The sequence below is a fragment of the Rhinolophus ferrumequinum genome, chromosome 14 (genome assembly GCF_004115265.2).
Source record: "Rhinolophus ferrumequinum isolate MPI-CBG mRhiFer1 chromosome 14, mRhiFer1_v1.p, whole genome shotgun sequence".
NCBI classification, from domain to species: Eukaryota; Metazoa; Chordata; class Mammalia; order Chiroptera; family Rhinolophidae; genus Rhinolophus; species Rhinolophus ferrumequinum.
In genome coordinates this window covers 20,022,066-20,166,244 of record NC_046297.1, presented here as the reverse complement: position 1 = coordinate 20,166,244, position 144,179 = coordinate 20,022,066, and the positions used below count along the sequence as shown (strand labels likewise).

General features: G+C 38.0%; 3 protein-coding genes across 7 annotated transcripts in view; 1 reads left to right on the top strand and 2 right to left on the bottom strand.

Moving 5' to 3' along the window:
• Positions 1-6,485, bottom strand: part of LOC117033590 (cytochrome P450 7A1) — a 6,824-nt gene extending 339 nt beyond the window's left edge. Inside the window, exons 1-6 of the mRNA XM_033125716.1 lie at positions 6,343-6,485; positions 4,631-4,871; positions 2,832-3,409; positions 2,530-2,660; positions 994-1,169; positions 1-567 (exon numbers count right to left, since the gene is read on the bottom strand). The exon at positions 1-567 is cut by the window's left edge and continues 339 nt beyond it. Of these exons, the coding sequence (XP_032981607.1) occupies positions 268-567; positions 994-1,169; positions 2,530-2,660; positions 2,832-3,409; positions 4,631-4,871; positions 6,343-6,422 (1,506 nt within the window). The 5' untranslated portion in view covers positions 6,423-6,485 and the 3' untranslated portion in view covers positions 1-267. The remainder of the gene's footprint in view (positions 568-993; positions 1,170-2,529; positions 2,661-2,831; positions 3,410-4,630; positions 4,872-6,342) is intronic.
• Positions 6,486-46,657: 40,172 nt separating this feature from the next.
• On the top strand, positions 46,658-80,319 carry SDCBP (syndecan binding protein). 4 transcript variants are annotated; one of them, XM_033125833.1, is made up of 9 exons: positions 46,658-46,797; positions 61,337-61,402; positions 66,402-66,480; positions 67,992-68,101; positions 73,374-73,532; positions 75,422-75,597; positions 76,998-77,169; positions 77,956-78,047; positions 79,125-80,319. In XM_033125833.1, the coding sequence occupies exons 2-9, from the start codon at positions 61,352-61,354 to the stop codon at positions 79,177-79,179; spliced, it is 894 nt and encodes a 297-aa protein (XP_032981724.1). In that variant the 5' UTR covers positions 46,658-46,797; positions 61,337-61,351; the 3' UTR covers positions 79,180-80,319. The 4 variants fall into 4 exon arrangements, with proteins under 4 accessions (XP_032981724.1, XP_032981721.1, XP_032981725.1 ...); XM_033125830.1 differs by having other exon boundaries at positions 73,371-73,532; XM_033125834.1 differs by lacking the exon at positions 46,658-46,797 and adding an exon at positions 46,921-46,940.
• Positions 79,630-143,084, bottom strand: NSMAF (neutral sphingomyelinase activation associated factor). Of its 2 annotated transcripts, none has more exons than XM_033125828.1 (31): positions 142,244-143,084; positions 127,606-127,695; positions 122,896-122,974; positions 122,735-122,802; positions 122,619-122,655; positions 120,113-120,163; positions 117,353-117,424; positions 117,003-117,050; positions 116,847-116,899; positions 104,799-104,928; positions 103,082-103,153; positions 101,519-101,627; positions 99,317-99,493; positions 97,920-97,999; positions 97,287-97,377; positions 97,125-97,188; positions 95,951-96,002; positions 95,605-95,725; positions 95,078-95,209; positions 93,969-94,011; positions 93,495-93,658; positions 91,927-92,035; positions 90,237-90,295; positions 87,041-87,108; positions 85,898-85,965; positions 85,346-85,469; positions 84,341-84,424; positions 83,218-83,368; positions 82,680-82,782; positions 82,439-82,548; positions 79,630-81,606 (listed from the first exon to the last, which is right to left on the bottom strand). In XM_033125828.1, exons 1-31 carry the CDS (start codon positions 142,300-142,302, stop codon positions 81,512-81,514), a joined length of 2,763 nt encoding a protein of 920 aa, XP_032981719.1. In that variant the 5' UTR covers positions 142,303-143,084; the 3' UTR covers positions 79,630-81,511. The 2 variants fall into 2 exon arrangements, with proteins under 2 accessions (XP_032981719.1, XP_032981720.1); XM_033125829.1 differs by lacking the exon at positions 142,244-143,084 and adding an exon at positions 141,826-142,211.
• Between the last annotated feature and the right edge of the window lie 1,095 nt (positions 143,085-144,179).

Sequence of the window (144,179 nt, the reverse complement as noted above, 5' to 3'; positions counted from 1 at the left end):
TGGCTTCATGAACATTCACTGATTTCTTCAAATGAAAACACATTATCGTGCTCCTAGAAACTAGTTTCTTTCACTAGCACAGTCTGAGATAGCTTCTGGAAACTTTCACGAAAACATTTAGATTCACAAGCAAATATCGGTGAACAGAACTGGACCTAGTGAATCAGCTCCACCACCATTAAATCCATCTGTCCAAAGGGACGGATAAGTGATGGCATTCCGCAGTCCTGTCACATCATCTAGGGTCCTCTTTTTCCAACCATGTATTCACAAGTGTTTCAATTTGTATTTAAACTCAATATCATTTAATGGTGGTAAAACGCCCAAGCCTGCACGGGACTGGTCCAAAGGAGGACATTTAACATGGCTCTCCACAAGCTCTAGTTCAAAATAGGAAAGCATCAGAATCAAAAATTGCTTGATTTCCTGAACAGCAAATAATCTTCCAGGACATATTGTAGCTCCTGACCCAAATGGCATGTAGTAATACTTTAACTTGAGTCCATTGCTGTAGAAGGTGGTCTTTGTCTTCCCATTTTCATCCAGATATCGATCATATTTAAAAGTCTGCAAGAAAAATACAAAGAAAACAAACCTATATGCTAGTTTTACATAAATGTATCTCTTTGTTGACCTGGAAGCTCTAAAGAATAATTTTCTTTTTAAATTCAATCTATTAGCAGTTTTGCAAATACTCCACTGTGAATCAGAAAGGGACAAGGAACAGAAGCTTAATGAAAGTCGATGGGAAAAGAAAGCTTTATAATACCTCCTATTTTGCCTGGGTGACTAGTTCCTCAGTTAGGCAGAACTAGAAAGAAGGGTTCAGATCAGAAGCTATGAGGGTCGGTATATTATCAGCCTCTAAGCCTTTAAAGGAGACAATCCCTATGGCTTCCATGATCAAATCAATTCTACAATGGTGAATTTCCTCTTTATTTCGATCTGGGTAGACATCACCTGGATATTGAAGTTTGATGAACAGGCACTTACCAAAGGATCTGGGTAGATTTCTGGATCTAAATGCATTAACTGTGGATAGAGAGCTATGATGTCATCTTTGCGGATATTGTAGGAACCATCCTGGAGGTGCAAAGTGAAATCCTCTTTAGCAGTCCGGATGTTCAGGGAGGCACTGGAAAGCCTCAGAGACTCCTTGATAATACTATCTAAATATTTTAAAAGGAAGAGACAAGGAGAGGGAAAGAAGAAGGAAGAACAAATAAAGTATTTAAAGGCTACATAGTATACACAGTTTGAAATGCTTCTAGCAGCCTATAACACAAAGCTAAACAGACTACAGGAAGCTGCCAGATACAAATTTCCCAAAGTTTTCAGTAACTCAATTGTGTCTGAATGTATTTTTTAATCTGGTAACCTGAGTCCAGAATAATCTTTTGATAAATATATAATCTTCTGGGTCATCAATGAAAACTAGATTTCCATAATTTATGGAACAGGAATCTTATTTCTACATGGCACTAGATAATACAATTGGGAAAATCAGTAAATCACTTTTATGTGAATTATTCAAAGTTTGTCATTTTTGAGATTTAATATATTGATAACACTTTTACTTAGAAACATTTTTCCAGAGGTTTGATGCAGCTTCAATTCAGTGTTTACAAGAACCCCTTTTTATCAGTACACTATCTGATGTTGTATGACAATGCTCTGCTGCCTGGTAAAGACACAAAGGGACAAAAGAACCACCCTGATAATAGCTAAAATACACAGATCTAACAAGAAGGTCCGGCCTGACCTTCTCCTCTGTCCCTTTGTCATGTTTTGGGTGCTTAGCACACGGTTGTGTGTAAAATCATAGCAAGTTAGCACTTTATTTTACAAATGAGAAAAGTAAGGCCCCCAGAAGTGAAATGATATGTCCGAGATCTCCTGTGGCAGGACAGAGCCCAACGAGGGAACTATGCTTCTTGCCTCCTAGTCCCTTCCCCTAAGACACACTGCCCCTCTGAGCATACACTGGTTTCTTTCCTCTAGAAAAAAATAACAAAAACAAAAAGAAAACTCTTTCTTACTATAAAAATATAATTTTTTGTATTTTTATTAAATATGGAGAAGCAAAAATAATAAAAATAAAATAACCTTCAATCCCATCACCTAACCAATGCAGCTAATTATAGTTTCTTGATGGTACTTTTTTTCTCCTTGATTTTGTGAAAATAAATAATATGCTCCCATTAACCATAAAATTGGGAAGAGAAATAATAAAGGAGACAGAATAGGGTAGTGCAAGGAAGTGGTGGAGAGTCTGGGATCAAGAGTCCCACATTAACGCTGTAATTGTTTCCACCATTCAATCCCAGACAGTAACTTAACCTCTTTCAGTTTCCTCACGTATTAGGTAGAAATAGTAACAGTCCCTAGTCATAGAATTGCTGTGAGGATCAAAAGAGAAAACACCTGCAAAATACTTAGCATAATGCCTAGAACAAGTATGTACATAATGTATACTGACAATTACTGGTAGTAGGACAGAGTAAATGAAATGTAACATAGTAAGCGTACCTAGCACTGGCATATCATTCAGTTGCACTTGAGTCAAACAAATAGGATTGTTCTCAAAGCTGATTTTTTGACCAGCATTCTCTAGTGTTTTATTCACTTCTTCAGTAGCTGCTTTCATTGCTTCAGGGCTCCTATTAAAAGTGAAAAGAAAAGATGTACAGAAAATAATTTTTTTCTACACCAAAAGGTATGCAAACAGAGTTATAACATGAGAAAGTACCATGAGTCTTTCTTTTTCTTTCTATAGTTGAATTTCTGCCTTCTACTAAACGAAAGAAATAACTGGAAAAGTTGCTAGTTACCTAATCATTTGAAATAAGCTCCAGAAAGTGGCTGGAATGGTGTTTGCTTGTGATGCCCACAGGACAGCGAGTTGCGTCTTTGCCTTCTCCATGTCATCCAAGGTGAAGAGCATGTCATTCAGAAACCTGACCAGTTCCGACATATGGTCTCTCTTTCCCAGGTTCTCATGCCTCAAGCCCTCTGCCAGCTTTTCCCGGGCGTGGTGTGCGGTCTTGAACACATGAATGGGAAGGCCTGCTACCAGGGCTGGAAAGATTTTGTCAAATTGCTTGAAGTTGTCAAGGCTATTTAGAATAAGTGCTTTTTGTGCATCTTGCCCTGCAAGATCTCTGCCAAAGAGAGTTAAGTAGCCAGCTTCAAACATCACTCGGTAGCAAAAGGCATACATGCCTTCTGTCACCCAGGCAGACATCTTTGATTCAGGTTGAACAGGAGATCTCATGACAAGTTGGAGGTTTTCCATCATGGCTTCTGTGAGGGAATTCAAGGCATCACCCTGCAGAGTTTTGATAAAAGCTTTGTTTATGTTTTCAGTGGTATTTCCATCACTCGGATCAATGCTTCTGTGTCCAAATGCCTGACAGAAAATGAAATGTGTATTTCAATGATATGTGGTATATAAACCAAAAACAACAAAAGAACAAGACAAACAAATGAGAAACAAAAACTCATAGACACAGACAATAGTTTACTGGTTACCAGAGGGTAAGGGGGGTGGGGGCTGGGAGATAAGGGTAAAGGGGGATCATATATATGGTGATGGAAGGAGAACTGACTCTGGGTGGTGAACACACAATGGGATTTATAGATGATGTAATACAGAATTGTACACCTGAAATCTATGTAATTTTACTAACAATTGTCACCCCAATAAACTTTAAAAAAAAAAAAGAGAGAGAAAATGAAATGTGTGGGGGGAAAAAATTTAAACCTGACCCAGTGCTAATAAATGACTGAAAAATAAACTAGATACTTTCATAATTGGGAATGTTTCATTTTCAAAAAAGTCTACCTGTTAAAAAACGGGTGGGGAGGGCAGGAGGATTGGCCTTCCTACATACAGTTTCATAGAACTTTATTAATAAATGGCCAAATCACTTGGCCTTCCTTTATGGCCAGGTTAAATCCCAGTTCTTCAGTGAAACTTCCCTCAACCACTCTCTGCCTATTTCTTATTTTTCTTTCACTGGAGCACTTGTTTGCATATTAATTTGGTACTAATCAATAATGGTTTTTAACCATTAGTGTTTTCTTATATTCTTTGTAGACTTTAATCTACTTAGAGGCAGACACCATGTCTAATATACCTTTACAGAGACTCAATAAATATTGGTTAATTTTTTTCTCCATAAAAGAGTCACTTAGGTTACATCTAAGTGATGCCAAAATATTTGGTCAATTCCTTAACCAAATTAAACAATGGTGTGGCATTAGTGTGTTAAAATAATTGTTCAATGTTAAGTTCTCACCACATGCACTCTGGATGTTGTGTAGACATCATTGATATGAGTGAGTCTGTACCTCTTAATCATACAGTGCCATCTGGCTCAGTAAAATATTTAATTTTTATTTCATCCTCATTAGCTTGTTAAGAAATGACAAATCTATACTTATTTTGAATTTTAGAATGATTAGTACCAAGAGGTTATGTTTAGTTTGATTATATTTCTAAGAATCTCCATGTAAGGGTAACTCTTTTCAACATCTCTAACTTGGGAGTACCTCAAAATGACTAAGTGGGCTCACAGATTAAAAAGTAGAAAACAAACAAATTTCACATAAATGCAAAACTGGTTACCTTTGCAGAAGTAGTGAAATGAAATTTTTTCCAATCAAAATATTTTCCATGGCACAACACTTTATGGTATGACAAGGGATTTGTGATGAAGTGGACATAGTTTCCCATTAATTTGCAGGTAAAAACATGACCATGTTTCCTTTGATTTGCTCTGAGGAACTCAAGAGGATTGGCACCAAATTGCAGAGCACACCCCAGGTATGGAATCGACCCATTCTCCAGAGGTGGTTCACCCTTTTTTCTGTAAGACACAAATATGGGATAGTTATGGAAAATTACACATTGTTTTTTATTTATACCATGTTTTCAGTTTTTTACTACTGACTTCAAACTTCAAAACTCTACTGTTTAGATACTTTTTTGTGTGTTGATAGGACCCTGCTCTTTTATTAAAATAATGGATTATTTTAACCAAGTAAGATGATATGTTGGTGAAAATGATTACTAACACCATCCATCCATGCCTATATTCTATAAACACTTACTGAATGTTCACTATGTGCTGGTCACTTTTCCTGACGATGAGGATAAAAGGATGAACGAGGACAAGACTTTTGCTCTCAATACAGAGATGAAACTACACTCTAGCATTTATATTTTTTTCTAAGCATCATTTGCCTAAGTATTTGATTGTTTTCTTTAAAGATATAGAATACTGAATGACAGAGAGAATTGCAGAATTGTAGTTTTCAAAATCTTCATTTGTTAAAAATATTATTGTTATGATGATCGTTAAAGACAAGGAGAACCTCATTTGAGAAATTAGCTTATTATAAAATGAAATTCAGATAAGTATTGACATGACAATCAATTGTAATTCAAATGTTTTCATTAAAGAATATAAATACATTGTTTTCCAACATAAACTACTATCCCTCATGATAAAATAACATAGTACAAAATGGTTATTTTTTTCAATTACTTCAAATAAGCAGTTTAATTAAAACTAGAAATTATCACTCCTGAATTAAAACATTTTAAGGGACAAAAAAAACAGACAATATTTACATACCTTGCCCCCAAATACTCTTTGAGACAATCAGATGTTAAATAAACTATGGCTATGTATCTGACTTTATTTGTATTTCTTGTATTCTTGAACCAATAACCATGTGTTATTAATAAATGACACATACAAATAAAAGTGATGTCACATACACTTAGGTTTCCCAATTCACCATGATTATCATTAATAAGAAAAAAAAAGTAATAAAATGATCAATGCAGGCTCTATGCTCTAGTCTAAACCTAGGCTGAGCCTATACAATGCATAATAACTAGGTGAAAAAAAGAACATTTATTTAGTCAGGGCATCTATTTAATCCACATAATGGAAAGAAGCTCTTTTCATTACAGATCCCACTTACCACTTGTATCCTTACTAATCCAGACTTCCTCTTTATATACCTACATAAATATACACAGAGATCTCATAAAATTTGTCAGTTACGTTTAACAAGTTTGTGCATTTTTGCATTACCATTGATATATCGATACTAAAAAGAAAACACTGTCATTATACCTTTTGTTAGATATAATTAAAAAGATACCACTTTGAAATCTGAATTGTAAATTTTTTAATTTGAGAAAAAAATTGAAGAAAATGCTAGTATATGTAAGTATAGAAGGCCAAATTTGTTGTATAACAATGAAGGTAAAAGAACATTGACTGAATGAACTTAGTTGTAGTTTCAAGATAAAACTCTTCTTACCTTCTCCTCATTCCAAGAATAAGCCATAAAAAACAGCACACTGACATAACAATCCCCCAGATCAAAGATATGGTCGTCATTTTGCAAATCTAACGCAAAACTTTTGAAGAGGAGACTCTTGTTAGAAAGGAAAGGATATCACTGAACAGAATCTGCAGCTAGACTTTTATATATGAAAAGATCTTGCACTTGAGTGACCAAAGCAAACAATTAACTATTTGTTCATCCTATTAGAAAAAGAAAACTGGCCTTGAACTAAGTCCACAGGTATCAGAAGAGGTTCCAAAACAATCAGAGACCTGTAATACTTGATAAGTTGAAGGTCTGTCAAACATATGTTGACTTAACAGTTCAGACTTGGGATGACAGCTAATATTGCAAGTTTAGTATGGTTATAAAAAGAACACATAAACCTGTTCAGGATGGACATATCAAATAGAGATGTAAAATATAATAATTTAAAGAAAAATAAGCATAAGTTATCATCAAGCTAATGATTTGATCTTGTTACCTTTTTAAGAAGAAATCAACTTAAATGGTTTATGAGAGAGACAATGGTCAAGGTCAAAGGAAAGAGAATTGGGTGAAATGTTTCTGGAGCTTCATGTTTCATGTGCTTTTACAAAATCATAGATATACCATGTTACTCACCTGACATCCTCAAGAAAGTATCCCACATAAATGCATCTTCCAATTAAACAGTTTTATGCAAGCATCATAACTATCAACTATTTTTTCTAATTGAAAATATGTTTATTAATTTTTCTAATTGTTAAAGTAATAGAATTTCAGTTCAAGGAACTTACAATTAAAATATATCTCAGTAGAAAGTGAAAGTCAAGTCATAATTTACCTGTTTTTCTACTCACCACTCAAATGTAACCACTGTTAATTGTTTGGTATACATATATCCTTCCAAACTTTATTTCCATGTACACATATATATTAATTGAGCACCTAGTCTGTGCCAAGAACTCTTCAAAGGTATTCTGGTAGCAGGCATTAATAAGATGGACAGATTTTCTACCCTATGGAGTAGAGAAACAGATAATAAAATACAAGTGTTATGAAAAACATAAAACAAGGTGTAGAGAGCTGTTGGGGGACAAGAACAACTTTAGGTATGGTGATCATAAAAGGACTCTTTAAGGAGGTGATGGTTGAGATCTGAATGATAAGAAGAGATGAGCCAAGTGAAAATCAGAAGGAAAAGAAATTTAGGAAAAAGAAGCAGCAAATGCAAAGGTCCTGAGTCAAGGATGAACTTGGTATATTCTTGAAAGATATACCAAGAACCAGAAAGATATACCAAGAACCAGAAAGAAGTTAAGATAAATCAGAGCAGGATGAATGAGTGTAAACTTGGTTAAGATATAAAGATAAAATGTAGTCAAGAGCTAATTCATATATAGGGACTCAATAGAGTAGGGAGAGACAGCTTTTGAAGGCCAACAGGTCAAAATACTGTTTTGGACATTTGAAATTTGACAGATCTATTAGATATCCAAAGATCAATGTCAAATTGACAGTTGAGCTTAAGAGTCCAAAGCTAGGGAGAAAAGCCAGGCTTGGAAATAGAAATCTCAAGTCATCAGCATTTGGATGGTTTTTAAAGCCAAAAGACCCTATAAGATCACCTAGGGGAACAATAAAGACTGAGGAAAAAATAGAGTCCACGACAAAGCTATAGAACTTTATTGAGGTCAGGCAGAGAGTAGGAGAAGAAATGGATGAGAAAGAACCAGGAGGAAAACCGAGAAAATACGGTGTCTCAGAAAGCAAGAGGAGAATGCATTTGAAGAAAGATGATATATCACATTTATCACATGCTACTTTTAGGTCAAGTAAGATAACAAAGAAATGACCACTGAATTGACAACATGGGGACAGATGGTGAGTCACACATCAACACACTCACACAAAGATGGGGTTATACTAAAGACCATTCTCAGAGCCTATAAAACAATGAATACATATTGCGGACATTTCCTATGTCAATACATATCCATGTATTGTATATATGTTTATATATCTTCATTTTTAATGTGTGTATAGTCTTCCATTGACTAAATGTACTTTAATTTAGTTTACTGATTCCGTACCAGTGGACATTGGTTTGTTTTCAATTTTTGGCTATAGAATCCATAGGTTTAGTTCATGCTTTTTTGCTGTCTTAAACAGAGAACACAAGTGTTTTTTGTGAGTATGATTTATAATCATAGTTATTAATATCAATCATTGCATGGTAGTACATAGATTTCTGAATCTATTTTGGTTTTTTAGGGCTTTGTACACATTAAAGATATTTAGTCTGAAGTGGTTTTTAAAATTACCACATCTGTTTTCTTTTTTTTTTTCTATATGACTCATTAAGAGCTAAACATTTGCATGGCCTATCACAGCAGGATATTACAGTTAGAGAAATGACAAATTTAATATCCAAACAATTTAGCCCTTTAGAGACACTCCTCAAATAAAAAAATGAAAACAAACTAACATGTAAAGGAAAGGGTACATGGGAACTCCAAACACTATCTCTGCAACTCCTGTGAATCTATAATTATGTCAGAATTAAAAGTATTTCAAAATGGTAAAGGGGAAATACATTCACAACCCAGGAAAACTTCCTTAAGTCTTGTGTTTCTCCCCACCTCTCAGAACACCACAGATTCTTTGAAAATATAGCTTGGCTAATATTTATCTCAATTTCCCTACCCCAATTTATTCTTTTTACTCGTTCCCTTACTTTCCTTTTTCTACACAACAAAAGCCGAAACACACACACAATTTTCTTTAGTGGGCTAAGGAAAAGCAGCGGCATGAATTACCATACTCATTTTTTCTTGTTACATGTGGTTTATGTCTTCCTTCTGAGGATGTCATTTCTTGCCACTGTCATATGTCCACAAATGGCATCTATCACACCCTTAATATGCTGTTTCTAATCTGGTGAATAGGAATTCAGATGCTTGTTATGCTTGTCAAAATTATTAACAGGCTGCAAGGAAACACCTAAAAGGTTTCCTAAGTCAAGTGCTTAAAGCATCGTGCATGGATTTTATGACATCTCAATGTGTTTAGTGTAGCACTCGGAGTATCAGGTATTAAGTAAATGCTAACAAAGTTGAAAAGTTCTTTGCTTGCTTTTTTACTCTCCTCTGTTTCAAACTGTAGTTTTATTTTCTCCCTTCTCTCTCTCTCTACACACACACACACAACTCACACATTCACTCACACACACAAACGTGCGCACAGTCACACACACACACACACACACACACACACACACTGAGCACTTACTATGTGTGTCAGGCGCTGCATCAAGACTAGGGACGTAGGGGTTATCAAGGAAGTCATGAGCCCTGACCCTGTGGGGGTTCCAGTGCAGCAGGGGAAAGCCTAAGGGTCCTGATGCAGAAAGGAGTGTGTTTTATCAAGGAGTTTGTAGTTTACCAAGCAAGGCCTGCCATGATAAACTAAGCTTACCTAAATTCTCGAATCCATCCATAGCTTGTCAATTTCTTCTCTATTTGTAGAGAGTAGTGTAGAGTACACACTTACTGACGTGTAGAGGAAGAAATTGTTCTGAGCCTCGGAGAATATAGGGCCCGAGTGCAATACCACTTCCCCATGAATAGACATATACAAAACATGGAAACTCAAACTACTGGAACAAAGTAGAAAGAATAACTAAAGCTATTAGGTTATGTAAACTGATGGCCCATTTAGGTGATTTCTAATAAGAAATGCAATAAGCATAATTTACAAAGAGCTCCCATATCAATATGTTTGCTTTAAATAAAATGAACTGTGAACATAGTCAAATAACTGAGTCAAACCAGTTGTTTTCCTGAATTTTCAAGTCAAACCCAATCTTTATGGTAGAACTATAGATTGCCTCAATTAATGCAAGGCTCACCATTTTCCAAGAGCATCCCAGAGCTCCCTGGGTCAAGACTGCACATCAGGTTCCTAATTCAGGGCAAGTTAGTGGGAGACCAATGTGTAACGGGCTGGTAAGGTCTTATTATGATTAATTTGGGGCTTTCATAATAAGCTTTTAGGAAATGTGTCTCTTCATATTTGAGCTATGCCTTCAACATTTTTTTAGGAAAAAAACAGTTATGTTATGGTAGATACAAAATATCTGATTCTCAAACATAGTTTTGCATCTTAAATATATGGTGTTGTGGTTGTAAATGCCTGGTATATCTATATGTGTCCACTGAACAAATACGATTTCATAGGACTGAAAAAAGCTGTCAATAAGTTGTATTTCAGAGAATCATAATAATGTTTACATTAATTTTGAGGTTTTAAGTTTTTAAAATATTTTTATATATATTTTCCAACTTGAATGAAATAATCAACTCAGGCAGAGCAGGTATTTTAGCTACTTCAAAGATGAGGAAATAGGGGCATGACGGTTTAGTGGCTAATGTCGCAAACCTTGAAATAGTTCAAATGGTCAATGGAATGGAAGCTGGAATTAAAACTGAGTTTACATCTTGGCTCTGCCACTGACTGTGGGTATATTTTTGAACAAGATGCTATCCTCTCCAAGTCTTCTCTTTCTTACGATCTGTAAAATGGGGATAATAATAGAGAACTAAGATAATAATAATGAACTAGGACAATATGTGTAAAATGTTTAGTATAGGGCTTGGCACAATCTATGCTTAAAAATGTTTGTTGTAATTATTAAGTGGCAAATCCAGGAAACAAACCCATAGTTTTCTGAATTAAAGCCCAGCATTTCTCCTGCACAGCTCAGAACCTCACAAGCAGTTCAATGGAACCAAAGAACATCTGGTTACAGATTTAGGAAAGGGTAAGCATACCGCCTACATGTTCAAATATAAAGTTGATTCATCAAACATGTTCTGAACACCAAGTACATGGAAGGTGATGTTAGGTAACGAGGTAGAGATGAGTAGATCATTCAGCAAAAGTTTTTCATGCATTTCATTCATTCATTCATATTAACTTAGCACCTACTTTGTGCAATGCACAAAGTAGATGCTGGAGATACAGAGGTAGATAAGACAGGCAAAGTTTCTGGCCTCAGGCTGACACAGCAAATCAACAGGAGAACAAATCCACTCTTTGATTTCTGATAAAGTGTCATTTCTGTTAACAGGAAACATCAAGCAATGCATCAGTGTTTTGTGCCAAGATCCTCACATACTTGCCTCATTTACTCCACATGGTAGCACTATGAAATGGACACTCTTGCCTCCATTTGTAGATGACTTAATGCTGAGAAGCTCTAGCCCTAAGCTCCAGTTTAGTCCTTGCTATGCTGTACAGGGAGAACTCCTTTCGCCCAAGTTAAAGGCAGGCCTGAGGACCCACTGTGTTTCCCCCAAAAAAGACCTAGCCGGACCATCAGCTCTAATGTGTCTTTTGGAGAAAAATTAATATAAGACCCAGTAGTAATATTATATTATATTATGTTATATCATATCATATCATATCATATCATATTAAATTATATTATATTATATGACTCGGTCTTACATTATAGTAAAATAAGACCGGGTCTTATATTAATTTTTGCTCCAAAAAACACATTAGAGCTGAAGGTCCAGCTAGGTCTTATTTTTGGGGAAACACGGTAGAATCAAAGAAGGCTAAGTGGCTGCCTTGCTTTTTATAAGTCTAACTTTAATCTGAACCTTCTGGATGTTAGGCCAGGAAGCTCAACTGGACAGAAAAAGAAGCTAGATCAATGGTTTATTGGACTCATTGGGTGCAAACGACCTCACCAGAAGGTTAAGAGAACTCAGGAAGAGAGAGAAAGGAGAGTGGAGCCAGAGGAGAGAAAGAGAGCTGACCCTTTTTCCATTCTTTGCTTACCATGAATAGTGCTGTTATAACCATTCATGTTCAAGTTTTAGTGTGAACATGTGTTTTAAATTTTCTGAGTATATCGCTGAGAATGGATTTCCTGGGTCATATGGTAACTATATTTAACTTTTTGAAGAACTGCCAAACTGATTTCCGAAGTGGTTGCACCATTTCACATTCCCACCAGGAACGTATAAGGGTTCCAATTTCTCCATGTCCTTGTTATCACTTATTACTGTCGGTCTTTCTTATTGTAGCCATTCTAGTGGGTATATCATATTATGGTTTTGATTTGCATTTCCCTAATGACTAATGATGTTGAACATCTTTTTATGTGATTACTGGCCATATGTAAATCTTTGGAGAATCTATTTAAATACTTTGCTCGTTTGTCTTTCTATTGTTCAGTTGAAGAGTTCTTTCCATATTATGGATACTATACCCTTATCAGATATGAGTTTCAAATATTTCCTCACATTCTGTGGGTTGTCTTTTCACTTACTTGATAATGTCTTTGGATACACAACGGTTTCTAATTTTTATGGAAGTCCAATTTATCTACTTTTTTTAAGTGGTTACTTATATTTTTGGTGATATGTCTAAGAAACATTGTCTAATCTCAGGTCATGAAGACTTAACACCTATTTTTCTCCTTCACGTCTTATAGTTTTAGCTCTTATATTTAGGTCTTTGATCCCTTTTGTATTACTTTTGTATATGGTGTGAAGTAGGGGGTCCAACTTTACTCTTTTATATATGGATATCCAGTTGTCCCTGCACCATTTGTGGAAAAGAATGCTCATTCCCATTGAAGTATCTTGGCACCTTTGTTGAACACCAACTGACCATACATGTAAGGGTTTATTTTTGAACTCTCAATTCCGTTTTCCATTGATGTACATGTCTATTTTTATGGCAGCACCACAAAGTCTTGATTACTGTCGGCCTGTAGTAAGTTTTGAAATCAGGAAGCATGAATACTTCTACTTTGTTCTTTTTCAAGATTGTTTTGGACATTCTGGATCTGTCACATTTCCAGATAAATTTTAAAATCAAGTTGTAAATGTCTGTAAAAAACAAAAAGGAAGCTGGGATTTTGATAGGGATTACATTCATTCTGTAGATCAATTTGGAGGATGGTCTCATCTTAACAATATTAAGTCTCGTGTTTCCATTTATTTAGGTCTTCTGTAATTTCTTTCAATGCTGTTCTGTAGTTTTCAGTATACATGACTTGCACTTTTTTGTTAAATTTATTTCTAAGTTATTTTATTTTTATTGATAGTATTTACAGAGAATTGTTTTCTTAATTTCATTTACATGTTGCTCATTGCTAGTATATTGAAATAAACTAATTTTGGATGTTGATTTTTGCATTCTGTAACTTTGCTAAAACTTTTTATTAGAGCTAAGAGGTTTTTTGTGAATTCTTTAAGATTTTCAATATAAAAGATCATGTCTTCTGAAAATAGAGATAGTTTTCCTTTTAAATATGTATGCCTTTTATTTATTTTTCTTGCCCAACTGCCTTGGATATAACTTCCAGTACCAGTACAATATTAAAAGGAAGTGGCAAGAGCAGATGTCCTTGTTTTGTTCCTGATCTTAGGGGAAAAGTTTTAGTCTTTGACCATTAAGTATAATGCTAGCTGTGGATTTTTCTTAGATACCCTTTATCATGTTGATGTAGTGCCCTTCTATTTCTAGGTGTTTTTGTTGTTGTTGTTCTTTTGTGTTTTTGTAGTGTTTTTATCATGAAAGGGTGCTGAGCTTTGCTAAATCATTTTTCTGCATGTACTGAGATAATCATGTGGTTTTTGTCCTTATTATATTAATATGGTGTATTTCATTGATTGATTTTTATATGTTGAATCACCCTTGCATTCCTTGGATAAATCACATTTGGTAATAGTATGCAGTCTTTTTTATATGTTGTTAGTATTTGTTGAGGATTTCTGAACCTATATTCATAAGAATATTGGTTTATAGTTTATTTTACTTGTAATATCTTTATCTGATTTTGGTATCAGACAATACTGGGTCCATAGAATGAGTTGGAAGGTGATCCCTCCTTTTCTTATATTTGGAGAAATTGTGAAGAATTGGTGTTATTTCTTGTTTAAATGGTTGGTAGAACTCAGCAGTGAAGGTATTTGGTTCTAGGCTTTTCTTTGTAGGATTAATTGAACACTTCAACTTCAATATTTTTCCTTAATGATCTATTCAAATATTTTATTTCTTCTAAAGTCAAGTATGATAGTTTGTGTCTTCCTGAAATGTGTCTATTTCATCTGGGTTATCTGATTTGTTTGAATACAATTGCTCTTAGCATTCCCTTATTTATTTTTCTTTTTTTATTTCTGTAATGTTGGTAGGAAAATCCTCTCTTTCACTCTTCATTTTAGTAATTAAGTTTTCTCTCTTTGTATTTGTCTTTTTCTGATCAGTCTAGCTAAAGGTTGGTCAATTTTCTTGCTCTTTTAAAAGAACCAACTTTTGGTTTTATTGAATATATCTATAGTTTTTCTACTCTCTATTTCATTTATTTCTTCTCTGATTTTCATTATTTCCTTCCTGCTGCTTGCTTTGAGTTTATCTTGCTCTTATATCTTTCTAGGCTCTTAAGGTGGAAAATTAGGCTATTAATTTGAGATCATTCTCTTTTTTAACATAGGCAGTTATAAATTTCCTTCTAAGCATTGTTTCTACTCTATTAATTTTTGATATGCTGTGCTATTTATTTCATTCATCTTGAAGTATTTCTACTTTCCTTTGTGTTTTCTTCTTTGATCCATTGGTTATTTAGGAGTGTGTTATTTAATTTACACATAGTTGTGAATTTCCCAATTTTTTTCTGTTATTGAATTCTAATTTTATTTCATCATGATTAGAGAACATATTTTGTATGATTTCAATCTTTTAAAATTTATTAAAACTTGTTTTATGTTCTAACATATATCTGTCCTAGAGAATGTTCCACATATTCTTGAGACTATATTTTGCTCTTGTTGTACGGAGTGTTCTATATATGTCTATTAAGTTTAGTTTGCTTATATTATTGTTCAAGTCTTCTAGTTCCCTGTTGGCTTCCTATCTCATTGTTCTATCTATTACTGAAATTTAGGCATTGAATTCTCTAATCATTATTGTTGAATTATTTATTTCTCCCTTAAATTCTGTTTTGCTTCATATATTTTTGGGACTCTTTTGTTAGTTGCCTATGTGTTTATAATTGTTATAATTTCTTGATGAGTTGATCCTTTTGTCATTCTAGAATGTCTCTAGGAATAATTTTGTCTTACATTTGCTTGATTTTTCTCCTATTAATGTGTAGTTTTAGAAAATATTAAATGTATTCCAACCATAGCACAGACCAAAGGTAATATGAAAATACGTTAAATTTTGGTTGTTTTAGAGTTCATTCACTACTTTTCCCCCTGATGTACTAATATATATTTGTGCTAGAATCTGGTTCGGTCTCATGTTTAAAGAAGTTAAGGCTCATATCACCCTCTAGTGGACAACCATGTACACTGACACTTCCTCTGTAGTTGAGGAAATTGGAGGAGGCAATTAACTTTCACTGGTGGAATTGGAAACCAAAATTAATTTTAGACTGTAATAAAAAATAAAAAAGCACTTATTTGAGCAAAAGGAGCTACAGCCTTGGAGACACAGATTCAGGCAGCAACCTAAATTGTGTTCTACTGAGACAAAAGGTAGGCCATCTTTTATCTCTTTTATCGAGAAAGTCCCCACCCAAGTTCCCAATTTTATGCAAATAAGATTTAACAAATTGTGCAGTCCAAATCACGTAGTTTTGATTGCTCCGTATAGATTCAAACAATGATACAATTTTCATAGTTTTAATTGGACAGGGCAGGTCTCACTCAGTCCACTCGTAGAAAGCCAAAACCAGGGTCTTCCTGCATTGGTTGACTCAGACAGCATAAACAAACAGGGTTGTATAGTATGGGAACATCAATTTGGGGTTCTTCCCTGCATACAGAGTACATGAGGAGACCCTGTCAGCAAATGGCCGCTAAACTCTTATTATTCATAAAATTTGGGCCCCCAGTGGATCATCGGGAGTCCATCTCAGCAGACAAATTCATTCTTGGGGTTCACATCAAATGAATCTTTCCTCTCAGGGTCCACAGAACCATGAACTAGAATCCTGTAAAGCACTGTATAAACCCAACTTAAATAAAGAGAGCTCATTCTCCCATTTTGGAACCAGCAAAACCTGGGCTCAGGGAAGCCTCCATTTTGTTGTTGTTGTAAGCCATGGTCTTGGTATTTCCAAATTAAGATGTGAAGACCATTAAGGGGTCAGAGCCTGGAGAAGCTCCAAACCTAGAGCTATCAGGATAAGTCCACGAGGAATGTGGACAAAGATGAGAAACCCAGCAGTGGGTCAGATTGCGTGATAGTTGCTGCTTGACTTATATTGACCATACGGTTGTTCTGCCAGGTTGTGGTGCTGGAGCTATATGTAATGATATTCCCCTTCTAATTGTCTTCAAAATTTTTCCTTTAACTTTGTTTCTCAGCAATTTGACAATGGTGTTCTTAGGGTTTCCCCCCACCCTCTTGAATCTCTGGCTTGTACTCTTTCATTAATTTTGGAAAATTCTTGGCCATCATCTCTTCAAATTCTTCTATGCTTTTCTCATTCTTCTAATTCTAACACACAATTACCTGTGTGTTAATTTGTTATTATCCCACAGTTTTTTTTCCCTCTTTGTGTTTCAGTTTATATGATTCCTATCAACTTATTTTCAAGTCCACTGATTCTTTCTTCTGTAGTTTCAAGGCTGCTTGTAAGCTTATTGAAAACATTTTTCATCTCAGGCCTCATGTTTTTTACTTCTAGCATTTCCACTTGATTGTTTTATAGTTTCTGTCTTTCTAATGAAATCTCCCTTCTGTTAATGCTCATTGTCCATTTATTCCACTAGATCTTTTAATGTTTTAATCATGGTTCTTAAATTCCCTGTCTGTGGATTCCAACATCTTTATCCTCTCTGAGTCTGGATTTGTTAAATGTTTTGTTTCTTGAAGATTGATTGATTTTTCTTTATTTTTGTAGAACCCTGTAAATCTATGATGCAATTTAAATTCATCTAAGTTAACTAGCAGTGACTAAAAACTCACCAAGAGAGAAGTGAGAATCTGCACTGGGGACTCTTGTTCAATAGGAAGGCTTGGATGTTTACGGTCCAGAGCTACAACTGGTCAAATGTATAACTGAGGCAAAAAGGGCCTCTGAAATCCAGGCCCCCATATAAGATAGCCAGATTTTGGAAAAATAGCTAAGTGTGTGAATACAAAAGTTTTAAAAGCCACAAAATAAAATATCAAGTCCAAGATACCCAGCAGCCTGCAGAGGGATTCAGGCAATTAGCAATATCAAACAAGGATACATCTGGCTATATAGAACCAGTGTTTGTTGTTTGTTTGTGTGTGTGTGTGTGTGTTTGTGTGTTTATTTGTTAAGTAATAGATATCATTTTTTAGGACAGATTTCAGTTTATCAAAAAATTGAGTAGAAAGCAGGGAATTCACATATATCCCTTGCCCCACAGTTTCTCCCATTATTGACATCTTGCATTGATGTGGTATGTTGCTATAATTGATGAAACAATATTGATACACAGTTGTGAAAAATAATATAAACAAAGCCACTTTAAAATGGAGTTGGAGCTACCATCCTGTAAAAGTGATACTCTATTTTAACATTCTAGTTTAGTTCAATTTAACAAAGTAATTAGTTTAGGATTTAGTTTAGGACTTTTTAAAAGTTTTTTTTATTTTTTTGCCTTTGCCTTCCTCCCCTCCTGCTGGTTTAAATGACTCCATTTGCACAAGGCCAAAACCTTCTCGTTAATTTACAGGACAACTGACTTTAATAATTCTGTTTTCTCAAGACTGCAGGCATGCCTTGTTACCAGGTTGAATGGTCTTGTTTACACAAGGCGGAATACATACCTCGCTAATTGCAGAACAAACGGACTTAATGGCCCTGCTTTCTCAAAACTGCAGGCATACTTCCAAATCTGCCTAATCTCCAGGGCACTGATTTAGAAGAGGTTACAGACTTCCACCATCTGCTTTGTTAACAACTGGAGATTTCCCTCCTTCACAAGAGACTGAGATAATTTTATCTCTGAGACAAACCAGGCTTTTCCTCTTTTCAGATCTTGGCGCCCAAAAGTTGCCTGATCATCTCCCCCATCCCTTTGTTCGGGGGCTCCTAGCATGCCTATAAAATCTTTTGGCCATGGGGGATGGGAAAGGTAGTCTTTGTGACAGGAGTCCACTGCCTTTCCCTGAATGCTGGCATTTTGGAATAAACCTGCTTTTCTTTCCACCAACCGTGTCTTTCGTTCTTTGGCTAATGAGGTGGCAAGCAGCCGGAACTTAACCCAGCAAAATCCCAGAGGAACTGCCGTGCATGTCTTACTCTTCAAACCTTTGGAATATTAAAACTGGGCAAGGTAACCTTTGGACTGGGCCTAACGCAGCATTGTATTCCAAACATCTATTTGCAAAGCTAACAGGAAAGCAGATATGACTACTAGACTGAAAATTTAAAAAATATTCTTTAGAATTAGCATCACGACGTTAGCTTACCTGCACCTATAGAAAATCCTTCCTTAGTTTACTAGCACCTATAGAAACTCCTTCCTTTTATTCATGTAATTATTCCTCTTCCCTTTCTCATAAATACCCCTGTCCTTCACCGCTTAAGCTGAACACCATTTGGATTTCTGCTTCAACGAATGAGTGTTTTCCAAATTCTTTTGAATCTCAAATGAACGCTTGTTGCCTCACACTTTGTCCTTTTATTTTAAGGCTAACATTATAAACTAAAGTCAATGGCTTACATTGGTATTTGCCCTTTGTTTGTACAGTGCTATGAGTTTTGAGGCGGGCATAATGTCATGTACCCACCATTACAGAATCGTATGGAGGAGTTTCACTGCCCTAAAAATCCCCACGCACCTGGTCCACCTACTCATCACTGCTGTTACTGGGCAAAAGGTCCGGCTGCTCGCCACACGAAAGCCAAATCTCAAGAGGCGAAAAAGAAAAGCAGGTTTTATTCCAAAATGCCAGCCTTAAGGGAAGACAGTGGACTCCGCGTCACAAAGACTGCCTTCCCACTCTTAATGAGACACGTTAGTTAACATGTTGTTAGACAAACAGGAAAGATCCCTGGTAAAATAAACAAAAAGCAGCCATATCCTGAAACTCCAGGTTCTGGAATGTCTCCTTCACTCCAGGACAAAAATATGAGAACGCGCCTTGAGGTTAATGAATTATCTCAAATACCGTTTGGCCGGACAAAGGAGCAGATCTGATAGATAGGAATGGCTTATTTCAGTAATCCCTTCAGGATGGACAAACAGGACAAACCATTAGAAGCCTCCAGCCCCCTTCCCCAAACAGGCAAGGGAAGGTATGAAAGTAAGAACTTTTGCCTCAGTCACTGGGCACCCCATTTGGGACCCCCTCCCGCTCGGGAGCTCTGACCCTTTGATTTCAATAAACTCTCCTCTTTTTAAAACTCTTTGCCTCTCCTGGGTCCGTGTTTCCTTTCTTCGGTCTCAAGAGACATGATCGTGGCACTCACTCACTCAAAAGTCCCCTACATTATTTGGGAACTCACAGAGAAATATATTTACAACATTAATACTGCCAAAGGTTTTATAGACACGCAAAGAGAGGCAGAACAAAGGAAGGAGAAGTTGGCCAGGCAACATTAGGAAAAGGCGCTTCCTAGAGGCTATTCTGCCCCCCATACAGATGCAAAAAAAAACCCCTCCAAGTTACAGGGCCAGGTGTGCACACTGGTCCAAAGTAAACAGAACTCCCATTCCGGACTGGCATGCATAATAAATGCACACTAAACAGAGTTATCAAGGTTTAGGGGGAGGAGAGCAAAGCAAAGAAAGGAAAAAAAACCTTTCAAGAAGTCCCAAGTCAAGCCACTGTCAAATCAAATTACATCAGAGGTTTAAATTTCAGAAATAGAAGATGCAGGGTCACCATTACACTACCTCTCCAACAAACTCCTAGCAACCACTGATCTTTTCATTGTCTCTATAGTTTTTCCTTTTCCAGAATGACATATATTTAGCCTTTTAAGATTGGCTTCCTTCACTTACAATATGTATTTATGTTTCCTCCATGTCTTTGCATGGCTTACTAGCTCATTTCTTTTCATTGCTGAATGATATTTCATTGTATGGACATTGTGATGGCTAATTTTATGTATCAACTTGACTGGGCAACAGGGTGCCAGATACTTGGTTAAACATGGTTCTGGGTGTGTCTATGAGGATGTTTCTGGATGAAATTAACAGTTGAATCATTAGATTGAATAAAGCAAGTAACCTTCCCCATTGTGGGCAAGTGTCAGGCAGTCCATTAAACACCAGAATAAAACAAAAGGCTGAGCAAAAGAGAATTCACTCTTTTTGCCTGAGAGTCTTCAAGCTAGAACATCAGTCTTCTCTTCTCTTAGGACTCAGACTGGAACTTACACCATCAGCTCCCCTGGTTCTCAGGCCTCTGGAATGCAGATCTTAGGACTTCTCAACTTCCATAATTGAATGAGTCAATTCCTTATAACAAATGTGTATGGGTGTGTGTGTGTAGAGAGAGCCCCTGGATGCTGTTAGAATTAGTTTTGTGTGAGCAAGAGTGACTCCATTTTGGACGTGTGCAGAGAACTTAGCAGACAAGCCCAGAGAGCTGCCCAGTTGCCCTGGTAATTGGATGTAACCAGCTACACTCCAAAGATACGCTACTGAAGATATGAGGACGTCAGGGTCACCAGCTGGCTGCCCCGATAAGGTGAAGTCAGGAAGGCACTCAGAACTGCACAAGAACTGAGGACTTTTGCAGCCCAGAGAGCGGGTCTCGACTGGGAGGTGACCACGCTGCCACTCTGCTCCAAGAACCCTCTACTCTGCTCCGCTCCACTGGGACAGAACCTCTGCTGGACCGACCTCCCGGACCAGCCACCCTTCCTCGCTCCACTAGGACTCTGATTGACTTTGGGACTGGCTCGTTACTCTATTTGACCCAATTATTGTATTACTCTGTGTGCTTTACTGTTTGGTGTATTGATGATTGATGCTTTACTGTTTGGTGTGTTGATGGTTGATGTTTGAGTAAAGAGCATGTTGAAAGGCATTTAAGATCTTGCGTGCTCTGTGCTTCACTTGTGCCATGGCGGCCACGGAGGCCTCAGTCAGTGCCAGGTAGATCCTGGGGGTCTGAAAGTCTCTCAGGGGTTAGCCCCTGTCTTGCAGGAAGAGACTGCAGCACGGACTGCAGTCACTCGTGACAACATATATGCCAAAAAAATGTATACAAGTGGACACTTTGTTCAACGTTGCTCAAGCAGTAGTTCGCCATAATCAGAAGTGTCTGGACGCTGATGGTAACCACTTTGAGCGCCTCTTGTAATTGCAGAAGTCAAACGTGACTTGTATTCATCTTTTATTATCAGTATATATTGAGTATTACAATTTTAGTACAGTTTTCCTTTCTTAAATGTGTATATATTGCATATGTATACAGATATATGTGTGTATATATATATATGTGTGTGTATATGTGTGTGTGCGTGTGTGTGTATATATATATATACATATATATATATATGTATATATATAGCCTATTGGTTGTGTTTCCTGTGTTTCTCTGGAGAACCCTGCCGAATACAGATGTACCACAATTTGTTTATTCATTCACTTATTTAAGGACATCTTGATTGTTTTCAATTTTTGGCAATTATGAATAAAGGCTGCTACAAATATTTATGTACAGGTTTTTGTGTGAACATAAGTTTCAACTCATCCGGGAAAATACATAGGAGCATGATTATTAGATTGTATGGTAGACTATGTTTAGCTTTGTAATAAATTGCCAAATGGTCTTCCAAAGTGGCTGTACCATTTTTCATTCTCACCAACAATGAATGAGAGTTCCACATTTCTGTCAGTCTTTGGTATTGTCAGTTGGAACCAGTTTTTAATAGTGCCATAATGTACAGCTACAATGTTTTAAAATTAGAATTCACTCGTGAACAAATGGGATTTTGTACTTATCTTCCTGTATCATGTTTGGGAACGAGACTGGCCCCTTTGGATTAAGTGGATCCTTTGGGTCTTTATATCTTGTTGATGAGAAGAACTTACAACAGGGTACTGGATTTCCTTCTATTAATAATTTAGATAGGTGGGTAGTTAAGCAGCTAATTGGGGATATAAAAATGATATTAGCATAGCTGTACTTCAAACAGTAAAAGGAGAAATGTGTCATAAAACATTGACACTTACTTGGAAAGATATTTTGTACAAGCTACTTTAAATTCTCTCTTTTAAGAGCCTGACTAAAACCTGAAGGTTTAGTCAGCTGACTGTGGGTAAAACCACGATTACCTTTCGTTTGCCTTATGGCCCTCCACTTCCTTTACCACTATGAAACAGAAAGAAGGGAGAATAAATGTCTTATAATAACTCCAATTCTTAGCTGTTTATGACTATTTATAAATACTGACTCACCATAGACTACGGCTTTCTAGCTTAAGGTTTTAGGATAATTTTAAGCTGGGATTCAAAACTCTCCCTTTTCCCACTTATTCACAAAAAAAAAAAAAAAAAAGCAAGAGGAGAAAAAAATACCTTAGTAATGTTCATTACTTTCAGATAGGTTAATATAAATAACATTTCAAAAAAATTAAGTAAATTAATGATGATATTTACATTTCAAGCTAAGAATAGTAACTTGGGGTAGTAGGATGATGGGTGTCATGCAGGACGGCTGGCAGGGTCTCTGGTCCCGCTCCCCACACAAGAACGCAGGACATGGTGAGGCCAAAAAGGAACACCCACGGAGCCATAGGTAGGGGAGTCACACCACTATATTCTCACTGGCAGCTGGGTTGGAGACACAGGAACCAGGAGCAACACAATTCTCAACCCTCACTGTGCCGCTTGCAGACTCAGCCACCATCTTCTTGCTAGCTCCCCCTTTTTCTTTTTGCTACTAGCCTAGCCACGGCCGTTATATTCATGGCTAATGGCTCACTGGTTACAGCTGACGGCCAACTAGCCACAGCTGATGGCCATCTACTACCTGAGCCAGCACCTTTCCACATGAGGCCGAGAGCCTGGAAACTGCTTTCTGGGGCTCTGTCCCCACAATGGGTATACAGTGTTTCTTTGTTTTTTTTTCCTACATATAATCTATTTCTCCGGGCTACACTTGCCTAGTAATTTAGCAGACAAACAGTAACAATAATAAAACAGTGTTTCCCTGGTTCATATTCTACCCTGTGAATTATGTTTTCCTGTGCCATTCTCCAACACCATCCCCTCAACTCCACACACCTCAGACACCTCCCAACTCTACCAACTCTGTGTTCTGGGCACTGAGTTGGACCATTAGAAGAAACACTGATTAAGTATCTGGAAATGAAAAGTTATCGTGTCATTTGCCATTAGTTCTTTCCCAGCTCCCATCATGTGAATATTTGGTTCCCAAGTTGCCCTATATGAAGGAGTGTAGGCTAGTCTGGCTCTCTGTCTAGGCTGCTTTGTCCTTCTCTAGCTGTAGCTTCTTGTCAGTCTTTGATCTGGGCTGCAAGGTTAGTTAACTTCCTCCCACATTTTTATCAAACATTATTGACAAGATAGAATGCTGCCGCATCTTGTGCTTCTAATATCTAATAGACAATCTTCTTATCTGGCTAAATAGCAGGCTCTCCCCTTCTAAGAATTTAGTGTAAGATCCTCTAAGATAGGGTAAAATGACTGTTTGGTTGTTGATTGAGTGTGTCATCCTCTACTCTCTCATATCAATATTTCCCAAGAGGTTTGTCAGTCCTGCATTAAAATTGATCTCTGTCAGTCTTCCCTAACACTATTGACATGGCCCTACACATAATATACATTTTCTATTGCACTTTCTTCTGATGATAGAATTCACCTTTTTTCCCCTGGAAGTTATCCCTTTCCATTCAAGCTGTATAGTTCAGGTGAGTTGACTCCATCAATGGTTTCCGTAGAAAATTAAAAATGGCTACAATTTGTTATTCTTCCAGTTGAGAGACATGAAGGCTAATTCCCCTCAAATTTAGTCTGGGCTGCCTTACTAACTTGCTTGGCTAATAGAATGTGGTAGAAGTGAGGTTCTGGGAGTTTATGTCTTCAGAAGCCTTACAGTTTCTACCTAGTGTTCTTGGAAGACTCATTCCGAGGAACACTGGCCAATGTAAGAAGTCTGTCTGCTTTGAGATTTCTATATTGGGGAGAAGCCCAAGCTTCCACATGGGAAGGCCTGAGGGAGAAAGAGATGCTTTAGCTGTTCCAGCTTATGTATTAATATATGAGTGAAGAATCCATCTGGTATATTTTAAGCCCCAGCAGATGCAATAAGGAGAGGAACCAGAAACCCAGCTAGGAGCCAATACCAAGGTCCTAGACATATGGTCCTAATCGAAATGTCCCTATCTGCTCCAGCCACTTGGGCCATCAGATTGGGCCTCAGACATTGTGAAGCAAAGATGAGCCATGTTTTCCGTGCCCTGTCTGTATTCTTGACCCACAAAATCATGAGTATAATGAAGTTTGACACCATTCAACTTTTGGGTAGTGTGTTACACAGATAACTGAACAGCAACAGAGGTAGCTCTTTAATTCAGATGCAGACTATCAGAACGGTAAACAATAGAATTGGGTTTGGGACTGAGCACATGACCCAGGTCTGGCCAATCATTATTTTCATCCCCTCAGCCACAGTGGTTAGTTAGGAGATGAGTGTGTGATCCAAGGTGGTTCAATGACACGCAATACTTGGAATTTATTTATACAAAGTGGGACAAGAATCTCTTTTTTGGTAATGTTTCCGAGAGTGTAAAATGTAAGGACCAAAAAATAGAAAGTCATTCTACCTCCACCAGTTGAACTAAGAATGGAGGAGAGAACTTATTAAAAATCTGACAACCCTAATTTACATATGTGCACAAGCAGAGACATAATAACATTGAAATAGCAAAAAAGAAAAGTGTAAACAGTGTAGATGGCCATTCTCAGGAGGATGAATAAATAAATGTAGTGTGTTCATTCAGTGGAACACTAAATTGTATTTAAAATGAACTAAAAGTATGCTTAAAACAGACTTCAGAGATAGAGTAAGACTGGGTCCCATAGCATCATTAAAGCCACACCTACCTTGGACTTTTCAGGTAAAAAAGCCAATGCACACCCTATTTTGCCTAATCTATTTGATTTTTGTTTTGTTTATTAAATAAAATAAAAAATGTAGTAACTCCTACATGTGTGAATCCTTTGGGTGTACTGGTTCAATTGGACTTCCTTGCTAGGGCCACAATTGCTTTTAATTTCCAAATTTTCTTTAATAAATATGTCTAATTTTAATCATATACTTTTTCACCCCTTTCTTCCACCTCCCCCTTTCCCCACTCCAGGTCGAACCATTGTTTCTCAGTCTAGTTGTGTAGGACACAGCTCTCTGGCACATGCAGGTGTTATGAGCCTTGCGCTCCCCCCGGCTGAGGCAGTCGGTCACCTGTCATCAGTCGGCCACTTACAGCAGCTCTCGCTGGCTGCCGGCCGCTCACGATGCCTGCCGGCCGCTCATGCTGGCCACCGGCCACTCATGGTAGCACACGGTAGCCTGTGGCAGCACACAGCAGTCCACGCCAACCTCTGGCTGCTCATGGCAGCCCAGCTCCAGGGAGAGCTGTTGTTCACAATCTCAGCTGTAGAGGGCGCAGCTCACTGGCTCATGTGGGAATTGAACCGGTGACCTCGGTGTTAGGAGCAGGGCTCTCCAACCACTTGAGTCACCGGGTTGGCCCCAATCATAAACTTTTTAAAATTCTATTTTTTGAAATTTTGAAGGTGAAAACTCATGGAATTATAAAATATGTAACAAATAATCTGATGGTGGAGATTTATCATCACTATAACTTTTCCCAGAAAAAACTAGGAACCTCATTTTACCTAATTTCTATAAAATGAAAACGTTGATGAAGAAAATTGACTAATCCAATAAGTGCTAAAGCCAGAATTTGAATTCACATCTGATTCTAAATTCCATATTTTATCCAATATAATCTTAGGAACAGCTTCTTAGGAGCACTAAAAAATTTGATACAATGCTAGACATTGGAACACAAAATCAAATGTATGATTGGTACCTATACAAATACCACATGCTCACTTTGGTTTATTAAATCCTGGAGACAGACACTATTATACGTGAAAACTCAATGCATCTCTTTGTCCCCAAACCTTCTCCTCTTCCTCGTTTATACTCTTTATAAATTTTATGTCTGGCCTTCTTTTTGTGACAAGATTTTTTTCAGATGTCATGATCAAGTGAACAATGATTCAGAAACTAACAGGTAAAAAAATTGTTGATATTGTTCCCACCTCTCATTCCCCGTACCTCACCCCAAAGCTCCACCAGACACTCTTGGCTGTATTGATCTGCGTGCTTCTTACTTGATAATGTAGCTCTTCTTCAAATTTTAATTTTATTTAATTTTAAAATAATCGAAAATTTACAGAAAACTAAGAAGTACAGTATAAAGAAGTTTTCTGTCCTGTACCATTTGAGAGTAAGTTGCTGACCTCTTGCCCCATCACACACAAATACTTAAGTGTATATTACCTATAACAAAGACATTTTTAGCAGAACCACAGAATAATCTTCAAAATCAGGAAATAAATATTAATTCAGATTCCATTCAAATTTTGCCAATTGTCTCAAAAACTGTCTTCTATAATCAAAGGAGTAAGTTCAGAATCTCACACTGCATCTGGTCATCATGTCTGTCTAGTCTCCTTCAGTTTAGAATAAGCTGAAAAGGCCTTTCCTTGACTTTCATGAGCTTGACAATATTGCAGATAATAAATCAGTTATAGACTGTGCACACATGCAATTAGGGTTGTCAGATTTATCAAATAAAAATACAGAATGCCTAATTAAATTTGAATTTCAGATAAACAATGAAATAAGTTTTAGTATATGTGCAAAATATTGCAACTCTACAAGAGTTTCATTTAGAGAACATAGTAAGAAATGTTGTGTAAAATGACCCAACACACACTCATAGACACAAAGTAACAAGTTAGTTTCCAAAAATAATAATTACCCTTATTGATACCTACTCTAATCATTCATTTTCTATTGAAATCTATTCTATTCTTTTTTATTCCACCCCATTCCATTAAAAAGAACATCTTTGTACCACTAAATTAATTTCACCACATACTCATGTGCCAAGTCCTATAGTTTAAGAAACACAGTTGGAGAGTCTATAGCCAGAGGTGGAATTGCTGATTTATAGATATTACACTTTCAACTTTACCAGAATAGCCAACTGTTCTCCAAAGAGGTGGTATAAGAATGTTGCCAGTACTGTTACAGCCTCATCAACACTTTGTATTGTCCAACTGTATAATTTTTAAATCTCATAAATGTTAAATGCTGTCTCATTTCAGTTTAAGCATGCACTTTAACTGTTTACTAGAGAGGCTTACCATTCCTTTTCATATGTATTGATCATCTGAATTTCTTCCTCAGTGAACGTTTCATAGTTTTCATCCAATTTTCTATTTGATTGTCTTTTTCTTATGGGATTTTCAGAGTCCATGAGTATCCAAAAGTCATATTTTGCATACTAATTCACTCTGTGGTAAGTGAATCGCATATGACCTAATACATGACTTACTCTTTCACTTTGCTTATGTGAGGTTTTTTTTTGATATACAAAGACATTTAATGTGATCACATTTTTAAGTCTTTAAAAAATAATCTGTACTATTTGCATCTTAGTTAAAATCTATCTTATCCCAATATCATAACAATATACGTCTTAGATATAGATGTACAGATTTTATATTTTCTACTAGAAGTTTTAAAAAATTGGGCAATGATTTTTATCTGTTTTAATTACTACTATATTCCAAATGCCTGGAAGAATGTTGTCATATAACAGGCAGACGATATTTGTTGAAAGAGCGAAAGGAGGGGAAATGTTCAAGGGCAAAATGAAGTGAAAATGGAAAACCAGAATGGTGAGGGAGGACTGAAATTTCTTTGATTTGTGTAAGGTGGAGCAATGCCTATAAAGCCACCACCTAAAAGGCTACATCCTAAGAGAAAGGATTGACAAGAAAAAATTTCTTAGCTGGACATGTAACAGGATAATTAGTATATTTTATCCAATATGTTAGGTCATTTAGAGGAAGTGAGGAAATTCTTCAATAGAGGTCAGCAATGAGGTTTCTATGGTGACAATTGTCAATGTGCTGTGGGCTCCTCAGATGGAAGAAGGACGAGGAGTCTTCTCCCCTTAACTCGAACCAAATGAGGAGTTTTCAAAGAACTACAGTTGTACCTCGGTTTTCGAACATCTCTGTCGACGAACATTTTGGTTTATGAACACCGTAAACCCGGAAGTAAATGCTTCGGTTTGAGAACACACCTCGGAAGTCGAACATGTCACGCAGCTTCCGCTGAGTGCAAGATCCTGAGGCCTCGCTGTCGGCTGTTTACGAACGTTTCAGAACTCGAACGTTCTTCCGGAATGGATTACATTTGAAAACCAAGGTACCACTGTACTCCAGAAGCTTGTCCTGTGGCCCCTGGCATTTGGATGACTTGCTAGAGCCACCAGGGTGACAGAGAAGAGAGAGATCTTCATAAGAAGCAGCCTACACCTCCAGAATTGGGTAGGGTTCAGTATATCCTCAGAGAAAACCTCTGGTGTTGAGTCATCTTGAAAAGGACATGCCCAAAAGGATGGTCTGGAGGAGGGAAATGGGTCCCATAGGAAGGATCTATGTGAGATGAAACTTCAGAAAGCAGGAGCTAAGGATGGGTTATAAATAGGGGCTCGCTAGTAGGAGATGCCTTCCCTAGGGACAAGAGCTCTAAGACTACAAGACACACCGTCAGAGAAAGCACCAAAATGACGTCTGAAAAGAGATGACCTGTGGCCAGATGACAACTGCTCCAGCTTATAAGGCTCCACCCACAACTCTCCCAGCCTGATTTGGGGACGTGGGGGTAAGGAGGGAGTACAAACAACAGCCACCCAGTGAGAAAGGAGTTGGAGTGAGGAGACAGGAAATTCCTCCCTGCCTCCCTTTCTTTTTTTTTTTTTAACGTTTTTTTTCTTTTTTTATTAGTTTCAGATACAAAACAATGTAATAGTTAGACATTCATCATTTATATCCCTCACACAGTGACAACCCCCCACCCCTCCTCCACTACCCTTCTGCCATCGCACACAGCCGTTACAATTCCACTGTCTCTATTCCTAATGCTGTACTCCGCTTCTTGTAACTATATATAAAAAAAAAAATTGTAGTTGGCATTCATTATTGTTCAGCCTCAGCTTCTGGTGTACAGTGCAGTGATCAGGCATCTACATCAATTTGCGGAATGTAATCAATAGTGTTGTAAAGATTTTGTAGGATATCCAATGGACACTTGTCTCATTAGGGAGACCACCTCAGAGATGACGTAGATGCCTGCCTCCTTTTCTTACTGCAGTTTTTCAAGCTCAAATCAGATATTATCAGCTGGAGGGGAGAGCCTTAAACTGCACGCAAAAAGTCAAACTTTGAAAATAGGTATGTCTACAACTAAGACAGGATCCGCAGGCAAATCTTGGCTATTCAGAAAAAAATGAGCTATTTTAAATTGTCATCTCTAATAAGTAGAGCCTATTCAATAAATTTTTCTGGGTAATACATTTTTCTGGATATTATCTAAATTTCTCAGTATGTTGACAGAGATGTACATAGTATTTTCTTTTTTCTTAATTTTTTTTTAACTTTTATTTATTTAAGTGTGATTTTGCAGGACCCATCAGCTCCAAGTCAAGTAGTTGTTTCAATCTAGGTGTGGAGGGCGCAGCTCACAGTGGCCCATGTGGGGATCCAACCGGCAGCCTTGTTAAGAGCACCGCGTTCTAACTAACTGAGCTAACTGGCCGCCCCAGTATTTTCTTATAACATGAAAATCTCGGTGCCTGTAGTTATATTCCTTTATTGTTTCTGCTGTTGTTTGTATGTAGCTTCTCTTTCTTCTTGATCAGATTTATCTATTTTAGTGAGTTTTTAATGAATAAGCTTTTATTATATTGGTCAAGTCTACGTTTTTTGTTTGTTGCCTGTTTCATTAAGTGCTGCATTTATATTTATTGATTCTTTCTTCTCTTTTCCTTGGGATTATTTCATATACTTTGCCTGTCTTCCTGAATTATATGCCTAGTTTGTTTTCAGTCTTTTTAGCTTTTATATTTGTCTTTGAAGCTATATTTTCACTGGAATACTATTTTAGCCCTGTTTTTAAAATTATTTTTGACCAAAAATTGAGGAAACACTCTTTTTCTCAGTACCCAAATTAATTTTTTTTCATAAGACAATGAGATTCAGAATGCCGAGACAGATCTTAAGTGAAGTAGTTTTTCAAGATAGTTCCATTTATCTTCTATTTAAGATCATTTACGTACTTGGGCATTCTCTGCTCTGATTTCTCAACCATCTTATATTTAGACTTCACTAATATTAATGTTTCAGAGCTTTCTGTACAGTGAAGAAACTCCCCTTTTTATATCTTAAGAGGGACACAAACATAAGAGGTAGCTTCATAGACACGTTCTTTAGACGCAGTCTGGTCACTACATCTGGAGACAATTAGCAGTGATCATGTTTATTTGCATAATTTCTCGTTTTTTCACTAGGAGCACTGAAAGACAGATTTCCTTGGTTTTCTAAAAGGCATGGTCCAAAAGAGCAAGCATTAGTCAATTTCCACAACCTGGAGCGAGCTATCGTGATTTGGCAACACATCTCATATTTTCTTTTCTTCTTCTGCTATACTTTTGTTGTGTGGTATGGCCTGCGGGGTCTCTGGTCCCGCTCCCCACATAAGAACGCAGGACATGGTGAGGCCAAAAAGCAACACCCACGGAGCTATAGATAGGGGAGTCATACCACTATATTCTCGCTGGTGGCTGGGTTGGAGACACAGGAAGCAGGAGCCACACGATCCGCAACATGCCTTCCGCTTCTCTGCCAACCCATCTCACTTGCTAACTGCAATCCTCCTCTTTGCAATCCACAATCCGCTCTTGCTAGCTCAGCTACCATCTTCTTGCTAGCCCACATTTGCTGCTAGCATAGCCACGGCAGTTACACCGTGTTTCCCCGAAAATAAGACCTAGCCGGACAATCAGCTCTAATACATCTTTTGGAGCAAAACTTAATATAAAACCCGGTCTTATATTACATTATATTATATAAGACCCAGTCTTATATTATAGTAAAATAAAACAGGGTCTTATATTAATTTTTGCTCCAAAAGACGCATTAGAGCTGATTGTCCGGCTAGGTCTTATTTTCGGGGAAACACGGTATTAGTGGCCAATGGCTCACTGGTTACAGCTGACGGCCAACTAGCCACAGCTGATGGCCATTTACTACATGAGTGAGCACCTTTCCACGTCAGGGTGAGAGCCTGGAAACTGTACTCCCGGCTCTGTCCCCACAACTTTATATACATTTCCTCTTGGGAAGGGGATGGCCTCAAATTTTGTGGAACTATGCTCTCCTAAGTGACAATGTCATCTACTTTTTTCCCCCCAAATGAAGGAAGTATTGTGACATGGCAAATTGCCAAGAAGTCTTAGCTTACAAGATATAATTTCTAAAGATTCCTTTATGTATTCTATCTTTCAGCACTTCTTATTGATTGGAAATTGATGGATGCATATTTAAGGCATAATAAGTCCTTATGTTTTTCCATTATTCGAGACAAAGCAAAAGGAAATAGCTGTTGTCCAGCTCACCTGCAACATAAAATTAGTAAAATGATGACATACAAAGACAGAGCTTCTATATGGGTGGCTTTACCCAGCTGCTTACAGATCATCATTTATGAGTTCTAAACAGGTGACTAATTTGGCAATGTGTCTGCCCTGTTATTAGGTTTGTTTAGTGAATAACTTTATGGCCTCTCTCTATGTACTGACTTACTATATAGCATTATATAACTGTGGGGACAGAGTCCCAGAGAGCAGTTTCCAAGCTCTCGGCCTCACGTGGAAATGTGCTGGCTCGGGTAGTAGATGGCCGTCAGCTGTGGCTAATTGAAACCAGTTAGCCAATTAGCCACTGATACAACTGCCGAGGCTGCATTGGTTGGTCAGTTGGTTGGTTGGCAGGCAGCGAAGCGGACAGCAGGTTGCAGGTCCTGTGGATCCAGCCTCCAGTGAGACTATAGTGATATGACTCCCCTATCTGTGGCTCCGTAGGTGTTCCTTTTTGGCCTAGCCATACTCTGCATTCTTATGTGGGGAGCAGGACTGGAGACCCCGCCTGGCACCCTGCATGACAAATGGCACAGCAAGCAGGGGCTGGCACCGGCCAAAGCTCTCCGAGGGATAGTAGAGCAGTTTGTGTGTGTGAAAACTCAGTCTCGGGAAGCCCATGAGGAGCAGCACCAGAGATGGGGAGTGCAGTCTGCCTGGGAGAGACATGACCCCTCGGTGAATTGGTTGTCCTCTCGAGCCTCCAGATGGCATGCTGCCCTGTTGGCTATAGCAGGCATTACCAGCTTTTTGGTAGGCTGCTGCTGTAGGCTCCGAAGGTTGCGGACGTCTTATACTGAGGCCTCCACCCAATCGGACGCCTGGCGTGGCGAGCAAGATTCCGGCCAGGTAGGAATGGCATCTGATTCTGGGCAGGAGGACAGGTGGCCCCCACACAGTGTGTGGTCCCCGGTGGCCACTGTTCTCAGGAGTTGGACCCCCAAGGAGGGGTGGGAGGACGTGGATGGCTCTCCAGCCAGCGTGGAGAGGGCCTTGCTGGTTTTAGCTGAGCAGTTGCCGGAGGAGGCGAAGGCTACAGCCGGCCATGTGGGCTGCATGTTCCTCACGGCCTTGAGTCGTAACACGGAAAATGCGCTTCATGAAATGGCCCAGGTGCCAGACGAGGTGTCCCGGTTGGAGGCACTGGTAGCTCGGGTCTGCCTGTTAGAAGAGGGGCCCCACAGTGGAGACTCTGAGACAGAGGCGGAGGAAGCGAGTGGAGACAATGTAGCTCCCAACCCCCAAGCCTGGCCAATCTTGAAGCGAAGGGTAAAACGTGTGGGCATTGCTGTGACTGAGTTCAAAACCTACACCCCTTACAATCCCACTGAGTTGCAGGAGCTGAGGAGGCAGTATAGACAGCGCCCTGGAGAGCCAGTCTCGGCTTGGCTATTACGTTTATGGGATGAGGGAGCAGACAATATTCACGGCTCCCCAGGTGAGATGGAAAAGGTAGCCTTCGCGACAATGCATCTGTCCCTGCGACAAAGGTTACAGAACTGCCATATGTTGGTCCAAGACCAGGGCAACCACACTCTAATGGAGTGGCTCACTGCTGCAGTACGCACAGTATGGGGACAGGCTGGTGAGCTGCCAGACACTGAGTCAATGGCAGTCATATACGGAACTTACTCAAATCATCCGTGAAATGGGTATGAGACATGCTATTTTCAACCCTAATATGCGGGGGCTGGATGACAAGCTTTTTTTACAGCCAGCATGAGAAATCTGGTTTTGGATACTGCACCTGCGAATGCTTTTGGATCCTTGGTTGCCATTCTTATGCCCTATGTGTGGTGGCGGATCCATGAAGTTACCGTTGCCATGGCCACCCTAGGGGATGTTGAAAGTTGGAGGCAAAGGAAGTTAAGACAGGAGGTCCGAGCAATTGAGACCTGGAAGCTCAAATCAAAAGTAAAGGGGCGAGGTCGCGGGCCTCAGAGAGTAACATGCGCACAGTTGTGGCGTGATCTCGTGGTAGTGGGGGTAGATCGGGAAAAAATAGACCGACAACCCAATGCACTCTTGTTGGAACTTTGGAAACAGTTGTGTCTGGAACAGCAATTCCAGAGAAGCCTAAAGGAGAAGTCTGGGAAAGCACGACCTGTGTCCCTCTAGGACTTCATGCAGCCGCTTGAGGCTGACTCCTTTCAGCTTGAGTAGGGGTGGGACCAAGGTACCTGGTCAGAGGGGACGAGCAGGGACCAGAGGCCCCACGTGGAACTGTCCATACATTGGTCCCCTTCTAATGTGCAGAGGGTTTTAGCTCTAGTGGACACTGGCAGACTGCGGTCTTGTTTATGGGAACCCAGAATTGTTCCCCAGACCAGCAATCTGCATTGATGGCTATGGGGGAAAGACTGTGACTGTGAAAGCTGTTTCCTTACCACTGGGTATAGGAAGGCTTCCCCCTCGTACCTACAAGGTTTATGTCTCCCCCGTTCCGGAGTATATTCTAAGGATGGAGTGTGGGGACAGAGTCCCAGAGAGCAGTTTCTGGGCTTTCGGCCTCATGTGGAAAGGTGCTGGCTCGGGTAGTAGATGGCTGTCAGCTGTGACTAGATGGCCATCAGCCTTGGCTAATTGGCGTCAGCTGTAACCAGTTGGCCAGTTGGCCACTGATAATAACTGTTGCGGCTGCGTTGGTTGGTCAGTTGGTTGGTTGGCAGGCAGAGAAGCAGACAGCAGGTTGCAGGTCCTGTGGATCCAGCCTCCAGTGAGACTATAGTGGTATGACTCTCCTATCTATGGCTCCGTGGGTGTTCCTTTTTGGCCTAGCCATATCCTGCATTCTTATGTGGGGAGTGGGACCAGAGACCCCGCAGGCCGCCTCGCACGACAAATGGCGCAGTGAGCAGCGTCCCCCGCACAACAATAACATTGTTTTATTTTGGCTTTAAACTGATAACGATTATCTAAATTTTAAGTTTTTATCAATTCTGCTTCACATGTGACATATATATTTAGCATGCCCTGATTCATTATGAAACCTTACTTTCCAATTTATTTGAACATGCTTCATCATGCCACTGGTTGTCTATACCTGGTCCACAACAGCTATTGATTAGGCACAGGTGTTAACTATCTCTTAACCCATAGAGATAGTTAAATGTTGACCCTCCAACTCATTGCACTGTGAGCTATGCACAGCTGCAACCCTGCACAAAGATTTTTTTCAGTCCCCACCTACAGCCAGGTCAGACTTTATTGTTTTCTAAGCTTTCTTATTCCTGTTTTGCATGTTTCTCTAATCCACTGAATGTTTAATGATTGGCTGCAATGAAATGTCTCCACGTGGTATTCCTATTACATAGCACAAAAAAAGTGAGAAAGAATAATTTCTTTACAGATGTATCACTTGGAGTAGCATCAGTGAGCGTTTAGTGGATATTATGCCTTGCTGATAGAAATATTTAATTTATACTTGAATACTGTTGGATGTATTCTGGTATACTTTCCCATTTTGTCCATACACCAGTTGTCTAGACATTATTTTAATAGGTAGACACCAATTATGTCTAATAGGGAGACATCAATTATTGATATTATTTGTTTGAAGACATTGAATACTCTTATCAATTATGTCAAAGAAGGATTCAATCACTTCCCTATAGTTGGGTTTGTTTCCATAAATCTCACTCTTCCCACAGATACCTCCCAGACGTATTCCTGGGCATTTTAAATAATTAGAATCCTTGGCTGGTTCTCCACATAGAGGCCACCATATAAGAGGAGACCAGTACACATTCAGTCTTTCCTAAATATAAGGGTTTAATCAGGTAGTTATAAGTCATACCACTTATCAGTAGAGGCAGGAGTCTCTTATCCTAAATACGTATACATGGAAGCCCAGCCTCGAAAAGTAGTTGCTATCACCACTATTCTTTATATCCTACATATGTATCCCGCATTTTTAGAGTCATTGTTGAATTTGCTTGAATATACATATCTTCAAACAATTTTTTCAAGACTGATGCAATGATATACCCTTAGCTTGCTTTTCTTTGACTGCCTTTCAGTTTGTCCAGAAATCAGTCAGCTGAAGCAATTCCTGGCTTATCCTAAACCAGTTCCACACTCACTGTTTTACCTGTGAGGTAATAGTGACTGCCCACTGTCCACATGGGAGGAAAGAGAGGAAGAAGAGTAAGTGTACCTGCTCTGTATCCAGGTCCCCATGAATAATCTGCCAAATATTCTAACAACTCTCTCTGACAATTGATAGCATATTAAAATGCTCAATACATATAAATATTTTGAAATAATATTGTGGCAAAGAATACTCATTGCTTCACAATATCCATGCCTCCCTTCTTTAATAACAGAACCCTGGAAATGTGCTTGGCACAAAGACAATATTTCTTAGAGCCTTCTGCAACTAGATATGGCCAATGAGATATAATTTATGTGTTCTCTGAAGCTTCTTAGAAAGCTTCATGAAAGGAGGCAGGCTTGTGCTTTTGTCCTGTCTGCTCTTCCTCCTTCCTGCTGTCTGGAATGTGGATGTGATGGGGGAGCAGAACAGAAATTACATCATGAGATGATCTTCCTTCTGGATTTCTTTTATGTGAGAAGAATTAATGTCTATCATGTTTAAACAACTTGATTTTAGGTTTCTGTGTGCAGCTGAACTTAATCTTAACTAAATCTAGCATTGTTTTTTCTTGCTCGTGGAGAAAAAAGAAAAGAAATATGGAGAGAAGGTTGAGGAAAAGTGGGGAAAAAGCAAACCAAAGCAGTGGTAGGATTCTAAGGGTGGTGTATTCCTGAACATCTCTCAAAGAACAAAAACGTATGGTCTGTTTTGCTATGACGTGTATTTCGGCAATGCGAATTAGCTCATACACAACTGGTAGATGGAAGACGATATCAGAGTAATAATGCTGAAGTTGCTTTGTATCATACACAATTTTTCCCAGCATGTGATTTCCAAGAAATCAGGAGCAAACTTTCTCCACAATTAAACAAGACTTCACAACATATGAACATCTTAAGAAAGAGATCCTTTAGTAAAAGGAAGGGTTGGGTTAGTGGTTTCAAGCTGTGCATTTCCCTGACATAAGCCATCTGGTGAAGCTATGAAGACAGATAAGGAAGTTGCAAAAATATTCCCTTCTGTGCTTAAAAAATGTGATGAAAGCTCCTAAATCAGATTTTAATTTTGATAAATCCATTCTCTTGGAAGCAAACTCCCTGGTATCTCAAGAAGAAAGTGTGAGCCCAAGGTCAAAGACTGCTAGTACAGAGTAACTGAACTACTTTTTTTTTAAATAGATGTTTATTGTTTTTGTTGGTGCTCTTGTTATGAACTTGGGCAGTGCAGTATGCCCCTAATCTTATTTATTCCATATGCCCTGTTATTTTTAGTGTGTGCTTTTGTAGCATGCAAAGCTTTAATGAATGCATATGTGGTTTATAAAGAACTGGCTGTACTAAGAAAACAATAATAGCTTTGGAGCAAACTATAACTGGTAAAATATTTCTCTTTCACATCTTAACACCAATTTTCAGTCCAGGTTGGTTTTTCAACCTCCTTCCTTCCATAATTTTATTTTCTTTATCATCTCGAATAAAATCTTAAAAAATGTGAAGCCTTAGACACTTTACCTTCATGCTCCTTTTCTCGAAGTTACTAAAGGATGTGCTTTTCCAAAATGAAAGCATGAATGAGGGGATGTAGGAGTCAGGGACTCAGCATGATGATGATGACAGAAAGTCCCAGAAAATAGCTCTGTGGCGGCCAGAAGAACAAATTGCTCAGATGGAGCACTGGAAGGGAAGTTCTGGGGAAATGGAACTGAGGGGATATGCTTGAGAGTACTGAAAGAAACACACAGAAGTATTTTACAGATCTTTTGGGGACACCAAGAAGAATTAGGTATAACCATAGAGAGCCAGCTCTAAGCTGATTTGAGAAACAAGAGATGACAGCGCCTGCACCTCCCACTTTATAGAATGGGTCAGACATTCTACGTTGGCTCTTAGGATTTAAGACTAAAAAAATGGATGTCATCCCATTACTTTTCAAGAGTTCCAGGAATAACTTTTAATAGGATATTCACTTCTACTAAGCACATGGAATCATTCCTGCTTTTGTGCTGGTGGCATAGCTCAGAGGGCTCCTCTGCCTCCCAAAATCTTGGTCAGGATGTCCCATCTCTACACCTCTCTCACAGGCGTAAAATTCTGATTGTCCTTGTTGTTCTTCCTGAGTATCCTTATCCAGACCTTAGGCTTCAAATAACAATGATACAACTGTTGCACCCAATTCTGTATGTCCGGCCCAGGTCTTGTGCCTGAAAGATCCTTTTACACATGTCTTTAGCAGACTTTAGGTTGATTGTGATGCAGGCCTCCTTTGCGGAGGGTGGGCCATCATAAAGTCAGTCACTGGAGAAGAGGCTAATCCTTAGAGAGGAAGTAGACCTCCCAAAATATGTGCAGGGTGAAATAAGGAAATCCCATCTCTTTCTGGCCTCGTTTTGTCATCTTTAATTGTACGGGCAATCTGCTTCTTACCTAGTGATTTTGAGTTACTTCACTGTATAATCTTTTTGAAGACATTTTCAGTGACAACAAGGAACCCGAACTTAAGTTAAAAATTTAACAGTTAGAATGCTATGAATGCAAATAATGCAACTAAGTGGCAATCTGTTTAAGAGGTACATTTTGAGCATGACTACAGAGGACAGGTGAGCAGGCCAAGAAAACTTTCTCAACTTACTCTTTGGCCTGGTAGTTGACATACTCTATTGACATTGATTATTACAGAAATCTTAAGTTCTGAGTTGTTAAAATTTAGAAAACATGGATCCTCGAAACCAGAAAATACAATATATCTAGAATTCTAGTAATCTTTTGTGTTCCTCAGGCATCGTGCCAGGCATCAAAGACCATTTAAAGCATAGCCCCAGCCATCAGGAAGTTTCTATAAGATGAAGTAATGATTAATACAGAAGAAACAGCAGGGAAGAATAGCAAAGAAAAGACCACTTCTCCTTACATGTAAAATTATATGATAAGGATGATTACAAGAGATGAAGGATAAGAGTGGGATCCAAAGGTCAAATTAATATAATCACCCCATTATCCACACACAAGAAACGAAATGAATGAAAGTAGCTATAATAATTTTCTATTTGAATACAGTTCAGAAATTATGCATTTTCTTGGCTGTGTCAATACAACTAATATGGTTGATTCTGAACATCTGGAACATTTTTGGCCACGTGTTACTTGGAACAGACCATTTGGCATCCTTCTTAAGGGTGTGTATATTCCTAACTTAGGGAGGAATCCAAAATAGAATTCCACAGTTAAAAAGCAAATATAATTTTTACCATCCTGAAAGAGTACTGTCCTGTGTGGTAGAGAAACACCAGCCAATAAAAGATGGAACCCAAGGCAACCCAAACATCAATGGTACATCTCCTGTGGAATGTGGATGTATTCAAAGACTTCAATAATTTTACTTTCTTCATAGAACCCAGATGCTTTTAAATATTCCAGATATCATTAAAAATTAAATAAAATGGCCACAAACTATTGCAGTTAGCGTATGCTAACTATAGCAATTGTTTTGAACACTGGTGTACAAAGAGCTGTATCCTTGTACAAACATGGCTAGTTCAATTCTACTATAGTAAATCTTGTATTATCACATCTTTATATTTTTTGTTAGAGGAATTCTGCATCAAGTGGGCTAACATATTTAAATGTCTCTCCTTGTTAAGTATTATTCATCATGGCCAATGCAAGAAGGGAGAAAATAGAGCCTTGAAACAATACAAATAACTCAATTGATAATTGAAATGCCTTTCATTTTATTTTTTTTTAAGGTATTAGTCACTTTACCTTTGCTTTAAAATTTTTCTGCAAGCCCACAAAATATTTTTATTTTGTGGAAGGAAGTAATTTCTAAATATGGTAAAATTCATTTAAATTTTTTAGGAAAACAGAATTCAACACACACCTTTGAAAGGGGAGTCAAACACCATACTATAAATGAATTAAATTTATATTCACAAGCTACGTTTAACTTATTGGTATGTCAACCAACCATATTTTTACCACCTGTCAGAGGCATGGCTCATGATTGTGACAGAATTTTTAGTAGAGAGGACCACTTCACTGTGGCAAAATCATCTATGATGGAAGAACTTTAAAAGCAGCTTTGTAAACATTGTAAATACCTGGGAAAATGGTAATTTAGCAACAAACAGAGACTATTATTATTTACACAAGAATGTTCTGTTATAAAATAATCAGCCATACATACCCAAACAGAAAAAGTTATATTTATTAAAGAATTATTATTAATTTTTCACAAGTGTCTAGGCTTTACAAAATGATTTATTTCAATGTTCTTTTTAAATAAGGAGCACACCTTATCTATTTCAAAAATTATTGGGCTGGCCCGGTGGCTCAGGTGGTTGGAGCTCCATGCTCCTAACTCCGAAGGCTGCCAGGTCGATTCCCACGTGGGCCAGTGGGCTCTCAACCACAAGGTTGCCAGGTTTGATTTCCCACAAGGAATGGTGGGCAGCGCCCCCTGCAACTAATGATTGAACACGGCACCTAGAGCTGAGCTGCCGCTGAGCTCCCAGATGGCTCAGTTGGTTGGGGAGTGTCCTCTCAACCACAAAGTTGCTGGTTCGACTCCCACAAGGTATGGTGGGCTGCGCCCCCTACAACTAGCCATGGCAACTGGACCTGGAGCTTAGCTGCGCCCTCCACAATTAAGACTGAAAGTTCAACAACTTGAAGCTGAACGGCACCCTCCACAACTAAGATTGAAAGGACAACAACTTGGAAAAAATCCTGGAAAAATACACACTGTTCCCCAATAAAGTCCTGTTCCCCTTCCCCAATAAAATCTTTAAAGAAAATTATTGAATTCACAAAATGTAATTTTCAGTACATTTTTTTTTTTTTCGGAGCATATTCTCCTTTAAGTGAGATTCCCTAGAATGCACGTAAGCACACTGGTTCCAGGAAAGTCAGCTGTGGGTTATTTTAAGGAGTAATTTCATTGTTCAACAAAACATTGTTCATAATCTTGCTGATATAAAACCCTGAGGAGAAGGGTTTTATGTGTTTTGGAATACAAGCTAACATTATAAGAAGTTTAGGGAAGTCTGGTTTGTCATGTGGCTGAGATTTTACAAATGAAGAGGAAGTTACATAATTGAATAGAGCAAGTGACTTGCAAGTGACAGGCTGTTTTTTTGACTTTATGGTAAAATTAAATCTTTAGAAATAACAACAATGCTAATTACAATAGTACCATTCACTGGTAATATTTCAGTAAGCTTAAAAAGACAAAATTCTCAGTTCTGAAAAATGGAATGAAAATGTACTTATTCTCATCTTTACTCCTACCATAAGCAACATTATAAACTAGGAGACCATACAAGGAGGTATCCTTTTAAATAAGATTACTGTACTTTAGGCATACATTGGAATATTAAAGAGATTTTAATATTTAATTCTCTAATAAAAAGAAAATTAATATAATTTTACAGTTAGTCGTACCCTACCACGGTAATTATTAGAGTGTATTCATATGTGTGGATCTATTTTTGTATCACAGGCTCTTTCAGTGGCTGAGCTTTACAGGTAGACAGCAGGATGCTGCAGACCTTCAGGTACCCTGTGCCTTTTGCTGAGTAGTCCCAGGCCTGGTACTTATGGTAGCTGGCCTCGGTTTGCAGCGTGGCCTCTCCCATGCACCTCCAGGTCCAGCACAGGCAGCTACCAATTGTGGATCACTCTGTAGCCCTGGCCTGGTCACAGGCAGCAGTGGACTTTGGCCTACATGGGAACCCCTCCCAAGAGGCTCCAGAACCAACACACCTGGTGGCTGGCTTCAGACCACAGCACTACCCGACTAGCTCCACAAGCAGCAAGCCCATAAGGTGGTCTAGGCAGGCACCAGAGCCTGCTGGAGTGAATCCCACTCCATGGGGTCAGCCTTCCCGCACAGCAGCTCGTCTGCTGTAGTCATGGCCAATCCTCATGGCCAGCTTGTCAGCCTGAGGGTCATCCCCACCCACTGACATGCCAATCGCAACCAAGACCCAAGTACAACAGGAGGGCACACACAACCCAAACAAGGGACACACCTGGAGCACCCAGCTCAGGTGATCAGGGAAACTGCACCACTGGGCCCCTGCTACATAAGGCCACCTTACAAAGACTGGGAGATGTATCAGATCTATCTAATCAGATAATTATCTAATCAGATAGATGTATCAGATCTATCTAATCAGATAATTAGATAGATGTATCAGATCTATCTAATAGAGAGGCAGCCAAAATGAGGAGACAAATAAACATGTCCCAAATGAAAGAACAGGAGAAAACTCCAGAAAAAGAACTAAATGCTAAGTAAAATAAATCAGACGGAGAAAAATAAATATCATATGATTTCACTTATATGTGGAATCTAAAAGAACAAAATAAATGAACAAACAAAACAAAAACAGATTCATAGATACATAAAACAAATTGATAGTTGCCAGATGGAAGGCGAGTTGGGGGGCTGGATGAAAAAGGTGAAGGGATTAAGAAGTACAAATGGATTAAGTAGCTACAAAATAGTCATGGGGATATAAAGTACAGCACAGGAAATATAGTCAATAATAATACATAATAATAATATAGTCAACTATAATATATAATAACTATGTATGTTGCCAAGTGGATACTAGACTCATTAGGGGGATCATTTCATAAATTATATAAATGTCTAACCACTATTCTGTACACCTGAACCTAATATAAAATAATATTGAACGTCAACTGTAATTGAAAAACAAAAAGTAACAAAAATAAAAATAAAAACAAAGACGGGCATGTTATTAAGGGGGCTTTGTTACAGGGTGATTAGGTCAACTGTCATTATCTTCAGATCTTTTCTCTTGAGTTTCTCTAGAGAGGTATCTTTCAATCTACTGCCTTTCAGTCTACAAGCCTGACTGTGAGCATCCTTGTAGTCAATGGACAGACAGAGAAAAGGGACCAGGGGTATTCAGTGTATAGATTTGCACTCACACTCCCTTTATTCACTAAGATGTGGGTTTAGTTTGCTACAGCCATAGGTGATGGACACATCACGGTGATTCTGCAGATCAAGATGTGGACAGGGCTGGTTTCTTTTGGAGTTTCCGGAGGAGAATCTACTCCTCATCTTTTCCAACTAGCAGTGAATGGTTCTGTTGTGTTTGTTCTGCGGCCTCTTGGGAGGGGTTCCCATGCAGGCCAAAGTTCACCGCTGCCTGTGACCAGGTGGGGCTACTGGTAGGAGCTACAGAGTGATCCACAATTGGTAGCTGCCTGTGCTGGACCTGGAGGTGCATGGGAGAGGCCACACTGCAAACCGAGGCCAGCTACCATCAGTATTGGGCATTGGGCCACTCAGCAAAAGGCACAGGGTACCCCAAGGCCTGCTGCACCCTGCTGGCTGCCTGTAAGGCTCAGCCCCTGAAAGAGCCTGTGATACAGCCTTTGGCTCATGGCCCCATAATTTCAATCTCTGCTGTCTTCCTTACAGCTTCTGCTCCTAACTTCGATCTTCTATTAATAGCTTCTACTTCACCCCTCCGTGCCCCTAACCCCTCTCCTTTTCTCTTGTGGACTCTATCATGCCCAACTGGATAATCCAGAGCAATTGTCCAATCACAAAATACTTAACCTCATCACATCTGGAAAGTCCCTTTTATCATGTAAGGTGACATATTTACAGGTTTTGAGGATTAGGACATGGGCATATTTGCAGGGCCATTATTCAGCCTACTACACCTGGTAACTCACATGGCACTTCAAATTTAACAAATCCAAAACCAATCTTCTAATCTTCCCATCGCCTACATCTGCACATCTTAGTGTACCCCACATTAACAAGTGTGCCAATGTCCACCTACCTGCTCATGCCAGACACCTGGTACTTATTTTAGGAACTTCCCTGTATTTAATCCACATCACACCAACCATGAAGCCTTCCTGATTCTTTACCCTAATGTTGTTTGGATTTTTCTGATTTTCTCCATTTTCACTGTAGTAGTTTCCTAGACTGATCCACACATTCAATTCATCCTCCAAGCAGTAACTAGGGTAAGCATTTTAAATGTAAATCTAATCATGTTATTCTTTTCAGTAACTTCTGTAGAGCTCCGCCCATTTCTGTAGCTTTGTCTTAAGCCATTCCTTCTCCTTACTATTGTGTTCTGGCCAAAACGGCCTTTCAATTCTTGAAATGCATTAAGTTTCAAGTCAACCATAATGCTTTTGTGTTTGCTATTCTCTGCCTGAAACATTTCCTCCCTTTGTTACTTAGCTAATGCTTACTCTTCAACTTAAAAGCCTGTCTTCAAGGATGTCTTCCTTGAACTCCTGGACTAATTTTGGTTCCCTTGTGATATCTTTCCATAGTCCCCTGAACTTTTTCTTCAAACACCCATCACAACTGTATCTGTGCAATTATTATATTTTTAATTAATAGACTTTATTTTTTAAGAAGTTTTAGGTTTATGGAAAAATTGAGCAAATAGTGCAGTGAGTTCTCTTGTACTTCCATTTCCCTAAACACAGTTTACCCTATTCTTAACATCTTGAATTAATGTTGTACATTTGTTGCAATCGATGAACCAATATTGATACACTATTATTAACTGAAGTCCATAGTTTACATTAGGGTTCACTCTTGGTGTTATACGGTGTATTCAATCCCATCAACAATTATTTGACACCAACTGGGTGTTCTATAATTCAATTCAATTCTGGTACTAACAACCCAGAGTTAGCATCAGATACCACAAGTTATAGACAAGATGTCTAACAAGACAGCTTCCATTTTAGACAGGATCCTCAAAGTGGGGTCCTCATGTATCTGCACTTCTGTCCAACTGAACTACAAATTTATTCATTCCCACAGATTTTTTTCTCTGTTTTTGGTAGAAGCCCAGGTGTTCCAGCACCATTTGTTGAAAAGACTATCCTTTGTCCATCTTTGCTCCTTTGATCCAAAGATCCATTGGGTGAGTATTTGTGTGAACCTATTTCTGGCCTCTGTATTCTATTTCTTGTCTCTGCATTCTGTTTCATTCATCTGTTTGTCTAGTCTTTTGCTAATAACACATTGTCTTGATTACATAGCTTAATGATGTAGGGCACTATTAGGCCTGTGACTTGGTTCTCTTCTTCGATATTATGTTGGCTCTTCTGGGATTTTTGTTGATATAAAAAAAATAACTAGGATTTTGATTGAGTCTGTGTCAAATCTATCAAGTTGAGAAGAACTGACATCTTGACAACACTGAATCTTACTATCTATGAACATGGAATATACTTCCATTTACTTGGATCTTTTATTTCATCAGGATTTTATAGTTTTACTCATATAGATCTTGTATATATTTTGTTAGATTTATACCAAAGTATTTCACTTTTTTGCATTAATATAAATGATAGTTTCTTTAATTTCAAATTCTAATCATTCACTGCTAGTATACAAAAAGCAATAATAGTTTTATGTATATTAAACTTGTACCATGCAAACTTGCTGTACTTGTGTATTAATTTTAGGTTTTTTTGGGGAGAGGGCCCAATTCTTTGGGATTGTGTACATAATCATGCCACCTGCGAACAAAAATGGTTTTATTTCTTTTTTCCCAATCTAGCGTGTAATTATTTTTAAATGTCTATTTTATCAACTAGACCATAAATTCTCTGAGGGCAGTGTTCATCTTATTTACTTGTCATCTCTTTTCTGCTCAGATTTTTATTAGAATTACCAGTTTATTGTGGCACTAAATAACAGCTAGACAAAAAATGCTTCTACGTTAATGCTATTTCGTATTCTATGTTACTCCATGGTAACTATGGTAAACTTAGGTAACTTAGGAAAGGTGTGCCTCAGTTTCTTTGTATGCTAATGCAGATGTTAGCTATTTTATAGATTGATGTGAGGACCAAATAAGACTATATACATCAAGTTCTTAGGGCAGTGCCTGGAACATAGTTAGCCCTGAAGAAATACAGTTTTCAGTTTTTATATTAGGATACAGAAATTTTGTGCAGGACTACACAACCTTCAACAGCCAATGAACTTTAGTTCAGATAGACAAAGAGTAATAAAAGTCAAAGAAATAAGTTGTAACACAAAGAGGGCAGGAGCTGAAAAAGGTTGGTGGGAGGAATGTTTCTGAGCCTGTGGGTGAAGAGGTTAGTGACCACAGTGGTGAAGTCCAAAGCTGGGGTAGGAATCTCCAAAAGATAGGTTCTTCGGAGTTTCTTTGTGTCGGAAGGGATGGGTACCACGTGACCAAGCGCCACGAACACAGCAGTGAGCAGGTGGCACCGGGCCCTTGGGCAGGAACTACTGAGAGGGTGGAGAAGGTGGTGAGCATAACCGGTGTCAGCGTGGGCGGCTCCACATTCTTCAATCCCGCACCCGGCCCGGTCACCGTTACCACACCGCTGCCCTGTTACCATGGGGACGGGTCACCTGACTGGGCATCGCGCGCCTGCGCGGGTGGACGGCGGGGGTGGTTCCGTGACGCGACTCGAGGGCGGTCTTCGGGCGCCCGCCGCTTTCCTCCCTTCGGGTCTCGGAAGTCCGTGCCAGTGACCGGAGGCGGCGGTGGCAGGAGCTGGTTTCCGCGGCCTAGGTAAGCATCGCTGAGGAGGAAGAGGGACGCTCAGGCTGCGTCCGGGGCGCGGGGACAAGGAGCGGAGGCGTGGGGACCCTGGATCACTAAGCGGAGAACGTCTACGGGTTTCGGGAGGTGCCGGCGGCGACGTCCTCTCCTCGGTGGGTTCCGCACCCCCCCGTGCGCCCTCCCGGGCCCGGGGTGAAAGTTTGCCTGAGCGGCGCGCTGTGCCTGCCTGCGACCCTGCGGGTGTCGTGGTCCCTCCCGGGCCGGGGCTGGGGACAGAGCCCTGAGGCCGGGCCCGGGGCGCCGCCGTCAGCCCCCGCCTCAGCTCTGGGACTCTTTCTCATTCCGGTCCTTGTCAACCCTTTTTGTTCTTCTTGGGTGAGATCCTCAGAGACCCGTGAAGAACGAGCCCGCTGGCTATGCTTCATCGACCCTCGCATTCCATGGGGTTGTACTTAATCACCTTCCTTGGTGGCACAATCGGAACGTCCGGGATTTGGTAGGAGGAGGAGGTTGTTTGTTGAGTGGGCGAAGCCTTGACTTTCTGGAAGGGGGCGTGGGGGGGAGGGGATTGTTCTCCGGGCCTGTTTCTGGAGAAATTGAAGGAGAGGGAAAAACGTTTCCAGTAGGGTGTGTTCAGAAGGAAGTATCCCTTGAGATCTCGTGACTCAGAGCTTTCATTTCAGGATTTCCTGGTAATAATGGGAAAAGTGAAGGCATATGGACGTAAAGTTTTCCTTTTCACTAAAGTGGAATTACTTAATCATGGAGTTTTCTAATGTGCCATTTTTTGAAAGGAATTTCTAGATTCCTCTTTTCTGTATATGTTGTCTGCATGCACATTTACTGTTATGTTTTCCATTAGTAAGTCCATTACTCAGAGAGTACACTTGGTTTACTAAATTCTTAACATGAACTTGCTTCAAAGAAGAAAACAATCGATTAAAAAGGAAAATTACACTGCATGCTCTTAGCTTTATATCAAATATATATTAAGTGATTTAACTCAAATTCCTCCAGTCTTTAGTTTTTCTATTTGCAGTTGAGGGCAAACGGTAAAAAAATAAATAAATAAAAGAGTTTATTTTCTGTTACCAACTTACCAAAAAAGTCTGTTCTACAAACTTTTATGTTTTAAATGGTACATTGATACAAATGATAGATCCAATGGTTTGTGCCACAGAATAAAAATAAAGAAGTGAAATGTCTTCTAAAAGGTTCAGGAAGTAGTTACTATAATACTTTAATCTAAATATAACTTTGACAACATTAATTTTGAGTTATGTTTGTGCGTTATAAGAAAGGATATAAAAATCATGACCCAAAGAGGAAGAATTTACTAATAGTGGCATTCGAATGAAGTAGTCAATAAACACTTCCTTAAATTGAGCATGACTCAACTATTTTTTTCCTGTTTTGTGGGATCTTTCGAAAAAGAAAGATCCCTCAAAATACTTTTAAAAATAATTCCTACATCTAGTAATAGTTATATTAGCACTTACTAATTTCTTTCTAACTCCTGCAAACATTTTTTTGGTATATTTATATAGATTTTGAGGAAGTAACCAGTAACATGGTTCAAAATTTAAGCAGTAAAAAAGGTATATGGTATAGTCTTCCTTCCTTCTAGGTTCTCCAGCCAACTATATTCCCTTGTAATAGGAGCCAGCTGTTTTACATTTCTTAGGTATCCATCTTGGGGTATTTTATACCTATACAGACAAACATACGTATAAATATATTTCCATCCTTTTCTTTTTTCCACTCTTTTTGTTGAGGTAAAATACACATAGTGTAAAGTTTCCCATTTTAACCATTTTAACTGTACAGTTCAGTGGTATTAAGTACATAGACGTTGTGCAACCATCACCACTACCATCCATCCCCAGAACTCTCTTCATCTTTAAAATTGGAACTATACCCATTAAACAGTAACTCCCCATTCTTTCCTCCCCCTGGCTCCTGGCAATCACCATTCTACTTTGTGTCTTTATGATGTTGACTAAGTACCTCATATAAGTGGAATCATACATTATTTGTCTTTCTGTGATTGGCTTCTTTCACTGACTGTGATGTCCTCAAGGTTCATCCATGTTGTAGTATATTGCAGAATTTTCTTCCATTTTAAGGCTGAATAATATTCCATTGTATATACAAAGGGTGCCAAAAAATGTATACACATTTTAAGAAAGGAAAACTATTAAAATTGTAACACTCAATATATACCGGTAACAAAAGATGAATACAAGTCACGTTTGACTTCTGCAATTACAAGAAGTGCTCAAAGTGGTTACTGTCAGCGTCCAGACACTTCTGATTACGGCGGACTGCTGCTTGAGCAACATTTACCAAAGTGTCCACTTGTATACATTTTTTTGTCATCCCTGGTATATACCGCATTTTGCTTATCCATTCATCTGTCCATGGACACTTGAGTTGCTTCCACGTTTGAGCAATCATGAATAATGCTGCTATGAACGTAGGTGTACAAATAATATCTTCAGACCCAGTTTTCAATTGTTTTAGGTATATGCCCAGAAGTGGAATTGCTAGATCATATGGTAATTCTATTTTTAATTTTTTGAGGAACTGCCATACTGTTTTCTGTGGTGGCTATAGCCTTTTACATTCCCACCTAGAGTGCACAAGGGTTCTAGTTTCTCACCAGTACCTATTTTCTTTCTTTCTTTCTTTTTTTTTTTTTAACAGTAACTGTGGATATAAGGTGGTATCTCTTAGTTTTGATGTGCATTTCCATAATGATTGGCAATGTTGAGCATCTTTTTATGTGCTTATTATTATTGGCCATTCGTGTATTTTTGGAGGAATGTTTATTCATGTTTGACAATTTTGTTTTTGTTGTTGTTGCTGAATTTTGGGAGTTCTCTAAATATTCTGGATATTAATCCCTTATCAGATGTATGATTTGCAAATATTTTTTCTCATTCTGTGGTTTGCCTTTTTACTCTGTTGATAGTATCTTTTGTATCTTTGTTAGGAGATTGAAACTGATTCATTCTTTTTACAAGGTATAGGTCTATTCAGATTTTCTATTTTTTTGTGATTTAGTTTTGGTAGATTTTGTGTTTGTAGGTATTTGTCCATTTCATCTAGGTTACTTTTTGGTAATACAGTTCCTAGTACTCTCATAATTCTTTTTATTTCTGTAGAATCTGTGGTAAATTTTCCACTTTCATTTCTGGTTTTACTATTTCTAGTTTTCTCTTTTTATTTCTTAGTTCATGTAGCTAAAATAAATGTTTGCCATTTTGTTGATCTTTAAAAAAATTAACTTTAGTTTCATTGATTTTCTCTATTTTTTCTATTCTCTAGTTTATTTATCTTTGTTCTAATCTTTGATATTTCCTTCTGCTACCTTAGGGTTTTTTTTTGTTTTGTTTTTTTTTTGCACTTCCTTTTCTATTTCCTTAAGTTCCCCTCCTTTTAACACAAATGTTAGCATACTTGTACTGTTCTAAATCATGCTTTGTTTTTACAGTTAATGATAATATTTTGAACCTCTTTCAATATTATTGTATATAGAATTTTCTTCTTTGTTTTAGGTGTTTTGCTGTTACAGTTGATGCTTCAGTGAATGAACTTTTACATATATCACTTTTTATGTACAAATATATTTGTAGACTAAAGATCTGAAGTGGTGTTGCTGGGTTGGAGGGTATCGGCATGTAATCACTTTATTTACAATTTATAGAAATTGTACTAGTTTAATACTTCAGTAGTAATGTATGAGTGTTTCTCAAAGCCTTACTCTGAGGGTGTTGGTTGGGTTTTTGCCAGTCGAGTAGATATGAAGTGGAATCTTTTAGCTAAGAAGAAATTATTCTACTTAGAATAGACTTCATATGACCATATTTCTTAGAGGCTATCATCAGAATCTCCCTGGATATTTGTTAAAAAGAAGAGTCTCTAAGTTCTTCTATGAAATGCGTGTCAGACTGGGAACTATTTTTAACCAGTGCCCAGGTAATTCTGATCTGATCATTAGCCAAGTTTGAGAAACATCGCTCTGAAAGACTATTTAGGAGTTTATCAAAGTGTACACGTTCCTTGACCCTATGTATGAACCATCTGGAATGCTTATTAATCCTCAGTACACTATAAAAAACATGATCATCACTATTTACCATTGGAATCCAATGGATTTTTTTTATTTTTATATTTTAGGCCACTTTATGAATAATTTGCATGAGTGGAAGTAAAGGGATAATGAAAACATTTGATAATCACTTGACCATAAGAAACCCAGATTTTTGTTCTAAATTTTCCTGGTTTTGAAGTATATATAGCTGAAATGGGCAACATCTTTGAGTTAACTAATTGCTCAGCTGTCGTGCATTAATTTGGAACATATTTATCTTATAAATATTGTTCCAGATTTCAAATACATCTCTAATATATTGTAGCTTTTATTACTTTTGATTCTTTATGCACTTGGTTGTCAAAATAAGTTCTGAGTCTAAATTCAAATAAATTGCTAATAGTAGAACCGATAGCAATTTTTGTACTTGCATTGTCAAAATGCAGTGCTTTTGAAAACTTGAATGGCTCATTACATTATTCGGAGGATGACCATCTTCTACATTATATATTTGCAAGTAATTTTTATTCATACTCTTATAAACATCAAATACAATAATCAGTGCAATGAGTTTTTAAAAGTACCTCTACTGTTTCCTGCTAATCATCTTGTTTAAACACCTGCTTCATTTGGCCATGTACCACGCCAAGTAAATTTTGGTGTACAAATATAAAAGATCAAAGAAGATGGTGCTATCCTTTAAATAAAATAGCATCCAGGAACTTGTTTCAAAATATTGCATGATAAAGTCCTTCTGAATGACTGAGTGAAAAATCATATTTCTTTTATTACTGCTGTATTATTTAGCAATTGATTCTTTTAGTTTGAGGAACTTCAATTAAGATATTATTATGTGAAAACTCAAGGGTTTTTTTGCTTATATGATCAATTTTTTTTTTATTGTCGTAAGACTCTAGAATGTAGCTACTTGTCATCTTCTAATTTGTCTAATACATGTCTTCCTTTTTCAGTTTTCTTCTCTCTGCCATCATGGGTGAAAGATTTTAAAACTCCAAATTTTCTACCATGGTCAATGATTACTTTTTAGAAAAAAGGCTACAAAGATGGTGTCTCCAGACTTTATACATTCTTGAAAGAGGATGTAATACTTTGGACACTACAAACTGAAGGATGACATAATGCCATGATTTATTTCACTATTGCACCATTATTCTAGGTGATCCTACTTTTTGTTCCTCTTGTCATTTTAGTCTTTTTAGCCTAGGTGGGAACAACTGATGACTAATGATGAAATAATTCCTAGATTGATAAAATAGCAAAATGTTTCAAGATATGGGAAAAGTAAGTCCACTAAGATCCCATATGGATCTTAGATTTATAAAAAGGTCCAGTTGAACCTTTGTGATATTTGTAAGATAGAATGACTTGACTTTATTTAAAGATTTTTCGTTCTCTTTTTTTCTTTGTAAGATCTCTAAGAATAAAAGTCATGAAATAAAACTGCTGATAAAAGAAACTAAAACATTAAAATTGGGTCCATTGGACACTGATGATACTGTTTTTTGGACCCTACTCCAGACTTACTGTTTTGGTTTCTGGTGATAAGACTCAGGAATCTGTGTTGTTAACAAGGTTTCCAGATTATCATTATGGACTTTAAAGTTGAAGAAACTCTGTTTTAGGGTCTTAAGGTGGTTTTTACTTTGCTACTATATGGTAGAACTTTAGGTTATTGCCCCTGTGTGCATTTCAGTTATTTTTCTGTGTAAATTAAAAAGGTTTTGTACCATTTTTCTTTCACACTAATTGAAGCTAATTAGGTTATTCCTATATTTAAACAGTAGTTTGATATACTGGATTCCTGTGAAAATGATTTATGGAGCTAGAATGTTCAAGCCCTTTTCTGTTGAAGAGTTAGAGGAATATAGCTTATAGTAGCAGACATTTAAAGAACAAACGTGTCCTTAGTCTTTTTTGCTTTGCAGAAAAGATTTGTTGATTTACTGTATCATATGTTAAGTTGAGACCCTGGAAAGTTGGTGGCAAGTTTGGTGCTAGGACTTGGGGTTTTTAAAATTTTTACACTATATTTTTTCTTTATTTTTAAAATTCAGGTATAATTGACATACAACAAATTAGTTTTAGGTGTACAACATGATTCAGTATTTTCATGTAATGAGAAATGATTACAACAGTAAGTCTTGTTAACATCCATCAGCTTTATTGAATTCATTTATTCTAACAGTTTTTTGGTGGAGTCTCTAGGGTTTTCTATAGATGACATCATGTCACCTGCAAATGGAGATAGTTTTACTTTCTGATTTGGATGCCTTTGGTTTCCTTTTCTTGCCTAATTGCCCTGGCTATAACGTCTAATTCTATGTTGAATGAAAGTGCCAGAGTGAGCATCCTTGTCTCTACATTTTAATACCGCCCCACACGTTTTGTCTTTGATGTCACAATTTACATTTTTTTTGGTCTTGTGTACTCCTTAACAAATTGTAGTTACAGTTGTTTTTACTTTTGTCTTTTATCATCCATGCTATCTTTATAAATGATTAATCTACCTCCTTTACATTAGATTATTATGAATTTTACTATACACTTTCTTTTACCAGTGATATTTATACTTATGTTTTCCTGTTACTAATCAGTGCCCTTTTGTTTTAGCTTAAACAAGTCCCTTTAACATTTCTTGTATAGCTCATCTAGTGGTGATGAAGTCCATTAACTGTTGCTGGTCAGAAAAACTCTTTTTTAGTTCTGGACAGCTTTGCTGTCAAGCTGTAAAGTATTTTTGGTGGCAGTTTTTAACCTTTGGCATTTTAATTATAATATTTCTTTGTGTGGTTCTCTTTGAGTTCATCATTTTTGGAACTCCCTGGGTTTCCTGGATCTGGATGTCTGTTTCCTTCTCCAGGTTAGGGAAGTTTTCAGCCATTATTTTTTGAAATAAGTTTTCTGTCCCTTCTTCTGGGACCCTTACAATGCGAATGTTGGTCTGCTTGATGTTGGCTCATGAGCCCATTAAACTATCTTCATTCTTTTTTATTATTATGTTTTTGCTGTTCTGACTGGATGAATTCCACTGCCCTGTCTTTGAGTTAACTGATCCTTTCTTCTGCTTTATCTAGTCTGCTGTGGAACCCCTCTATTATATTTTTCTGTTAAGTTATGGTATTCTTCGGCTCTGTGACTTCTATTTGGTACTTTTTAGTATTTTCTGCATCTTTTGAAATTCTCACTTTGTTCATCCATCGTTCTACTGAGCTTGGTGAGAATCTTCATGACAGTTATTTTGAACTCTTTATCAAGTAAATCACTTACCTTGGTTTCATTAAGACCTTTTACTGAGGTTTTATGTTGGAACATATTCCTGTATTTTCTAATTTTCCGTTGACTCTGTGTTGATTTCAATGATTAGATAAATAGTCACCTCTCCTAGTCTTGAATGACTGGCTTCATGTAGGAGATAAATCTTACCTTTCAACCCTGCCCTCCCTCATAATTGTCTCATACCTTTTTAATTGTCCCAGCAGACTGTTTTATTCGTAGTGGCTCCCAGTAGTTGATCCGTCAGTGTCCCAAAGGAGATAATCTTAGTCAGCACCTACGCTCAATTTGAATGTAAGCCAGATGCTCCGGCTGCAGCTTTTAAAGTATGCAAATATACCTTTTTAGAGGAAGACCGTAGATGATGTGTTTTTCTGTTTGCTCTCTTTGTACTGAGCCCTGGGATGATACCCAGTTAATTGTTTCTTTATTTGGTACTGTCATGCGGGGCGTCCGGCGGGGTCTCTGCTCCCGCTCCCCACATAAGAACGCAGGACATGGCTAGGCCAAAAAGGAACACCCACGGAGCCATAGGTAGGGGAGTCACACCACCATACTCTCATTGGCGGCTGGGTTGGAGACACAGAAACCAGGAGCCACACAATTCTCAACCCTCACTGCGCCGCTTGCAGGCTCAGCCACCATCTTCTTGCTAGCCCCCATTTGCTGCTAGCATAGCCACGGCAGTTATATTAGTGGCCAATGGCTCACTGGTTACAGCTGACGGCCAGTTAGCCACAGCTGATGGCCATTTGATCACAGTCGATGGCCATTTACTACCTGAGCCAGCACCTTTCTATGTGAGGCCGAGAGCCTGGAAACTGCTTTTTGGGGCTCTGTCCCCACAGGTACTGTCCTGTTGCACCTGTGAATACAAGCCCTACTGGCCACCAGGGATGTGCCCTATGGGTGGCAGCCACAAAGGCCAGTGTTCCAGACATGTACACTAGATCCTTTCTAGGAATCACTGGCAACCTGTGATAGGGCAGAGGGAGAGCGCAAAGATGGCGCCCACTGGCCTCCCTGTCTCTGGAGAGAATTGTAGTCCGCCCATAAATGTGTGTTTAATTAGGAAACGGTCCCTCAGGCCACAGCTGTTAGGATAAGCTAATAGATCTCTTTCACAGACAGGTACGTTTCAGTCCTATGGGACCCTTGAATGTAAGCCCTGCTGGCCACTTGGAACCAGGCAGTCAAGAGGTATCCATCCCATGGGTGGCAGCTACAAAAACTGGAACAATACTAAGTTTTCATCATTCCAGGATTTCTTTTTAACAGTTCAGATCAAGCAAACACACATTATTTTACTTAAACAATCACACATCATTTTTAAAAAGGGAGGCCAGTTGTAGTGGGTCCTTTGAGAAAAGCAGTGAGGTCAGCAACTCAGAAAATGACTATTGCTGTTCCAGGTGATGTTATCTGGACAACTTTACTAGTATGTTTGCTACTTCATTAATCAGAGTGTTGCATCCAGAAAGCAAATTAAATGTTCCAAAATGTCGCATACATATTTGCGATATGGAGGCCTTTGCGCATATTCAAAGACTCCAAGGAAGTTTCCCGGACATTGTCCCGAGGGGGTGAAGGGTCAAATGGGAAACTTGATAGTGAGGCAGAATAGTCAGGTATTTTTTATCTTCAGATGTTCTAAAGAAACTCTGAAACTACTACACTGAGAAACTTCTTAGTAGAAACTAATTCCAGGGTTATTTTCTAAAGCCTAAGGACGCATTAGGTGTCGAGGCCTTTCATGAGGTATGAGAAGAGTCAAGGAGGTGGCAGGGAGCTTAGAGGGGCCAAACCTGGTTTAGCGGTAGTTGTAGAACACTAGTTTTTTCCCAGGAATTAGACCAATGAAACAAAGCTGTTACAGTCAGGAATGTTGCACTCCAACTGTGGTAGATGGCAAGGTGTTTTGCCTACTGATCTCAGGAGCAGTGGGAACTGTATCTTATTATTGATTACTCAGTCAGCTGAAGGGAGGGCCTAGAAACCAAATTCTATAGTGTAGTTTGTACAGCAATAGTGTTTGATAGGAGTTTTAAGTGAGGGTAAAATGAGAATTCTCACACTGACTTAATAGAATTATTTTCAGGATCCCCGTAAATCTCATTATGGGTCATTCTGAAATTCCAACCGTATTTGAAAGGATTTTTCAAGAGGAACTTTGTGGTTCTTCAAAAGGGCTAAGTATTTTTGACACTTAGCATTAGGTCAAAGATTTAAATATAATATACAAATGAGTTAATGGAACTCTTCAGAAAAATAGTATAAAAATGTATTATTTTCCTGGAATGGTTTTAACAGTGTTCAGAATTGTAGACCTGCAAGATAATATGAATTTTTCAATGTTTTAAAAATATCTTGTTTGCTATTATTTTGATAATGTTGGTCAAAATATTTAATAAACATTCGATTCCTTTCAGGATAAGGCATCAGGGAATATAAATAAGAAATTAAATGTGGACCTCAGGTAACAGAGATAAGCATAAATTGGCTAATGTAAGGCAGAGTGAAACTGCTAAACTGAGAAAAACAAATAACATCAGACTGAGGTCATCAAAGAGAAGTGGCTCTTGACTAGGATTTTGATAGAGAAGTCCTGAAAGAAAGAGGAAGCAGTTTTTCTAAAGATATGGAGGCACAGAAGCCCTTGACCTGGGTGGGAAAGAACAAGTAGTTTGTGGCTAGAACACTGTAATCCTTGGAAAGAACTTGGATGAAATGAGGCTAAGAAAATGATTTGAGGTAAAATCATTGAGGAATTCTTTACATTTTAGAAGAATGGTGAAAGTTAATTAAGGTCAAGATACTTAGAGCAAACCTGAAACTAAATTTTTAAGAAAGTGGTAGTTGGGGTGATACTTGTTATTAAAAAATCTGAAAAGCCCATTTGTCTTCCTGGCCTGAGTCTGTGGACATATAAGTGACCTCAGAGTTGTTCAGACAACTTCAGTTAATATTTGTTTGAAGAAAAGCTTCTGTGGGGGAAAAAATTAGGTAACTATTCATTGAGTTTTGAAATGAACCACTCATCCAGTTCATTTTTCATGAGGAAAGTGGGATCTTGTAGGTAGCTAGTGGCAGAACTAAAAATAGAAATAGTGCTAGATTGCCAGTCAACATTTGTTCCAGTGAATTTAAAATGATTTTGTCTATGATATTGATAAAACGGTTGAACATTTAAATAAAATGTATTTAAAGGAAAAGGTGCTAGGGAACCAATCCATTAAGAAACAGAAATGAACACCATTTTGTTTTCCTGGATTAATAGAATTGAGCCATATTTGATTGTGCTTTCTCAAGAATTTGCATTTCATTCACTAAATGGGGAAAACCGTTTCCCATTTTCCCTTTAAAAACTGTGTCAGTCCACTTCTGTTCAACATTTTATTGGAGGTTCTAGCCCAGGGCAATTAGGCAAGAAAAATAAATAAAATGGGCAAAGGATTTGAATGGACATTTCTCCAAAGAAGATATACAAATGGCCAATAAACACTGAAAGATGTTCAGTATCATTAGTCATTAGGAAAATAAATCAGAACTATGCTGAGATGCCAGTTTACATCTACTAGGATGGCTGTAATAAAAAAAGACATAATATTAGGTTGGTGCAAAAGTAATTGCGGTTTTTGCAATTATGTTTAAGTTTTAAACTGAAATTACTTCTGTAATTCCATCACTTCTGGAGTGAGGATATGGAGAAATTGGAACCCTCCCTTGTATGTTGCTGGTGGGAATGTAAAATGTAAACATGTAAAGAACTTTGGAAACCAGTTTGGTAGTTCCTTAAAAAGTTAAACATAGAGTCACTATATGGCCCAAGAGATATACTATTAGCTGAATACCAAGTGAATTAAACGTATATGTTTACACAAAACTTGGATGTAAATGTTTATTTCTATTATTAGCAGCATTATTCATAATAATCAAAAAGTGAAACCAACTCAGAGTGTCATTGATTCGTGATGAATGGATACCCAAAATGAGACACATCCGTACAATGGAATGTTGTTACTCAGCCGCAAAAGAGAATGGAGCACTAGTACATGCTGCAGCATGGATGAGCCTGAAAGCATTAGAGTAAGTGAAAGGAACCAGACACAAAAAGCTACAATATGAGGTGTGATCAAATAATAAGGTGACTATTTAAGTTAAAAAAAAAATACAGTAAAAGACACATTGCCATTAATCCCTCTCAAAATACTCCCTCTCGCTTTGAACATACTTATCCCATCATTCTTGCCACTTTCTGAAGAAGTTCTGGAAGTCCTTTTTCGTGAGTATCATTAGTTGCGCTGTCATGGCTGCCTTGATGTCCTGAATCGATTCAAAACGTTTACCTCTTATGGTCATTTTGACTTTGGGAAGAGCCAGAAGTCGCACGGTGCCAGATCCGGTGAATAAGGTGGATGAGGATACACCGTAATGTTTTTATTTGACAGAAATTGCCACTCCAGAAGCGATATGTGACACACACCTTTTCCATTGTGATCCCCAAATACAGTGAATACGGCTGCCGAGTGCCATCCAATGGAAAGGCAGGGATCTTCAATACGGGTAGCGGTGCGTTGAACCTTAGTAACAGTATGTGACAAGTTTCAGCTTGTTGGGTGCAGTCGGGTGTGAGCTACGGTTAAGATAAGGTGTGTTTTAAAGTGTGCTGAAAATCATACTCCATCATGACAATGCTCTGTGTCACACATTGCGTCTGGAGTGGCAATTTCTGTCAAATAAAGACATTACGGTGTGTCCTCATCCACCTTATTCACCGGATCTGGCACCTTGCAACTTCTGGCTCTTCCCCAAGTCAAAATGATTCAGGACATGGAGGCAGCCACAACAGCACAACTAAAGACACTCATGAAAGAGGACTTCCAGAACTGCTTTAGAAAGTGACAAGAATGATGGGATAAGTGTGTTCAAAATGAGGAGGAGTATTTTGAGGGGGGTTAATGGCAATGTGTCTTTTACTATAATAATTTTTTTTATTTAAACATTCACCGTATTTTTTATCACACCTCGTACTGTGTGATTCTAAATTAAATGTCCAAAATAGACAAATCAAGAAGCAGAAAGTAGATTCGTACCTGCCTGGAGCTGGAGGAAGGGGAGAATGGGTAAGCATGGGGGTCTCTTTTGGGGTTGATGAAATGTTCTAATATTAGATGGTAGGGATGGTTGCACAACTCTGAATATACGAAGAACTATTTAATTGTATACTTTAAAATAGTGGATTTTATGATGTATGAAGTGTATCAATTAAAAAAAAAACTTATTGTTCAGCATTCAACCAACATTCAACCAAGAGACAGAAGCCATATGGTAGATTGAACAGTGAAAGTTTAATGTACAGAATTACAAACTATACCATGATTGAAGAAACGGATTGGCTAGTAAAAAGTAAAGAGGACTTCTTAATTTAATTTAATTTATTTTTTTATTAGTTTCCGGTGCACAAAACAATGTAATACTTAGACATTTATCATTTCTATCCCTCACACAGTGACAACCCCACTCCCCCCATCCACTACCCCTCTGCCATCGCACACAGCCATTATGTTTCATTATGTTTCTACTGTCTCTGTTCCTAATGCTGTACTCCGCTTCTTGTAACTATAGATATATATAAAATTGCAGTTGACATTCATTACCGTTCAGCTTCAGCTTCAGATGTACAGTGCAGTGATCCTAATGAATACAGGAAGAGCAGGTTTAACAAGCATCTGCTAACCGTAGGGCTTGAGATAGAGTACCACAGGAAGACCCAGGCCTTGTTGGAAAGCGTGCAGCCATCATTCAGTGGATGGTAAAGTTGCTGAGATACCAGACTCACTGGAAATCCTCCCTTTGGGGTGTTGGGGGAGGCCATTCACAGGGAGGTGCTGCACTTTGGAACTGGCTGCAAGCCCTTTGAGGGTGGCCCGAGAGAGCTACTCGGGGGTAGATGCCTTGCTGGTGGCAGCGTGCTGGGAAGCTGCTCGGCTGAGTGTGGGTGGAGGGGAGTGAGCTGTGCACTGCAGGGGGCTGGTCCTTAAGCTGGACCCTCCTGGAGCCAGGTGCTAATGCTAGAGAGAGCAGGTACTGCAGGAGCCTGGCTGGAGCAAAACCTCCTCCAGGGTACCTCTAGCTCCGTTTATTGACAGAGCTTAACATCATGCCCTTTGGCAAAAGAGCAACATTTAAAAGGCCTTTCATTTTTACAGAGAAGTCAATAATGGTGGATTTGGAGATGGGAGGTAATAAATTGATAACCGGCTCAAGAATCTATGTCAATCCCTCTACCAATTTAGGATATATTCTTTTATGCTGGGTGTAAAGAAAGTACCAAGTATTCATCTCAATATAGCTAGACAAAATTTCAAAATACGTAGCATTGGAATACTTTTAGAAATTTTTGTTTTAAATCACTACAAAAAGTTATCATGGTCACTAAACAGCATTGAATAATATTGACATGTTTAAAATGTGAAAATTTCCCTCTTATGCCTCATTCCCTTACTATGTATTTTGTTCATGTCTCCTGAAGATAAAACTAACAGTTGGTATACAGTATATTGTTTTTTCTATATACAGTTGACCTTGAATAATGAGGGGTTTAGAGGACCAGACCACCCTCAAAGTCGAAAATCCGAGTGTAACTCACGTCAGCCGTCTGTGTACGTGTATTCCCAACTGCAGGTGGAAATATAAGTGACAAGGGTCAACTGTACATATATATGTATATATGTGTGTACGTGGATATTTTTCCTAGTGATAGAGGTTTTATAGATAGATATCGCATATGAGCTGTTTTTAGTTTTTTGACAGAAGGATGTAATCCTCAGTTGCCAAGCACTTGTGTACATGAGGTAGATCATAAAACAGTTCTCTGCTTTTCTAAACTTTGAAATGAAGGGAATTGTACTTGAAGGGAAGTTTAAAATCTGTAATGGATATATTTTGATAGTGGTAAGGGTGGGTGAGGTCGTTTGGTAACCATTAATCAGTTAACAATTTTTAGTACAACCTAAATGTTCATTTTTTCCATGTGTTTTGCAATTAAATGTTTCTTATTGTGTTAAACATTTACACGTTTATGTCTATGTTGCTGGTTATCATACTATTTAAATTTCAATGAAATTTGAATCCGAAATTTTTTTGTTTTTTCTTTAGAAAAATCTTGCAAAAATGTCTCTGTACCCATCTCTTGAAGACCTGAAGGTAGACAAAGTAATTCAGGTATGTTTTGTTTAAGTGCTTCCCCCCCCACCCCGTACTAGGGCATACGTTTTAGTGTCAGTTAAAGTGAAGCATGAAGCTTAAATAGATGTATTTGTTCACTTTTACACTTCATTCACTTTTATTTCTCAATTAATTGCAGACTAAAAAGTTACAGAAAAGCTAGCAATTCTTTTTCGTTTCGCTGTGAATGAATAGATATAGGATATTATTTCTTTAAAACTGGACTTAAACTATTCAAAGATAACTTGATTTTATGACTAAAATTTAAATTCAATACAACATACGAATTGGTGAAATACACTCCAACTTTTTACATGTTCTAGTTTTGTTTAAAATCAGTACGTTGTTCTTTTGGATCTTCAGATATGACCAATCTTTAAAATAATTCTTTGCCTTGCCTTTGAAGTTAAAAATTATAGAAACAGTGAAGGTACATGTTGCTTATAGAGAGTAGTAGTGGGAAAGCACACTGAAAGCATAGTGATTTATTTCCTTTTAGATATAAGCAGCACACATTTCACGGGTCCATGCTTTACATAACTATGTTAGAGATTACAGTACTTCTAATTGCATAAAAGCAAAGCTTTTTGTAGTGCTTTCATGTGTTAGCTTTGGAGATGTGCTTCTGTTTAAGAAGGTTTGAGACTGGGGTCAATTCTTGCTATTTTGTACATTTTTATTCTTTTTAACCGGAGATCATTTGTAGTATTTAATGAACCCATCTGGTTTCCAGTTTACTTTCACCTTGATCTCTTATAAACTCAGAGTTTTTTCAGCAGTTATTTATTCTTTTAATTTGACAAGATAAATGTCTTGTACCTTTTTATTCCTAAAATCTTTTTAATATAAGTGTGATGAAATTTTTTTTGAGTTGTTTTTACTTCAAAGTTTCTTACCTTAAAGATCATTTTACTTGAGACCTTGACCTCAGTTTACTCTTAAGTGAGATTTACTTCCGAATAATTATTAAATGAGCATAAAGTGTTTATTTCAAACTTGTGAGAAGTCTTAAGCAATCTCAAGAATGTAAGTGTTTTTAAAGCAACCTGTTGACCTATTCAGGGTGAAAAAAATTCTAGCAGTAATAACAAATATGTAGCTGGAATGATTAACTTTGTAGTAATGATTGGGTGAATAGGGGGGTAGACCAGTAAACACATATTTTCCATCATAAATCCACTGTGGATATTAAAATGTGGTTTGTAAAATCTCTGAAATCTGCTGTTCAGCTGCCTAGGCTTTGATGCCTCACAATTTTAAGTGGCCTGTTCAGTCATCTTAAATGCTCTATCACTTCCTTCTTCAGTATTTTGTCAGTACTTTTCTCATGTGGTTTTTATTTCCACAAAGTTCATCTAAACAAACACATTTTCTTTTTAAAAAGCCTTTATCTGAAATATTTAGACTTCAAGAATAACAATGAATGGGGCGTCCGGGCGGCTCAGATGGTTGACGCTCTGCGGTCATAACACCGCGGTAGCTTGTTTGATTCCCACATGGGCCGGTGAGCTGCGTCCCCTACAACTAGACAGAACAACGGCTTGACTCGAAGTTGGAGGGAAAGGGGGAAGGGAAAAAAGAGGGGAAAAAAAAAAGAAGAATGACAACCATTAATGTAGCCAGTAATATGACATCAGAGCATGAACTGATAAGGATTTGCAGATGGATGGAACGAATGAATCACTAATCTTTTCTTCTTTTATGTTCATTTTTATGGAATCGAACTCTCTAAATTAACCACAGATCACTTCAAGCAGAGGTTTTTGATTTTTAAAACAGCAGAAAAAGAAGAAAAGAGTTGATATTGACAAATAGTGGATTGGGAAATAAAAGAGGGCTGCAGCCTACATCAGGCTGACCTCTTTAAGGAGAAGCAAATTATATGGATATTTCCAGTGGAAGACCTTTTATGTTTTGAGCAGAAGTTTAGTGGCTTGGAGATATAACAATGAGTAAAGAGGGGGAAACATTTTGTTTTCTGTTTTGTTTGTTTGTATTCTCACTGGATTAAAAATATTCCTAACCTAGTTACCAAAGTCTTGAACTGTTTTCTTTCTCTGTTCATTTTTCATGGTAGTTGATACTTAGGTTTATTTTTGTTCTTGAGATGCCCCTGCAGAGGTGGTATTCATTTTCTCATCCTCTGGCCTTTTATATCGTAGCAAAGCTAAATTGCTGCCAGTGAACTGGCAGTTCATATTTTGTAAACTATTTTACAATACCCATTAGGCTGTGGCTTTCAGCATCACATGATGGTGCACCTCTCTATTACGAATCCTTAACAGGAGCCTGTGATTTCTATACCTATATAAAAAACGCTTTTAAGAAACAATGATAAAGAGATCCAGTACTCATCAGTTTCCTAACCCAGTGAGCAGAGGTTGGCAATGGTGACTCCATGAGTGTGGTCCCTCCACATACTTTCAGTAATGGCAGAGACAGCATGCCCTGGCAGTAACTGTGCTCCTTGGGGGAGCACACAGTTACTTTTTAAATAGTTTGAAAATTCAAGTAAGTGTGCAACAATTTGCTGCATTTAATGACTCATAGTCCTTAAGCCTTTGTTGTACCATCTATTATTCCTCCAGATTACATAATAATTAAATATATAACTTTGCAAAGAGCTTTTTATATATATATTCTTCAGTATTCCTTGGATAAGAGTAATAACAATGAATGAAAGAATAGAAAATGATAACCAATCTAAAAAGGACAAATTTTTTTTTAATTAATAAATTCTAACTTTTAGAGCAGTTTCAGGTTCACAGCAAAATAGACCGGAAGGTACAAAAGAGTTTCCATTTTACTTCCCCTCCATATACAAAGCACATCCTCCCCACTGTGGGCATCCTCACCAGTGTGGTGCATTTGTCACAATCGCTTACTGACACTGACACATTGTTACCACCCAGAGTGCCTCATTTACATCAGGGTTCACTTGATGTTGTACACTCTTGGTTTTGACAAATGTATAATGACATGTAGCCATCAATTGTTGTATATCAGATACTTCCACTGTCCTAAAAAATCCTCTGCTGTCTTTTCCTCTCGCTCCCCTCACTAATCCCTGACAAGTGCTGATCTTTTTACTGTCTCCATAGTTTTACCTTTTCCAGAATGTCATTTAGTTGGACTTCTACAGTAGTCAGCCTTTTTAGACTGGTTTCTTTCACTTAGTAACATGAATTTAAGTTTCCTCCATGTGTTTTGTGTTTTCATAACTTGATAGCTCATTTTTAGTTTAGAACAGTATTTTTTTTTTCTTAGCTATTATCCAAGAAGTAATCTGGGGCGCTAGTTTTCTTTCAGCTGATACCTGGTCAAAGAACTTTAAAAATTCAACACATTTTAAGTTTGTGAATTGTTACTTAACATTATAAAGATTTCCATGCTGCTTTTTATTTCAACTTAGAATGTGACAAGTTATAAAAAATAAAAATGACTCAACACGCATATCAGAACATTTACAACACGCATATGAACACTTCCGTATGAGTGAAGTACCATTCAATGCTTTTATAGGCTGTACTTACTTAAATTAAGCTTTGATCTCTCCAAGGATCTTTTTTTTTTTTAAAGTGAAGTGATCTAATGGCTTTTTTTTCCTTAAATTTTTTATTGGAGAATATTGGGGAACAGTGTATTTTTCCAGGATCCATCTGCTCCAAGTCAAGTCGTTGTCCTTCAGTCTAGTTGTGGAGGGCGCAGCTCAGCTCTAAGTCCAGTCGTTATTTTCAGTCTTTAGTTGCAGGGGGCGCAGCCCACCGTCCCATGCGGGAATTGAACCAGCAACCTTGTTGTTAAGAGCTTGTGCTCTGCTGAGCCATCCGGTTGCCCCCGCTCCAAGGATCTTTGGGACTACTCTTGGTGTTAATTTTAGGGCTAGGTTAGGATAAAAGTATAACATTACTTAATCGACATATTTCTGCTTTTATAAAACGTGATATTAGAGATGAGCATACAACTTATTACCAACCTTATCTCTAACTGACATATGGCTAGTTCAGAAACTCAGATCTGTCTGTAACGGAGAAAGGATTTCTGTCAGTGGAATACTTAATATGACATGGGCTGTACAGGCAGCCCAGAGAGGAGTTCCTGGCATACTTGCTCATGTATATACATTGTTAAAGTGATTTTGGCAAGTTTGCTTAACAGTTATAAATTATATTCTTTTATCATCATTCTTTTATTCAGTGATAAAGTATGTGTTTTTCATACATTGTAATGTTTTTTAATTTAGTATAGTGTAACACCTTCTTATACTTGCTAAAGTGAAGATCGCTTATTTCAATAGGATATGCTAAAGTATCAAAATATATATTAGCAACTTAATAGGTATTTAAATGTATAGGCGTTTTCTAACATATGACTTTTTATGTGATTACAGTTGAGCTCTTTTTCTTATGAAAATAAAATGTTTTTACTTAGACTAATAAAAGATAATGGAAAATGGGTAGCTATGCATTTTGTTATACATTTTGAAAATATTAATTTATTAATCTGCAGCACCCCTATGAAATATTGGTTATAAGATATGTAGAATGGTGCTTAGTCAAGTTTTTTGTGCATGGTGTTAAAATATTTAGAATATGAAATATATTTTTGATTTGCAGATTTTCTTTGAAAAATACAGAGGGTGCCAAAAAATGTATACACATTGTAAGAAAGAAAAAAACTATTAAATTTATGCTGATGGTAACCACTTTGAGCACCTCTTGTAATTGCAGAAGTCAAATGTGACTTGTATTCATCTTTTGTTATTGGTATATATTGAGTATTGCAATTTTAGTACAGTTTTTTTCTCTCTTAAACTGTGTATACATTTATTTTGGCACCCTCTGTATATTGCTGAAGCATTTGAAATTGAACTTTCTTGAATACAACTTCAGTGTTTTTCTTTTTGGAAGCACTGAATTTAACTTATAAATGATACAAGAATTTTAAATATGTATATATAATATTGTTGTTAGAATTTTCTTCTTTTCTTTTTCAGGCTCAAAGTGCCTTTTCTGCAAACCCTGCCAACGCAGCAATTTTGTCTGAAGCTTCTGCTCCCATCTTTCAAGATGGAAGTAGGTTTATACTTTGGGTTCATTTTCCTTGAATAGAAATGTCTTTCTTTTGCTGAAATAGGGAATCCGAGATTTTTTAAAAAAATCATGCAGCATAAAATAGGTGGTTAGAGCTCTAGTAGTAAGAAGAAAAAAATGTTTATTTAAAAAAATAAACCTTTAATCAGAAAGTGAGCTATGAAGATGTGTTTTATGGCTTAATGAAAATTACGTTAATTAAATGAAATTTTAGTCTTCATAAGATCCTAACTTATGACTGATTCATTTATGTGAACTGTGCCCATACGACTGCTCTTCAACTTCCTGAACTGTCTTCTATTTTGGAGTGGGAGAATTTCCAACCACCTTCTTTTGGGGTAACCTTCCCAAATCCTGGAATCTCTCCATGTCTTTCTCTTCAGTCTCTTTTCCTTTTGAGTTCATAGGAATTCAGGAGAGAGACCATAAATAATAGGACTTAAGATACAAAAAGAGTGTTAAGTAGGTTTTTGTGGCCTCTCGTCTTATAACTATAACATTGTTTGTTTCAGAAAATCCATTTTAAGTCTTTTTTTTTTAAAAAATTCATGTGAAAAAGAGCTTTTGGAAATAGTACTTGACTCTACCACTAAGTTAAATACTGTTAATATTTAAATATTAACAGTATTTAAGATTTCTTTGGAATGTGGTTAACATTCTTAAAATAACATGACACTAAATAAATTTACAAGCTTTGATTTTTAAAAAAATTGTACTTAATGCAGAAGAATCGTTTCATAGCCATTTTTACTGAATGGATTATAAAATAGCTGCCTTGACATTTTTGTCAGTTGTTCTATATTGGAGAATCAGTGGTATGTTTACAAAATTGCTAACCAAATTGGTTTATTTTAAGAAAAAGGAAAGATGGCCGCTCACAGTAGCTCTTACCAGCTGCTAGCCGGCCACCGGCCACTCATGGCACCACATGGTAGCCCACGGCAGCACACAGCAGCCAACGGCAGCTCACAATGGTTGCCGGCCACTCGGTGGCCACTCATGGCACCACATGGTAGCCCACAGCAGCACACAGCAGCCAACGGCAGCTCACAATGGTTGCCGGCCACTCATACTGACTGCCCGGGCAGCACACAGTAGCCCACGGTCGCTCACGCCAACCTGTGGCTGCTCACGGCAGCCCAGCTCCAGGGAGAGCCGTTGTTCACAATCTTAGCTGTAGAGGGCGCAGTCACTGGCCCATGTGGGAATTGAACCGGTGACCTTGGCGTCAGGAACACGGTGCTCCAACCGTCTGAGCCACCGGGCCGGCCCCACATTAAACTGTTTCTATATTTTCCATTTCTGATTGTCATTACAGAGACAGGGAAGTGCTTTTCCAATTTGCTAATTCAAATTCATCCTAGAATTATAAATTAATGTAACTTTTTAAACATAAGTAGAAGTCCATTATAAAAGAGTTTTTATTTTTAATATTCTTTTCAAAAATATTTCATTTGAATTTTTTTCTTTATTCATTGATTTATTTATATCAGATCTCTATCCTAAATTGTATCCGGAGCTCTCTCAGTACATGGGCTTGAGTTTAAATGAAGAGGAGATACATGCAAATATGGCCATGGTCCCTGGAGCACCAACTCAGGGGGTATGTATTGTGTAATTAATTTTGAATTACATAAAATCGTGCTTTATACATAGGTATAAGTTCTTTTTGTGGCTAATTTACAGATGCATAACTTTACCGTTGATTTCTTTTGTCAGAAATTTTAGACAGCCTTCTGAATATTACTTCTAAGTAGTCTACTTTCTTTTGTGCTGTTACCACTTTTCTAATTTCTTAGGAGTTAAAAATTCTTATTACGCCTTGACTAGTCCATTCTCCTTTGTCTTCTGCATGTAGTCCGTTACTAAGACCTAGTGATGCTGTCTCCACCACATTTCCTGTATTCATTTTATCCATCCCAGTCCTACTGTAACCCTCCTCAGGGTTTCTATACTTCTAACCTAGGTCATTACAGTAGTCTCTCATACCTCCTCTTTTAACTTCTTACAACAAACAGTGCTTACTAGCTGCTACTAGAGTAATCATCCTGAAGTACAGGGTCTATCATGTCCTTATTTTGCTCATAATCTTTTAACATTTCAAGGTCTAAAGTTCCTTATAATTAAACCCCAAGTTCTAGACTTAAATATGCTGTATCTTGCCTTTTATTAAGGTCATTGCTATAAGGCCGTAGTACTTAGTAGCACTTAACAATTACAGTTAAACACTTCATGAAAACAGGGTGCATGTCTGTCTTGTTGCCGTAACCCCAGTGTTTAATACAGTAGCTGGTGTTTGTTTATTTGCCAAATATTTTTGAAAACTTGCATCAGTTAGAGGTCAGTTGGGAAAACAGAAATCACAGTAGGTATTTCAACAGAGGTAATTTAAGAAATTAGACAAAGAGGATTAAGAATTGAAAAAAGCAATAATGGAATACATCCGTAATTGCAGAAAGTAGCTGTTCCTCTTAGGATTGGAGTACCACAGGGCAGAGATCGGAGTTATCAGAACCTAGAAGTGTGGGGGACCTGCTCCATGGAGCTGGGCCTCAGACCTTGGCAGAGAGCACACCGTTGACAGTGCTGGTACCTCAGAGGGGTTGCACTGAGGCCGGTTTTGGGAATGTCATAAGAGCTGGAGAATGGAGTTAACTGCTGCCACCAGGCAGTGGTGACAGGAAGAGGAAGGAACAAGACACTTATCCCTCTTCCAGCTTTCCGGTCTCCCTCTAGTGCCTCATGTGGTGGATGCTAACCAGAAACCCGCTGACAAAGGAAAATGTAATTTGCACATTTTAACCCCCAGCGTTACTAGCTAGCATCTAGAAGGGTGGGTTTGCAGCTGACGGACAGTAGCTTTTTACTTAGCACTGCCTGCATCTTTGACTACTCAGTATGTCCACACACTTCTACAAATACTCTGAGTTCACAAGACAGCAATAACAACTTTATACTTTCCACTTAAAAGATGCAATTCTTTATAAAATTGAGGTTGAGCAAACATTTTCTATTAAGGGACCCATAGTATTTTAGGTTTTGCTGGCCACACATGGTCTCTGTCGCATATTCTTGTTTTCTGTATTACTTTACAAATTTGTAGAAATATAGAAGTCATTCTTTAGTCAGGGTGCATAAAATCAAGCCAGTTACCTCTGATATCTCGAAGTTCCTCTTCCCCTTTCCCCCACATGGGACAGTACCAGTTATTGTGGCCATTTCTGGGCGGTGGTCCATGGGATTGATTACTGTGCAATATTTATTATCCCCTAAGTATTCACACTCCCAGATAAGTATTTTTTTAACCAAAGATAAAAATATAAAGTTAAACACTATTTCTTGTATTAATGTAAAAGGAAGTAGGGAAAAACAAAACAGTTAATTGCTCTGTGTACAGAAAATGTATAGATACAGCAGAGAAGGGGATCACAGCTGCTGTGATTCTTATTGTGGTAACTGGTCAGGAGGCCCGAGTCAGTATGGAGACTCCCTGTGTCTACTTCACATTCTTCTGGTCCTTTCTTTTTTAATACCTAGTGGGTTAACCTGAACCTTCATCTCTGAAGTGTCTGAATCACCAGGGCTCTGTAGTGCCCTACCTTTTTTTTTCTTTTTTCTTTTAATTTCTTGCTGGAGATTTCTATTAACTCTTTCCATCTAGTGAATTTTTCATTTCACATGTTGTGTTTTTCTTCTCTAGATGTTCCATCTGGTTTTTATGTCTTCTATTTCTCTCCTCATTCATTGTTTCCTTTAAATCCTTTAGCATATTGAGCATATTTTTATAGTAGCTGTTTTAAAAATTTGCATGCTAATTTCATGAGCTGTAATTTCCAGATCCTTCTATTGACGTTTCTTCTGATTATGGGTTACATTTTCTTGCTTGTTCGCACACCACCTATTTTTTTAATTGAATTTGGACATTGTGAATTTTTTGTTGTTAGGTGCTGGATTATGTTGTATTTCTTTCAAGAGTGTCGGCCACTTTGTCAGCGGGTTTCTGGCAGGCAATTAAGTTACTTGTGCATCAGCTTGATCCTTCTAGGGCTTGTTTATACACTTTCCTGGGGTAGGTCTGAAGTATCCTCTACTGTAGGGCTAGTGGAGCCCCCCTACTAAAGAAGTGTGTCCCCTCTAGGTTCTCCACTGAATGCCCTGAGGAGTCTGCTCTGGCTGGTGGGAGCATGAATGTCTCCCAACCTGTGTGAGCTTCAGGAAATGTTCAGCTGCAGCTTCCTGCCTGGCTTGTGGAGCTTCACCTCACATGTACTCGGACTAGTATTCAGCAGCAGACTCGGGCTGTCTGGAGCTCAGCCCTGAAAATTCTAGCTGCTTTACAAGCTGCTTCAGCCTCCTGACCTCTGGTCTTGGTCTCCTCAGCTCATCAAGAGCATGGTGTGCTGCATGGGGTTCGGACCTCCGTGCTCGGGGCAGAAAGCCGGTGATGCTAGGGCTCCCCTCGTGTGCTTCCCCTCTCGGGGATCACTGTCCTACGCTGCCTGTTGTCCACTGTCCAAAAATGCTTGCCTCTTATGTTTCCAGTTTTCTAGTTTATGGCAGGAGGTCAGTCTGGCTCCATCATGACTGCAAGCAGAAGTCTGCTTTTCTATTAATTTTACTGTTGGACATGGAAGACCTAAAAGGCATCTTCTGGGTTCCAAATATAGTCTGGAACTCATTACCTGGCAGCAACCCAGTTTCCTCTCGGTAACCAGAATTAACCACCCTAGCCTGGTCAGTAACTTCTTCTTGCCTTTGTTTCAGTGGCATGTGAGTCAAAAGCAATTAGGTGGCAGTCTTCTTATACAAGGGAAAGACTGTTGGGTCCCCTGCTGGAGGCATTTCTCCCTTGTAAGTAAGACCTCCAAACTGCAAAGCTCAAAGATGGGGGATGGGATGCAAGGGTTTTATGCATGGGTGTATAGAGGGAACATTCCCGTGGCCACGCCTTGGTGTCTAGACCTTATATTTGGACCTTGTAAGAAAGTACATTATGTGTTTGGTTGCTCATTCAAAGCTTATATTGTATCCTGCAAGGTCGAAGCCCAGCTGCTCAACCTCTTCCCCAGGCACCTTAACTGAGTGGAGATGAGAGCCAATAGCTTAAGAAGTCGCCCACACCAGGCACTGTGCTGCGTGTGGTAGAACAGTTAGGAGAGCGAACCAGTGCCCTGCCCCTCCCCACGCGAGTGAAACTCAGAATTCTAAACAAATAAACCAATACTTACGACATGTGGAAGAAGAGTCAGTGAATAGTCTGCCAGGGCTATATTTCACTGTGGCAAGGATGTACGTTCTCTCTGAACGGCTGACATTTGAGCAGAGAGCTGAATGAAATGAGGGAGTGAGGCGTGAATATCTGGGGGGAGAACATTCCGTACAGTATAGCCAGAACTCAAAGGACTTCAGGCAGAAATGAACTTTGTACACCTGAGAGACAGGGCCTCTCAGTGATGGGCAGAGGAAACAAGGCAGAACGTGAGCAGATGGCATGGGAGGCAGGTGGTCAGTGCCAGGCGTCTGTGGCCTTGGAGACCCCTGTAGGGTTGGGAGCTGAGTTGTGGGAGTGGCATAATCTGATTTTTTTTAAAAAAGATTTCTGTGCTTGCTCTGTGGAGATTGGATAGTAGAAGGGCAAGAGTCGAAGCAGAGAGACTGTCTAGAAGGTCATCGTAGTGGCCCTTCCAGAGATGGTTGATTGCTTAGGATGGCAGAGGGGGCAGAGGTAATGTGGTGGTGTTGAGAATGGCAACAGTAAGTAAGAACTCATGTAGGTACTTAAAATACTTGCTGGAAAAAATAAAGATTTCTTTTCCAAAAATTAAACCTACTGTAAAAGCCTCCCGTTTGTTCTGTACTCCAGCGAAACTAAATATTCATTTGCATCTGAAGTTTTTGTTTTTCTATGCTATTACTAATTTTCCTTTGTCTCATAGCTATTTCTTTTGAATCTTTGTAATCCTTCATAAATAATAGTTTCTGGCACTGTGTTCTGATTTCTAGTATAGTTGTATGTGGTGTGTGTGTTACTCCTGGTAGACTGTCAGCTTTGAGTTCTGAAAAAAAAAAGTTTGCAATCCATGGTGTATATGTAGCTAAGGTTCCTCTTTCCTTGTCATTGCCACTCTGAGGAATGGAGGTTGATCAGAGCTCTTTATGACAGATTCCAATTAAGAGGTCTTGGCGAGCTCTTCCTTCACTGTCTTTTTAGTTGAGAAAATAAGAAACCAGTTTTAGTCAAGAAAACTTGAAAAATACAAGAAACTTGAAATATATATGGTACCTGACATGAGTCCCTAAGTTAGGTATTCTCGTTTGTGCCTACAATTGGGTAATCCACAGGTATTTATTAAAGGGGACGAGAAATAATATTAGTCCTCTGTGCCAGCACTCATGTAACATGCACTTCTTTTAATCCTCACAGTGGCACTGGGAGGTGAGAAGGTTGCTCTTTTATAAAAACTCTGAAAGGGTAACTAGATTGCTAAGAACCAGGCCATATAAAAGAGCCCTCTGGAAAATGTTGCGTTAGTTTCAAAAATATGATACGGCCTTTAAGTTCAAGGATAATACATTTGAGTTGAAGACAAACCAAAATACACATGAAATAAATGGCAGTGAACTCAGAAGGCTGCAGACAGAGAGTAAGCCATTGGATCTACCGGAGATGGTAAATGTGGGAATACGTTACCTGGAGAATTAGTAAGTAAAAACCAGCATCATTTTTGCATAAATCAAACCTTATCTGAAGAAAATAATTTCCTGATTACTTTTTGGGAAGCCACAGCTGAGTATATTCAAGTTATTTATCATTTTAGACTTTTTTCATGGAAAATGTTTGTAAATATTGACACATTGTATGTTTTTGTCAGCAGTTGGTAGCAAGATCTTCCAGTATGAACTACATGGTGGCTCCTGTAACTGGTAATGATGTTGGAATTCGTAGAGCAGAAATTAAGCAAGGGATTCGTGAAGTCATTTTGTGTAAGGATCAAGATGGAAAAATTGGGCTCAGGCTGAAATCTGTAGATAATGTAAGTATTTTTAATGTCTATTTGAGTTTGTCTAAATAGCTTATAGGATATTAAGTGATCAATGTTAGAATAATATAAAATGAAATGCTTTAATTAGCTATAGTGGCGTATTTATAATTGAGAATATTTTAAATCTGCTAACTTAAATTTTTCCACTTGGAGAGATGCCCTGTTCTAAGAGGCAGAGTTGGGACTTCCAACGTTATTATGTGTGCATATATTTTTTTCTTTTTTGAGTCTTCTCCCTGGAATAAAGTTTACTGGTCTGTACATATTACAACATAGTTCATATGAATAGAGGTCTGGCATTGAAATAGGGCAACATATGTAGAAGTTAAGAAAAGACTGACCAGTGAGAATCAGTGGTCTTACAATGAGTATTTTTATACCAAATGATGATCATTTAACTTGGGAAGAGGTTTAACAGTTTTGTTATTTCCGTCCTTCAATTTGAATTTAATAGGTCATTTCTGAGCAAAGGTGGCTTTCTAATTAGGGCAGCCATTACTTTGTAATGACACTACCTCTCCTCTTAACTTTACTGGAGAAATCAAACAGGGTTACTGTGAGAAAGCGTTCAAGATTGAGGATATACCCCATCTTTACCCCAGTATGGTTGTAGGCATTGCCTGTTTGGATTCCTTTTTAGTCTCGAAGTCTCAGCTCATTGTGCCCAGTCTTTTCACACAGGAAATGAGCATGGCACATTGTGGGAAATGGCCGAGGCTGCTGCTGGCAGGAAGCCCCAATCTTGCCTGCCTCCCCAGAGGGCTGAGGGCGTTGATGTCTTTGCACACTCGTAGTTTACTCAAGACACAGCATGCTTCTTTGAGCAGCTCTGACTTTGCTGCTCTCCCTTCCTCTTCAGTGAATAGAGTATTTGCTGCCCCTTCTGCCAGGGTTTCTTCTGCGCTCCTTCCTCTGTCCATCCTAAAGAAATTAGATGCTTTTCATAGGCCCTTGCCCGCCATTACAGTTATCCTTGCAGTGAATTTGTCCACTTGGTCAAAGCTCATTGGTCAGACCGCTTTACAGAATGCTGCCTAGTTTCCATGTACCACCCTAAACTGAAGTAGAGGACACACACAGAAGTCATGTCTGACCCAGCTTAAGATGGTTGATAGGGTCTAGCCTTGTAGATGCTTTCACATTTTACCAGGTTCGCTCTTCATTTATACTTATTTGTTTATATTTTGTTCAACATGTGAGATTCAGAATTTATATAAGTAAAAATACCCATATGGGTTTAGTTCTTAGTTAAAATGATTGAGTTACTTCCTAGTGGATGCTTTGTAAGAACTATAGTGGTATTGAATGTGCCCACCTTTTTAGACTGTTTAATAAATCATAAAATCTTACTTGATTATGCATAATTTAGCAAATGGATAAGGGAATCCTTTAGGTTGAAAGGTATCATTAAACTATCATAAAAGGTATCTATAAAGTATCATTTTTTAAACTGTAAAAGAAATCACGAAACTCCTAACACTTGACTCGCTTCCCCCTAAATAATGATCATGTGGCCAATACCCATGTGATTTTCTGTCAGACTCATAGAAGCTTACATTTATTACAGTAACCCTACTTCATTTTCCTAAGTCTTTTTATTCCAAGTTGAAGGGCTGACTGAGACTAGCCAGATGGGTCATGATTTGAGGTAGAAATCACCACTTGAGGTCTCTCTTTTTTGCTTTATTTCTGGGGGTTATTGCCTTGATAAAATTTTTAGTTTATTTTTTGGGCGTAATGATGCATATACTCATGTAATTTTTGTTTGTTTTTTTGCTAGGGTAGATTCTGAACCTAAGTAGTTGGTTCCTAATTTTCCAGCATTTTAAAACTATACCGTAACAGTGGTGAATGACCAAAGTTATTGTCTTCTCCTGTAGGGTATATTTGTCCAGCTAGTCCAGGCAAATTCTCCAGCCTCGTTGGTTGGTCTGAGATTCGGGGACCAAGTGCTCCAGATCAATGGGGAGAACTGTGCAGGCTGGAGCTCTGATAAAGCACACAAGGTGCTCAAACAGGCTTTTGGAGAGAAGATTACTATGACAATTCGTGACAGGTAAGCTGACTAAACAGTTCAAGTAGAAATTCAAGACTAGTTTTCCATTTTCTTACACTTTTAAGATTCTGTGAATATAGTATTTTGTTGCAGAAAATAATCAAATGTTTGTGATGAGCCTTAGTGTCTTAAAATTGTGATGCCGATTTTTCTCACATAGTTTGATTTTTTTTTTTTAATAGCATTCTGGTTTTGTATACACCTCATTTCAGAGCTTACAGAAAATTTCCTCAAGTTACTTTCTTGTCTTAATCTGTTTCTCTAAAAAAAATAGAAAATGTCCATTGGAAAAGGAACTAGGCAGAATGGTGTCCCTGGCCTCACTTTGTAATTTACTGCTTAGACATCCCGCCGAGGGTGTAAGTGCCAAGATTCCTGCAGAACTCAAAAGTGTTCTGTGCATTCTGAAAACCAAAGCTGGCCTGTTGGGTGGTTATGAAGCTCTAGTTGTCAAGGTGGGGGTTGGAACATTTTATTTAGCATTTAGTTCATTTATAACATTTAGCACGGGCCTCCATTTATTTCTTGCCCCAGCCCTCACACATGTTAAAAGTGGACCTATATCCCATTTTTACAGTTAGCTTTTGGGTTTTTGTTCTCAGTTAAACTTCTGTTTATCTGCTTTTGTGTTTCCAGTTTCTCACACATGGTAGGTATTTAGTTATAGGTGAATGCCATTTTTGCTCTCTATCTAAGGAAAAGAGTAACTTGGACTAACAGAAGGATGTAACTGTTCTGAATTTTATGAAAGCACAGGTTTATCATAAAACCCATATAATAACATGATGGCAGCGTTGTAGAGAGGTGAGTAATCCTAACCTGCAGGATAGCTTGTGAGAGTAGACAGCCCAGCTGCACACCTGCCTTTCTCTAAGGAAGTTTCTAAAATCCAGTTGTCTTTGATACTTCAAGAAAGGACATCTTGATTAGTAAGTTAGGCAAACTGTCATGGAGAAATTTGTTTTAAATTACAGTTGACCCTTGAACAACACGGGGTTTTGAACCGCGCAGGTCTGCTTATACACGGATTTAATTAATAAGTGGACCCGCGCAGTTCAAACCCGTGTTGTTTAAGGGTCACATCCTTTGATACGATGTTGGGGATCTGCAGGTGTGGCGGGCTGACTGTAGTTCAGTTTCTGCAGAGTCAGAAGTTCTGTGTGAAGTTTTAGCTTCGCAGGGGTCGGTGCTAACCCCACCCCCTGCATTGTTGAAGGGTCAACTGTAATCTTTTGTGCTAAGGTGTTCTGTGCATGTGCAGTATCAGAGCCATACTTAGTTGATTTTATTAGAAACACTGAGATTATTATAACAGAGCATCCAGTATGGCACAATAGAAGAAATCCATTAAAATGTTTACCATGGAATTCCATTTTTAATTGAACCCATTATGTTTGCAGGCCCTTTGAACGAACAATTACTATGCATAAGGATAGTACTGGACACGTTGGTTTTATCTTTAAAAATGGAAAAATAACATCCATAGTGAAAGATAGTTCTGCAGCCAGAAACGGTCTTCTCACAGAACATAACATCTGTGAAATCAATGGACAGAATGTCATTGGGTTGAAGGTAAGGAACAGAAGTTGTGTCTTGTTCTGCTGGCTTTATTTGTAGCAAATGTCTCTTTCATTTTTCTGTCTAGTTGGTGCTGTTTTCATATTGACCTCCAAAACATAGAAACTCAGTGGGGAGATGGGCGACGTGGGGCCTGGGGCTCTGGCTAGGCTGTGAGCTAGCTGTGTTCTCAAGCCAGTCTAAGGAATTACCTGAGCTATTATCTGGAATTGTGCCTGTAACAAGGGGCCTGGACTAGACGATCCCCGAAGTGCCTTAAACTAGAATTCTGTGGAGACATGGGCATTGAAGATTAGATGGCATTCTGAGTGAATGATTGCCCAACTTTTTGCAATCCAGATTGTAGGAAATGAATAATAGTTTCTGTTCATATTAGTACTTCGTTTTTAGTTTTTTTCCTTCCACAAATTCCTGAATAGGGCTATTTTAACATCTGAAGGTTTTCATTAAGACCTGTTCATTTCATAAACGGTGGCTAAGAATACAGTTAACTGAGGGGATATGGTAATATTGTATATGGGGAAATTATTTAATCTTAAGTAATAGATTTTTTTGGCTAATATATGCAACTCAGATTACTTAGCAATTTTGCTACTACATATAACATTGTGATTCTATAAAATTAAACTTGGTAAGGAAAAGAAGAAAAAATTGTAAATACCAAGGGTTAGGATTTTAGAGAGATTAGCAAAACATAAGAGGACATATGTATTTATCAAGAATAACATAGTTTTATATTTATTAAATAAAACATCTGGAATTTTCATTACGTTTCAACAGGACTCTCAAATTGCAGACATATTGTCAACATCTGGGACTGTAATTACTATTACAATCATGCCTGCTTTTATCTTTGAACATGTTATTAAGCGGTAAGTAGATAGTTCTTTAACTCGTTGCTTATGATCATGTGATAGTATAAGCACTGTGCTTTCTTTTAATTCCCAAACCTTTGGTTCTTTACCTAAAAGGCATTGGTATTTATCTAAAAGTTTGAAGTAAATTGTTTAAATCAGAGGAATTGGTTTGTAAGGATGACTCCTCACAACCTCCCAAGTATGGAATAACATTCGCCATACACTTCCTAAATTTTGACATTTCCTGTAGGAAAAGGGTGCATGATCAGACATGGGCAGGCTTTCATTCCAGCTTCCAATTTTCAGTAAAATGGGCTGTGGTTGCACTCTACTTATGGTGGTTCATGATGGCGAATTCTTGCCTGTAGGGTTTTAGGAGTCCCGGTTTTCATTCTCGAGCATCTCAAGAAGCTTATAGAGGTGTGTAGGGGTGTGGTGTGTGGAGGATGAGGGCTGGAAAACTCAGTAGGAAGACTGCAAAAGGGGAAGCAAGGGTTATCGTCCCTAGTGCTTTTAAAATCCTATTTTTGTCAAGCCGTCTTAGAATCCTTTCAGAATCTATCTTGTATGTAGAAATAGGATTTAAAAATTCAAAAATACAACACCTGTAATGAAAGTTTTGTTTGTTTCAACTTCTGGGTAGAAGGTAGCTGGCTACTTTTGGGGTAAAAAAAGTTATTGTCATCACTGATCATTTTAGAGTGCTCTCTTCTTAAACTAGTGATAGTTGCTCCTACCCCCCACTCCCAGTTTCCCTCCCAATTTATTACAGCATTGTTATTTTCTTTCTTTTTAAAATCATCAGCCTTAATATACAAGCACGTCCTTGTACGAGTATCTTATCTAACTTTTCTAGTCAAGGTCCAGATAGCCTTTCACACAGGATATTTGCAAACAACTAGATTACATGAGACCCTTAGATCAGAACTCATTAGGAAGACCTGTCCCCTTCCCGTCCTCTCCCCAGCATCCCACTGATGCTATCTTGTGCTAAGTTTTTGAATTGACTAAGGTTGTTCTTGGCTCAGCGTAGCATTTTTGAAAAAAGAAACCCAAGCTTCAGCATTTAATAAAAGTGTGATTCTCTTGTAGGATGGCACCAAGCATTATAAAAAGCCTGATGGACCACACCATTCCTGAGGTTTAAAAGTCATGGCACAATGGAAACTTCGCTGAACTTCTCCAGTTTACTTCTTTGGCAACTTAACTTTATATTATGCACATGAAGCTTTCTAGGAGCCAGAGAGCATATGCTGCATGAGGACCTTCTAGCTCACATTATGGCTGGGGATCTCTGTTTGATCTGATACCTTGTTCAGACTTCAAGATAGTTATAGCCTTATCCTGGTTTTACAGATGTGAAACTTTGAAAAGATTTACTGACTTTCATAGAATAGTTTCTTTACTGGCAACCTGATGCTTTTATAAGCCATTATCATTAGAATGACTGATGCAGGCTTAGCTTTCTTAGAACTTTTATCGTAGGTATCAAGTAATGCTGTTCATATTACTTTAGTTTATTTGCATTTTTACTGTTAACCATAGTATATTTAGAATGATGGCTTTTGATAGTTTTTTTTTTTTAGTGTGTGTGTGTGTGTGTGTGTGTGTGTGTGTGTGTGTGTGTATAGTGCATCTGTAAAACACCAATTAAATAACACTGGTTTCATTCCATGCAAGCATTACACAGTGTATTTAGGTTGCAAGATATTGTGTTGATTATTAAAATTTAACTACCTTCAATTAATATGCTTGAACTGTCGCCTTAACTATGTTAAGCATCTAGAATAAAAGCCAAAATATAACTATAGCTGCCTTCTGAAACCCAAAATGCAGTTCTATACTAAACTGAAATGTACACTAGCCCAGAATAATTTAATGATACATACTGAGCTATAGCATCGCTGCTTAGTTAGTTACATTTGAGATTCTCTAGTCATTGTGTAACGGAAACTTCTTTCTTCTAAAAGTTACTGGTATCATTTTCTGAAAAGTGAACTACTATATTTAATGTAAAAATTCTTATACTATAAGTGGGATAAACTTTTGACTCCCTTGTTTCATTTGTAGATTAAGTGGCATAATACCTAATTTTGATATTTCACTCTTACCAGTATGTAACCTAGCTACTTTGAGATGGTCTTAGAATGTTGTCCTGGTAATTGGTTCCATTTCCTGACTCCTCCCTGCAAACAAAATGGCATTGACACTTTATCCTGCCTTTTTTTCTTTGTGGTTTATGCCTACTCTAATTAAATATGTATAAATAAAGTTAAATTTTAGTCTGCCCATTATTGCATCATTTGGATACTGTCCATGGCTTTCACCAAACTTGTGCATGACCTAGAAAACAGGCATGGAAAATTCACCTTGGGCCCATGGGAGCGCATCATCTCCACCGCAGCTGACACCCAGGGGCCCTGAGAAAAGCCCTCTGTGCGGAGAGTAGGAGTGTCAGGAAAAGTGCTTCTGGCTGTGAACCCCAGATTGACAGGTCTGCACCCCTCAGGTCCGAGCAGCAGGACCTCAGGCTGTAGACTCTCCCTAGCAATACCTCAGACCAAGTGATGTTTAAAGACACTTAAAACTGACTGAAAATTCTATCACCCTGGTCTGATTCGAGTTCTTCCCCCAGCCATACTGTCTACAAGATACAATAATATTTTTAAAGAGTAGAAAACATTTTTAAATCACATAGTTACTGTGTTTCAAAAAAGAAACTCAGTGCTACTGCCTTACAGCTACTTTGCTATCTGGACTTGGGTCTGAAGATAGTTCCCAAAGTGTACAAACAACATTCACCTCACTAAGTGTGGTTTTCTAGAAGGATTGATACTTAAAGTTCTTAAAATGTATTTGTCTTTGTAATACATCATTTAAATAAGAAAATGAAAATGGCTTTCGTTACAGAAAAATATTTTTAATGTAGAAAAGATGAGCATTTAATAGCTATAATGAAATAAATGGTTCCTATACACAGTAAACAACTGCTAATCTTTCCCCAGGTTCTCAGAATCTGGGGACAGTAGGTTATAGAAAGTAACCACTCCATGAAAACACATACCCAAAAAACCCACTCGGCAGGATTTGTGTAGATCAGTAAGACAAAATAGAGTGATTCGGAAGGAGAGAATACTGCACGTTTTCTTGGAAAATTCTAAATTGTTCAATGCTTTCTGGAAGTTTACCCAGCCCAGTTTAGTATCTCTTACCTACTTGCTTTGCCACTCACACGTGTCTTCTGACCAAGCATCTGCCTTATAAATGTAATGTTTTCTCCCTAACACTGTCATATCTTTATCTGCCTTAAAAGGTGGCAACTAATGGCTTTCAATGAAGTCACCATGATTTAGAAAGTTTAAAACCACACATTTCTCATGTGGTAAAACTTCTAATTACTATCATTGCACATTCACCAGTTCCTTTAACAGTTAACATTAAATAGAGTTCAATTTAATACTCAGGAGAGGAAAAGGCACTTAATACTGTAATTTCCAGAACATAATTTGTCTGTCTTCCCCTCCCGTGATGATACTGCTACACTGTTCATTCATCCATATACATGTCACAGCACCTAAGAGAAGGAGACATTGTGGTTAGGGCGTAAGTTGACCAGGACGCTCCCAAAGATAAACTAATAAGTACTATGTTGTCTTGTCTCATCCTAAAGTCTTTGTAGAAATTAAAAACTGCTTGGTACAAGGAACTTGTGAGGAATAAGAAACCATTTAAAAGTAAAGCTAAAACTGGCAATTAGGGGTACAGAACAGAATGCAAATACATACATATGCAAAAACACCTGCTCAATAATAAGAGGACACACATCCAGGACAAACTGGGAAACGTCCTCCAAAAACTGGGAGGTAGGATTCAGTGGTGGGAAGAATACTTAGTTTCACTGTGATTCATTACTTTTGTATTGTTTTTTAAAACTATTTAAAAATAAACTTAGAGCTCTTACTATGGTTTTTAATTTTTCATATGAAAGTTAATGTAAAAACTTCCTTTTTGGAGTCAAATATCTGTGACCATAAATCTAAATCCCGAAGGACCCAAGAGATACAGATCACCTAGCCAAGCAGGATGCTGGAGGGGGATGTTTACAGCACGGAGGGCACCGGGGATGTTTTCTGCCTGAGAGGAGGATGTTCCCTTATAGGAAAGCAGGTTTGAATATTAATTTTGTATCCGACTTTACTGAATTCATTTATCAGTTCTAATAGTTTTTTGAGGTTCTCCTAATGTAATATCATGTCATTTGCAACTGAGTTTTCCTGCTTCCTTCCCAATTTGGATGCCTTTTATTCCTTTTTCTTGTCTGACGGCTGTGGCTATGACTTCTAGGAAAGCAAATTTGAGTTCAATATTTTAGGAAAAAAGGTCAAGTCAACTGTGTAACTCTTTACCTGCATGGCCCTGTATTCTCTCCGTGATTTTTCCTCCAAGGAGGTCCCAAACAAGCAGTTCACCAGACTGACTTCCAGATAAAACAGTGTTTCCATCCCAGAGAAAGCACCTGCAAGAATGATTTAGAACTAAGCATTTCATTGTTCATCATGAAGGAAGGGCTATATTGCAAGCCCAAATGATGTGACCATGAACTTGTGTGTACATAAATGTCTTCACGAGTTTCCCAAGAAAACATACCTCTGGGGCTCATCTGAAGTCATAGAGGAGATAAGCATTCCTGTCTGCACATCGATGACATTCACACAGCCATCTTCTCCTGTGCTGAGGACATGGCGACTGTCTAACATGAGGCAAAAACACAGCTACAAGTTACAGAGTCAGAGTGGCTTTTACATAGAATATTCTCAGATTTTATTTCTGAATCTGGTGGCTAATGTTCACTTTGACTTCCCTTAAGCTACTTGTTTTATTTAACCAATGACTATCCTGTCCTTGAAATGCTTCTGTTTCTGAGAGCTGATGACACTTTGGTGTGAGTTCATTTATATCTTACAAACTAATTTGTCTAGTGAGTTGAGGAATTAAGAATAACATCCAACACAGCTTTTCTACTAGGCACAAATGCCAAGTATACTAGATTCTGCCACGAAGCAGCCTTAGCTACAGGCAAAATGTCTTTTACCAGAAAAGTGTTTTTCTTTTTGCATTTGTATTTATTTCAAAATAATAATTCCAATTCCCCCGGTTTCATCTGCATTAAAAAGGATAATACTACCTGGGCTAAAAGCAGTATCACATACAGTTCCTGAATGGCATGGAACCTGCTGCAATAAGGTGGCCGTAGTGAGGTCCCAAATATTCACGGTGCCTTCTTTGGTGCCTGAAACCAAGAGTGTGCTTGCAGCATTCAGACTGATTGTATCCACCTAAGGAAGAAAACACATATGTATTTCATTTAGAATTATCGTCATAAGCTATGTTTCCCTAGGCCAATTCAAACATGCGGACATAATGATATAAATTAAACACTATGGTACAGTGTAACGGTGTAACTAATGCAGGTGTATTTCAACATCACCTATTGAATGATAATTTATTTAAAAAGGAAATTCTTCATATGCTAGTGAATAAAATGAAGTATTGCTAGGGGAAATGTAATGCTGTTTTAAAATAGCCTAAAACTGACAGTCTAACTCCATGAATAGTAAGTTGGAGCCAAACTTCCTGAAGCACAGGCGATGGGGGTTGATTTGAGGGGTTTGGGAGAACAGGGGATCTCTCTCAAGGCTATCCTTGCATACCCATCTTGAATCACTATTTGTCTAGTTGATCTGTCAACCATGCAAATTAGGCATCAATTCCCCACCTCAGAGAAAAGGCAGTACTGTAAGCGACAGCCTAAGATGCAGCAGTGTGACCCAGTGGAAACAGAGCAAGTGAAAAGAACAAAGTGCCAGCCTTGGTTCTGCCCCAGGCTGAGTGGACTTGGGCCATCCAGATACCAGGTCGGTGTTCTCAGCTGTTGGATGTCCATCGTCCTAGACAGACGGTCCCTTCCACTTGCTATTTCAGAAAACACGAAAGATGGGTCACAGCTTGTGGCTGCAAATAGTTTGAGGGTACCCAAATATTCAATGTCATGCTGAGAGATTGGTATTTTGGAAATCTAGTTAGATGGTGGCTAATTCTCAGGGAAATAGTAAACTGGGGGAAAAAGGACAAAGTAGACTTAGAAACCCAAAGAGTCAACTCAAAGAACTGAGAGTGAGCCTGTGATCTCCAATAAGCAAAACAAAGCAAAAGGTCATAAACACGTAAGTAAAACCAAGACTCTCCCCCTCCCCCTGCCCCCCGACTTTGAAGCTCAGCTTTCATGCACTTTGGTGGCCGGTACTCACACTGACATCATGTTCCAGCTCGGCCAGCATGTCAAACTGGTGTCTTTTGGTGCCTGTCATTTCTGCAGGAACAGCAGACCACACCTAGAATGAAACAGTGCAGAAGGTATTTGCAAACACTTAATATGAAAGCATTTCTAATACATTCGGGAAGAACTCTCTTCACTGACCAACTTCCACTGAATACACTTGCCAACAACAGGAAGCTGCGTTAACGCTCTGGTTCCGTCCCACAGGGCCCCTGCCTGTATTCCCACCACCATGTGCCGACCAAGACTCAACTGTCTGTTTCCATCCCTTGCACTTGCTGTTGTAATGATGTGACTTAAGTAATGTGTGAACTAAGGAAATGAGTACAGAAGTGTTGTAGTGTCTATTAATGCTTTAAGAAGACTCAAAAAGGCAAGTCACCAAGAAAATTACTAAAATTAGGTATAGGTAAGAAAACTTATCCAAAATAATCGTGGAAATAATTCTTACAAATCTTTCGAAGGAATTTTAATGGTTTTAGGTTCTTGCTTTCTTTTTATATAACTGAAAATTGGAAACGGAAGACAATGAATAGTGGTGTGGTTTATGGACGGTCCTACATCAATACAATGGGGAATGAATGTGCATTTGTACGCTCTAACTTTCAGTAAAATGCATTATCTTTTAATGATTCCCCACTTTCACTTGACATTTTCTGATTAACTGATCAACTGCTAGTTCAAACTGTATTAGATAAGAGGGGCTGCGACTGCACATTTCTCTATAACTCTGCTGTGTAACAAATAATAGATCATTCAACCCCCAGTTAAACATACAGTACAAAAATCATGAAGACTTCCTATCATATTGAGACGTGCACACATAAAGAAAACAGGCAATAATATTCAACATTCTTATGTATCACTTACATACTTTGTGAAAAATAGTGAAGTGATTGAACACATTAACAGGTAATTGAATTCTTTAAAATATTTGAATCATCCAAACATTGTAAGTTAGAAATTATATATAAACCTTCACTGTAGAGTCCCATGATGCAGAATATAGCCTGTTGTCATGCCAACAGATCTTACTAACAGCATCATCATGTCCCATTAATGTGTCCTGGCGTCTTCCAAATGCTATGGAATAAAAATAGCTAACATAAAAGATAATGAGAACTATTAAAACAATATTCAGCTTAATTTTAAGACTCTTAAACACATATTCAAGAAACATTGTTTAATTCTGCACTTACTAAGGCCCAACAGAATAACAAACTACTTGTTCTCATGTTATCAAACCAAAATACTGAAAATCTTAATTTAAAACTAGAAATTTCCAGGTCTGGCTCATCTGTTTTTACCTTAATTTAAACTTAAAGAAAAATAGAGTCCAATTGGAGAAATTTATTAGATTCAAATAATTATACTCAAATCCAACAGTATTATCCTCATCTAATATTTGTTTGTTTTTTGTTTTTTTTAAACCAGTGTCCTGCCACCTGATTCTGTCCTCTCCTGTTTCACATCCACAAAGGTAGCTACATGCGTGTGGAATTACCAAGAAGCACGCACAGATACATACACATTATTATCCCATGAAGAACTTATGACAGTGGCATCTCCTGGTAAAAGTAAACATGATGATAAAGCCTGAAATACAAATGATTCAACATTAATAACCGACAATAATTATGAAATCCCAAACATGGTAAAACTCTTATAGGATCCCCCCGACCCACGGCCCTCCCGCCCAATTAATGTTCAAATTCTGTTTATGCTGGCCCTCCTCATATTTACAAAGCTTTCTCAACTGGCTAATTCAAGATGCCTTATTTCCCCCCCCGAATGTAGGAAAGAAAGTCAAAGTATGTCAAGTGCAGGAGGACCTGCCTGATGATGCTCAGGGCTGGGGAAGGCCCTGACTCACTGCGGGGCTAGAGGGACTCCTACCGACAGCAGGTAAATCACGGGGGCGGGGGAGCAGGGATTATCCTCAGGAATGCAAATACCCCCTCAGGATTACCGATTTATGTGGGTGAGGAAAACTTCCAAAATTCTCTAGGGAATTGCAAAATCTTTCAGATGAATTACATCAATAATAAATATATTACTTAGGAGAATTAGTTTTCTATTATGTATCTATTATGTATCCCACCAGCTCAGAAATGCATAAGTTATTTAAGTGGCACATACATTTAGTCTGACAATTCCAAAAAAGGAAAAAAAACTTTTTTTTTCTAACTTTTGTTTTTTTTTTTAATTGGGGAATAGTGTGTTTTACCAGGATGTTAAATCATTGTTTTTGTGTTTTTTTCCCTCAATCTAGTTGTGAGGGGCACAGCTCAGCTCCAAGTCAAGTCATTGTTTTCAATCTAGTTGTGGAGGGCGCAGCTCACTGGTCCATGTGGGAATTGAACCGGTGACGTTGGTGTTATGAACACTGCGCTCCAACTGCTGAACCAACCGACCTACCCAGGAAAAAATTATTAAGGAGAATTCTACTGGGTTCAAGTTTTTTAGGCTACAAATGAAACATTATTATGAGAAAGAGGCAACTTGAAAAAAAGTTAAATTTAACGTAGAAGTAATGTAAGGCATTCTGTAGGTACTACACAGAAATAAACCTAATTGTTCTGGGAGAAATGAAATGTCTTTGTGTGTGTACAAAACAAAATGCTACATGAATTTCTATCATAATAGTGATTTAAAATTAAAATGAACTCACCATATTTGAAAATGATATACTTCTTTGCAACATTTTGGATTGCTTAGAAAACATCTTCAAGGTGGAATCTAATTTAATAATGAAAAAGCAAACATGTAAGAACAATTCTCAGACTCTTACAGAGGACAAAGAATGCTGCCCTTGTTCCTGAAGCCCCAGCAGAACACTCCTGGTATATCCTGGGTGGTAAATGGGGCTAGATGACCTAAGGCGTCATCCAACATTAAGATTCTATGATCTGCAACTCCATGCCAAGGAAATCAATTTAAAACCCCGTACAGCCACAGCATACTGTTGACATTTGAGCACGACTGAACGCAGAGTTAAGTCTAATAGTGGATACAAGCTAAACAGGAGTAAAACAGCAATTTTAATATTAAGGAAAACAAAAAGGTTGTGGTAACATCAGTTTTTTTTTTTTTTAACAAATTAGCCCAATTATGGTGTGATACCTTGTCCTGAATCAACATTTATGGAAGAGAATCACTAGCTTTCTAAAGCAATAAAGTAGGGATTAAACTGTCGAAGCTTTTAATTTCCCCCTCTAACAGAAGTTTTAGAAGTGAATCAAAACAACCTCTTAAAAACCAAGACTGGGAAATTACAACGTACTCCAAACATCCCATATTTGAAATATGCAATATTTCCTCATTTGTAAACATACTTGTGTTACTGTGCAAAAGGTCTGGCTGCTTGCCGCACGAAAGCCAAAATTCAAGAGGCGAGGTTGGTGGAAAGAAAAGCAGATTTATTCCACACGCCAGCATTAAGGGAAGGCAGTGGAGTCCATGTCACAAATACTGCTTTCCTTTGAATACAGCCAAAAGGTATTATAGACACGCAAGGAGGGCGGAACCAAGGAAGAAGTTGGCCAGGCAACTTGGGGGTGTGAGGGGACGAGGGGGGGAAAGGGGAGGTGTGGGGGGACGAGGGGGGAAGGGGGAGGTGTGGGGGAAAGCTTCCTAGAGGCTATTCTGCCCCAGGGTCAGAGTGAATCCCACACAGCCGCAAAGAACCCCTCCCAAGTTCGCGGAGTGAACAGAACCATTGGAACTGGTGTGCATAGTAAGTGCACAGTAAACAGAGTCATCAACGTTTGAGGGGAGGAGAGGGAAACAAAAAAGGGAAAGAAAAAAAAAAACCTCAAAAAGTCCCAATCCAAACCACTGTCAAAACGAATTACATCAGAAGTTTAAGTTTCAAAAATAGAAGATACAGGGTCACGATTACACTTGTACAACATGATAAATAAAAGGTCAGAATGAGCTTTAAGTAATTTATTCTGTATAGGAAAATTTAATATTTCAACCTAGTTTTTGCAACACCAACATACAGAAAAGCTGAGACTGTATAAACATGAGTCTAAGTAAAACATCCTCCAGCATTAACTTGAAAACAAAAACAGAAGAATGAACACAGTATTCCAGAACTTTACCCTGAGGGGATAACTCACTGATATTCTATTCTTCCCAACCTTGCCTTTGATTCTAAAGAATGGCCTCTCTGCAGGCCATTCTGAGTGTTCTCACCACAAAGTCTACTTGAGCTCATTCATTTGGGGCATCCTACAGAAAACCATGAGCCAGCCTGGTATGGACAATGCTTTTCTTGAAATCAAATGTTCCCTCAAGGTACCAAGCAAGAACAGGAAGGAAGTAATCATGTCACAGGTGGCAGGAAGCGCTGGTCTTATAGGTGATGGGTGGCTCCCTGTTAAGTCACGGACCTAAACATGCACTGCATATTTGAGGAAGAAACGTAACTTTGGGGTGACAATCAGGATACAGCTATAAATCAGTAATAGGAATTATTAAGAGTGAGAAGAAACCAACAGAAAAAAATAGAAGCTTTTGACTTAAAAACAAACAAACAACCTCACAAAGAAGCACTGTAATGCTTAATAAGTCACCGAGGTTTAAAGCCTTGATGCTCCTAAATCTCATGGTTTACAAGGTCCTACAATAAACTGAAGGATTCAACAAACCATGTCAGACAAATCCAGGTAAGAATACAAGCTCTGCTTAAAGGTAAAGAATTTTGTCTTGTGTTACAGTGTTGGCAAACTCAGCAGGTAGGGATCCTGGCAAAACACGGACTGTTTCCTTCTATCAGCCATCATCCCACTGACTCCAACATGGCCCAGTGTGTTTCCTGTACGTTAACTTCCTTTGGTCTACAGTATTTTCTGTGCTGTGCGAAAAATTCTGTTTTATAAAATATCAGATTGTATTTGAAAGACAAAGGAATGACATGCTACAGTTAATAAACCATGATTACAGAATCTGAGTAGTAACTGATTTACTTGGAAGTGTTTAATTGGATAGCACCACTTCTTAACTTAATGGATGAAAAATACAATTTCCTATGATAAAGACTAAAGAGCAAGTAGACTCAAAAACAGTCCGCTACTAACTTTGGGGTACAACCAGTTATCTTTAGACCTAAGCAGGATAGCTAACATATTACCTCTTTCATCTTCACACCTTCCAGAGTGCCTGTCACCGTACACTGAACATAAGGGGGACCAGGCATGCTTTAACTAGTCACATATTGAGTAGACTGCCAGGAAAAGCAGTGGTGTGTAGAGCAAGAGATGTATAGTCCTTCTTGAAGATCAGAACGGTAAAATTCTAATGTGTTATTAAAATATAGGTCATGTCAACTAGCCACTGCAGGGTTTTTCATAGTTTGATAATGTATAAACACATTAACAACGTATGAATTAGATTTCGAGCTAAATTCTACAATAAACGCCCTGAATATATGCTGAGTGACAAAAATGAAAAACTTAACAGCAAATCTGCATTTCTGTGTGCTGAACCGCACGCACCTCGCCCTGTCAGGCCCCAGGTCTGACCTGGCAGCTGCAGCCCTCCTTCCTGTTCTCACTTGGACCCGCGAGGAGCATACCCGCCTCCCAGGCTTGTGGGAAGGGCTCCCCAAACAAGTAGATGGGAAGCAGCAATTCCTGTCGGATCTCTTACAGTTTGGGAAACCTTCCCAGAAACAGAAAGGCATTTTTCATGACTCTTTTTGGCAAATGCCAATAAAATTGGATGCAGTATACTACAAATCAATTGCTCAAAATCTATTTTATGTGCAGGCAGCACATGCAACTACAGTCCTGGACTGAGAGTTAAAGAACTTGGGCACTTTAGGATTCTAGGTAAGCAACTTTTCAGGTAGGAAGACATACCTTGTGAGGTTGTAAAGACTGAAGACCCATTGCAAGACACCGCTATTCCAGTAACCGTCCTGTTTAAAACAAAGTTTTATAAATTATCAACTATGTACTAGGTCACTAGTGTCTTTCAAGTCCTTGATTTAATTTTACTGAGCTTCTGGAATTTTTTTTCTCCACAGCTTGTTGGCTGGATCTATCCTACAGGAGACCAGCCATTAACAAAACATCGCTTGGCAACTTCTAATTCTGTTTTGGCAATGCTTGTGGCTAGAAAACATTCCCACTCTTCCCTTCCCTAGTTGCCGCATTCGAAGTTTAAAATATTTCTGACAATTGGGAAACTACTAATGCTTCGTCTTCAATTCCGCCTTACTTGACCATCACTCAAATTACTGAAACTCTTCTTTACAATCAGTTCACTTGCTTCATTACTGAATTGAATTTACGTAGCATCTGTGCAGTGATGATACAACTGTCTGGTTCTAGCATGTCCTGGTAAAGGTTCATTCATGTCTTCACTGCCTGGATGACAAGGCCCCTTTCTACATGCCATTTAGAGAAGCTGAGAGAAGAAAAGCCATTGGTATCATGAATAAGGAGGAATTATGTATTCTTTTCAAGAGGCTGTGCTCTAATTTTAAACCACTGTTCTGAACTAGACTGGCACATTCCATTTCACGCACGACCAATGGTGTACGTGGTATCAAAATGTTAGACAGGAAATCCATGGCCATGGAGCCGGACAATGAGCCTTGTCTCTAGGCCTGGGTTTTCTTATCAACACCAGGATGGATGAGGCAACGTCAGTGCTGCTCAAACCTTCCTTTCTACCCAAGTGTTTTGTAAATATCCTTGGAAGAAGACGAGGAACACTCATCAGCCCTCTGGGTCCAACAGCAAGCACAATTTCTTGGTAGTATAGGTATTCTTTTTAAAATCCCTGTGAACTTCTCAATGTTATCTCCCTCTCTCTCTATATATATAGATACACACACACACACACACATATGTACACACATACATATACATATATATACACACATAGAGGGTGCCAAAAAAATGTATACACATTTTAAGAAAGGAAAAAACTATTAAAATTGTAATAATATATACTGATAACAAAAGATGAATACAAGTCACGTTTGACTTCTGCAATTACAAGAGGTGATCAAAGTGGTCACCATCAGCGTCCAGACACTTCTGATTATGGCGAACTACTGCTTGAGCAACGTTGACCAACGTGTCCACCTGTACACATTTTTTGGCACCCCCGGTATATACACACACACGTTTCTTATCATTTTTTTAAAATATTTTTTTCCCTTACAACATCAGCAAACTCAACACTTAAGCAAGATACACCACGTTTATCCCATAGCTTCACACAATCAGACTCGGGGAGCTGTACATCCCAGTTTGAGTGGGACAAAGCCACCTGCTGTCTACAGACCCCATTTCTTGCTCTAGAATGACCGACTACAGAAATGACACAGTGTGGTGGGCCAGCACAAATCCATTTTGTGCCCAGCTCTCCCTTGCTACATAGACTTCACGTGGCTGATCGCTAAAGACATTTTGAGGGGATAAAAAACAATTAATATGACACCAAAAGAGAATTAATTTCCCCCTTGACTCAGCTTAAAACGGTTTCACCCCAGGCCAAGACCCCTAACTTCTGCGAAGACAGCAGAGACGTTCTTACTCTTTGTGAATTTTATGTTGCTCGTGTAACTGCAGTTTGGCGATGTTATTCCAGGCCAGTGTTTTGCTTTCTTCAGTCAGGTCTTCAAAAGACTCTTCAGCTGGAGAGACTACATTGAATTATTGCTAAGTGAGTCAACTAAATTACTAACAAGCATCACAGACAACAAGCATCAGAGTTACAATATTTTCTATTAAAATCAAACAACCAAGAATACAAAATATCCCACCAAAATATAACAGCTTTGAAATGTACTTGATAGATAGCTCTACGTTAGTCAAGAAACAACAATGAGGTAGACAATCTAAATAAAAGTCATTTGGAGAAAGATTAAAAAGTATCTTTGAATACTAGAGTCTTTTTATACTTTTATCAATGTTTGCAAAGTTTTCACTTGGCTGATAACTTGGGAACTTCAGGAACTACAACATTGAATAACAATTTCCTTGTCAGTAATCTTTGCAAACATCTGACGGTGGACGACTCGGTTCCTAAGAATGCTGCAGTTTTGTTTCAGTTTTGAGGAGGAGAACGCAGAGATAAAAGCAATTCCTCCAAGTGCTCCTAGACAGGACTAAATAATCCTGTCACTTCTGTTCTAAGAAAGGCTGGATAAAAGAATCACAAGACAGAGTTATGAACCTGGTGACTAAGCAGAGCATGGGTTTAAGAGGCATCACAAGATAATCCTATGGTCTTTATGACTTAACCGTGTGGGGCTATGTCTTGGAGAAGCATCCCCAGCCAGCCCTGGGTCACGTGACTCTAGCCAGCTATTCTTCCAAGCTTCAGAGCATGCTCAGTTGTGTATGCCTAAGAAGACTGAATGTACCTGGAACAGACAGTAGAACTGGAAATAAAAATATCAAGTGATTTTGCTCCTGAAGTTCCATATAGTGTCAAACTCCTGGGAGCCTGTAAGTTTGAGGCTATCTTATGTGAAACAGAAAACATGGGTAACTGGATGAAAGTTACCTTCTTCTCCAAATACTAGATGTGAGAACAGGATCAAGTTCATTTGAGCACCTAGCATATGTCTGGCACAGAATTCTCTGAAAACATCAGTCAAATGATTGAATAAAAAAATGTAATCAAATAAAGAAAACACAGAACCTTGAAATCAAGATATGTATGTGGGATGGGAGAGGAGAATTAGAGACAGAGGAAGTCATTTCTGGGACAGAGTAGGAAAGAATAGGGTGGATGGTGACTGTTAAAGCAGCTATGGCCAGGATGTGCCAATGTGAAAAAGGAAATAGCTAAGAAGCAAACAGCAGCTTGGAAAAGCACAAAAAAGAAACAGAACCATAACCATAACAACAACAAAAATATAGCCAAGTCTCAAATTACCAGAAAATACAAGTAATTTGATTTCCTTTAAAGTCACCAGTTAAAAACAAACAAAACAACAAAAATGGGTTTGTTTTTTCAGCAGCACCACAATAAGATGGTAAAACAATCATCTTTAAGCAGCAGCACAGTTCATGTTTGTTCTCTGCAGAATCGTCAGAAACATCTTAATCACAAAAGAGAAAAAGGTACTCACGCTTAATCTCTGAAAAATTTACCTGGAGAATCGGCTATGGAAGCATTATGACTGGAGGTTTGGGACAAACTTTTAAACTTGGGGGTGATCCTTCGAGGATGTGGTGTCACAAAGAGCTGCTTTGGGGTCTGCCCAAATTCCAAGATTTGGGTTAGCATGGCTACTTTCTCATCAGGATCCTCGATGCTTTAGAACAGAACACAAAGAATGCAGTGAACCACTAAGCTCAGTTCCCTGCAAGCACGTTTCAAATAATGCAGATCAACAGGAGAGATTAACCTTCCAATACAAACAGCAACTATGTGCCAGGATGTGTTTCAACCTCATCATAGATTTTTTGATAATTTTCTGAGGCTCAGTAACTCACATAATGGTGAAAGCAAGATATAATTTGTTGTAAAATTTCCATACTTTCATATTATTAAATAACTGCCTTAAATCATTTAGTTAGAGGTATTTTGTAACTCAAGTAGAAACTCCTCATAGACATTAGTACCTGTTCAAGTCTACGCCGCCTTCATAGGTCAGGGGATGAAATACTGAAAAGAGAGATGTAAAACACTATTGAAAGATGTACTGTTCAGTTATGTTATACTCAGTTCAGAATTTTAAAACCCAATAATAACTTTATACTTTTATTAAAATAAACTAATTTTCACTTTGCAAAACAGACTAATATCCAACTTCAGTAAATATCAGTTTGAATTATCTTTTTCTGAGCAGAAATCTGACAGGTTATCTCAGCGTTTTTCCCAGTCAGCATTATTCCCCCCCACTCCCCCAGGGAGAGCCGGAGCCACTCTGCCTTGGGCAAGGACCTGTGAGGAATCAGGCGTCAACTGGCAGCACCACTTCCTAGTCATCACACTGAGGCACCTGGAGGCAGGTAAGAACTGAGACTGACGAGGTGTGTTAGTGCTGGTTTCTTTCTGCTCAGTTACAAAGAAATTCTGGCGTCCTTCATAGCAGCTGAGGTTGCTGTTCTATCATGTTTTGATTGAGTTTTAATTGGAATTATATGGTAGGTCAGCTACGGGCATGGTCAAAGCGGCCAGGAGCCAAAAATACCCCTCTGCCAAGTCAGACCCCTCCCCGCAGGACAGAGACTGAGGCCCCTGGCGTTTCCCAGAAAAGGCAGCAGACCGCCGATGTGATAAGCAACTCCGGACACAGCAGCTCGCGCCCGATCTGCGCTAGGGGGGCTTGCTCATCAGCCACCTCACTCAGCTAACCCCCACCCCAAAGACCGCATATATGCCTCCCTCCCTCTACCCTGGGCGCGACTTCGCCAGCCCGTCTGCGGGACCGGTGAACCTCGCCCGGGAGCACAGAATAAAGCACTCACTTTTCTCTACCTGCCTGACTAGCCTCATTATCTCGCCGCAAGCCTTACATTATCAAACGGGATGGAGAGTACATGCTAAAATTAGGATCATGGTGAAATAGATGTTCCTTAGGCAAAAGTACTTCCTCCTCTGTTGCTGAAGATGCTTCTGTTGAAGAAATAAGCTTGACTGCTCTGCCTTCATTTTTTTTGGGGGGGGGTGGGAGGGCGTGGTGGTTTTGTTTTCATCAAACACTACATGAACTTGCACTATTACATACCATTATGAGCCCCAACGGCCTCACTTCCTTTTTGCTTGTAGCCAAATATTAGATCAATCCACTCGTGAAGGTGCTCTGACACGTAATTACTTTCCAGTGCATCTTTGCTCTTCTGCAGAAAGTCCTCGGGACCTATTAGATTAGACTTGATCAAAACATCACAGCCTCCGTTTTATTTTCTCTCATTTCTTTTGTCTATCCACATGTAGATAAAGCTTCTAGGACAGACAAGAGGCACATATCTCTTAATGAGGTTCCCCCATCATATAAAATATAAATTTTGTGAGGGAGAAATGGCAAAAATCATTTTCACAGGATTCAGGATTTCTCAAATATACATATATCAATGTTTTTACATCACAGACTCATAGAATACTTCCGATTTGGAAAAGGACTGATACTATCTCATTTAGATAGAGAATTATGCTGTTATTTCAAAACGTAGGCAACTAAATAATTAATACTAGTGAAATTGCACTACTAGGTAAAGAATTTCTATAATGCAATACTTCCAAAGTGGTACTCACTTTGTGCCCAAGAGGGAAGTTCTACATCATCAACCATCTGCCCCCCTTGTCTCTTTCCCAAATCCAGCTTCAGATTATTGACTAAAAAGCTGACATCATCACCATAGAATTCTGGAATCAACTGAAAGTTTCAGGGGGTAGAAAAACAGCAATAAACATTTTTAAAGCAGAAACCACAAGCCCAGTGAATCATAAACTTTTTATTTAGTTATTTATTTATTTTTAAATTAATAAATTTTTAAATTTAAGTAGAGTTGGTGTACAGTCTTATACTGGTTATATTAATTTCGGGTGTACAATATAGTGATTTGACATTTTTATACATTAGCTTTTTTAAACTGCTTACCTCTTTAAAATCTGTTGCACCATCCAAACAGTTTTTCCAAGTTTCTGCAATACTAAAAATGAAAAAAAAATTCAACTGACTTTTTAAGTCTAGCATATGGAAACAGCAACCATAGCACTTGCTCTGCAGCGAGGTGTTGTTCTACACTTTACCTGTATTGACTCATTTCTCTCACTAATTCAAAACTCTCAACATTCATATGCATATCCCCCTTTAACAAAAGAGAAAAATTCTCTGAGCTCACATGGGAGTGAATGAGGAGTCAGAATACGGCCCCAGGTGGGACGTCTCCAACTCCATGCCATGAGCCCCGCACACACACTGCCTCACTCAAGGGCCAGCGGAGGCAGTGCTTAAACACTGGAAAAGTCATACAACTATTTTAATAGCTCATTTCAAAAAGGAATTATAAACGCGTAGGTCTTAGAAAAAGATTGGGAAGACAGAGACCAAAAGGTTAACAATACATATTAGCTTGGTGGGATGCCAAGTGAACTTTATTTTCTTTTTGATAATTTCTGATGTTTCAGGGGGGAGTAAGGAAATACTTTTACAATTAAAAAAAGTTATTTACGCACTCACTGGGAATTGTATTTGATTCATAGCAGAATTATTTAGAATAATAAAATACTGGAAACAGTCTAAATGTCCAACAATAGAGAAATGTTAATAGCTAAAATAAATAGTTAAAATATATTACCATGTTTCCCTGAAAATAAGACCTAGCCGGACAATCAGCTCTAATGCGTCTTTTAGAGCAAAAATTAATATAAGACCCGGTCTTATTTTTCTATAACATAAGACCAGATCTTATATAATATAATATGAGACCGGGTCTTATATTAATTTTTGCCCCAAAAGACGCATTAGAGTTGATTGTCTGGTTAGGTCTTATTTTCGGGAAAAATGGTATGGCATGTGTTAGGATGTGATACAATAATATGGGGAAAACTTCAAGATTTAATACGAGGCTACAAAAGGTGGGAAAAAAACAGTATTTAAATATGTTTTCACATTTACGCGCGCACACACGAAAGAATCCTGAAAGGAACAGATATAACAATTAGTGATTTTTTTTTATATATCTTTACATTTTTGGTTATATCTAGTTTTTTGAAACACATTGTATATATGTAAAGTTTAAAAAATGGTAAGTGAGGCATTTATGGCAAACCTGTTGAACATTCTATCCGCATTATCAAATCTTCCATTCTGCAGGCACAGCATATACTCTGGTGCTAGATGGGGAGAAAATCAGAGTTAAGTGAAATCACAGAAATACTGAAGAATCCACGTGAAATACCATTGAATTGAGTGTGATGATAAAGAACCTTACCAATCCTGACAAGATAAAACAGCACATAACCTGGGGAAGAGTAGTGACTGCCATACATGAACTTTGGCTCTGGCATCTCCTGGTAGCGCGTCTACAATACATGGGAATAAAATATTGCTAAGTGAAAATAATAACTCAAGGAGTAAAAGCTGAAAAGAAATCATGGCATGGATATATTATATTCCTCAATTCCTTAATTTCTTAATTTCTCTCTTAATAGGAAAATTGAAGATAAAATGAAGAGGGAAAATCTGTGCATAAACACAGCATTCCTGTGACAAGTATTTTGCTTTTCTTGGCTCAGTGGTAACAATGTTGGGGCTGGATTGAACAGAATGGATTTCATGTGCCTCTTGTGCAATTTACCAGAGAGCAACTTCATGAAAATAAGTCAATCAAGTTGTAATCATGTCAGCCTCACACTTCCTCAATTGTAGGCAAAAAATGCAAATGGTGAGCAGCTAAATTCATGGGGGAAAGCAGCAGGCAGAGAGAGAAGTAAGAAAAAATATGATCACTCTGGGTATATTTCCTGTTAAGTTGTGGAGAAATGAATTTCAGTCACTATAAAAGCATAGGCCATGGCTCATTAAGTTTCGTGTTAACCAAGAATCCCTAAGTACATGCACGTACCAGTAATCTCTCCAGCCGTTCTTTATTTAGGGCCCCTACTGGTTTACTAAGATCCCTGAAGGTTCCTGGATTTGACAAATCTATATAATTAAATACATTTTAAAAAAATAATTAATTAATTAGAATAAACGAAGCAAGCAAGCTTATGCTTAATAATATTATCCCCCTGAACTGATTCACATGCACACATTTATTTCCACAAAAAAGTTTTATAAAAATTGGCACATCCATTAGATAGGTAGTATTTCTAATAGTTTATTTATATAGCTGTAAAGGTGAGAACTTTTGAGTTTTAAGTTACCAACAGCCACTCAAGAGCAGTGTCTCTAATTTGAAAATGCCCTGAATATTGAGTTTTTTAAAAAAGACCTACTCTATATTGCAAACAACAAAAATAAATTTTAAAAGCCATTATTCATATACTAAGATTTACTTTGTAAGTTTGAATTACAGTGAATATTATTATTCTGTGATAACAGCAAATTTGAGAACTATCATGTTTCCCCGAAAATAAGACCTGGCCAGACAATCAGCTCTAATGTGTCTTTTGGAGCAAAAATTAATATAAGATCGGTATTATATTATATTATATTATACCCAGTCTTATAGTAAAATAAGACCGGGTCTTATATTAATTTTTGCTCCACAAGACGCATTAGAGCTGACTGTCTGGCCAGGTCTTATTTTTGGGGAAACACGGTAGGGACCTGACTATTATCAAATAAATTATCATATTCCTAGAAAATCTGTTATCTCTTTCAAGTACAAGTGTTCAATAAATAAACTGTCAAAAGGAATTTATTGTCCACAATATAATTTTAAAATATTACAAAATAAAATTACAATATAATCACAATTTTTGTTAAAATAACTTGAGAGACAGAAGTATATATACCACAAAATTAAAATGGCTCTTTCTAAATCATAATTGAAAAAATTTTTAAAAGGCTACCTCTCAGTAATTATTGATGATTTTTATTTCTTTTTTGAATACTTAAGTACTTACTAAATGTTCTATCATGATAGAACATTTTTAAATGTGAATTTAAAAATAATATGATAACCTGAGATAATTTTCACAGTGAAAAACTAAAGTATTTCAAAACTTGGTATTTATGGGTAATAATGGTAACACTGGCTTAAAATCATACACATATTTTCTAGTCATGTCCTTCACAAGTATGTGAGTACTTTTTTTTTAGTATTAAAAAAATTAAGAGACAGTGGAGAAAACATAAAACACATATAATTTATATAACACTTATCCAGGATCTTCAAATAAAAACTGGCAATCTTCAGTAATAAAATCAAAATGGGTTCTAAGTTGTTCAAATATCACATTATGACTCTGCAACACAATTTACTCTCCTTTAAAAACTACGCTTTGTGGCATTTACCCAGTTCCGAACTGCAATAATCACTGATTATCCATGGAAATACGGGGTACTGGGAGAGGTCATTGCAGCTGCGGTCGGCCAGGTTGTTGAGGTGCAGGAGGTACTGGTAGTTGGACAGGTGCCCCCGCTGCCACTGCAGCGTGTAGCTCTCTGCCGTGCGCTCTGCGACGTGGTGCTCTAAGAAGGAAGGGCCCTCAAGGTCACCACTGAACTTGGCTAACTTTTACTTAGCATGTAAAAACTGGATGCTTTAAATGTGGGCCCTTTGATGCATTTTTGAAAAATACATTTTAAGAAAAATAAAAGTAGGTTACAGTTTGTTTTCACTAAACAGTCGTTCCATTAAGTATAACTATCTTGAGGATCCAGGAAGGAAAATTACTCAACATATGCTAGAACGAGTATCATATACGAGTATATTAAATATATAGCATTGAACAAATATAAAAGTATGGAACAAATATATAAATATTACATGGTAACATATAATATTTACTGTATTATATATATAATCGATAATATGTAACTAACAAAGAATTTTTCCAAGTGTGCTTGAGTTTTAATGCCTTTTAGAAGCCATGGCCATTTGTAAAAGCTTATTTCCTCCATTTGTTATGAAATCAAAACAAAGTAATCTTTTATTTTTCTTTCAGATCTGGAAGAGGTACACTACTGCTAATCTGTCAATGATTGTATTCTTTATGCATGTGAGGAACAAGGAAACTGTTAAAGGAGAAAAAAGATATTTGGCAGGAGGACATGATTTCTCAAACTAGAAGAACCAGAAAGATGACCCCTAGAAATACCTCAGAAAAAATGGAATCACAGATTACATGGTACCAAGGATAACTTTCCTTTCAAAGAGTATAAAATGAGTCAACTATTCTATTTTGTTCAAAAAATTCTGCTTTCAAACTTTTTATTGGCTGCGTCAAGCAACTTATCTAACTCATTTGTTGATTCAATATTTATTCCTATTTACTTTTACTAAGTTTCTTGTCTAATCAGATACTAGGAAAGCGCTTTAAAAATAAAAACACTATCCTCCTCATTTTCCATTCTCAGAACACCTCAGAGAAAGTCTGAACAATCTTAGAAATAAGCTCAAAGAGAACGACAGCTTTATAGAAGGCATACTTTTTAGGTCATGGCAAGTTTTTTGACTTGAGATTTTAGGACTCACCATGAAAGTTGAGTTTTTTGTTGTAATCTTGTTATAGTTAGAAAAATAAAATGAAAACAGTTAAATCAGGAGACAGGAGATAACAGTAACCTTGTATCAAAGCTATACTTATGCATTAAGTTAAAATGAATAGCTTAATACTAGTGAGAAGCAAAAAAAAATTCTAAACCTTCTGTAAAATAAAAAGTGCTCCTTATTGAAAATAAACTATTCCTCCTTGAGAGAAAATTTCATTCCTAAGGGAGGACTTCACTATATATCTCATAAATGGTTTCACTGTACACTAGAACAGCAAACAATATTAAGATGGTATTAATAAAATCCTAACATCTATTTTCAAAAGTCATTCCATTCTAGTCATCTGGCAACTGGATAAATAAGAATAATTTAATTCAACCATTGAACTTAAATGTTTATGCTTGAAAAGTAAAGTATAGGTGTTTTTTTCTGATAAAGGTGGGAATGTTCAATTTTCCATGGAAGACTGAGGAAATATTAATTAAAAGCACATTAAGTCCCATGCTACCATACTGAGCCCAGAAGGTTCATGTAATTAAGACCACAGTTAATGATCACAAATACATGACTGGATAACTCACTATCTCACATTGAAAAACTTTGAGTTTTGGTTTTCATAAACTAACACTGTTTTCATAAACTAACATAAGACATGACTGGACATAAAAATAATTAGGGGAATTCTTTATAATCCAGTAAATTTGGGTGTTGTTAAAATACAAAATAAAACATTTAAATATATTTATCAAGAGTTTTTAAAACACACAATTGCAGTTTACCAACTAGAAGAAATAAGTAGAACCATAGGGAGGCAATTCTAGTCACCTGGCAACTTTGTAAACAAGAATAATTTAATTCACTCAAATTCATAATTGAATAACCCATTCAACTAACTAGAATAACACAGAAAAAGCATTTTTCTTCTCTTATTTCCTATCCCAGTTACTTAGGAGTTCAACTACCTTCATATGAATATATACAATTAAGTGTGAGCACCAAACCTAGATATGTAGCAATATAAAAATAGAGGTCATCTCTGTCTTGAGGGTCATAGAACTTTAGGTAGATGTCAGAACACAGATCATCTTCTGTGCAAAACACTTCCAAGCCCTATAAATTCAGAAAGATAAAAATAAAACAAACAGTATTTTATTCATTTTGCAATTGCAATAAGCTACATAAAAGCTTTTCAATTAAACATCTATATTTGTCTTGTATTCATATTCTCCAGCTATAAATTTGATTCATATATATATATATCCTGAAAACAAGACTTACATCTTTTAACTTTGCAAAATCCCTTTTGGTGTTGAATACTTTTATTGATAATAGCTTTTGTGAATTTAGTATTTTGAAATTCAAAATTGGCTGATCCATGTCTTCACGTATCTTCTTCAAACATAAATGTTTAGCTGTCTTTTATAAATTAAATGATTATGTCAACCTAACAAACTGATAATTGAATAACCCATTCAATTAATAACTTGCAGTTATACTTAAGAAAACTATGAGCGTTGTGAATGTTGTTGGTGAGGAAGAAAGGACAGGAACAGACAAATGATGAAAGCAGAGTTGTCCTTGATTCAAATACAGGCTTTCACCACTTACTAGTCAAGGAACAGAGAAAATTAACTCTTGGAATCTCAATTTCTTTATAAAACAGGATACCATCTACCTCACAGGGATTGTCATGATAAATAAAATATTATATATAAGTTTCCTGGTACACAGAAGACACTTATCAATGTCAATTTCTTTTCTTTGTCTGACTGTATTTCTATATCCAAAGGAAGAGATTTTTGATAGAATGTTTCCATAATCCTCTATTAGCGTTCGAAATGGGGAGTAGCTTTTTAGGTAAAACAGGCAGGCAGACAGATAAATTTCATAAATATAAAATTAAAATGACGTGCTTAAAATTCCACAATGCTTTTGTAATGCCACAAGGTTACTGGTTAATCTTCAAAGGAAAAAAATATGAATTTATACTGATGTCAAATTAAAACACCTTGGAATCACACCTTATGTGAGGATTGGTTTCTAAGGCAAGCATGTAAGACTAAAATAAGTATGCACATATGCTTATTGAGAGGAATGGTTGGAAAAATGGCCCACATGATTTAACTGGTTATTTTATTTATTTCTCTCTGTTACCAAGACCAAAGGTTGAATGTAAGATAACTGTGAAGATACTACGGCTCCACTGAAGAATTAATTTTGAACTAGCTTCCAGGTTTTACTTTGAGACATAGCTATGAACAGGGGGTGGCAAGTAGCACTACATTACCCCTGTATAAACCCAGAAACTCTGAGAACACTGGAATGAGAAGCTCTAGCCAAAAACATTTTGCAATAGCCCTCTTACATGGAGAAAGGAGTTATTCCTTTATAAATTTCCAGCTCATCCAAAAGAAAGAACAGCAAGATGCAGAGTCCATTTGCTTATAATACAACATACTTGTACTTTTCAGTAACGCCGTAGGTGTTTATAAATCAATAAAACATTAGCTAAACTGAAGGTATGACAAGCATTCACCTAGAACTGACATTCCATTTGAACTCACCAAAGGCATGAGGCCGTGCCTCCTTTTGTAAATACGGCGGACATCTTGGAGTGTTATGCGGACCACAGGTTTCTTTAAAAGTAAAAAGACAATCTCAAAAGTCATCATTCTGACACAATCAGTTGTCCTTTAGTATCAGAAAGGGGGAAAAAAAATAACCTAATCTTGCCTTCCCGATGTGTCACAAGCACACGATTGAAAAGGGAGATCTTAGAACAAGGCATATCTGGTTTTACATTCTTGTTTGCTCTTTTTCACTTGTTTTATGACCCTGAACAAATCCCCCTACTGCCATCTGGTACCAAAAAACATTGTAATGCACTCATCTGTCTTTCAGGTTATTGCAAGGTTGTTGAGTGATATGGAATATTAAAGGATTGGTATAGATAACCTCTCAGGAATTTTGCTATCTTTTTATAGAACAATAGTTTGCTTAGTACTGATTCATCTTTTTTTTAGAATCCTACCTTTTTATCTACTTAAAAATTATAGTGTATTAAGGCTCATAAACAAGTATACAGCAGGGCCTCTAAACTTTTTCTTTCTTTATGAGAAGGGCAATTTTTTTGCTTCTCTAGAGCCTTAAAATGCTAGTAAGAGAGGAATGGGGTGAGACAAGGCACTGAGACTGGCTAAAAGGCGACAAGTTCACCTTCCTCCTCCTGAGTGGGAGGGATAAATGGAGGCTGAGACTACAGCACATACTCAGATATTTTTCCAAAAGTTTTTTACCTCAAAGCTACAGTAACAGTAGTGGCCACGCCAGTTTCTTATGCCACTGGAGAATGCCATCGGCAATGGGTATTGTGTCTAGTGGAGGGCTTGGCCAGTGTGCCCCGCCACCTGGTGGGCAGAATTATTATAGCACCATCTTTCTTTAGAAAAGTATCGGATGTTTTAGGGACCTACTACGACTGACCAGTCTGGAGAGCTTCCAGGATACAGCCTTCTACAGCAGAAAACACGCCTGTTGTTTAAACTGCCCTGCCAAATGGCCCAACAGCACTATCAGAGTGTATTAGGAGTCCTAGTCTTTTAATGAACTACTCCAAAAAGGGGCCAGATCTAGAAAAAGCAACAGATCTTCACAAGTTTTGGTGTAGCTATCTGAGTTCATCTGTACTTTCTGGCCTGGTGAATCTGAAGTCATTGTGAAAGAGAAAACTGTTTCTACCATCATAGTAAGAACATTACAGCTGCCCAGTCTCTGCCTGCATCTCTGAACCAGCTGGAAGAGCACCACTTCATACTGCTTTGTTGGGAAAGATTAGGATCTACTGATTTCGTTTGTAATTAAGGAAAAACAAGAAATACCAACGTATGTGTATATATAAGCAGATATACAGAAAACATCCATTTCTTCTTAATCTTCGTACATATCATGGGTCTCTTCCAGAAGTGCCTCCAAGCAGAAAGGTAAAAACTCCAATGACCCTTTACTAAAATCGGGAGGGGCAGGGTTTCTTTTCCCATCACTGAGAGCAAGTAACCCGAAAATGACTGAAAATAGATCAGAAGAGCTCAAACTCACATTACAAAGGATTATATAGGGAGCTTGTTAAATACACAGATGCTGGAGGGAGTTGGGGCAGTAATTTTGATCTTTACCAAAATGAGAACACTGTGATGGTGAAGTCAAGTTCATAGGAAGGAGAACATAAGGTGAATGCTCCAACGCTAAAGGAGCTCTGCATCTGACCGTACAGTCTTCACTTACCGGGTACCCATTGAGAGGTTGAAAATACAGGTTGGTGTCAGTGATGCACACGTGTCCAGGATTTGTCACCAGAGGTGTCACCATTTCTGCTTTGCATTCCATGTGCAGTTTTTCAGAAACACTTTGAAATCTGAGAATATGATTTTTCAGCAAAAACAAAAAAAATCAGAAATCAATCTACTCTCTAGGTTTAACTTTATCTAAAGGAGCTACAGTGTGACTTTGCATAAAATTTGTCTAAACACTGGTTTAATATAAGATAAATGGTAATATAAATTGGTTGCTTAAATAAAACCGACATTCTTTTAAAAGGTATAATGAAAACTTGATTTTTAAAAAACAGATGAGGTTTTATGTCTTGCAGAGGGAACACAGACAAGTAAATGATAGCAAATAACCCTTTAGCTGAATTCTGATTCCTCCCAAAATAAACTGACCTTGAAACTATTCTTACATGAACATAATTTTCTATTTTTGTGTCATTAAGACCTACTTTTAAAGTCATATAAACCATTCTGGCATAGGTAGCATTTACTTCACACTACACTTTATAAGGTTATGAGTACATAATTACAATTATTTCAATGCCAGTTCCAAAGTACAGCTGACCCTTGAACAACACTGCTTTGAATTGTGAGGGTCCATTTACATGAAGATTTTTTTCAATAAATATGTAAAGTATTGCAATGTATTTTCTCTTCCTTACGATTTTCATAATACTATTTCCTTTTCTCCAGCTTATTTTATTGTAAGACTATAATATATAGTACATATAACATAAAATATATGCTAATTGACTGTTTATGTTGCCAGTATGGCTTTCAGTCAACAGTAGGCTATTAGTAGTTAAGTTTTGGGGGAGTCAAAAGTTATACATGGATTTTTAACTGCGTGGGGGTTGGTACCCCTAACCCCCACATTGTTCAGGGGTCAACTGCATATTCTTTTGTGGATTTACTGAAGTAAAACCAATCAAACATGATTTCTCCACTACTCCTTCCTAAATTATTTAAATAGAAAAAAAAAGCCTATTGTCTTTTTCCTTTACTAATTAAAAAACATTTAGAGGAGAAACAACCAAATAATTAACATTTTAAGGCAATTACTTAGTTCAGGGGGTTAAAAGTAAATCTCCCCCACAAGTAAGAAGATAAAACTATACAGTGGCATACTTCTACCTCCAATTAGGATGTAAAGGAGACCTCATAGTTCTCACACTAACAACAAAAACCAGGTAGATAAGCTACAAAATCCTCATTATTTAAAAAAAAAAAGCATCAGAAAGCTGAAGACGCAAAGAAACCAAAATGAAGGGACCAACAATTGAGTGGCAGGAGGAGGAGCAACCTATCATAGAAGGGACAAGCGCTGCAGGATGAAGAGATGTCTTCAGAGAAGCAGAAAGTCAGATCAGGACTGGAGAGCAGAGATGAAAAAATGCTGTAAACTGGAATGGAAAGCAGAGAAAAATCGCCCAGAATGCTAATCTGTAAAGCTCAAAGATATCTCCAGATTCCTTCAAATGCTCAGATCCAAGCCCTGTTACAGAGTCATGATCACTCCCTCAAAAAGAATTGTAGGGACATTATCAAAATGGCGGCATGAGGTGAGCCTCTGGAAATCTCCCCTGGAATTTACAACTAATCGAACAACTATAACTCCACAAAGGACTCCATGCACAGCAGACAGACAAGACGAAGAGGCCCACTACTGAATTCACCTAAAGGTGGGCGAATCGCGCGAGCGGGGGAGGAGGAACGAGAGAAGTGCAGAGACGGAGCCGCGCGGGCGCAGGACGCAGACCTAGCTCAGTGCTCCCAGCTCACTGCATCCCGGAACTACCGCAGCTGCCGGAGAGGGAAGAACTTGGACTGCTAGGGCTCCGCTTATGGCCCACAGGGATGAGGGGACAGCATATAACACGGCTGACCCCAACACTCACGGCAGAGACCTCGGAGAAAAGACTGGGGGAAAAAGGCTGAAAACGGTGGTTTAAGCACTCACTGCCGAGCAGAAAACGGAAGCCTTAGGCACTGAGACTAGCCGTCCCCTCCCTACCCTCCCAGAGCTCGCCCTACCCCCACCTGCCCGGTGCTACAAGCGGGAGAGTAGCGGTGTCAGATCAAAAGAACAGAATATTTCCTGTTCTGAGAACTGTGGACCACAGACACAGATTCGCAGCCCAACTAGTTCCGGCAAAGGCTAGGGAGCTGTGGAAGCAGGACCGGCTGTGGTGGTGGTCACCGCCATTGCTCTGGGCCACCTCTCAGAATTCACCCTGCCCCTGGCCCCACCTACCTGGGCAGATAATTACAGGATTGCTGAAACATACAGGCTCTGAATCTGGTGCAGGAAGAGCTTTGGAACTTGAAAAGCTCTCCACATACCCACACGGACACTGCACCCTGTGACCCAGGCGAACTATCAACAGAGGAGAAGCCCATATCCCAGGGAATCCCCCCATTGTCTGAGAAGCTGAAATAGTGCAGAGAAAACATAGCACGACCTTGTGAGTGGAAAAAAAGGCTGCAGTCGGAGAGAAAATAAAACATTCTACCAACAAGTACTGGAAAACAAAAGAAAGACCTCTTCTTATCAACCTGTTCCAGAAGCCACTCCTGTAGATATCTAGGAAGAGAAATAATAAATCAGTAATTTCCATGAATAACCAAGGCAATGAGACAGCTCAGAAAGAAAGTGAAAAGTCTCCAGAAAAGGAACTTAAAGATATGGAAATATGTGACTTAAATGACAGAGAATTCAAGATTGCAGTTCTGAAAAAACTCAACGAGATGCAAGAAAACACAGAAAGGCAGTTTAATGAACTCAGAAACACAATCAAAGAACAACATGAGCTTTTTACGAAAGAGATTGAAATTTTAAAAAAGAACCACATAGAATTTCTGGAGATTAAGAACTCAATAGAAGAAATGAAGACTGAAATAGCCAGATTAGGTAGTAGAGTTGACCAGATGGAGGAAAGAATCAGTGACATCGAAGATAGAAACCTGGAAATGACACGGATGGAAGAAGAAAGAGACTCGAGACTTAAAAGAAATGAAAGAACTCTACAAGAACTTTCTGACTCCATCAGAAAGAGCAATATAAGAATAATGGGCATACCAGAAGGAGAAAAAAGAGAGAAGGGAACAGAGAATACATTCAAACAAATTGTCGATGAGAACTTCCCAAACATGTGGACAGAACTGGATCCTCGAATCCAAGAAACAAATAGAACACCTAATTACCTCAATTCCAACAGGCCTTCTCCAAGGCACATTGTATTGAAGCTGTCTAAAATCAACGACAAAGAAAGAATCCTCAAGGCAGCCAGGGAAAAGAAGACGGTAACCTACAAAGGAAAGCCCATTAGATTATCACCCGATTTTTCAGCAGAAACTATACAAGTCAGGAGGGAGTGGAATCAGATATTCAAACTATTGAAAGAGAGAAACTATGAGCCAAGAATAATATATCCAGCAAAGATATCCTTTAGATATAAAGGAGAAATAAAGACCTTTCCAGACATACAGAAGCTGAGGGAATTTTCTAATACACAACCTGCATTACAAGAAACACTAAAGGGGGCTATTCGACCACCATCAACAGGGACAATTTATGGCAACCAAAACATAAAAGGGGGAAGAGTAAAGGCCTGAACCGGAATATGGGAATGGAGAAAGTAAGCGTGCTGAAGAAAACGGAATACTCTAAATATCAAACTTTCTTTTACATAAACTTAAGGGTAACCACTCCAAAAAAATCCAGAATGGAATATATACTGTAATAAAAGAAGAAACAGAGGGAAACATCATAGAATACCACCACACAGAAGTAACAGACAACAACAAAAAGGCAAAGAAACAATGGAGACACAGCCTTACCAGAAAACTAAAGATAGAATGACAGGAAATCCTCACATATCAATAATCACCCTAAATGTAAATGGACCGAACTCACCAATAAAACGTAACAGAGTAACAGATTGGATCAAAAAACTAAACCCAACCATATGCTGTCTCCAAGAGACACATCTCAGCTACAAGGACAAGCATAGACTCAAAGTGAAAGGGTGGAAATTGACACTCCAAGCAAATGGTATCCAGAGAAAATCAGGTGTAGCATACTGATATCAGATGAAACAGACTTCAGGGTGAAAAAGGTAACAAGAGACAAAGATGGACATTTCATAATGGTAAAGGGGACTATACAACAAGAAGACATAACAGTCATCAATATTTATGCCTCCAATCAGGGAGCACCGAAATATACCAAGCAACTTAACAGAACTAAAGGGAGAAATTGACCAAAACACAATTATACTAGAGGACCTAAATACATCATTGACAGCTATGGATAGATCATCCAAACAGAAAATAAATAACGAAATCGCAGCCCTAAATGACACATTAGATGAAATGGACATAATTGACATTTATAGAGCACTTCATGCTAAAACATCAGACTATACATTTTTTTCTAGTGTACATGGAACATTCTCAACGATAGACCATATATTGGGACATAAAATCAGCCTCAGCGAATTTAAGAAGATTGAAATCATACCAAGCATATTCTCTGATAACAAAGCTTTGAAATTGGATATCAACTGCAAAAAGAAAGCAGGAAAAAACACAAATACATGGAGATTAAACAACATACTTTTAAAGAACGATGGGTCAAAGAAGAAATTAGAGGAGACATCAAAAGATACATAGAAACAAATGACAATGAATATACATGCTACCAAAATTTTTGGGATACAGCGAAAGCAGTTTTAAGAGGGAAATTTATATCATTACAGGCCTATCTCAAGAAACAAGAAAAATCCCAAATAAATAACCTCACGTTACACCTTAAAGAACTAGAAAAAGAAGAACAAGTGAAACCAAAGGTCAGCAGAAGAAAGGAAATAACAAAAATCAGAGCAGAACTAAATGAAATAGAGAACAAAGAGACAATCGAAAAAATTAACGTGACAAAGAGCTGGTTCTTTGAAAAGATTAACAAAATTGACAAACCCTTGGGTAGATTCACTAAGATAAAAAGAGAGAAGACACTAATTAACAAAATCAGAAATGAAAAAGGGGAAGTTATCACGGACACCACAGAAATACAAAGGATCATCCAAGAATACTATGAAGGACTATATGCCACCAAATTCAATAACCTAGAAGAAATGGACAAATTCTTAGAAACATATAGACTTCCTGGGCTAAATCATGAAGAACTGGGAAATCTAAACAGAACGATCACCAGTAACGAAATTGAATCAGTCATCCACAGCCTTTCCAAAAGCAAAAGTCCTGGACCAGATGGTTTCACTAGTGCATTCTACCAAATTTTCAAAGAGGATCTAATACCAATCCTGCTCAAACTCTTCCAAAAAATTAAAGAGACAGAACTCCCTAACTCATTTTATGAGGCCAAAATTACCCTGATACCAAACCTGGTAAGGACAACACAAAAAAAGAAAACTACAGACCAATATCTCTGATGAATACAGATGCAAAAATCCTAAACAAAATTCTAGCAAATCAAATACAACAATGCATTAAAAAGATTATTCATCACGACCAAGTGGGGTTCATCTCCGGGGCACAAGGATGGTTCAACGTCCACAAATCCATCAATGTGATACATCACATAAACAAAATAAAGGACAAAAATCATATGATTATGTCAATTGATGCAGAAAAAGCATTTGACAAGATACAACATCCATTTATGATTAAAACACTTAATAAAATAGGTATAGAAGGAAAATACCTTAACATAATAAATGCCATATATGACAAACCATCAGCTAATCTCATAATTAATGGTGAAAAATTGAAGCCCTTTGCTTTACGTTCAGGAACACGACAGCGCTGTGTCCTATCACCTCTGCTTTTCCACATAGTGTTGGAAGTCCTTGCCAGAGCAATCAAGCAAGAGAAAGAAATCAAATTCATACAAATTGGGAATGAAGAAGGTAAATTGTCACTCTTTGCAGATGACATGATACTATATATAGAAAACCCTAAAGACTCCACCAAAAAGCTATTAGAAACAATCAACGAATATAGTAAAGTTGCCAGCTACAAAATCAACATACAAAAGTCCACTGCATTCCTATATACTAACAATGAAATCTCAGAAAAAGAAATACAAAAAAACAATTCATTTTGCAATTGCAGCAAAAAGAATAAAATACCTAGGAATAATCTTAACCAAGGATGTGAAAGACCTATATGCTGAAAACTATAAGACATTTTTAAAAGAAATTGAAGAAGACACAAAGAAATGGAAAGACATTCCATGCTCATTAATTGGAAGAATCAACATAGTTAAAATGGCCATTTTACCCAAAGCAATATACAGATTTAATGCAATCCCCATCAAAATCCCAATGGCATTTTTTAAAGAAATAGAACAAAAAAATCATCAGATTTGTTTGGAACCACAAAAGACCCCGAATAGCCAAAGCAATCTTAAGAAAAAAGAACAATACCGGAGGTATCACACTCCCTGACTTTAGCTTGTACTATAGGGCTACAATAATCAAAACAGCGTGGTATTGGCAGAAAAACAGACACATAGACCAATGAAATGGAACTGAGAACCCAGAAATAAAACTACATGAATATGGACAGATAATTTTTGACAAAGAAACAAAAAACATACAATGGAGAAAAGACAGCCTCTTCAACAAATGGTGCTGGGAGAATTGGATAGCCACGTGAAAAAGAATGAAACTGGACTGTTCTCTGACACTATGTACCAAAATTAATTCAAAATGGATCAAAGACTTAAGCATAAGATACAATAAACTGCATAGAAGAAAACGTAGGTACTAAACTTATGGACCTTGGGTTCAAAGAGCATTTCATGAATTTGACTCCAAAGGCAAGGAAAGTAAAAGCTAAAATAAACGAATGGGACTATATGAAACTTAAAAGCTTCTGCACAGCAAAAGAAATCATCGACAAAATAAAGAGGCAACCAACTGAATGGGAGAAGATTTTTGAAAACAGTGCCTCCGATAAGGGGCTAATATCCAAAATATACAAGGAACTCATGAAACTCAAGAACAAAAAAACAAACAACCCAATTGAAAAATGGGCAGACAACCTAAAGAGACATTTCTCCAAAGAGGACATACAAATGGCAAATAGACATATGAAAAAATGCTCAATATCACTAATCATCAGAGAAATGCAAATAAAAATCACAATGAAATATCACCTCACCCCAGTCAGAATGGCTATCATCAATAAGACAAATAGTAACAAGTGTTGGAGAGGCTGTGGAGAAAAAGGAACCCTCATACACTGTTGGTGGGAATGCAGACTGGTGCAGCCGTTATGGAAGGCAGTGTGATGGTTCCTCAAAAAATTAAGAATAGAATTAGCATATGACCCAGCAATCCCTCTCCTGGGTATCTACCCAAAAAATCTGAAAACATTTATACATAAAGATACATGTGCTCCAATGTTCATTGCAGCTTTGTTTACGGTGGCCAAGACATGGAAACAACCAAAATGTCCTTCGATAGACGAATGGATAAAGAAGTTGTGGTATATATACACAATGGAATATTATTCGGTGGTAAGAAAAGATGATATAGGAACATTTGTGACAACATGGATGGATCTTGAGAGTATAATGCTAAGCGAAATAAGTCAGACAGAAAAAGTTGAGAACAAAATGATTTCACTGATATGTGGTATATAAACCAAAAACAACAAAAGAACCAGACAAACAAATGAGAAACAAAAACTCATAGGCACAGACAATAGTTTAGTGGTTACCAGAGGGTAAGGGGGGAGGGGAGTGGGAGATGAGAGTAAGGGGGATCAAATATATGGTAATGGAAGGAGAACTGACTCTGGGTGGTGAATACACAATGGGATTTATAGATGATGCAATACAGAATTGTACACCTGAAATCTATGTAATTTTACTAACAATTGTCACCCCAATAAATTAAAAAAAAAAAAGAATTGTAGATAGTGGTGAGCTGAACTTACAGCTGAAACAAACCCTTAACCCAGCTCCATTACAAATTACATTGACAGAGACCCCCAGTACAAGCAGCCTGACAGAATAAAGCGTGGGTCTGACCACTTCTGGAGGTAACTATTATTTAGTTTAGTCTCTACAGTTATTTTTTAAAAAAAACTATCCAGCATACAATAAAAATTATAAGAAACACAAAGAAATAAGAAAATATGACCCATGCTCATGAGAGAAAAGATTCAATAGAAGATGACCCAAATGTTGGATACATCACAGGGAGACTTTAAGATAATTATAGTAAATATACTAAAAGATCTAGAAGATGAATAACATATGTGAAGACAAGGGGAATTTCATCAGAGAAATAGAAGCTATGAAAGAAACCCAAAAGTAAACGCTAGAAATGAAAATGTGGATAACAGAAATGAAGAATTAATTAAACAAGCTTAGCAACAAGACTGGAAACAGTAAAGGAAAAGTCCAGTAAAGTTAAAAACAGGTCAATAAAAAAATGTCCTCATTGAAGTAAAAACAAAGGAAAAAAAAGAATGACAATAATTATATAGAACAGAGTATCTGAGAGAATATATAAAAATACCAACATAAGTACAGCAACTCAAGTTACAGGATAAGAGACAGAAAATGGGGCCGAAGAAATACAGAAGGAGAGAATGGTTAAAACTAATGAAAGACATCAAATCACAGACTCATGTCACTTTGAAACTCTGAAATCTTTAACCAGGAGAAGCACAAAGAAAACTATACCTTACATATAGGTAACAATACAAATGATACAACTTTTCACAAGAAACAATGAACACCAATATACAATGGAACAAAAATCTTTTAAAGTAGTGTCAATTTAGAATTCTATAGCCAACAAAAAATACCCTTCAAAAATGAAGGTGAAATAAAGATACTTTCAGACAGACAAAACTAAGAGAATTCAACTTCAACAGAACTGCACTATAAGAAATGCTGTAGAAACTTCTTCAGGGTGAAGAGAAACGGTAGGTCTCTTCAGAAGAAACAGAAGAAACATTAGGTCCACAGAAAGGAAAGAAGTCACCAGAAAGGGTAAATACTTAAATATCTGAGTAAATAGAAAACAATTGTTTTTTAGTATTTTTAATTTACATACACACATATGTATCTAAATTCTTTAAAAACCTAATAACTTGGGCAAGCCCGGAGGCTCAGGTAGTTGGAGAGACATGCTCCTAACACCGAGGTCACCTGTTGGATTCCCACATGAACCAGTGAGCTGCGCCCTCTACAGCTCTTCCTGGAGCTGGGCAGCTGTGAGCAGGCGGAGGTTGGGTGAGCTGCCATGGGCTGCTGCGGGCTGCTGTGTGCTGCCATGAGCGGCCAGTGGCCAGCATGAGTGGCCCGCAACCATCGTGAGTGGCCGGCAGCCGACAAGAGTTGCCATGAGCTGCTGTGCGCGGCAGAACCTACCACCGGCGACCGACTGCCTCAGCCAGGGGGAGCGCAAGGCTCGTAATACCAGCATGGGCTAGGGAGCTGTGTCCTAAACAACTAGACTGAGAAACAACAGCTTGAACCAGAGGGGGCGAGAGGGGAAGGCAGAAGAAGGGGAAAAAAAAGAAAACCTAGTAACTTTTTGAAGCAAAAATAAAAACACTGTATGTATATGGGTTTTATGGGATGTGCAGAAATTTAATAAAAGACCACAAGATCACAATGAGCAGGAAAAGCTAAATGGAAACTGTGTAAGGTTCTTGTATTGTTGTAAAGTAGCACAATATAATTTGAAGGTACACTATGGTACAAGGTGTGTATTGTAATCTCTAGAGTAATCACTAAAAATGACACAAAGTGGTACAGCTACAAAGTCAACAGAGTAGATAAAATGGAATACTTAAGAATACTAGATTTACACAAAAGAAGGCAAGAAAAGAGGATCAGAGAAACAAAGAACAAACGAGATGCTAAGAATAACTACTAAGATAGTGGGTTTAAAACTATGTCAATAGTTATGTAATTATAAATGAATTAAATATCGCTATTAAAAACCAATGATTGTCAGACTATATAAAAAGCAGGACTCAACTACTATATAAAGTGTGTGGTTTTTTTGGAAACAGAAGAAAGACACTGACAGGTAAAAGTAAAAAACCACACAATCACAACACATAAGAAAACTAGTGTGACTTCATTAAGAGAAGACAAAATAGACTTCAAGACAAAGAATATTAAGGATAAGGAGGGACATTTCATAATGATGGAGGGATCAATTCATTAAGAAGACATTACATATTTAAATGTATGTATAGCTTATAACAGAGCTTTACAATACATGAGGCATAAACTGACAGAAATAGGGAAAAAATAATTATACAATCGTCACTGGTAATTTTAACACCCTTCTCTCAGTAACTGATAGAACAAGTCAACTAAAAAATCAATAAAGTATAGATGATCTGAACAATCTTCAACCAACTGGACCATTTATAGAGCATTATATTCAACAACTGTAGAGCACACATTCCTTTCAAAGGCATATGAAACATTCACCAAGACAGACGATATGTTAGGCCATAAAAAAAATCTTAAAAAATATCTAAAGATTGAAATCATATAGAATATATTCTCTGAACCAAGGTAATATTACATTAGAAATAAATAATAAAATAAATTCCTCAAATCTGTGGAAGTTAAAAACACATTTCTAAGTAGCTCATAGGTTAAAGAAGAAATGACAAACGAAATCACAAAATATTTTTACATGAAGGATAATGAAAACATAACACCAAAATTTATGGGATGCAACTGAAGCAGTGCTTAGATGTAAATTTATGCTTACTACTTATACTACAAAAAAGGTCTAAAATAGGTGATCTAAACTTTGTTCATAGGACGCTAGAAAAAGAACAAGTTAAACCCAAAGTAAGTTGAAGGAAGGAAATCATAACAATGGAAATCAATTTTATAGAAACTAGAAAAATAGAGAAATATTAATAAAGTCAAAAGTTCGTTTTTTGAAAAGGTTAATAAAATTGGCAAACCCCTGGCAATAGCAAAACTTGACAAATACAGAAAGATTTAGAGCAATATGTCTCATGAACATAGATGTAAAAATCCTTTACAAAATATTAGCAAAGCAATTCCAGTAATACATGAAAAGGATAATACACGTACATCATGAGAACAGGTTAACATTAAAGTATAATTATTTGAAGAAAATGCAGTGTATACTTAGAAAGCCAAGAAAATCAATGAAAGAAAACATGAGATCAGTAAGAATATAGTCTCTTGGTCTGTATAGGACACGAGGAAGGTATCTATCACAGTCTGAAGGGTCAGGAAAGACTTTCCAGAACTGACAGTTAAGCTGAAATCAGAAGAAGGGAGAATTAGTCAGGTACAGAAGAGGAAGGAGGCTGAGTACCCTCAGCAGACAGGACATGTAAAGGCTCAGAGACCAGAGACCCCATGGCACACTCGGGAACTGCATATACTACAGAGAGCTGGAGCACAGAACTCAGGGCAATGGGCAACTACAGTAGTGAACCAGGGCTAGAACAGAAGCGGATTGTGTGCCACTGAAAACTTTTACCCTGAAGGCAATGGGAAGTCTTGGAGCGTTTAACAGACAAATGATACAATTAAGTAAGTTCTGTAGAAAGAACATATTTTAAAAGTACACTAGGTGCAGTGGGGAAAAGAGACTAGAGAAGGAAAGACTGGCGTCAGGGAGAGAGCAAAAATTTGTCAGTGTTCTGAGTGGGAGGTGATGGTGGCCCGAACGAATGAGGCAAAGAGTGTGAAAAGACAGAAGCTGACAGAAGAGCTCTTTGGGAACATTAGTCAACAGGCCTTTCTGACTGACAGAGGTCAGGATGGAGAAGTCGAGGAAGCCTCTGACGTTGCCCCTGCACTGAGGTGGGGTCATTCCCTAAGACAAGCAAGTTTGGTGTGAGGAGGAGGATAGCATCAGTTTTGGACATGCTGAATGAGGCAAACAGATGATGTCCACTGCTGTTATAATCAGGAAACCAAATAACAAAATCATTAAAAACATACCTGTTTTTGTCAAATGATGTTCTAGCCAAACGTGACTGCAAAATAGCTGTTATCTATTAAAACAGAACCATTTAAAAAGTATGGATATAAGTATTTATAAGTAAAATATCAATACAATTTAATTCATAACAAAGACAGATTTTTAGAAACTCTTACCATAGCAGTTTGGTCCCCTAGTTTGTCAAGGCAGGACGCTCTGTGAAGCTACAATATTATAAATATACATGAATTTATATTTCTCTCAGATAATATGAAGTATTTCCTTAGAAGCAATGAAAAACAGCAATCATTCTGTTACTTAGTAACAGTTAAGATCGCTTCTGATATATCTACTGCTTCTTCCTAATATATAGTTTTCAAATTCAGCATAAGTAACATCTGTTTCATATTTATAAGACATTAAGATTTCAGTAAGATGTATAAATATGAAAATTAAAGAAAAGTTTCTGCCTAAGTTTGCTTTGGATTCTCTGCCTAGTAAATGCCTGAGTGAGGCACTAGCTTACCTGAAGCAACGTCTCCACAACATCTTCCACTTTCCCTGAAACATCCAATTCAAAGACATATTCCATTTTGCCCTGAGAGAGAGAGAGAAGCATTAGGTTAAAACACGTTACTTACAGAGCATTTGCCAATCCCTAGCTGCATTCCGCAGGCCTCTGCCTGGTGTGTCCTCCCTCACCCCACCCTGGAAAGAGAGCCTCAAGGGATCAGTCTACGGGATTTAAGCCAGATTTATTATGCCCCACCTTCTGCTAACTTAGGGCTTAGTTTGCTGTTCTTTTTCTAGTTCCTTGAGATGTATACTTAACTTTTAAAATTTGAGATTTTTCTTCTTTTTTAACATAGGCATTTATCACTTCTCTATTAGTACTACTTTTGCTGTATCCTATAAGTGTTGGTATGTTGTATTTTGTTTTTCTTGAGATATTTTTAAATTTCCCTTTAGATTTCTTGTCTGGCCCATTGGTTGTTCAAGAGTGTTGTTTAATTTCCACATACTTGTGAATCTGTCCTCTGCTATCTGTTAAACTTTGTTTTGTGCCCTAACACGTGCTCTATCCTGGAGCATGCTCCATGTGTACTTAAGAAGAATGTGTATTCTGCTGCTTTGGGTACACCGTTCTCTATGTGACTAGTAGGTTCGCTTGGTCTGTAGTGTTGTTTAAATACTCTGTTTCCTAATTAATCTTCTGTCTGGATGTTCTATTCATTCTTGAAAGTGAGACATGGGGAATAATGATAGTACCATCAAAAAAAGGAAGGAAAGAAGGAAGGAAGGAAGGGAGGAAAGAAAGAAGGGAGGAAAGAAGGAAGGAAGGAAAGAAGGAAAGAAGGAAGGAAGGGAGGAAAGAAGGGAGGGAGGAAAGAAGGAAGAGAGGGAGGGAGGAAAGAAGGAAGGAAGGGAGGAAGGAAGGGAGGGAGGAAAGAAGGAAGAGAGGGAGAAATGGAGGGAGGGTGGGAGGGAGGAAGGAAGAGGGGCATGAAGTCTACCTTATTGTGTTGCTGTCAATTTCTCCCTCCAATTCTGTTGGTATTTGCTTCACATACTAAGGTGCTCTGAGGCTGGGTGCATATATATTGTGATGGTTAATTTTATGGGTCACATGCTCCACTCTTCTCTGCTAAGCTGTATTGGCCTCTGTCTGCTATAGCACAGGACCTCAGACCAGCAGCATGACGCCCAGCTCCTTCTTGTTTTCAGTGGCCCCCTGGCATCCAGACTATGCCGGGTCCTGTCAGTACTCCAAGACAGGCAAGACAGAAGCCAATGCCTCAGGAAGCCACCCCAAAAGTCAGAACATTGGACATATGGTCCAGTCTTGCCTTGCCCTGCCCAGGGAGAAGTTGCAAGCTAGGAGCATCCTCCCAGTCACGTGGCACTATACTGAGGGGCGATTACGGTAAAAGAATGCTACAAATTTTCCTGCTAGCTTCAACGAGCCTGATTTTATGGTAATCTGCGGTGCGCGGGCTCTTGTTTCCGAATTTCTCACAAAGGGCATTGGTCCATGTATTGTTGAATCAGTGTCTCCGTAAGAGGAATGAGGGTCTGGGGATTCCTAATCTGCCATCTCTTACTGTCGTCATTGATGTCACTATTCCCCCTTTGTTTTAAAATCTGAGAGTCCTTTGGTTTTCTAATTCACATCGAAACAAAAGAGCTTTCTTTGCTTCAGACCACCTCAGTCATTTCCTTTTACAACATTTTTCAATGGACGAAGTGCAGCTTTGCACTTCAGGTGTTTATCGGGAGAGCCTTTAGAGGGAGAGAATCCCAGGCAGTGGTTCTCGACTTGGTGTGTGTGTGGGGGGCTGTCCCACTAAACCCATGGGCCTTTCGTCAATGTGAGGAGGTGCACACAACAAAGAGGGGAACAGTGTAGCAGGGGCATTTAGTGGGTGAGGGCAGGCTATAATATAAAGGAAAGCAGCACACAATGAACTACCCTTCCCTAAATGCCAACAGCACCACCCGAGAGTCATGAAATATCAGTATTTATAGTTTCTGACTGACCGGTACATGCAAATGTTTCTTGTACATAAAACCCAAAGGCCCCTGCATGTAGTCTGTGCATCCCTAAGCTGCTGGCTGAGAAACTGCTGGCCTGCAACTCGAACTGAGATTCAGCTATGGGACTGTGTTTGCCCAGAAAGGGTGACTTTTCCTACTCACAGAGGTGCCGTGATAAGGAGCACTGGCCCTGTCTCTAGGTCCTGTAAAAACTCTCTTTTGGTAGGAGTTATCCCTTCACTATGCATTAAGCTGATGCATAAAGAATTAAATAAAACACAGAATGGTTAAATGTGGTCTATGTTTACTTGACAAGTCCTGGATAACCAGATATTGTATTCAAATCTAGTCATAGCTTCTACCCAATTAAGAGAATATATAAATTATTATTGAGCTCTTAAATAAGGGTATTTTATAACCTATAAATATTTCTCAAACATTCTTAAAAGTAAATTCTCAATAATATCCAGTAAATACTCTATAAAGGATGCAGATTCTCATTTAAAATTTTAGTTTAGTAATTTAGGCCTTATTTCCCTATTAAACACATTTTTTTTTTTTAAATCAAAAAGTTAATTGAAATCTCTTGGGCTTAAAGTGTATGGCTCCCTTGGTAATTGTAACTGCTAGGTAACAAGCTTTTAAATACCTATTATTAATATATTTGATTAAAGATGTTAATAGAGTCACAAAATCTTACTCTGAAAATCACTATATTAATTGCTGAGAATAAATGGAAAGCTTTACTTACCCTTTCTATTTTATATGGTGCAACTATGTTGTGTTCTTTAATGAAATATACCTAAGGAAGACAAATCAATACTTGTAAAATAATTTAAAATTTTCATAGTAATGAGTAGCTATAAATTAGGAAATTGCGAATTGAATTTAATTCATTGTTATATGATCTCTATTCCCAAAAGCACTTGCATTAATATTAGTATGGCTTTAAGGTTTTGATGTTAAAATAACAAATATTATATTAAAAAGAGATTCATCAAGGTAACAAAGTAGCAATCATTACTGGATAAAGAAAATACCTACCGTGTTTCCCCGAAAATAAGACCTAGCCGGACAATCAGCTCTAATACGCCTTTTGGAGCAAAAATTAAAATAAGACCTGGCCTCGTATTATATTATATAAGACCCGGTATTATATTATATTATATTATATTATATTATATTATATTATATTATATTATATTATATTATATACTATAACTGGTCTTATATTCATAATATTATATAAGACCCGGTCTTATTGTAAAATTTTTGCTCCAAAAAAACGCATTAGAGCTGACTGTCCGGCTAGGTCTTATTTTTGGGAAACACGGTAAGATGTTTTATGAATGTCATCATTTGGACCAAGTAACCAAGTAGACAGGTGACGGAAGCTAATCTAAGTGCCACTTTTCTAAGATATGGGTAAAACAAATCACTATGGCACGAAATACATTCACTAACGTAAAGAAATTTCTCTTCCCTAGAGGTGATCTGGGCACTCAAGTGTTTCCACATGCACCCGGCCACCTGTCCTTACGTTGTGTATTAGTAGCTATGTCAAACAAGCAACACTGTCTGCCAGAGCCAACAGGCTGCTCACACCTGTACCTTTTTCCCTGCCTTCTCTCCTGTTATGATGGAGGGTATGCATGGGCTCTGGAAGACCAGTCACTCTGCTGGCGTACAGAATGGGGACCTTCCCCTACCCGTCCGTCAGCTATTCAAAAACTTTGCTCCAATGAGTATATGCTGCACTCTTGTCCATTTGCAATAAACCACAGAAAAACTCTCCATGGTCTGACATCCTCCTTTTGCCATTTCTCTGTGTTTTTGTGGCAAAACTCTTTGCAAGAGCTGACGTGACTTTCTCTTGGGCCTAGGACAGGCTTTCATCTGTACTACATTATTGAAGCCACTCCTGAGAAGGTCATAGAAGATGCACAAGACCTCCGTGCCACCAAATCCAGCAGTCCATTCTCAGGACTTCCTTGACTATTTCTTAGAGCAGGTGACAGAGCTGACAGCTCTTCCTGAAGCAGTTTTCCACTTGGCTCCCCAGCCAAGTTTTCCACTTGGCTCCACGTGCTCCTGGATCTCCCCAACCTCACTAGCTCCTCTGTCTTCCTTCAGACACTGCTCTCTTCCCACCCTCTAGCATTACAGAGAGCTACAGGCCTAGTCCTTAGCCTCTCTGCGCACACTCAGTTTCTGGGAAACCCATCCAACTCCAGGTCTTAAAAATGTATCTGGAAGCTGCAGACTCCCAGTTTATCTTCTAGCCTCAGCCTCTTCTCTGCGGCCCAGACAAATGCTTCTCAGTGCCTGCCTGGCCTCTCCTCTCAGAGGTCACATTTTAAACAAAGCCTGCTTCTTTATCGCAACAAATGGCACTACTATCCACCTAGCTGGAGTCATTCTTGACTGTTTTCCTTTATGCTTTGCAACTAATTCATCAGCACATGTTAGGTTTTCTTCAGAATAAATCCGGATACTGACCACCTCTCACCCTTCCATTGCTGTCATCCTGGTCCAAAACACCAGGGTTCTGAACACCCATAGAGAGGCTCCTTGCTTCCACTCTTGCCGCCTTCTAGCATATTCTCTACCCAGACTGCAAAGAGGTTTACAAACACATATAAATCAGATCGTGCCCCTTCTTTTTCAGCTCTCCAGTGGTTTTTCTCTTTTGTGTTTCATTCTAGCTCCTCAGTGGCCCCCAGGCCCTCCACGACATGGTTTCTGCCACTGCTTTCACATCCCTTCCCAGCACTGTCCTAATCCCAGGCCCCAGGTGCCTCACCCTCACTGCGCCTTCCACCTGCTGAGGACGTGTATGTCTCAGGGTCTCTCCCCTGCCTCTCTGCACCCACCTGGAACACCACTGCTCTGGTAACCACATGGCTCATGCCCTCACACCTTTGAAGTGTACACTTCCAAGTGGCATCTTCTCAGCGACGCATCCCCGACCATTCTATCGAAAGTAGCACACGCATTCCTTATTTTCTATCGTTTTGTTCTGTTTTCATTTTCTTCATGGTATTTATTACTGCCTGACGGTGGAGAAGATATTTCCTTATTGTCTGTTGCCCCCATTGAAAAGTAAGGTCCATGGGGAAAGGGCCTTCAGACATTTTGTTCTTCCCTATATGTCTCAAAGCTCGAATATAATATGTATTGAATGCATTAATTAAAACTATTGTTACACAAACACGTTCATTCAGATTAAGAAAATATATTTACTATGTGCTTCTTACCTGACTGAAAATGAGTGAAATCCCCCCGGATTTTGCACTAAAAGCAGAGAAAAGTCATTAAATATATATAATTTTTTGGTAGAAGTAAAATTAAACAGTTCGTGACAATGACATACTTTGCAAAGTGTCTATGGGCTCCATTTTCTCCATGTTTTCCTATTTTTATACAATCTCTCAAAGGAATCTGAATAAAATTGAGAGAAAAATATTATATGAATAAGCGAAGGTAAAATATACACAAAAAATAGGAATGTCTCTATTTTTAGAATGTATTTACCTTAATGATGGGCTGGGATATTGCATCTGGCTCAAAAATAACTGATTTTGAACATATTTTTAAGGAGCCTCTGATTTTCCTAGGGATCAAAGTACAAATGATTACTATTCATGAACATAAAAGTCACAAAAGAATCATAATACATTTTAACTAGAAAGTAGATGACTACAGCATCAACTAATAAAAGATCAACAACAAAATTAAATAAAAGGGTATGAAAGGTTGGAAAATATAGCAAAATAATTTTCCTCATCTCCTAGGGATTAACAAAATCTGCATATATTGTAATATGTTTCATTTGTTGAGCACTGTCCCATGCATTTTATTTGTATTACCTCATTTGGTATTCATAACTACTCTCAAAGGGAAACTAAGGATTGGAAAACTGATCCTTACGACACACTGATTCTATCTACCCTATCTCCAGTAAATCCTTTTGACTTCTAATTCCCCATATCTGAATGAACTATTCCAAAGGTAATATTTACTAAATATCTAAAATTGACTATGTAAGGGATTTTTTTCTTATTTATAGTAATAAAAAAATAACAAAAGTTTGAATTTAGCACCTATAATGCTTTTAATGGTGATTTTGGGTATATGGGAACTCAGGGAAAAAAATATTTGTCCATAATAATAAGCATTTTTAAAGACTTTCAATTCATATGTTAGATTCGGGGGTTTTAATTTCACTTCTTGGATTTATATCTACATCTCTATATAGTTTAAATAATCTAATGGTGGGAAACTTACAGTATCTAAAAAAGTCACACTGAGAAATACAGTCTTACAGTCTAAGACCTTTCACACCCCTCGCTCCCACCATCTCCAGAGTAACACTCCCTATTCTTTTGCTTTTACTTCAGCTTTCTATCTTCAATGCTCAACATATATGTTCTGAATGGATGAGAAGGCTCATTATGTGAGGGTCATGATTTAGTTTACAATTCTTCTTCCTCACAGGACTTTTTAAATTGTTGATTTTATATCATTTTTTCCATGCTGTTAACTGCATTACTTTGCTAACACCCTACATTCCCTAATAATAATGTAAGAAAAGTACTTTTATGGACTTTTCTAAACATGCAAATAGAATAAAAAACAGCCAAGCATCAATTACCTGGCTTCTGCAATTGTTAACATGTGGTCATTCTTGTTTTGTATATAATCCCCCCCGACCCGAATCCTGGATTATAGAGAAAATTCTAGACATCATACATTTCATACATAAATACTTCAGTATGAATCTCTAAAGACAGACTCATTTAATAAATGAACAATCATTATCACACCTAAAAATGAATAATTCCTTAATGTCATCAAGTATATAGTCAGTATTCAATTTTTTCTTCTCCATAAATGTGTTTTTATAGTTGGTTTGTTCAAACCAAAACCCGAAGTCCATACTACATTTAGTTGATATGTCTCTTATATATCTTAAACAATTTTCATTTTCCCACATTATAAATTTTGCTGAATGCACCTTTGTGGTTTTCTTCTATCCTATTTCCTTTAAATAACTGGTATAATTAAAAGCCTTGACCAGATTCTGGTTTGATTTTCTGACAATAATGCTTCAGAGGCAGCACACACATAGTTCCTATCAGAAGGCTCTGGTGAGTTCAAGTGATGTCAGTCCTGATACATCCATTACAAAATTTCTCAGCTGCTTTTCACCTGCTGGTTTTAGCAGTCATTGAAGATTCTATCTAGATCAGGGGTTGGCAAACTTTGTCTATGAAGAGCAGACAGTAAATATTTCCACTTTGCAAGCCATGTGGTCTCTGTCACAACTATTCAACTCTGCTGTTGTAGCAGGAAAGCAACCACACACAATATACCCCGTTTCCCTGAAAATAAGACCTAGACAGACAATCAGCTCTAATACGTCTTTTGGAGAAAAAATTAATATAAGACCCAGTATTATATTTCATATTATATTATATTATATTATATTATACCTGGTCTTATATTATAGTAAAATAAGACCGGGTCTTACATTAATTTTTGCTTCAAAAGATGTATTAGAGCTGAATGTCTGGCTAGGTCTTATTTTTAGGGAAACACGGTATAAACAAATGTGTGTGGCTGTGTCCCAATAAAACTTTACTTACAAAACAAATGGTAGGCTAGATTGGACCCAAGGGCTATAGTTTGCATCCACATAAAGGATGTAGCTCTATTATTCATTAGGGATTGAAATTTCTATCATTCCTTCTGTGTTTGTTATCTAGACTTCCTTAACCAAGAACAACTTTACTTATCTATGATTTGTTTACCCTGAAGTACAATTAGCACAAAGAAAGTTGCTTGATTCTTTACCTTTATGTATCAAGTTTCAAAAAATGAGTTGGTCTAGTAGTATCCTTCCAAGGTAACTGGTGTGTGTGTGTGTGTGTGTGTGTGTGTGTGTGTGTGTGTGTGTATCTCATTATAAACTCATGGATTCTAACAATTCTGATACTTTAAGTCCATGACAGTTATTATTTTTTATGATGCTCAATTTGTCTCATTTTTGCCCAACTCTTCAAGTTGGCCCTTGTGTCCTTTTCATTCAATGTATAGTCGTTTTTGATACCTTCCTCACTTCCAGGCTGATCTCGCACCCTTCCTACCCCAGACAGACAGCCACTTCTCCAAAAAGCCCTCATTCCTTTTAGTGGGAAGTGGTATTCAGAGACCATAATCTCCATGCTCATTGCTACAGAATTGTTTCTAGGCCTTTTCAGAATGTAGAGCTAGAAAACACTTCTTTAAAAAAAGTATATGAATCCAAATAGCATTTCCAATTCAAATGTAAGACTACAAGGCTTTTTATTTAACTCCTTTAATATTATGTGGATTCATATCTCTTGTACTTAAAATCTTGCTCTTGACATTAACATATACTTATTTGCTTTATTTAACTATATAAATCTATGTGCATAAAAGTTTCAAAATAATAATACCAAAATTATTAACAATAATATTTTTGCTAAAACAGTATACAACTTTTTGTAATTCATTTTCAACTTAGGATAATTTTATCAGAGACACAAATCATGTGAAGTTGATTAAAATAATTCTTCTGTGGTTAACCCTCCAAATTTATATATAGTTGAGTTCATTTGTTTCAGTCTCTTTTTGATTTTTAGGATTTACTATTTCTCTTGAAATTTAATTATACATTAAAATATATTAAAAGTATTCCATGGTTCCAAAACCAAAGTTATAAAATATGATACATTTGGAAAAGTCTAGTTGTCATATCTATATTATCACCTTGACCCTTCCCTCTTCTGTGTAGATAACGATTTCCATTAGCTTTTAGTTTATGCTTTTTAAATATATAATTTAAAAATTTTTTAATTAAAAAAAATATAACCAAAAAACTCACTCCCCCTCTTTTTATATGAAACATAGCATACAATACACAGTACTGTGCCTCTTGCTTTTTACATTTAAAATATGCTGAAGATCACCCCTCAACAATACATGGGACTCCTCACTCCTTTGTTAGAGCTGCATAGTACTCCATTATATGAACTCAGTCCCCTATTGGACTGTTTCCAGTATTTTGCTATTACAGGTAGTCCTATAATAAATAACCTCGAACATATGTCCATTTATATATTTTCCAGTGTATATTTGAAATTGTTTCCTAGATGTAGCATTGTTAAATCAATAGGTTAATGCATGTGCAACCATGCTAGATATTACCAAATTCACTTCCATGGGGTTATACCATTTCACCCTAATGATAACTTCAAAATTATAAAAACAGGTTTCAGTTTGTTAGTTTATATTTGTGTTTTAATACGAAATAAATGTATTTCATTTTAATCAAGACATTATGATATAGGACACAGGAGTGTTGGGAGGAAAAATGATAAGGAATTAGAGAAAATCATATGAGCAAAATTCTAGAGGTAAGAAAGCAAGGTGCTACTTTCAAGGAATAATAATTGTCTAATTTGATTAAATGCTAACAAAATATATACATCCTAAGCTACCAAACAAAAAGCTAAATTATTTTTATTTTGGCTTGTATTTAAACAAATACTATATGGTTTTGATCCTCTCAGGATAAATCCTGAAGACTACTAAAAATTAAAGTGTTTATCTAACACCAAAGCATGTTCTAATTGTGGCCTATGCTTGTTTAGTAATGTCCCCAAAGGAAATCATTAGCAGAAACATTTTTGCTGGAACAATTTTCATTGTAGTTAATTCCAAGTTGGCATTTTAAACAAAAACTTCACTTTTGTACATAGATTTCAAAAGGTATAACCAAAGAATGTTTTTTATAGTAATAAGTAGTTACTAAAATATAGAGAAAACTGACTTTGCTTCAGTTCAAACTGAATTACTCATTTTGAAGTACTGAGGGCTATACCACTCTGATGTTTTATGATCATTACTTTATAACGTCACAACGCAAATAACTGAAAGTGCAAGTACCAAAGGGATGTAAGAAAACAGTGATGGAATGAATCAGAGCCTTAGCCAGCTGATTTAAGATACCCACTGTCTTAGAGGAATTAGTACATGCTGCTTCTTAGCTTTGGAAAATATCTGAAGCTGTGACAGCAACTTATAAATCCCCTACTTCTCATTACTTTCCCGATACAAAAGGAGGGGGGAAAAACCTATATGACCATACATTTAATTTTTAAAATATCAGACAAAAGAAGGTTTGCTGGTCCACAGAGATCCACAAATCTTCCTTACCTTTCATTCTGAAAGCCCTTACGCTGAATATGATGAGCTGTATGCTGTTCAAAGTAGTATTCTTCCAAGTTAAGCAGGAGCAAGGAAAATCTAAATATGGAAAAAAACAAAAACAGCAAAACCTCATGTTTAGTTTTTTAAGTACAAGAAAACAGAATATTTAAAGTATCTGTTCCCAAAGTGCTTTTCCACTAATTAAATCAACAAATACTTATGAAGTGTATATTATATGCCAAGCACTCCTCTTTATCCAATGGGGAGGAGACATCAGACAGACCAGCTGGCTATGCCAAAAATAAAATAAATAACATGTTTACCAGGCAGATTTCTTTTCAGAAACCCCAAATTTCATGAAATAAAACTTATTCTTGACTGAATAAGCATGGAGCTTTCCCACCTATGGAGTTTTGATCCTGTGTTTACTGACTGACACACTGCCACCTTCCCCACCACACACAACCCCTCCAGTGACAAGTCTTAAGATCAGCTGAGTTTATTTTTCTACTCCCACAATATGTCCTGCAATAATCAATCTAATGCTTTGTACACAATGGGTGTTTAATAAATAAGTAAACTGAACTGACTGGGATTGAAATATAGTTCTTTTTAGAGTTTTAGATGCTTTTATACTTTTAAAAACAAAATAAGGAAATAAGAAAAAATATTAATTTACTTGTATGGCCACAGAAACAAATACATATATGGCAAGGAACTGCAAACAGTGTTTTGTTTATTTTGTGGCAAGGACCAGGTAACAAAGGCATTTAGACTTTCAGGGAAAAGCTTTCATGAAAAATGTAGGACTTAAGATGGTTCTTGAAGTTCTGGTGTGTTGGAGGAAGATATTTGGATTAAATATGGCAGATTAAATATATGTGTTTATTTCTGCTCCCCTTGGAAACACCACTAAAATGTGCACAAAAATATTTCTTAAATGGTAAAACCCACACACCAAAGAAAATTGGAGAGACATAAAAGCACATGAGCGATAACAACTAATTTGTAAGAAATGGAGAGCAAATGGGATTTAAAACCACAGTGATTTGAAACCAGAATAGTAGCTGCCTCCAGAGAAGGTACCAATGAAGAGAAAACCAACTCAAGTCTCAGGACTGCCCAAAGTCTGAAATTGCGAATTAGGGCCTAAGCCGGCAGGATGAAGCTGGAGGGGATGGTGGAAAGCCTGACCCAGGTCAGCGGCCTAGACTCCTCCCTCGATGATTAGCCCTACCTCGCTCTGGCACGTGGTTTTTCTATGCCAAAGCTGAACAAGAGGCTCTAAAATAGACATCACGCACAGGGGAAAGCAGGGCTTTGGAATGAAAAGAGGGTGATTAAGCACAAAGCAGGAAGCCACGTACCACTCCCAGCAGAAGTCTGGTGGATTATTTTTGGAAAAAACTAAATAGCCCTAAAGAAAAAAACCTATGGATACTAGTATTTGAAAGAGCCAGGTCTCTCCAATATCATCCCATAGAGTAGCCCAACAGAAATGGCCTGCCCACCGTGACACAAATTGCACACTTCACACTTAAATATGAATAGACAACCCAAGATCACCAGCCTCTAACATGAAAGAACTAGACCAAAACAAGCAGAAGAATACCACCTGAAGGACTACAGACAATGAAGAGAACACAAGAAAAGGTTAAAAGACTATAATTAGTATCCTTACAAAGAAGAAATTACATCCATGAAACAAGAAGATATTGATCATTAAAAAAAAAAACTGAACCAAAAGAAAAATAACTCATAAATTAAAAAGGAGAGCAGGAACTAGCTTTACCATTCTAACATGTAACTTTTATTGTCCTGTTCTACATTTTAAAATCCATGAACAAGGATTGATCACAGGCTAAACTGTCAGAGCTCAATGTAAAATGCTCACTATTAATACTTATCCTGAATTTCAGTACAATCACAAGAGTTAGGATTGCTAGGAACAGTCCTTTCATACATCAGATAATTTTCAGGAAGGTATATAAATCAGAGAGACACTTACTAATTAGCTTGACCCTTATTTTTAATTTGTATCTTAATAACTCCAAATACTTTGCTTGGGCTGGAGCTATGCAACCTTTCCTTCTCCCTCTTGATCTCCCCACTTCTCCTCTTAAAGAGAGAGTAAAATGAGTATACTTCAATAAGACAATGGCATAATATTATTGCTATGAAGCCCAAGTAGCCTTCACAGACAACCAGCTCTTCCATTTAATTATTAAAATATAATCCTATCCGTAATATTTTTAAAATGTTTATACTACCCAAAGAAATCTACAGATTCAATGTATTTATTGCAGAAAATGAAAAAGAAAAAAATCCTAAAATTCATATGGAATCTAGTAGCCAAAACAATCAAGAAAGAAAAACAAGGCTGGAAGCTTCACAGTTCCTGATTTCAAAACATGTAACTAAAAAGTCACAGTTTTGAAACAAGTACAGTATTGGCATAAAGACAGACATACACACCAATGGAACAGAATAGAGAGCTCAGAAGTAAACCCTCACATATATGCTCAAATGACCTTCAACAAGAGTTCCAAGACCACACAACGGGGAAAGGATAGTCTCTTTGACAAATGGTGTTGGGAAAACTGGATATCCACATGCAAGAGAATGAAGTTGCATCCTTACTACTTTATACCAGATACCAAAATTAATTCAAATGGACTACAGACCTAAATATAAGACCTGAAACTATAAAACTCCTAGAAGAAAACATAGGGGGTAAAGCTTCGTAACATTGGATTTTGCAATGATTTCTTGAATATGACATCAAAAGCAAAAAATGACAAATGCAACTATATCAAACTAAAAAACTTCGGTGTAGCAAACAAACAAAAACAAAACAAAACAAAAAACAATCAAAAGAGTGAGAAGGCAACCTACAGAACTGGAGGAAAGATATGCAAACCATATATTTGATAAGAAATTAAAACCCAGAATATATACAGAACTCCTACAACTCAACAAAACAATAATTAACCCAATTAAAAAATGGACAAAAAAAATGGACAATTTGAGTAGACACTTCACCAAAAAAGATACACAAATGCCCAAAAGTGTATGAAAAAATACTCAACATCACTAATCATCAGTAAAATGCAAATAAAAACCACAATGAGATATCACTTCACACACTATTAAAAAAAAAAACTACAGAAAATAACAAATGTTGGCAAGGATGTGGAGAAATTGGAACCCTTGCACACTACTGGGATTGTAAATTGGTACAGCAGCTAGGAAAGCAGTATAGAAGTTCCTCAAAAAATTAAAAATAGAACTACCATGTGATCCACCATTCCCAATTCTGGGTATACACCCAGCAGAAATGAAAACAGGATCTCAAAGAGGTATTTGCATATCCATGTTCATTGCATCATTATTCACAATAGCCAAGATGTGGAAGCACTCGAAATGTCTAGCGACAGATGAGTGGATAAAGAAAATGTGGCATATAAATATCATTCAAACATAAAAAGAAGGAAATGCTGTCATATGCTACAACGTGGATGAATCTTGAGAGTATCATGCTAGGTGAAATAAGCCAGTCTCAAAGACAAATACTACAGGATTCCATTTATATGAAGTATCTAAAGTAGTTACACTCTTACTAAGAGAAAATAGAATGGTGGTTGCCAGGAGCTGTGGGTAAGAGAAAAAGGGAAGTTGTTGTTCAGTGTACAGATGAAAAAGTTCTAAAGATCTGTACAACAATATGAACACACTCAACACCACTGTACTATACACTTAAAAATGGTTAAGATGGTAAGTCTCATGTTTTATGTTTTTTACCACACACACAAAAATAACATAAACTATTATATAATACAACTAAAATCATTATTTTGGTAAATGAATTATATCCTCCTTAATTTATCAATATGCATATTTTGTAAGACATGTAAAGCACATGGTGAAGGGATAAAACGAAATCATATTATTCAAAATTAAAGGACTAAGGAACTTTTCTGAGTTTACTTTTTCTGTTTACTGAAATGTTCAGTTATACATGTTTTAAAATTTTTGTATGTAAAAGTTATTAGGATAAGGATTCATGCTGTTTTAAACAATGATTTTCAAACTATATTTCTATGGTGTAAAAGTTTCCATGCTTTAAAATGTTTTTAATCTCTTTATAATTTTATGACCTCACTCATTAGTATTATATCAGATTATAAATTATTTCTTTAGGAGACTCTTGGCCCTGCCCCTGAGTATTCCTTGGTTTATTCCATCTTTACACAGGTGTAGTGGCACTCTCTTTAGATAAATTGACTTATTTAGCAACTCAACTTCCCTAAAAAGATGCTGTATCATCCTCATGTTGCCTAAATTTTAATGCATACTGTTCAACTCTTAACCAACAACATAAAATAAGGTCACTCCAGACAGCCCTCAGAGTAAGCCTGCATTCCATGGCCACTCGACCTTCTTCAACACTCTGTTGATGGGCAGTATTTATAATGGACCCAGAAGATTTTGCTAGTCAATCATTTCTCTAGATTGGAGATGTAAAACAGGCTTCACGGTGTTGAGGAGTTTGTGCTATGTACTCAGTGGGAGATAGTGCCCTGCCGCCTCAGTGATGTGTGCCCGGTGTGGAAAGGCCACAAGTGCCGTGTATTTGCCATCTCTACTCTGAATACCCTGACACCATCCTTGGATTAAGCTAAACTGTAGTGCCCCCACCACCTAGAAAGTTGGTTTAACTAAATTGGGCATTTTTTGTAAGCTTCTTAAAATGGCCTCTAAAACAAGGAGGAAATTAAGAAAAATGTGGGACAGAAAAGGATAAGAACAGTCTTGTGACCCACCATTTGAAATGTTCCCCAGTCATACATGTGACAGCAACCTCTGAACAGTCATTCAAACAAATATTATTCTATCTTACTACACTAACATTAATTTCTCCTTTCTCAATATACGATTATCACAAAACCAAATCTTATTCTTTGCCAAAGTTCAGATGAACTAAATCTACTGCATTTTCCTGACCTACAAGTCAGAACTCTGTCAAAAGAGATTAGATTAGCATGACATGACTTCATAGTGAATTTGAGCTGGAGACTGATAACAACTTCCTGTTTTAGTGGTTTATAAGTAATCTGTCTGATCTGGAACTAGCATTAAATATACGTATACACACATGTTCTTTCTGCAGAGTTCCAAGTTCCTAGCTCATGGTTTCCGAAATGATTCTGTGGTTCCAAACTCAAACTCTCCCAGGAGTTTATGGCAGGAGACACAAGCACAGGAGTGACCTTTGCATCTTCACCCATTTAATGAAAATTTATCTGTCACTTTCAGTCTACTAGCCTCATTAACAGAGTACAAAATAAAAGCCATGTTCTCTGTCATAAATCAACTTTACACCAACTCCCGGGCTGGGCCCTAGGCAGCAGCCTAGTTTTAAATATTAATACAACTTCAGGAGACTTAAAAAAAAATTTTTAATCTATAACATTTTTTAAAACTCTTATTTGGGTCTTTAATTTTTTTTTATGCTAATTGTGCAGATCCGTGACATCCTCTTAATCCGTCCTTGGTTTTGCCCTTCTTGTTTTATATATTTTTTAAAAATTATAAGTTCAGAGGAACATTACCTGTACAACTATTCTATGTTTAATTGCATGTCTGATTTTCTCTAACTCTTCACCAAAGACCATTTGGATTGGATGTTCTGAATTATATTTTTGACAGTTTCACAAACTTCCTGGGTCAATATCCTTTCCAGAACTGCCCAGTAATAATACCTACTCTTTTTCTCCTTGCAACTTTCAATATCTGTCTTTCAATATCTGAAAAAGCTGGATTTTATGTATGACAGAATCTTTCTTAATCCCCCTGGGCTTCAACATGAAATAACTTGATATAACTGCTTTTTCTGACGGTTTCTATCCTTGCTACTTGATTAATTTCTCTTTAATATTCAGAATCTTGTGAAGTCTCAAATCCTCTGCCTTAAGATAAATTAAAACTTCAAAAGGGAAGTCAAGGAACTGTAGATATCTCATAAGTGAGGTCCCTGTCATTTTCTCTATTGCCACTTCTTGTTTCCAATCTACATAGGTATACATCTGCCATTTTTCCCACTCACTTAGGTGGCCTCTGACAAATGAATGCAATTATGTTATCTCTGTTCCTCTTTCCAGTAAATTCTCCGGTTTTTTCCTCCTCTTATTCATGGATTCCTCTGCTGATGTGTATCTTCTTGACATTCAGAGCCCACTGCCTCATCTCCCTTTCAGCACTAGATTCCAATCTTGAGTCCCATCCTAACAAGATTCAGTGACACCTAAAATATACATTAATCCTCTTTTATAATAAAATTCCAGTCATTTTATTATCCATGTTCTACACATTTGCATAGAGACATCTGAGCGATTAAATGTTATTTCTAGTCCCCGAACCAATTGTTTTTTCATGTAAATTACTGGCCCCTCCTCCCCTAGAGTAGCATTTCATCTCTTGCCTGCTGTCCCCCAATGTAACCCATTTCCCTGTGTCATCTGGCCTTTTGATCACTTCCCTTGGGAGTAAGTTCAAAGCTCTATCACTGGGCCAGACGCTAGGAAATTACATTCACCTTTGACTTATGTGAGATGCAGTTACTTCCTGGCCAAGATGGTTCAGATAGAAAAATCCCTTTCACTGACATCATCCATAAAGCCAGTGTTTCTGTTTTTAAGCCTCAACTATTTATGAGAAAGAATGGCAAAAATATCACCTATACTCTCAAAGTTATAATTTCCTCATCAAGGGTCATAACCCTGGGGTGGATGCTTTCAAGAGCCTTGCTATAAGATACTATCAAGATGAAGACCAAAGTATAGTTTGAAGGAACCAAAACAAACAAACAAAGAAATCAAGATGTTTAATTACTGTTATCTAGAACAGTGCTTCTCAAACTATAAAGTGTGTACAATCATCAGGGGATCTTGTTAAAATGCAGATTCTGGCGTAGATCTGGGGTGGAGCCTGAAATTCTGCCTTTTCTAACAAGTTCTCTCAGGCAATGCTGATGCTGCCAGCCCACTGATCACGCTTAGAGTTACAAGGTTCTAAAAGCTACATAAACCAGTACTCGATCATCACTGAATCATTCTAAATTTCAGACATACCATAAGCATTGGCCTAGTATTCAAAACAGAAGCATGTTTTGGTGGAAAAGGGGCTAGGCTTGGATCAGGAAAACATTTGTTTTAGCCTTAATTCAGCTATGACTTGGCTGTTGGACTTTTAGTCAAATCATTTTACTTACTTAGCCTCAACTATAAAATTGAGGGGAGAGAGATATAGACTAGATTACCTCAAAAGTCCCTTCTTAAACCAATAAGTTTACAGATGTATTAAATGAACCTGGGCTTAAAGAATCAGCAGGAATTCCTTTTCAGGCATTTTGGCAAGATTAGACGTTCAGAAAAACAATCTCAGTACAAATCCTCTAAAATTGCTGGATAAAATACTAAAAAATTTTTTTTAATGCTTGACTGAGGTGATGAAAAAGTAAGGGAAAATCCTGGAACAGAGAAACAAAGAACTTAGCTGGAATTGTAGCAGTCTTCGCCTGGGCTTTGCCCAACTCTCTGAGTAGTAGAAAGCCTGAGTTGATTAGGGCCCTGTGCCTTGAGGCGACAGTCGTGGGGTGGAAGTGGGGGGGGAAGGTGTAGTAGAAGAAGCTACTAGGATCCCTAAAGGTAACACCCTTTGAGAGTAGAAATAAAAACCAGCCATCCCAACTTCCCCAAAGGAAGATGGTAAGGACCTTGGCTCTGGGCTGCAGACAAAATAAGTCTACCTTGAGAATTTGAAATCATAAGCCAGCCTTGACACACATTTGCAGCTAGAATTCACACTACCTGTTTAGCCCAACAAAACTCAAGCCAAACCAATGTGGCCTCTCTCCCAACCTAGGCAGAAATAAATGCAAATACTTTCTGGAAAAATATACTTTAATAAAAATATACTTTAAATTTTCTTATACTCAAAGAATTCCCAAGGATAAACGTCCAAGAAACACAAGAGACTATAATCAAAAATCATAAAAAAAGTGAGGAAGTAAAATTACTGAATGAAGGTCAGCAACAAACTACTCAATCAAACATGGAAAGGTTACAGATAATTTATTTTCTGTATCTGAACATGCCAATGGATAAGTTTAAAGATATGTAAGTACATCAAGAGCACATCAAAGGAACAGACTTTTATAAAAAATGACCAGGCAGTTATAAATGACCCAAAAATAGAACTAGAAATTTAAACATATAATAATTGAGGTTAAAACTAAACTAGTGGGATAGACAGCAAATTAGGCAACTAGAGAGAAAATTTGTAAATTATAATATACATTTAAATAACCCACAACACAGCACAAAAAATAAAGATAAATATTAAAGAGTCATTCTGAGACACAAAACAATGGGGAAAAGCAATATTTCAAGAGCTAAAGGCTTTGCTCCAAATTTTCCAAAACTGTTTCAGCTTCAGAAACCCCAATCAGGATAGGTAAACAGAAAGGAATCTCTACACAGACAATAGCAAAACACTACAAGGACGAAATCTAAAAGCAGCCAGAGAAAAGACAGATTCCTTATAAAGAACAATTTGACTTAAATGATATGTGGTTACTGCAGGCTGGTCTCCAAGAATAGAAGGTGGCCTCCTACAAAGCTACATGGAAACCTGCTATGGTCTTGTGTTAAAGGAAACAGTCCTGGTCAACCACACAGCTAGGACCCCAGTGCCTTAATCATGCCACAGAGAGTGCTGATGGTTCCCTAACCATTAATACAGATAACAAATCCTGCTACATCATATAGACTCAAGTACAAGGCTTAGACCGGGAAGGGGCAAGGCCAACCCACAGCCACAAATGCTGAGCCGGACAGGATGAGCCAACCTTCTATGAAAGTGTAGTTCAACTGGTCACTCCATGGGATTCAGGTCTCTCCTGGTGTCTGAAGCCTGACCCTGCCAGCTGCCTAAGTGCTGCCGCAGGGAGGCATTGCACACCTATTACTAACCTTTTCTCTGTTGAGTTTCCCCCAAGGAATGCTGCTCCAGTAAATCACATTCCCTGGCCATTTGCCTTCCTTTGAACAATCTTCAAAATGTTGAGAGAATTACACATCTAACAAAACTGATTTTCAAAACAAGGACAACATAAGGACATGTTTAGACAGACAAAAACATAGTTTACTACCATCAGACTCTCATCAGGGGAGCTTCTAAAGGATATTCTTCAGGAAAGAAAATAATTCCAAAGGGAAGATATGATATGCAAGAAGGAATATTGAACTAAATATTAATGTAAAACCATACAAGCATTAACGAGACAATTGTACATAGTCCCCACTTCCTGGTGATTCCACTTTCCTTAGTTTCAGTTACCCGTGGTAAACTGTGGTCCAAAAATATTAAATGGAAAACTCCAGAAATAAACAATTCATGAGTTTTAAATTGTGGCACTGTTCTGAGTAGCAGGATGAAATCTCTTGCCTTCCCATTCCATCCCACTCAAGACATAAAAAATCATCCCTTGGTCCAAAATCTCCACGCTGTAGAGGCGCCCTCCCCCCCCTTTAGTACTCAGTAGCCGTCTTGGTCATCACATCAACTCTTTTGGTATCGCAGTGCTTGTGTTCGAGTCACCCTTATTTTACTTAATAATGGCCCCAAAGTACAAGAATAGTAACGCTGGCAATTCAATATGCCAATGAGAAGCTGGAAAGTGTATGTATGTATAGGAAAAATCAAAGTATATATAGAGTTCAGTACTACCCTGTTTCCCCGAAAATAAGACCTAGCCGGACAATCAGCTCTAATGCGTCTTTGGGAGCAAAAATTAATGTAAGACCCGGTATTATATTATGTTATATTATATGATAGTAAAATAAGACCGGGTCTTATACTAATTTTTGCTCCGAAAGACGCATTAGAGCTGACTGTCCAGCTAGGTCTTATTTTTGGGGAAACACGGTATCTGCGGTTTTAGGCATTCAGTGGGAGTCTTGCAACGTATCCCCCATGGATAAGGGGGGACTACTGTAATGTCTAATTTGTAGGTTTAAAAAAAATACATAGAAAATTCTGGACAATAACAAACTATAATTTAGGATGGGACAAGAATGAACTATTCCAAGGTATTTATTATATTATTAGGGAGGAGGGTAAAGAGAATGATTAGCTTCAGGCCTCAAGTTAAATATAAATGTTAAAATTTCAAGGGTAAACACTAGAAAAACAGAAGCAGAATACGTAACTTCCATACTCTTCAGGAAAAATTAAAGGGAGAAAAGAAGTCTTAATTAATTCAAACAAAGGAAAAAATTAAGATAAAATTAAAAAACAAATGAAAAAGTAAAAATGAATCCAAGTATATCTATAATAATGGTAAATGGACTAATCTGTCAAGACAAAAATTATCTGAATGAATTATTCAGAAGTCCAACTATGAGCTATTTAGAAAAATATGCCTAAAACCTAAGGACACAGAAAAGTTGAAAGTAAAAGAATGAAAAATTCTATATAATGCAAATAATCAAAAGAAACTGATGTAGTTATATAAATATCAGACAAAATAGAAAAAAATCATTACTAAAAGAGGTCATTATATATTGATGAAAGATTCAATTTGCTAAGAAGATATCAATTCTAAATTTATATTGACTTAGTAACATATCCTGAAAATATATATAGCAAAAACAACTAGAAATACAAGGCAAAGTTTACGTCATAAAGTATTCTCTCAGTAATTGATAAGTCAACCAGAAAAAAATTCATTAAGGAAATAGAAGGTGTAAACACAATTAACAAGCTAATGTAATTCCTTTCGACCCATCAGCATTCCTGATTATGTAAGTGCTGATTCTGCAGTTTATCTCCATTTTCAGCACTTGGCATATCCCATAGAGATATTAAAAAAATAGGATGATCAGACTTGGAAATGAAAGATGAAACAGGAGTATAACAAATCACTTTGCCCTCTAACAAGTATTAGTATAATGAATACAGAACCAATTGATAAAATAAACATATTAAGTAAAAGATATTTAATATTAGCCAAGAAATTTAATATCAGCATAACCAAGGGAATTATACACATGGAATGTTTGAAGCAATGCTGTCTAAGAAATGACTGTAAAGCTATTAATGTAATATGTGTACCCAATATAGAATTCATGATCATTAATTTCTTTTTCAATTACAGTTGACATACAACATATATTAGTTCCAGGGGTACAACATAGTGATTAGACATTTATATAACTTACAAAGTGAAAGGATCACTAAGGTTTTATCCTGGAATGATAGTTTCTCTCTAGAGAAAAAATGTGACTCTCCCCCAATAGGAACATGCCTCAACTATCTAAATTTCTACATCACCCAAGAAAAAAATAGCTACCACCCCACTCCTAGGTGTGAAAAACAAAATCATTTAACAATTATCCTATTCTTAAATCTTAAAATGGAAATATAATAAATAGCAGCAGTTTGTAGACTATCCTTATCTGCTATTTCCAACTATACGCATTTGCCATTTCCAACAATTCCAAATGAAGATACGTGAATTGTCTTTTAAAATTTTTTTCCACTTATCTTCATTAACACCTGCATAGGACATTTTTAAAAAAACAGTAAAATTAATATGGTTCCTGCCGTTTAAATTCTAACCAGGATATTAGTGTAATTTGAATGCTCAAGTATCTCTGTTTTCTAATACTGAAAATTACCAAAGCATTTCTTTATAAACATCAACAATAAATGGCACTGCTGTACAGATGTTCAAACCAGGAAGCTGAGAGTATAACTGTCATGTTTAGCAAATAAAAATAGAGGATGCCTAGTTAAATTTGAATTTCTGATCAGTACAAAAATTTTCACCAAATATTGCATGGGACATACTTACACTAAAAGCTTCTTCACTGTTCATCTGAAATTCAAATTTAACTGGGCATCCTGTATTTTATCAGACAACTCTAGCTGGAATTCTTTCTCTATTACTTCCTATAAGCAAGCCACCATACCAAGACCTGTCAATACTACCTCCAAAAAACGTCTAAACCCACCCACTTTTCTCCATTTCTTCTGCCACCAGCTTGTTCTAAGCACCAATCCAAAAATCTCCCAACCAGTCTCTCTGCTTTGACACGTGTAGAAATATCACTTACTCTGAACGCAGTAGCATCAACTTAACACTAAAAGAAATAAATACTAACCTCAAGTATCTCCTTTTCTGGGGTCATTATTTGGTAGCACTAGAAATTGGCCCTTCTAAAGCAGCCTGAGAGGGACCAATGAACTCACAGCTCTGAAGAGGTGAGGCCTTTCGTGAGTAACCTCTGAAACAGTCCCAAATAAAGTAACAGTTCTCTTAGGTATGTGGGAGCCAGTGACCTATATTATTAATCATTTTGCTAACTGGTGTTTATTGCCACAAAGAGACTCAGCCAGGAAAAATCTGTACAAAAATGGTAAATTTAGGGCTCAATAAAGTTGGTTTGAAATATTCTTGTCTTTCAGAATGAATTCTAAGCTTTATAAAGAGACTGCTTGATTCTAACCCACATTTGATTATGAGACAGATTCCTATCGTTCAAATTGATATTCTATGGACACCATCCTAGTTTGAGTCCGACCATCAGCCCAAAATTGCAAAGCCATGGGGCAGACAGCTTCAAAGAATCTGGGCAGTCAGCAAGTAGATTCAAATAAATAGAAAATACGTGGCACCAACTTTTCAGATTACTGATGCTCAGGAACAGTTGCTGCCTCCTGACTGGTGCATAAATGTTTTGATTGTGAGAGCTACAGTTATCTGGGAGTGCTGCTAGCCTGTCACATCATCTGATCAATGGATACCGACAAAGCAGATTACACATAAAAATGTAACTGCAGACTTGTGTGGCATTGCAGAGCTGTATAAGCTAACCAAATTCAGCACAAATTACTGCCATCAAAATAAGTGGCAGATCTAAAGAAAACAGGTTTTCCTGTATATCAACGAGGCAATGGAATTGTTACAAATGACTCTTAGAACGGAGAACATGATGGCAAGTCAAGTGTTTCAAAGTTTTTACGATGTAAATGATGTCAATTTTAACATTTGTCTATTTAATGTTTTTGGTACAGAATAAAGAAACTCTACTCAGCTCTTTCCACATGAAATGAGAATTATAAATGAAGTTAGATGAGCCTCTGCAAGTGTGAGTTACTTTATTTATGGTCCAGTTATTAGTTAATAAACAATCTTTTGTGGATGAAAGCTATTCACACTGCCTAAAACGTTCTTGGAAGCCATATCCAAGATAGTTTTTTGGTACATCTTATCTCCACTACAGTAGGGAAACAAAATTTCAGACTATGGATATCCTGGCCAGGCCAACATTAGAGATTAGAAAGGGACATGAACGTTTGGACTAAACGGGTAGAGACCACACCTATAAAACGGTGTGGATGCTACAAGATCACACCTTAAAGTGTAAACCTGAAAGTCTACACTTGCATTTCCATGCACAATCTGCTTTGGTTGGTATCCCCTGCTCACACAACGTGACAGGTTAGCAGCCCTCCGACTAGCTCCCACACCCAAAATACTATTTGTAAAAACAAGTCATTTCCAGTTCCGTCTGGCACCTGTCAGCAAGTTGTTTCGGTCACCAGAAATGCAGCGGGGAGTATACTTAGAGCAGAAGTGAGCTTTCTTACAAGAGACTTCCCTTGGAGACTAAGGATCACAAACTCTGAAAGGGCACTGCCCTGAAACCAGCTGGCTTCCCCTCCTAGGACCCTAAGTCCTCCCCAGGATGCCAGCGATGAGCGTGGTGCCTCACCGTGCTTCGGGACGCAAAGCCTTACAATAAGGTCCACCGCTTGGCAGAAAACGTTTCGGGGGGGTGGACCTTGGCTTTTCTCAGAAAAAGGCCATTTTTGTGGCCCTCGTCTCGGCCCCGTAGGGCATCTGCTTTATGTGTGAGGCAGTCGGCAGGAAAAGGGCGCGGTGATGTGAGGCAGCGATGCCCACCCCTGTCCCCCCTGCAGGCGGGGTGGTCGCCGGCCAGCGGGCGGCCTGGGGGGGACAACCCGGTGGCGCGAAACCAAGTGCTCCAACCCAACGCGTACCTGGGGGTGGAGGTGGGGGTGGGGGGTGGCGGGGGTGGGGGTGAGGATGGGAGGGGGGTCCGCCGAGCACGCTCACACGCCACCTGCTACCCTCACCCAGAGAACGCCACGGCTCGCGCGCAGGCGGGCGTCCCCGCGCTCGGTGACCTGGCGCGGGCCCGAGGACTCTGCCCCCGACCCGCAGGGCCTCTTCCGGGTGAGCCGGGCCGCAGCCGCCGGGTGCTGAGTGGCTGGCCGAGTGCGCTCGGCGCCGCCACAGTATGGGCTCCAGGCTGCGGCTCCTGCTCCCGGCTGTCTCCTACCCCGACCAGGCCTCCGGCCTCTACCCAGAGCCTCGGGCCCGGGCGCCGAACGTGCTCGCGGCCCCGGCCGCAGTGTCGGGCTCCACGCAGGGTCCGCCCCTCAGCTCTCCGGCCGGCAACCCCAGTCCTGCCCGACCAGGCCCCGGCCTCCGACCCCCGCTCCCGCTCTCCCCGCCGCCGCCACCGCCGGCTGTCCCGAGGCCGGCGCTCACCTCTCCTTGGAATAGAGCTGCAGCAGCTGCTCCTGCTGCTTCTTCCGGATAAACGCCATGGAAGGACGGCAGGCGCGGGCGGGCGGGGGCCGAGCGGCTCAGGCTCTGCTGCCGCCCGCTGACGAGGTCCGGAGGAGCCGGCCTGAAGTCCCGGCCCGGAGGAGAACGCAGCTGCCCGCCTGCCGGCTTCCCGTGCGGCGCCGCTCGGCGGCCAAGAGCCCGACGCAGCGCCCCAGGGCCCGCGGCGTCCGAGCCGCGCTCACCGCAGCATCTTCGCGTGGGGACTCCGGCGGCGCGGTGACTCAGGCCCGGAGGAGGGGCGCGCGGTGACCCAAGGCGTCCCTAGGCGTCCCAGGTGCTCGCGAAAGACTCAGAGGTCAGCCTAGGATTTCTCCTGTCACACTAAATGTTCGCCACTGTACCAACCACTGCACTGCTCCATGTTTAATATTTTACACGTGAAAACGGATGCTCGCCCATAAACTATACCACTTTGTTCACCACAGGGACTCGAAATAACGTTTGGGGCCCTCAGTCTCTTGGTAGTTGAAAGAATTGGTCGCATGACTTTTTTTTTCTAACAACTTTATTGAGATATACCTCACACACCAAGCAATTCACCCATTTAAACTGTACCATTCAATGGTTTTTAGTATATTAACGGATATATACAACTAGCACTACAATTTTGGAACATTTTTATCACGTCATAAAGAAACCCATACACTTTAGTTATCATCTCCCAACCAATACCGTTCAGTTATCACACACATCCCAACACCAACCCTAGCAAGACACTCATCAGATTTCTGTCCATGCATTTGCCTGTTCTGGACATTTCATATCAACGCAATCATACAATATGTAGCCTTTTATATCTGGCTGCTATCATTTAGCATAATGTGTTCTAGATTCATGTAGCAGTACTTCATTCCTTTTTATTGCTATAGAGTATTCCACTGTATAGATACGCCACATAATTGATGGACATTTCAGTTGTTTAAACCACTCGGCTATTATGAATAACGCTGCTATGAACATTCATGTACCAGGTTTGTATTGACATATGCTTGCATTTCTATTGATGGCGTACCTAGGGGTAGAATTGCTGGGTCATATAGTAACTCTACGTCTAAACATTTGAGAAACTTCCAAACTGTTTTCCAAAGTGGCTGCACCATTTTACATTTCCATCAGCAGTGTTTAAACGTTCCAGTTTCTTCACATCCTTACCAACACTGGTTGTTACCTGACTTTTTGATTATAGCTATCGTCGTAGGTGTAAGTGGTATCTCACTATGGACTCCTTGAGATATCCTGATAGTGAGCCTGTGATTGTTTACCTTTGAGGAATTCTTTAATAACAAACTTCTAAATTGTGTAATAGCTGACACATGTCTAATGTTGTCTTATAGGCCATGTTCTGCAGGGTTAGATTTTTAAAAGCTTCAAGGTGAATGTGCATTTCTAGTATATGGTAGGACTATGATGGGAAGATGAGGGAGCCAAGAATAAAAGCTGGGGCTGGGTCTTATTGAGGTTGATCCCCAACAGCATTGGAAAAATGTCATGCATATAGTGGGAACCCATTACAATTTTTTGGAATGAATGAAGGTGCATAGGTTACCCTATGACTTTGATTGTGTCTTTTCCATGTGACCAAGTGCCGCACAGAACCTATAATTGTAAAAAGGTGTCAGAGACATTAGCCCAGTGTCTCTATAGGAAACTGTGATCTAGTCGGGTAACCGAGACAAATACATGAGCAGGTATATGATGAAAGAAGAGAATAAAATTTGCTAAGAGGTATGACACGGTAACTTGAAAACATTTTTTTTTACAGTTTTTCAATTACAGTTGACATACAGCATTATATTAGTTTCAGGTGTACTACATAGTGATTAGACATTTCTATAACTTATGAAGTGATCACCTC

Excerpts from the sequence above, each read along its gene's own strand:
- SDCBP (XM_033125830.1), top strand. The coding sequence starts at position 61,352 with ATGTCTCTGTACCCATCTCTTGAAGACCTGAAGGTAGACAAAGTAATT. Across the intron at positions 68,102-73,370 it reads CTGGAGCACCAACTCAGGGG|CAGTTGGTAGCAAGATCTTC; the intron begins GTATGTATTGTG and ends TGTTTTTGTCAG. Across the intron at positions 77,170-77,955 it reads AGAATGTCATTGGGTTGAAG|GACTCTCAAATTGCAGACAT; the intron begins GTAAGGAACAGA and ends ACGTTTCAACAG.
- NSMAF (XM_033125828.1), bottom strand. The coding sequence starts at position 142,302 with ATGGCGTTTATCCGGAAGAAGCAGCAGGAGCAGCTGCTGCAGCTCTAT. Across the intron at positions 117,425-120,112 it reads CACCATATAAAATAGAAAGG|GGCAAAATGGAATATGTCTT; the intron begins GTAAGTAAAGCT and ends TCTCTCTCTCAG. Across the intron at positions 97,189-97,286 it reads GTTTTATCTTGTCAGGATTG|CACCAGAGTATATGCTGTGC; the intron begins GTAAGGTTCTTT and ends CTCCCCATCTAG.